The 143,579-nt window shown below is 39.8% G+C and overlaps 5 protein-coding genes across 14 annotated transcripts; 1 reads left to right on the forward strand and 4 right to left on the reverse strand.

Moving 5' to 3' along the window:
* Nucleotides 1–18,096: 18,096 nt before the first annotated feature.
* Nucleotides 18,097–35,355, reverse strand: LOC100553237 (protein-lysine methyltransferase METTL21E). 4 transcript variants are annotated; one of them, XM_062975460.1, is made up of 6 exons: nucleotides 33,672–33,771; nucleotides 31,435–31,546; nucleotides 30,494–30,653; nucleotides 22,016–22,173; nucleotides 19,679–19,796; nucleotides 18,097–19,051 (listed from the first exon to the last, which is right to left on the reverse strand). In XM_062975460.1, exons 4-6 carry the CDS (start codon nucleotides 22,136–22,138, stop codon nucleotides 18,651–18,653), a joined length of 642 nt encoding a protein of 213 aa, XP_062831530.1. In that variant the 5' UTR covers nucleotides 22,139–22,173; nucleotides 30,494–30,653; nucleotides 31,435–31,546; nucleotides 33,672–33,771; the 3' UTR covers nucleotides 18,097–18,650. The 4 variants fall into 4 exon arrangements, with proteins under 4 accessions (XP_062831530.1, XP_008105188.1, XP_008105193.1 ...); XM_008106981.3 differs by lacking the exons at nucleotides 30,494–30,653; nucleotides 31,435–31,546 and adding an exon at nucleotides 35,147–35,355 and having other exon boundaries at nucleotides 33,672–33,781; XM_008106986.3 differs by lacking the exons at nucleotides 31,435–31,546; nucleotides 33,672–33,771 and having other exon boundaries at nucleotides 30,494–31,376.
* Nucleotides 35,356–39,974: 4,619 nt separating this feature from the next.
* On the reverse strand, nucleotides 39,975–74,678 carry ercc5 (ERCC excision repair 5, endonuclease). 3 transcript variants are annotated; one of them, XM_062975461.1, is made up of 16 exons: nucleotides 74,540–74,678; nucleotides 65,609–65,727; nucleotides 64,148–64,323; nucleotides 63,090–63,205; nucleotides 62,910–63,002; nucleotides 62,739–62,799; nucleotides 59,594–59,737; nucleotides 54,522–54,729; nucleotides 53,442–54,335; nucleotides 51,722–51,975; nucleotides 50,196–50,315; nucleotides 47,160–47,373; nucleotides 45,128–45,272; nucleotides 44,382–44,584; nucleotides 43,359–43,441; nucleotides 39,975–40,627 (listed from the first exon to the last, which is right to left on the reverse strand). In XM_062975461.1, exons 2-16 carry the CDS (start codon nucleotides 65,694–65,696, stop codon nucleotides 40,064–40,066), a joined length of 3,363 nt encoding a protein of 1,120 aa, XP_062831531.1. In that variant the 5' UTR covers nucleotides 65,697–65,727; nucleotides 74,540–74,678; the 3' UTR covers nucleotides 39,975–40,063. The 3 variants fall into 3 exon arrangements, with proteins under 3 accessions (XP_062831531.1, XP_062831533.1, XP_062831532.1); XM_062975463.1 differs by lacking the exon at nucleotides 74,540–74,678 and adding an exon at nucleotides 74,227–74,246; XM_062975462.1 differs by lacking the exon at nucleotides 74,540–74,678 and adding an exon at nucleotides 73,837–74,194.
* Nucleotides 74,679–76,871: 2,193 nt separating this feature from the next.
* On the reverse strand, nucleotides 76,872–93,898 carry bivm (basic, immunoglobulin-like variable motif containing). Of its 2 annotated transcripts, none has more exons than XM_016992306.2 (10): nucleotides 93,728–93,898; nucleotides 90,180–90,750; nucleotides 88,427–88,553; nucleotides 87,080–87,175; nucleotides 86,829–86,933; nucleotides 86,386–86,480; nucleotides 84,263–84,395; nucleotides 81,026–81,109; nucleotides 79,944–80,040; nucleotides 76,872–78,129 (listed from the first exon to the last, which is right to left on the reverse strand). In XM_016992306.2, the coding sequence occupies exons 2-10, from the start codon at nucleotides 90,652–90,654 to the stop codon at nucleotides 77,836–77,838; spliced, it is 1,506 nt and encodes a 501-aa protein (XP_016847795.2). In that variant the 5' UTR covers nucleotides 90,655–90,750; nucleotides 93,728–93,898; the 3' UTR covers nucleotides 76,872–77,835. The 2 variants fall into 2 exon arrangements, with proteins under 2 accessions (XP_016847795.2, XP_008105185.2); XM_008106978.3 differs by having other exon boundaries at nucleotides 93,613–93,898.
* Nucleotides 93,899–100,132: 6,234 nt separating this feature from the next.
* On the forward strand, nucleotides 100,133–121,487 carry poglut2 (protein O-glucosyltransferase 2). Its single transcript, XM_062975464.1, has 10 exons — nucleotides 100,133–100,698; nucleotides 102,544–102,749; nucleotides 105,317–105,522; nucleotides 107,473–107,550; nucleotides 110,237–110,409; nucleotides 111,679–111,916; nucleotides 112,080–112,289; nucleotides 114,394–114,483; nucleotides 117,828–117,932; nucleotides 121,302–121,487. Exons 1-10 carry the CDS (start codon nucleotides 100,514–100,516, stop codon nucleotides 121,317–121,319), a joined length of 1,509 nt encoding a protein of 502 aa, XP_062831534.1. The 5' UTR covers nucleotides 100,133–100,513; the 3' UTR covers nucleotides 121,320–121,487.
* Nucleotides 121,488–128,108: 6,621 nt separating this feature from the next.
* tex30 (testis expressed 30) lies at nucleotides 128,109–137,432 on the reverse strand. 4 transcript variants are annotated; one of them, XM_062975465.1, is made up of 7 exons: nucleotides 137,254–137,432; nucleotides 135,003–135,073; nucleotides 132,247–132,313; nucleotides 131,861–132,091; nucleotides 131,212–131,263; nucleotides 130,140–130,342; nucleotides 128,109–128,496 (listed from the first exon to the last, which is right to left on the reverse strand). In XM_062975465.1, the coding sequence occupies exons 2-7, from the start codon at nucleotides 135,011–135,013 to the stop codon at nucleotides 128,335–128,337; spliced, it is 726 nt and encodes a 241-aa protein (XP_062831535.1). In that variant the 5' UTR covers nucleotides 135,014–135,073; nucleotides 137,254–137,432; the 3' UTR covers nucleotides 128,109–128,334. The 4 variants fall into 4 exon arrangements, with proteins under 4 accessions (XP_062831535.1, XP_062831536.1, XP_003218764.1 ...); XM_062975466.1 differs by having other exon boundaries at nucleotides 132,247–132,329; XM_003218716.4 differs by lacking the exon at nucleotides 132,247–132,313 and having other exon boundaries at nucleotides 137,254–137,429.
* Between the last annotated feature and the right edge of the window lie 6,147 nt (nucleotides 137,433–143,579).

Genomic DNA, 143,579 nt, shown 5'->3' on the forward strand with positions numbered 1-143,579 from the left:
CTGAGAGATGATACAAGATGCAACAAGTTTTCTCAAGAAGCCAATCACTTCATATCCCATGAGCCACACACTGAGATGACAAGTGCAGATCTACATCTGAGTTATTATGGATCGAAATCTCAAATGACCTGAGTAAGAAGGGAGGAAATGATCTTTTACACCCAAAAAGATCCTTCCCAATCTATTGCAAAATTACTCAAAGAGCTGCCACAAGAGGTAGGTAACTTGTATGCAGCTCTAAAAGTTGTTGGTTTGCAATTCCCACCAATCTTAGTCAGCTAAACCAACAATGAAGAATTGTGGGATTGTAGTCCAACATGCTACAAAGAGGGACATCTATGTTCCATTCCTCTTAGAACATTTTAGACTACTTTCTGCCCACCCCAATTCTTTAAAAATTAGTTTAAATTACAGCTCTAATGTAAGAATATTGCTGCATAAATGAATAAAGGGCATTTTTCAGGTTTAGCATAATTTTAACTTGTTTTAAACAACAATGTCACATTATCAGATTATATGAATAAGGTAAAAAAAAAAGGGGGGCAGGGGTACAGGATATGTATTAAATAAGATTAAACACTTTGTGTTGAAATTCTGTATGTTTAACCAAAAATGATTATTGAAAGGAAGAATAATGAAAAACTATCAGGAAAGTGTCTGGCTGATCCACATATTTTTAGAGAAGTTTGGCTGATGAAGTAAGGGTAGATAATGGATGTTAGTGAAAGAAAACCAGGAGCAAAAGCAGATTAGACCCTATGGTTGAAACACCAAACAGCCAGATAAATGGAAGGTGAAGACCAAATTGAAAGTTCATATCCCTTCTCCAAAGCTCAGCACTATTCTGATTCATATGGATTGAAATGAGGGCTTGGTCCTAATTGTTATCACTATATTTTTCCCCCCACAGAAATTAATGACTCTCATTTCCTTGTCTGGGTGAAAATAAACACGTATTAATGGAAATTCCCTAGTCTACATATAATGATGACATACTAGTGAAAGTAAAGGTTTTCCCCTTACATTAAGTTTAGCTGTGTCCGACTCTGGGGGTTGGTGCTCATCTCCATTTTTAAGATGAAGAGCTGGTGTTGTCCATAGACACCTCCAAGATTATGTGGCCAGCATGACTGCATGGAGCACCCTTACCTTCCTGCCGGATTGGTACCTATTGATCTACTCACATTTGCATGTTTTCGAACTGCTAGGTTGGCAAAAGCTGGTGCTAACAGCAGGAGCTCACCCCGCTCCCTGGATTTGAACCACAAATCTTTCAGTCAGCAAGTTCAGCAGCTTAGCAGTTTAACTTAGTTATTGTTGCTGTGTGCCTTCAAGTCGTTTTCCCCTTATGGTGATTCTAAGCAAAACTATTACCAAGTTTTCTTGCCATATTTATACAAAGGGGGGTTACCACTGCCTTCCTTTGAGGCTGAGAGAATGCGACTTCCCAAGGTTATCCAGAATATTTCTATAACCAAGTGAAAATTTAAACTGTGATCTCCTAGTGTTGTAACCCAATTTTCAAACACATGGGCTATGTATAAGCTGTGTGCCTTACAATTTACAACAAACAGTGAAAATCCTGATCAAGGTGTCAGCTTGAATTTGGAAATCACTTAGGTAGTTTATAAACAGATGTTTACTTTAACACCATCAGCTATTAAACCAGAAATTATGAAATTTCTAAAATTAAAATGCTATAGCTAGATCAGTTGTATAATGAGGAACTGATTGCCTCAATTATCAGCTGGGGAAAGAGTACAGTTCTACCAAAAGGTATAATTGAGCTGATAGTTTTCAGATAGAATATTTTACAGTTATTTTTTGGCAATTACAGTTGTTCTGTGCTGAATACGTAATGATCTAGCAAGAGAGCTGATGAGCTTCGCTATTGCAATGGTGTGATCTCTAGCAGACTGCATTAAGAAAAGAAGATCATTCTGAGTGAGAACTTCTGCCCTATCTCATTAATTAAATGTGTTTCACAAACTCTTGTCAGTTACTTTGGAAAGGTCAGGTTGATTTCCTGCCTGGCTGATTCGCTGAAGGCATTACGTGTAAAATATCTAATTTAATATAGCAAGCAAACAGATTAAGCATCCTATCTGGAACCATTTCTAGCCATGCCTAGTGAACCATCATCAGGCTGATTCTTGGTAAGTCCCCAGAAAATTAAATTTATATGAAATAATGCTAATTTTCCTTGTTTTCTGTTGTTTTTTGTCTCTGGTTATTTGAGAGTATATTTACTTCCCTGTTCAGTAAGAGCTATTTCAACCTTTTCCTTCATGTCTCCAAATGGAAATGTTCAAAGTGTCTGCTGTGGACTCATCTTGTTGTGTTTCAAATAATAATAATAATAATAATAATAATAATAATAATAATAATAATAATAATAATAATAATAGTGCGGTTTTCTGGCATTGTATATTTCTGCTGCTTCTGTGACTGTTCATTTATATTTTGATTCCGTAGCCCACTTCAATGGAGAACCTCAATATTCAGTGGTAGACAATAGCTTCCATATCAGGAGCATCGTGAATCTGCTCCATGTTTTTCACCAGATTTTAAAGGGAATATCAAAAGATGTTAACTTCCATTTGAGCCTGTTTAGACTACACTGTTGATTACTTTTTTGTCCATAGGATAGCTACTGAAGAATTATCAATGTTATGAGACATGGGGACTTAGCGAGTACTCCTCACCTTCCTATTTAAAACAGCATTGGAAAGCTCTATATCAGGATTTGTTCACGGTCCCTCAGACTGTTGGGGGGCCGGACTATGATGAAATAGTCCAAAATTAGGATTGTAATTGTTGTGTGCCTTTAAGTCGTTTCAGACTTAGGTCTACCTTAAGTCTAAAGTTCAGGATAAATGACCAGGTAAATGACCTTGGAGGGCTGCATCCAGCCCACAGGCCTTAGTTTGGGGACCCTTGCTCTATACATTTTCCTAAAATATCCACCATCATTCCCACCTGAAGTCTGATGGCTTTTTTGTGGTTTTCAGAAATGTACTTTTCCAGTGTTGTGTGCTATTACCAGTCTGTGCTGAAAATGCATGGAAACATAGAGGCCCAATGCGAAAACAAAACAAAAGAATACAGCTCCTAAACACAAATACTTGAACTATCAGAGGGTACAGGATTGGAGAAAACCGTACCAAGCAGTGAAAATACTAGAATGGCATCTAAACTCAAACCTTCGCATATGTGAAAAGCACAGTTGTCCAGGGTCAAGTGGAGTACAGAATTTTGAAAAATGACCTTTTTGGGATGATAGTGAATGTTTCCAGACTTCATCAGAGGGATCCTGGCCTCAGGGGAGTTTTAGAAGCCACCCCTTTTACTATTGTTGATGTATGTTTCAGCTCCAGTCCAGTTGCTTTCTGTCTATGCTGTGAAAGGAAAGGAAAACCATAATATTCTTTTTCTCAGGATGTAAAACCTCTTGGGGTTTTCCACCAGACTGAGCTTGTCCCACCAATCTATCAAATTATGCACTTTGGACTATCCTGTACAGTAAGCGGAGAAGAAATTGTGGGTAAGATGGAGCTTGAAGAGCAAGTAGGTCATAACAATGATTCATGCAAGCAAACTTTTAAAGGGACTTACAATCCACACATTTTAATCAGCAACTAAAAGCCTGATTATAATGTATGGATCACAAAATAGTTCAGGTTCTCTGAACTATGTTGCTTTGATTGCTGCTCTCTGGACATCAACGCTGAATGCTGCTAATTGTCCCAATCACACTTTTTAAAAAATCTGATGTGACTCAAGCTTTTAACCTCAAAGAATCAATTACCTTAGGAGAATATTCTCCTAATCATTCAAATGAGTGGAGAGGAGAGTGGGTAGCAGAGAGAGAGTGTGTATGTCTCCTTTGAAAATGTGGGGCCCACTATATAGTAGTTCACCATCTGTGAAGTGCTTCTTTGACTCTTTCATTGGGAACAGTAATGGCATCAGAAGTCATGGTAACCTCTTGAAATGGGTTTAAATTACAAACAGTGACATCAGTGATATTGCCAGTTGTGCTCCTGTGACTCTTCCCACCCACATGCTCTCCAGTAAATAAATAAAAATCACACAACTCGAGGACCAAATGCAGTCCCCTAACTATGGACCTCTAAGAATGACCCCCTGCCCAAAAAAACATGTAAAAGGCTGTAAAAATGAGCCACATTCAGGGAGAAATGTAGCATATAAGTGCAATTAATTAATTAACTAATTAATAAGAAATTGTCAATTCTGAAAACATTTAGAAACAACAATTATCCATTAAAACCTGGCATTGCTCTATACACATTCACTTCTAAGTGGCTGGTACAGCACATAGAGCTGCCTAACAATACATGTTGCTGAAGTCTTTTATTCTGCCTCAGAGACTCTGAACCTTTTATTTGTCCTGCAGCTCCTGTGGCAATCTGGTGAAGCTGATGCATCCTTGCTCAGAATAACAGAAGACCCATTGGCCTCACACTCTTCTCTACCAGAGCACTTAATACATCTAGTAATGTCAAAGAAGTAATGAGTATAATGATATTTTAGAACATCAGCAACTGCATTGCTATAGGGAAATATCTGTGATTTCTATTCATAACAAAGTCACAGGTATAGCTAATACTACTGTGGTTTGTTACCCATATCACTATGTAACAAAATTTGAAAAAAAATCTGTGCATGATTTGAAAGTGTTATTTTCAGTTTAATTGTGTGGTACTTACTTTGAAAGTAGTTGTTATACTCCAGAAACTTCATTTTGGTGGCTGCCACAAACTATGTTGAATTGGTTGAGACTATGAGATATTCATTGAAACACTACAGCAAAATATGCTGCAGGATGTCCCGGAAAAACAACGTTTTTGCTGTTTAATAAACCTTTTCCATGTTTTTTGATATAACCAATTCGAAAATGACAATTATAACCCAGGAAATAGTATCACCTAATGAAGGCTCCTTCTTTGGAAGTTTTTAAGCAGAGGCTGGATGGCCACCTGTCGGGAGTGCTTTGAATGCAATTTTCCTGCTTCTTGGCAGGGGGGTTGAACTGGATGGCCCACAAGGTCTCTTTCAACTCTATGATTCTATGATTCTAGTGTATATATCTGAAAGAAATGTTACAGAGGTGAATAATGATGTAATTTTTTCATCTAAGTTCACTCTTAACCTCAGGAAAGGAACTCCTTCTCTACCAGGTGTCAACTAGATTTGGTTATTCCCCAGTAGCCCATTCCAAACTGACTTAAAGAGCAAAAAGTTTGGTGTAGTCATTTTATTGTAAAAAAAATTTCCACCCCACCCCTATACACATCCCGCAGTAATTTGTTGACAGTTCAAAATGGGCATCTCCAGAGCCAGCTATTGATGTGGGCAGGGAGGGAGTCAGGCATTGGACTACATGCCACGTGGGAGTCATGGGACCTCATCATATTGGGTTCTAGCTTCGTCCTAGGGACAGAGCCCAATGGAGCCTGAGGCAGGGCTACTTCAGGTGGGGCTCCATCCTGGAAGCATCCTAGGATAGAGCCCTGAAAACACAGGAGGTTCCCGTGTTTTCATTGTGTAGAATGGGGACAACGCCGGGGGGGGGGGGAGCCAGATGGCGGTGTTTTTCCCCATGACATGGGAAAGGGGGCGAGACAAGGTACGTGATGATTGTTTTCCCCCACTGCCCACCAGATTTGCCCCACTGCCCCATGGATGCTCCTGCTGTCCCCCAGTTTGAGAACCTCAATATGATGAGGTCCTTGGACATGATTCTCTATGTGACCCAAATATGTGAGTTTACATATGTATCTCAGAGAAAAGGTGAAAAATATGCAGTGCCAAGAAGGAGGAAATGCATGAAACTCTCTGCTCCAATGAGACAGATTTGTAATGTTCCCACATTCTCATTTTGTATGTGTAGATAGAAGCTATTTCTGCTGATGATGATTCAATTCTATTGCTGTTCCTGTCACGTGACTTCAAATTGAGTCCAACTTCTGGCAACCCTATGATAGGGTTTGTGGTACTGAAAATAAATGATGTTTGGGCATTGTGTATTGCAGCAAATCCTAAAATCTAAGAAAGGCGACAGGAAGAAAAATATGTCAGTTTTCAAGCTGATTCTTTGCTTTGGCTGCTTCTACATTGCAGGGAATGTATTGTTTGGCTGCAGCTCCTATCAGCACTGCATCATCCCTGGTGTGGGTTGATTTGGAAGGCCACAGCTTCCACAACACTCTTAAAGACTGTACATATGCAGCAACATGAGAGAAATATCACTGGAATAATCTGTCACGGTTATATCACATTTGTCCCACCACACGCACATGCACACATATGTTGTTACTGGTTAGCTGGACTTGTTGCTTTCAGTTTTCATCCTATTTATCCTTACCAGTGACCCCCCCCCCCCCCCCAATCCCACACAGATTCAAAACAGTTACATGCGTAACTTTAAGGTGCTTTGCTTTATGGTGCTTCACTGAACAGCTCTTATCACTTATACAGTACAATTCAGTACCATATTGTTATCTGCGCTCAGCCTGTTTACAGCATTTGTGCTCTTGCATGTTATATTCTAACCATTTTGAATATATTTTTGCATCTTTTTAGATCTATCTCTATTAAGTACAATACATGATACGTTTTATATGCACTGGCAAGTGCAAAAAAAGGTTGTGGTTCAGTTTAAGTTGATATTTGCTTTAGAATGTCTACACTATAATCTGCTATATCATAGAACTTATTCTGTAGTACCAAATAAATAGCCAATTCGGTTATAGAAAGAACTGTACTGCCACCTAGAGGTTATTCTATGTAACTACATATCTTTGACAGCTCATAAAAGCTCTTTTTAGCGTGGTAACCAAACACTGATCGTTATCTAAGTGTGACATACTGGATAGGACCCAGAGACCAAGGATGCATCCATGGTATCTTGGATTTACATCAAAGCTGAAATTTTAGCTGTATTATCTCCAAACAAGGGAGACCTGACTTTAAAGAGTTGTTAGCTATTGAACTGCTCCTTTAGCAGTTTTTTCTTAATTAAAATAGAGCAGACAGTGCACCTGTCTATAAATCTTCTTAATAAAACCCATTCATTGGAGAGAGGTGGGAAAGGGTCACGTTTTGCTTCCTGCCCATTTTAACTGGCAGCGTACATTGAAGGGCAGTTTGTCTTTATTGAAAACATGCATTTTAAGCGTTTGTTGTTAAAATTCAAGAGCCTGAGAAAGTTTACTTAGCATAGACTCAAAAGGCACAAAAATGTCAGGACGTATAAGATATGTGTGGTAGGGGTATAGGTAAGGTCAAGATTCCAGCTGCTAACTGGTCCGTGTCTAGACAACACTGATCCCCCTGGGAGAATATCACTTTTCATTCCACCCTTCTTCAAATGCTTTGTGTATCATGTTCTTTCTCCTTTTAATCCAGGAATGGAAAACCTTTGGCCCACCATATGACACGGAGTAGTACTCTCTCAGTACCTTACCACTGACTATTCTGTGTAGGGATGATTAGAACTGTAGGCCAAAACATCAGGTGAACCAAGGCTTTCCTCTATCTTGTTTTAGGACTTTATCACATGCTAAGTTTCTTGCACAATTGCTGTGGCATTGTCCTGCATTTTCCTTCTCACGTGGCATTGTGTTACTGCATTGCATTTCCAACATTACTGGATCGCACCTTTCCATTGACAGAAAAAAAAACTGGTAATGGCTCCAATACCACTGTTGTTCAATTATTATTTCTAGGGCAATTGTTTCATTCTGCTGCACTTCTGATATTCCACAAGTCATAATGTCCACTTATGATGTCCTGACACAGAAGACATTGTGATGTACAGAAACAATGTTGCTCTTACTCCTTTCCCTGGATTATATTCTTTTTTTTTATTTGCTGGCATCACAAGAATGGGTAGTGAGCAGCCTTCATTGCAAGTTAACTGATTTGTGGTTTCCAAGTGGCAAAATTTAAAATATTGTCCTTTCAATATTGGGTTGCCTATGTAGTTGAATCAGCTCTGAAAACTGACGAATTGTTAAGTTTATAATCTACTCCTTTCCCTTTCTGGATTTTTCATTTGCAACAGTAACTGTGAAGAAATGCATGAGAAACAACAGTGCCACCTAAAGACTTTTCTCTGCCAAAGATGGAGTAAATTATGATCCCATCCAAGACCATCTTCAGTGTATCCAAAGCTGATGCAGTTCATTAGACACCTTAGGCACAAAATCCTACACACATCTCTCCCTCTCCTATACAAGAAAAATATAAAAATGAATCCAGTGACTATCCATTTGCTAGTCTTTGTGGCACTCAGAATCAGTTGCCTCCGGTAGTTGTCTCATTGTGCTTATTGGTAGGATTAGACCTGCTTTTTGACCCTGGTAACACAACCTGGATGTGATAATTGCATAGGAAATGCCCACAGGAGTAGCTGTGAAAGATAAAGAAAGAAGCAGGAAAGTCCCAAGGCCTGGGAGATAAAGGATAGGGTTTGTTCTTTTTCCTCACTTTTCTTTAACTGTGAAAAAACCACATTGTACTCTTTCTGTTTTTTTAACAGGTTAGTTCTCTTGACCAACAAACAAGTGGCATCTATTTCACACTACCTTTTATGCTTTGATCCAGAGCTTAAAGAAGGAAAGGACCTATTTTCATTTCAGGTGTCCAATGGGACCAACCTGACAATGCCAGACTGTTTTTGGTTTATATCACCCAGATTTTTAAAATAACTTGGATGAATTGAATGACAAAGGATGGCATCCCCTGACATTTTAAACCTGATGCAAAACAAAAGCTTTTTTAAAATGTGGAAAAGTCCTAAGCACTGATATCTGGCATGAAGAACGTCCAGGAATAAGACTCATGAAGAAGCTGGGCTTCTCTTTTATGCCTATTTAGAGAAACCTTCGGAGTGTAAATATTATTTTCACAGAGAGCTGATTAGAATACATAGACAGTCAATGGGACTGATCAGAAAATCCCTCCTCAAACTTCTCAGGCAGTATTTTAGCCAAGACAGTGGACAGTGTGTGGCTTCTTTTAAAACATTTCCTCCCTCCCTCCATTTTTTCCTTCTTCATTCCCTCTTTCCTTGGTTAATACAGTTTCTGATGATGCCAATGTGTCAGCAATTCATTTTCATTTCAGATGATTCAAAAGTAGTGTAGACTATTAAAAGACAGTAACACTGAATCAGTCCATCATATTCTACTTGCTCTGTATGTATATTTGTGTTTACCTATACACATGTGAAAGATGTTTCTTCTCTTTGGAAAGCTTTAATGTACTTTAATGCACAAAGCTGAAAAATGGAAGGCTGAGTCCCTTTGTATCTCGCTCTTGTATGAGAAATGAAAGTCTGGTGGAGATTGAAGACCTTTGAAAAGCTGCCTGGCTATGTCAAGACAGCCTGTCTCACCAAACAATGAAAACATTTTCACCTCCTAATTTATTGACAACCAATGCAATCTAACTTGAAGAGCCCTTGGCTGGACTTGGCGAGAATTGAGCGTCTCTTCTGCTGAGAGAACTCTCTTCTGAGGGCTGCTCCCAAAAGGCTCCCCACATTTGTCAGTAGTAGAGTCAAAACAAGGATGCAGGGCAAGGATACATCCACAGTTTTGCTAGAAAATTAGGTCAAAGTGATGATAATTCTAAATTATATCCAGCCTCCCTAGACTGGGTGAAGTTTAGATTCAGCACAGCTTCATTCAGCTGGTCTAGTGTCAGCTCTGTTGGCCCTTGACTATCTTAGGACTTCATCAGATGGGCAGGGAGGAAGCGGGGAAAGGTGGAGGGGACCGTCTTACCCTATTCTCTACTATCTTTCCTCAGCTTCTGGGATGGCCAGCCATCCCACATCCTTTCTGTGCCTTTCCTGGTCTTCTTTTCACTTTCCCCCCACTTTCTCCAGTTTGGAGTTGAGTAACATTCAACTCTTGAAGATGGTCTTCAGACTCTGTTTCCATGTGCTTAGGAAACAGACTGCCATAGAATCCCACCAAAAGTATCCTTACGTCATGTTATGGCCTCAGTGGTACTCCTGTGGGGCTCCATTTCCTCAGCCACTCTGAGTCCCTGCGGGGAGATAGATCAGCATACAAATAAAGCATTATTATTATTATTATTATTATTATTATTATTATTATTATTATTATTATTATTATTAAGCACATGGAAAGAACCTGAAGACTGTGAGACAAAGCCTTTAGTTACAATTGCCCTCTTATGTTTTTGACAATTGAACACATTAGCTTCACCTTTTAAAACGCTGTCTCTCTTTTGTCATCTCTGCCGCAATTTACCTCCATTTCGTATGACTCATTTCAGATGACTTTATCTTCTACTTCTGTTGCATAAATGCTGAATAACATTTTCTGAGACTATGTGGCACATTTTTAATACACCCTGGAAATGCATTTTCCATCACCCATAAGCAATGCAACCAGCACTGAAGGATGACATTACAGTCCAATGACATTGGAAGGAGGGGGGTACACATGCCTCCCCCCTTGCTTAATGTGAACAAGAACTATCAACAGGCAGCCTTTATTTACAAGATTTCCATACCTTGAAAAACACTTCAAATGTCATACTACTAATCACCTTTTCACAAACGAATATTGTTTTCAACTTTCTTCCAGCTAATATAGGGGAGGAGGCCCCTTCACTTGCCAGATCTGAAGGTTTGTACTGAACGAGACTATCGCTGATAAGAGAGAGGCACTTCAACAGGGATAATAATTGCATTACAATAAAGTAATCATTGAAGTTTGCAGAACACAAAAACATATTTTATGAAGGTTATAGATGTAGCTGTTGTTCTTATTCTCACTCATGTACAATACAAGCTAACCCAGAACTGACTACACACTAGCAGGCAGTGACTATCATTTCTGTAACCCAGGGTTTAGATTACTTTCTGTGCCATAAATTGATGGCATTAGACAGTGTTACAGGCTGGCTGGAGGAGACTGGCTCCAAGCATACATTACTGTCTTAAGGAGTCCAAACATACCTTGACAGCAAAGATGGCCTAGGGATTCTATTCCTGGTGTCTCTTACAGGGTAATGTCCCTGCTTTATTAAGAGGTGAATGAATGAACAAAGGGAGGGGAAGAATTCCCTCCCTCTGAGATTCTCATTTCTCCACCTGTGGTCAGGTTCTTTTATCTCCCACACAGATAACACCTCTGCTATTGATACCCTCCATGAGAACAGGAAGGCTAGATTTGAATGATTCTAATATTCCACTGCAGGATTTTTTCTATTTTTTTTAATGTGGGGATGTACTTAAATACAAACCTGCCATAGGAAGCATTTCATGCCTTCCATGGTACTGCAGTTACTCAGAGAGTAACTGTTATACACTTCTTTTGTTACTCCCCCCAACATCTATCCTCTAGACTGGTTTTCTATCTTATGTCCCTGTTCCCCGTGGTTTTTATTCTTATCTTTTTCTCATCCCAAGTTTTAACTGAGTGTTCATGCGGCCCGCCCTGTTATATTGCTTTTTTTGATTATGTGTTGTACTGTACATGATTATTTATTGTATTGTTTAACTGTATTATGATATGTTGTTTTTATATTTTGCTATATTGTATTGTCCTGGGCATGGCCCCATGTAAGCCGCCCCGAGTCCCCGTTGGGGAGATGGTGGCGGGGTATAAATAAAGTATTATTATTATTATTATTATTATTATTATTATTATTATGCAGCAAGACGCATAAATATTTATTATTTCAAGATTTTCCCTCTTTCAAATCCTGAGCAACGTGTTCAGGAATTGATGTGGTGTCATGGTTTCAGAGCTGGAGTCTGGAAGACCAAGATTCAGATTCCCTGTTTGGCCATGAAAGTCGCTCGCTCTCTGGGGAAGGCAATGGCACACCCCTTCCAAACAAATCTTACCAAGAAAATCATGTGAGATATAGTTGTCTTACTGGAATTTATGAGGCCCAGGTTTCCAGTCACGCCTCAGCTATGAAACTCAATGAGTGACCTGGGAGCACATATTCTCCTCAATCTTGTGTTTCCCCCCAGGACTCTTACGAAGGTAAATGTTGCACTCTTGTAGCTTGAGCTTACTGAAGGAAAGACAAGATATGAAGATAACAAATAAATACATCATGGTGATCAACTAAAGATATAAAACCAAACAGAGCTCATTGGCAACATGCATTGTTTGGTCCATCTAGAGTCTGACAAATGTTTTGATCAGTTTCCAGAATCCTCCAACTGGCAAAACCACTTTTTCTAATCTCTGGTTATGATAATGTTCACATCGACAGAACTACTTTGATGTGAACAACACTTCCTAGCATTCTTTTCAGCTGACATGGACACTTGGAAAAGCAACTTCTGGTTGGTATACTGTTGATAATATCCTAAGTACACATCCTAAGCAAAAACAATGACCAGTAAAAAGGGTACAAATGTAAATGACGCACTGGTGACCAATTAAGACAGTTCCAGATCCTGTGCCATTTGCGCGTTCCACCCTATTCAGTTTTCAATTACAGTAGAGTCTCACTTATCCAACATAAACGGGCCAGCAGAACATTGGATAAGCGAATATGTTGGATAATAAGGAGGGATTAAGGAAAAGCCTATTAAACATCAAATTAGGTTATGATATTACAAATTAAGCATCAAAACATCATGCTATACAACAAATTTGACAGAAAAAGTAGTTCAATACGCAGTAATGCTATGTAGTAATTACTGTATTAACAAATTTAGCACCAAAATATCACAATGTATTGAAAATATTGACTACAAAAATGCATTGGATAATCCAGAACGTTGGATAAGCGAGTGTTGGATAGGTGAGACTCTACTGTATTTGGGTGGCTACTTCTTTTTCATTTTGCTTAAATCCCAACATTTCCACTGGATGGCAGCACAGCTGAACAGGTCTCCTGCAGAATTCATGCCTAAAACTCACCAAGGTGTATTTTTCAAAGGGCAAAGACAGGGAAAAGTTACTATACTGTGCATTGCATTGCTCATTATAATGACGATTTGCCAAAAGTAAATTGCAGAATTGCCATCTTTGTTTACTCCTGTATTACAGTTGCTCTAGAGGAGGAAAATGATAGAGCTACATTAGCTACGGGCCCCTGATGGCGCAGTGTGTTAAAGCGCTGAGCTGCTGAACTTGCGGACCAAAAGGTCCCAGCTTCAAATCCCGGGAGCAGAATGAACGCCCGCTGTTAGCCCCAGCTCCTGCCAACCTAGCAGTTCGAAAACATGCAAATGTGAGTAGATCAATAGGCACCGCTCCGGCGGGAAGGTAACAGCACTCCATGCAGTCATGCTAGCCACATAACCTTGGAGGTGTCTATGGACAACGCCAGCTCTTCGGCTTAGAAATGAAGATGAGCACCTACCCCCAGAGTCGGTCACAACTGGACTTAACGTCAGGGGAAACCTTTACCTTTACCTACATTAGCTACATAGTTAAGTATGTTCATCTAAGTACAATATACCTTTGTTAACTAAGGTATTCTGTAGACCAAGCCACAAGTGGATAGACTCAGGCCCCTTCTACACAGCTGTATAATATCCACATTATCTGCTCTGAAGTGGGTTGTATGGCAGTGTAGACTTAGATAATCCAGTTCAAAGCAGGTAATGTGAATTTTGTACCTTATTAACCTGGATTATTTGGCAGTGTAGAAGGGGGCTCAGTTAAAGAAGTCACAGCCCTGAGTCTGCAAGATCTGAGCAGGGCTGTTAATTTCACTCACAAGTTCAGCATAAGTCAAAGCTGATTTGATGGCAGTTAACAACAAATGATCTTGAAGCAATTAAATGGGAGCTGACACCATTAAAATACCTTGGTCTAAATCCTATGAATAATTACAATTAGAGTAAACCCAATGAATGAATTGTTAAATGATGAATCAATACTTCTGTAAATCCCTTTGATGCAATAGGTCTACTCTAGCAGAGATTACTAGTAGGAGTTAGTCATTTGTGTTAAATGATGTAAGGTGTAGTGGCATTTGATCCATGATAGATTATTCATATAAACATCATCCCTGGACATTGCAGTCAAGTATGAACATGCATGTGTTAACAAGCCCTCTGACAGGAGTGTCATTGAGAGTTCTCACCACTGCTGTCACTTTGACAAGTAATACATACCATAGATGCTTTCTAAGGATATAGTTTTCATATGAATTTTTTTTAAAAAAAATTAAACTTTTTAGGTAATCCTCGTCTTAAAAATCTCATGGTTGGAAATTATGAAAATGATGTTTTAAATATTTTAAAACATTTAAAAGGGATATACATATCTACAGAACAGTCATGCTTAGCCAAGGGATTTTACAGAGCTTAAAGTGGGGAACTGGGACAGGTTGGGGATTCTGCTTGTGTATCGGCCACCTCGCAACACAGCAGTCTCGCTGCTTAGTGTTGTAGTCCCAGCATCTGGTGGTGCTAAGCAGGGCTGTAGCCAGAAAAAATTTTCGGAGGGGGTTTTGAAATTTTCAGGGGGGGGGGGTGAACCCCTAACCCCCCTCCCACTACAGGCCTGGTGCTAAGGGACTTCAACGTCCATGCAGAGTCCACCTTATCTGATGCAGCCCAGGACTTCATGGTGGCCATGGGACTGTCCCAAATGATTTCTGTACCCACCCATCAAGTGGGACACACTCTAGACATAGTTTCTGCTGTGGACGGAGAAGATGTTAGCGTGGAAGAGCAAAATATTCTTCTATTGTCATGGACAGACCACACCTGATCAGCTTTAGACTAACCACAGCCTCTAACCTCCGCAGGGGTGGTAGACCGATTAAAATGCTTCTCCCCAGGAGACTTATGGATCCGGATGGATTCCTGATGTCTCTTAGGGATTTTTCTATCATGGCAGCTGACAATCCTGGTGAAGCCTTGGTTGATCTCTATAACATTGAGATGGCCATGGCAGTGGACATGATCACCCCCTCTCGTCACACAGAGCCAATCTGGCTCCTTGGTTCTCTGAGGAGCTGGCTTTGATGAAGCAGTCGAGACAGAGACTAGAGTGCATCTGGCAAAAAAACTTGGAGGGTGCTTGACCAAACATGAGCTAGAGCCTCACTAAAGGCCTATTCCACGGCATCGAGGGCAGCCAGGAAGGTTTTCTCAACTGCCTGCATTGCATCTGCAACTAACAGACCAGCTGAGTTGTTTTGGGAGATCGGGGAGCTCCTCCATCCTCACAAGAGGTGGTGACCTCCGACCACCTAACAACTCAAAGTGGCAAGTACGCACATCATTTTGCAGACAAAGTCGCTCAGATATGTTCCGACTTAGATGCCAGATTTGGAGCAGTACCAGAGGAGGTAACTGAGGCACCTGCTTGTCCAGTTTTAATAGATTTGTTTCAGATTGTTCAGCCTCATGATGTTAAGGGAATCCTTGGAGCTGTGAAGGTGACTACATGCGCTCTAGACCCCTGCCCTTCTTGGCTAATAAAAATTCCCAGTGAGGGATTGGAAAATTAGTTTGTGAGGATTATAAATGCCTCACTGGACTAGGGACATTTTCCACCTGACCTGAAACAGGCAATAGTAAGATCAATCCTGAAGAAGGCACCCCTTGATCCTTTGGTGCTGAATAATTACCAGCCAACCTCTAACCTCTCCTTTTTGGGCAAGGTTCTGGAGTGGGTGGTTGCCTCTCAGCTCCAGGGATTACTGATTGAGACCGATTACCTGGATCAATTGCAATCTGGTTTCAAGCCTAGTTACGGTGCGGAGACAGCTTTGGTCGCCTTGGTAGATGACCTCTGCAGAGAGCTCAACAGGGGAATGTGTCCCTGTTGGTTCTCCTGGATGTCTCAGCAGCTTTTGATACCATCGACCATGGTATCCTTCTGGGATGGCTTTCCAGAATGGGCACTGGGGGCGTTGCACTGCAATGGCTCTGCTTCTTCCTGAGGGGGGGGTCATACCCATTTGTTGAAGCTGCTCGGACCCTTGGCCTTTGACTTGTGGTGTCCTGCAAGATTCCATTCTATCTCCCATGCTTTTTAACATTTACATGAAACCCAGAGTTTTGGAGTTCAGTGCCATCTCAACCAAATGACACAACACTACTACCCTTTTCCACCAAATTCCAAGGAAGCCCCCCGGATCCTTGGCCAGTGCCTGGCCGCTGTGATGGACTGGATGAGGGCTAACAAGCTGAAGCTTAAGCTTAACAAGACAAAGGTCCTTCAGGTCAGCTGTGTGGCCGATCGGGGTATAGAATGGCAACCCGTGCTCGATGGGGTTACACTCCCCCTAAGGACACAGGTCCACAGTCTGAGGGTCCTCTTGGACTCAGCACTGATGCTTGATGTTCAGGTGTTGCCGGTGGCCAGGAGGCCTTTGCACAATTAAAGCTTGTGCGCCAGCTGCAACTGTACCTCGTAAAGTCTGACTTGGCCATGGTGGTCCACGCCTTAGTTACCTCTACACTGGATTACTTTAATGTGCTCTACATGGAGCTGCCTTTGAAGACAACCCGGAAATTGCAGTCGGTACAAAGATCAGCAGCCAGGTTATTAACTGAAGCAAACTATAGGGAGCAGTCAACCACACTGTTTAAATAGCTCAACTGGATGCCAATAAGTTTCCAGTCCCTATTCAAGATGCAGGTTATTACCTACAAAGCTCTAAACGGTTTGGAACCTGCCTATCTTTGCAACCACATCTTGCCCTATGAACCCATGTGGGCTCTAAGATCTGCTGAGGAGGGCCTTCTCTCGCTTACACCTCTGTCTCAAGCGCAGTTGGTGGGGACGATGGAGATGGCCTTCTCGATGGTGGCTCCCAGGCTCTGGAACTCTCTCCCCAGGGAGATTAGACTGGCGCCCACCCTGTCCACCTTTCGTAAAGAACTAAAAACGTGGCTGTTCCATTATGCTTTTGATTAAGCTGTTCACTAGATATTCGGCCCCAACTATAACTTACTATCAACTCCTGCACTTTATCACTGTCCCCATCCTATAGGTTTAGTGCTTTAATTGACATTGCCCTTCTAGCCCAAATATATTATTGGCCTCTGCTTTTTTCCACCAGCCCTGTTCTGAAGGTCTATTGCACAAGCATCTACCCTCCCAATTCCAGTATTTATAGTTCAGGCAATTGTTTGTTAATAATGTTGTTTTAAGTTAACATTGTTTAATTTTATTGAGCTATTTTTTATCAGTTGGGTTTTTACTCTATGTTGGTTTGGGCTTGTACCCATGTAAGCCGCCCCAAGTCTATTCAGGGAGATGGAGGCAGGATGCAAAAATAAAATTATTATTATATAATTAATCATTTAAAATGTATAAAATAAAATTTTACATAGAGCAAGATGGTGAGTAGTTAGTCCCCCTCGATGGATTGTCACCTTGACGTGGTGAGGGGGCTTGTGCGTTCCAATGAACCTGCGGGCACAACCACGGGAGTCACACACTCCCAGGAGTGGTCACAGGGGAGGATCCAGACCAAGAACAATCCGAAGACCCAAAGACCTCAACGGCGGAGCAGGCGGAGGATAACATGGTACATGTTACAACGGCTGTGAAGGTGGAAGAAGGCTGCAACAGACTGAGAAGCCACTCTCGTTGTGTTAATCACACCACTGCTGGGACCTCACTCTGTGAAGACTGTGTGTTGATCGGCCGTGCACCGACCTCCACACATTAAAAAAAATCACGCACAGGCGTCTTCCAAGAAATGGAGGACCATCATCCTCGAACTACGAGGGATCGCCTAAGGAGTAGTTAGTGGAATGTGAAGGAATGCTCTGGGGAAAGTAAGAGCAAAGTATGCACTCTACAATCCAGTTATCACCTTAGTGTGTGCTGCTGACTGCAAAATATGATCAAATCTGCCTTGAAAATATCCACATAGGACTCATTTTGTGAAAATATTCTCATGCCTGGGCCAAGGCATCTTGCTGTTTGAGGTAAAAGACTGGCCCCAGATGGATCTAGTATATGTAAGAAATATAATTGCTGACTTACTTGCTGCAATATGTTGTGTAGTACTTAACAGTAAAATATTTTTCCAAAGATATTCAACAGTAGTGATGGCAGCAAGGAGGACGACGAGAAGACAGGGTGCAATTAACACTGCATCATGGATCTCCCATATTGTTTATTTATAATATTCATATTATAAGGCAAATTCAAATTCCTTCTGAACAAATGTTTGCAAAAAAAATCATGATAGATTCGCTTAGGGTTGCAAATAGTCAGAAATTACTAGAAGGCACACAACAATAACAACAATCCTAATAACAATTACTCAGGACAGATTTATGACCCTGTAAAAAAGGAGGAAACTGCAATCATGGTACAACTGGTCGAATAGCACTCAAGCTTTTTTTTCCTATAGAGAAGCATATTATACCAATATAGTTCAGAGTTAAGTTGGTTCTGACCTTGCCATTCAACAACTGTTTGTAGAATGGCATATATGTACCTTAGACTTACAGTAGACCATATTTTCATCAGGATTGTTGTTTAACAGTACAACTTTGTACTGCGAGCAGAGAATCAAATGTCTAGGTGCTCCAGCAATTGTACACATTCAAAACTAGAGCTCAGTAAGGAGGTCTCTAATCTGATGGTTAGACAGCTAATTAACAAGTCTCAGGGTGCAGTAACTGGAGATCATTTTGGCCTGCATCTTCTCTTTGCCTTAAACAGGGTTATACTTAAGCTGGGGAAATCAGTAATCACTTGCAGGTCAAAGACCTTTTTGAATCGGTCAACAAACTGGTTTTCTTTCTCCTGTCTGAACCTCATGGCCCAGATGATAACTGTGTTGTTCTTACACAAGTGATCAAAGGTAAGCAACAGTTCCTCCAGGTAAGGGTGGTGGTAGACAACATCCGCTGCTAAGATGTAGTCAAACTGGCATGAAGACTTGGGGAAATTCTTCTCTAAATCCACTCCCCAGAACAGTTCTTTCACCTGGGGTTCATGTTTGCATTTCATCTTGCTATTTTTAAAAACATTGTACTGAAGGTTTTCTATCAATTCAGGCAAGTCTGTCGCAATCACACGTGCACCTGCAATTGAAGGAACCACAGAATGAAAGTCAGTCTTAAAGTCAATTGAAAAGGCACAACAAATTTGGTTTTGCAGAAGTTAAGCATAATTAAATTCAAGAGTCCACTACTGCCTAACCTGACAGATATAAGAATAGCATATGTCCAAGTGGTGAAACTGCAAATAAATATTAGTTTTCTTTGGATAGGAGAGAGAGAACAAGACAGTACTTCTAAGTAAGTGTGCTTAAAATTGCAACTATTGGTTGCAATTAAAATTGTATGTTTAAAAGCAAATTGCACACATAGGGTATCCACCCTAGATTGGAACAATGGTGTCAAACTAGAAAAGTTTTAATTTTTCCCTCACCATACAAAGTGGAGTTTCAGGAGCCTTCATCTGGATTAAAGACCCACACCTCCACCAAGATGCAAAAATCCCTATCAGGTCCTTGAAAACTTGTTTGACTTAAAATTTAGTTATTTTACTTCATCTTATTAGCAAGGTGGTCTTCAATCAAACTGATATGGGATCTAACAGGCTTTGGATCCACTTCTTACTTTATATTGTAGATAATATGAACATTAGGTAAGGTATTTTTCAAACAGAGAGCATGGCTAATAAATGATACTACAATTAGTACGTACCAAGTAAGCTGGCTACTATGGAGACCAGACCTGTTCCAGCTCCAATTTCAATAACATTTTTGTCAGCTATATTATATGATTTCGCATTCTTTTCCAAAAAATGGCATAGAACAAGAGCCTGAGGATGAAAAACAAGAGACAAGGAAACTCTACAGAAACACAAAAATGAATATAAATGGTTTTATCATCAACAAAAAAGGAGCAGCTATGATTAGAGCTTAGGACTTGTTTACACTTCCCAAGAAAACCCAACTTGTTTACCCTGAATGGAAGGCTGGCGCAGTGAGTACTCTAGTGAGTATCTTGTTTTGTTTTTTGCTTTAAACCATCTTTGGGAGGAATCCAGGGCTACTCCAAAGTTTGCTAAAAACTTCGTAGTATCCTGGAGCTTCAGAGCAATGTGGACAATGGAATCAGATCCATTTCAGCCAAAACCACTCTCCAGACTGGATATTGGCAAATCACCCTTTCTCTGTGATTATTAGCACAGTGAAAGGAGATTTATCATACCCATGTTGCTGTGACTCCTAGTTGGCCAAGGAGTTCCATCCAAGCTCCTGGCCATCACATGGACCCTGCTGACAACAGAATGGGGCACCCACACAATCAGAAAGGAGCGAAGCAGAGGCACCCATGTAACTAGAAGCTCAAATCAAGCTTCATTGTCATCTAGGAGCAGCAGCAGGGATGAGGAAGAGGTGAAATATGAGCCACCCCAACACAGCAAGACACTCCCAGGCATTCTAACAACAGCCCCGACTTCAGCACAAACCTTCCAAACCTGAGTCTGCCCCCGGGCAAATTTTCACCAAGCTAAACTGCATGTGAGAGATCATTCTGTAGTAAAGATTTGTACAATGAGGGAGGTATATACTGAGTGTGTACATGTGTACAATGAAAGGAAATGGCACAGCTGTTTGACATGCTTGGCATATGAAAAGAGCTAATATCTGAAATAAAGGAAAATCCAAAAGTTCTTGTTATAGAATGTGGTTCCCAACCTTTGGTCCTCTAGGTGTTTTGGACTTTGGCTCCCACCATTCCTAACAGCTGGTAAACTGGCTGGGGTTTCTGGGAGTTGAAGTCCAAAACAACTGGAAGACTAAAGGTTGGGAACTGCTGTTTTAGAGTACTAGTGGAACTTTTTTGTCCTTCACATGTTTAGGGCTATAACTCTCTTAAATACCTTACCATTATTAAGATGCTATTTAGGACATCCAAGAACTGAAATTCAAAACAGTTCTCAAGAGTCAAAGTCTTCACACTGTTCAACCTATAAATCTCCCTGTTTGATTGTATAGTGTCAGGGGAAGGTGTGGAAACATCTTGTCTAAATCCATCTAGTAGTCTCAACAACTGTAGGATCCCTGAATCAATTCAACCTACACAAGCATTTACTTTTCAAATCCCCACTGATTTAATGGGACTCTTCTAACTGGAGCTAACAACTGAATTTAGCTTTTTGTCTTTGTTTGACACCCTGCTGCTCTGAAAAAGAGCCTTGAAATTGTTGTGGATATTTGAATTTTTTTCTTCTGAACTGGAGCCAAGGTGGCGCAATGGGTTAAACGCTTGTGCTAGCTGAACTGCTGACCTGAATACCTGAAAGTTGCTGGTTCGATTCTGCAAGATGGAGTGAGCTCCCATCTGTAAGCCCAGCTTCCCATGTAGGGACATGAGAGAAGCCTTCCACAGGATGGTAACACATCTGGGCATCTCCTGGGCAATATCTTTGTAGACGGCCGATTCTCTTACACCAGAAGCGACTTGCAGTATATTCTCAATTTGCTTCTGACATGGAAAAAAAGTCTTCTGAACTATCCATAATAGTGATTGTGAAGTAAAGGCACCAGTTCCTGTATGATCCCAGAAACTAAGCAGGATCAGCTCTGGTTAGTATTTGAATGGAAGATCATCAATGAATAACAGGCTATACTTCAGAGGAAGAAGTTGGCATAATCAGCTCTGAATATTGCTTGCCTAAGAAAATCCTGTGAAATTCATGAGTCACCATAAACCAACTGGCAACTTGAAACACACATACACACACATACAGCAACCGAGCTGCTGTAGGAAAAATGTATGACTCCACCACTCCCCCACCCATCTACTAGGTTTGTTTCTTTGTGGGAGGGCTCTATCCTAATTCCATGCTGGGCAGAATAAAGGAGACTTCTTTCCATCAGGGAACATGGCATCTTACACCATTTTTTAAAAATACAATTCCTCAGATATGGTCTATCAACTTTAGTGGGTTTATGTATCGGTATGACAAGGAATCACAAATATTGCTTTGTTTCAAATAACAGAACCAATAACATAGTTTGGTTACCTTACCGAAGGCCAAACCACAGCTCCATAACTGTCAATACCTTCCCTAATCTTTATTTTATGATCAGCAAAATTAAATCCTTCCCAGGCTTGGGTGGTTAGCACTGAAGGAGAGAAACATCTCCCCATGATTTCTGCAACTATCTCTTCGTCTCCATTTGGTCCTAGTAACAAAACAAGAATAAGATTACATAACATGACAATACTGAGAGGTAGCCAAGATAAGAATATTGAGCTACTTGCCAAGCTACTAACCTCCATTTCAGCACACAGCGCTCTTAGCCACCAAACCATTTGAGTTAAGCCACTGCCCATAAATGTTCCAAGCAAGAAATTGTTTAGCATGATATATATAGCCAAAAGGAATTGTTATCCATCATGCTTGCTTACTATATATAAAACTGTAACAATAGAAGGTCATTCCTCCCTTCTTCAGTACCAATGAAGCCATTTCAGACCATCCAATTATAGCACTATTATTTTTACTTTAACTGCCATGGCAACGTCCTTTGAAATCCTTGAGCTTGTAATTTGGTGAAGCACTACAATTTTCTGGCTGAGAATTGTAAAGACTCCTCCTTCAATTGCAAATCTCAGGTTTCCATAGGATGTTGCCATGGCAGTTCAAGTGGAAACAAAGCACTACAATTGGGTAGTGTGGAAGAGTCTAAAAAATAACTTAGAAAAGTCTTAATATTCTTGTTGCTGGTTTAAATCCCAGGAAAATAACAAAAATAGAATATATAAAATGATATTAAGGAATGTATCAGTCATTTCTGACCTGCCCTACAAACACAAGCTTATATGTTCCACTGTAAATAACATAAAAAGTAGTTTCCTTTGAGGTCCATTTTCACACGGAGTGACACATATGCAATTAAAGATGTCCATATTTTTTATTCTTCTTTTGCTAAGATTCTAATCAACCACTGGTCTGTTTTACAAAACTGCAAGATACAGGTTGAGCGGCTCCTTATCTGGAATTTCAAAATCCAATATTCTCCGAAATCCAAAATTGTCAGCATGAGTGGCTGAGATAGTGACACATTTGCTTTCTAATGTTTCAGTACACACAGATTTCATTTCATGTACAAAGTTACTTAAAACAATGTATAAAATGACCTTCAGCTATAAGCCTCATTACACTGAGATCCTAATACTGTTTTAATAGCTCATGTTTTAGATTGTTGATTTTGCTGAGATGTATTTTAATGTTTATATGCTGATTTGAGTCCCCTTTGGGGTGGAGAAAGGTGGGATAGAAATGAAGCCAATAAATAAATAAATAAACCTGTGGGGCAGGGGGGAGGGGGATTTGCCACGCAGCGTGACAAATCCATGGGGCAGGGGGGAAATGAAGCATCTTAAAATGCTGCCAGGATGCTTCCTCTACAGAGCCCCACTGCAAGTAGCCTTATATTGTGTGATGGCATCTGGTGGGCTCCGTGGAGGGAGCATCCTGGCAGCATTTTAGGATGCTTCATTCTCTGGTAAGTGTATAAAGCATATATGGAATACACATGCATTTTGTATTTCGAATTAGGTCTTATTTCCATAATATATCATTATATAAAGTAGATATATAAAAAGGGGTATTCCAAAATATCGGGGGGAGATCCAGAACCTTTTTGATCATAAGCATTTCGGATAAAGGATATTCAACACAATAAACATGTTACTGTTCTGAATGGGTATAGGATATTTATTTATATCCTACTTCCTAAATGGCAAATATCAGGATTCCATAGGATGCTGTCATGGCAGACAAAGTGAAATGATACTGATATCATCGCATAGTGTGAATGAACACAGTGACTTCAGAGACAGCAGAAATCAAGATGTCAAGGATTTGGGGTAAGGGATGCAGCTATGCTCTCAAGTGTCCCTCTAAAGCTCTCTGAAACAGTTCCAGCTGTCATATCTACAGAAACCTTAGACTGTGGCAAAGTGGTTGATGTAGCACATGACCAGAGTGAGTTTGGCTTTCTGACAGCGCATTCCTTCTATGTCATAGTGGCAATATAAACCCTCATCACAGCTGAAATAGTAGGAAGGCCAGGTGACAATAGATCCATGCAGTGTCACCACACCAATGTCTCCTCCCCCTCCCCCCCACACACCCGGGATCCCATCATGCTCTTGGCTTGGTGCAAGAAAAGGGATCTGAAATCTTGGCCACCCTCCTCACATGACAGCCTTTAAGTGAAGCCTGGGACAATGGGGCAAAAGGCTGGGGAAGAACAAAATGTTGGCTGAGTTTGGGGAAAGGGTTTGGGTTCCAGGAAGCAAGCCCTTCTTTCTCCCCTTTATCAATATTTTGCACATATACATACATACCCACACATCCAGGTCTGTATTAAGCATTCAGCAAAATAATTGTTGCTGTTGTTATTTCTACCCAATTTTCGACATTTAAATGAAACTTTCTTTTTTAAAATAAATCTTTATTGAGTTTTCCATTAACATATTAAAATATAGGTAAAAAAGTAATAAGCATAATTTGTAGAAGGAGAGATAGAAAGGAAAGAGAAGAAAAAAGAAAAAAAGAGTATTCAGAAAGAGAAAATATGTAAAAAAAAAAAAAAGGGGGGGGGGAATTAAAATATTGGACTTCCGAGCATCTTCATGGAGATTTCCTTCCTTTTCTTTCTTCATTCTTTTCCTTGTTTTGATACTCTGGAGCTCTTCCTTCCTGTCTTTCTTCCTTTCATGATGTGGGGGGTTTCTTTTTTTTTCCCCTCTTTTTTTTTCTTTCCTTTTTGTATTTTTCTTTCTTAATTTCGTTTGGACCTAACTTCCTTTGTTTCTTATATTATTTTTATTTTTGTTTATTTATTTATTCATTCCTTCTATTTTTCCCATATATATATATTCCCTATATTTTATTTATTTATTTATTTGCTTATTTCTTTTCTGTTATATATCCTATTTTTCCCATTTTTATTCTATATTCTTGCTGTTTTATTTATTTTTTATTTTCCCAACTTTCCTTCTAGGTATTTTGTTACATTGTCCCAATTTGTTTCTTTTATCGGATTTCCCTTACTTTTTGATAGGAGGAAAGTAAGCCTATCCATATTTTTTATATCTTGTATTTTTTTCAGCCAATCTTCTTCTCTAGGAATTTCGGGGTTTTTCCATACCCTTGCATAGCATATCCTTGCTGCTATCGTTAGCAGGAATAGTAATTTGTCTTTGTTTGTTTCTAGTTTTTGTTCAGTTATTCCTAATAACCATAATTCCGGTTTCATTGGTAGTTTTATCTCTTAGTATATTTTCCATAACTCCCCTAATTTTCTTCCAATAGGTCTTTGCTTTTTCGCATCCCCACCACATATGATAATAAGTACCCTCAATCTTCTCGCATTTCCAGCAATTTTTTTTTACATTTTTATAACATTTTCCTAGTTTTTGTGGTGTCATATGCCATCTATAGGCCATCTTAATCCAGTTCTCCTTCAAATCTGTTGCATAGCTATATTTCAGTTTTTTCCTCCAAATTTCTTCCCATTCTTCTTTCCTAATCTTCCTGCCTATATTTTCGTTCCACCTAATCATATATGATTTTTCTTCCTCTTTTTCCGTTTCCCATTCTATTAGTTTTTTATAAATTTTTGTTATTATTTTTCTATCTGTTCGTATTATTTTTTCCCAAAATATGTTTTGATCCTCAAATCATTTAAATGAAACTTTCTGAAAGTTGGGAGGGGAAAAGAGAGAGGGGTGGAGTGAACTGGCACAGGAGTCAATCAAAATTAAATTCAGGGTGAAGGAGAGCAGGCCCACAGAGGTTTAACTTAATAAAATATTGACTTTTTACTACTGCCAAGTTGTGCAGGCCTGTTTTCAGGTTCAAGGTAGCCTGCTGTTTAATGGTATGATATGGGGTAGTAGTGTATGCTACTTCTTAGCCTGCAGGGAGAGGCAGGTAATAATAAATAATTTTTGTTGCTGTTGCTTTGTATGGTTTATAGCAGTGTTTTTATTTCAAAACCTTCAGATCAAATGAATTGAGAAATCATAGATGCATGAAAGTGTGGACCCAAATATCATTTTCAGCATCAGGTGTTTGAAAATATAAATATGGAAACAGGAATCTTTTTAAGTGCACAGTCCCCCCCCCCACCCACACACACACACACACACACCATTTGCAGATTTAACTTTTGTGAATTTGATTATTTATGTGTTTAATTAATATTTTCTCTCTAGGAATCCCTAGGCACTGCAGTGTGCTTCTATGGTTCACTTCTGCCAGACATGGGCCATTAGTCATTCTGCAGGACCTAGAAACTTGTAAAGAGAACTCACGAATCTCTAGGTCCTCCAATATGCTCTGTGGTAAGCTTCCAGTGAAAATTTTCTCAGGTAAAAATAATAGTGTTTTTTAAATTCACAGTTCACCACATTTGCAAGGGTCCTGTGCCACTAATCGCAAAAAGGCAACATTGTTCGGCAAGGTAGAAGGTAGTAGAAAAAGATGAAGACCACACTACAGCTGCATAGAATCACTCAAAGAAACCACAATCTCAATTTGCAAGACCTGAACAAGACTTGGAGGTCTCTCATGCATAGGCTAAGTTGAAGTCACCTTGAGAGTTGTTAACAATAACAGTCATGATAAAGAAGGACACATCAGTCCAGAAGTCCTCAGACTATGGCCCCCAAGCCATATACGGACCTCCAGTGTCATTTACCCGACCCCCACCCTCATTTATCCTCAATGGCGGATATGAGAGCTCTCAATTTTAAAGTGTCCAGCATCCATCTAGCATTCATTTGGATTACTGCAACACTCTCTACGTGGGGTTGCCTTTGAAGACAGCCTAGAAGTTCCAATTAGTACAATGGGCGGCAGCCAGATTAATAACCAGGGCGGGATACAGGGAGCATACCACCCCACTGCTAAGCCAGCTCCACTGGCTGCCTATATGCTACCAAGCCCAATTCAAAGTGCTGGTCTTGACCTAAACGGTTCTGGCCCAATCTGCTTGTCCAAATGTATTTCCTCCTATGAGCCAGCAAGATCCCTAAGATCATCTGGTGAGGTACTGCTCTCGGTCCCACCTGCCTCGCAAGCGCAGCTGGTGGGAACAAGGGACAGGGCCTTCTCGTGGTGGCTCCCCAGCTGGGGAACACCCTCCCCAGAGATATTCGACAAGCCCCAACCCTCCTGGGCTTCAGAAAAGCTGTAAAAACATGGTTATGTGCTCAGGCTTTTAATGAATAAATGGCAAAGTCGACATCGTCCGATTTAAAGCTAATGCATGAGGTTTTTGGACCAATTGATCTAATTATGTGTTTTAAATTTTTATATTGTATTTTTAAATAGTTTTTAATTGATTGTATGTACTGTTTTTGATTTATAATTATGTTGTAGGCACTGAATTTTGCCAATTGTTGTGAGCCGCCCTGAGTCCCTTCAGGTGAGAAAGGTGGGATATAAATGCTGGAAATAAATAAATAAATAAATAAATAAATGGCCAATACCTGGAGCTCAGGAGTGCGCTTTGTCAGGATGGCTCAGCCAATGTTTGTGGCCGGCCAGACTTAGGCCAAAGTGGAGCATCTGCAGAGTGTGTTCACAAGGGGCCATGGTGCCTTGGGCTGGACAGCACAGAGGGGGCTGGCCATGGCCAAGATCCACAAAGTGGAGATGGGGAGGACAGGAAGGGTACCACCAGTGCTGCCTTGCACCATGCCAACAGCATGGACTCTGAGCCACACACCACATTGACTAAGGATGATGTGGAGGATGCCGGGGACATGGACTCCTTGAGGGCAGCAGCAAGGCTGAGTGGCACATCCACAAGTTTGGCTTCCTGGCAGCCAATGAATGTATTATTCTTTATGGTTTTTTACACTACAAATAAGATATGTGCAGGGTACATAAGAATTTGTTCATGTTTTTTTCAAACTGTAGTCCAGTTCCCCAACAGTCTGAGGAACCATGAATTGGCCCTATGCTTAAAAGTTTGAGGACCCCTGCATTAGTCATTTCCAAAACTTGGAAGTCATGAGTTACAAGCAAGAGAGACTGCCATAGCAAGTAACATGGTTGAGTAACATGGACATGGCCACATATTTTGAAGGGTAAAATGTGTAATTAGTAGAAGTTATTTTAAAGGACATTTTTAACATATTGACAAGCAGTTTTTCAAGAACTGGGTTTTTGTTTTTGTTTTTTTAGAAAAGTAATGAACAATGCAATGAATTACACTTAAGCAATTAAAGACATAATCATGTTAGACTCGAATCTTAGAACACCTTTAAACTAACTGGGGGAAAGAAGTTAGTGGCATAAACTTTCACAGAAGTAAGCCTACTTTCTCAAATCCTTTCAAGCATTTTAAGGAGTAACAATAATGAATTACTTTTCAAACTCTATTATGAAAAATGGGTACTAATATTTTTTTAGAAATAACCTCCCATACCCTGACCATTTCTCTGTCATCATTCCACCCAATTGTGGACCTGCCCATTCCCCCATAAGCAATGTGGGCTGTGGCACAGGTGGTTAATCGCCTACTAGAAGGTTGCAAGTTCGAAGCCCAAATCGGATTGAGCACCCGACCGTTAGCCTATCTCACTGTCCACCTAATAAGTTCAAAAATAGCTGAGCTGTGACAAGAGAAATTTGGCACTGCTTAAACAGGGAGGTATTTTACAACACCATAAAAATGCCGGCAATCAAAGAACAAGAACAAGGAAGGAAATTTTTTGTGATCAAAAAGAGCTCGTCATAGCGGGTGGAGCGACAGTACGGCCCTATGGCCAAATCGAGCATAACCTGCAGGCACCAAATTTGGAAAATGCAGAAATACCTCTATCTGTCTGTCTTGTATGTCTAAAACAGCATTGAATGTTTGCCAAGTATGCGTTCATTGTGATCCGCCTTGAGTCCCCTTCAAAGTAGAAGGGCAAAATAAAAATACTGTAAATAAATAAATAAATAACATTGATTTCCAGGGACAGTATCAACATGTCCCATCCCACACTATCTCCTTTAGTTTAACTTCAGTAATCAGGGAACAAAAATATGTCAGGTCCCACTTGTTACCTTACTTACCCTGTGAAATATTTTTGGTCACGAGATCTTGTCTCGTGGAGGGCATCAGAAGGGTTAATATTAAGCTCATCTCAAGTTGCTATCAAGTACATTATCCTATTTACTCAGAAGTAAGTCCTAGAAATTGCTTCTGATGTGAGAAGTCTAGGATTGCACTTGCCATGGTGGATTTAAGATCAAGCAATTCAAAGAGGTCACTTTGGGACTATGCGGTGTACACATGATTATTTATGCAACATGCCCCTGCAACGGACAGATTAAGGTGTTAATGTTTGCACATATTCTATTCCACCCTATTGGATCCTTGCTAAAGTATCATAAATTGACTTGCTGTTTTATTTAGTTTGCACACCCAAGCATATTCTTCAAAACTGCTAAAGGTCCACCTTCTACTCTTTCTTGCTTCTATTTTAAGGAAACTTAAACCTGTCAAATGCTGAGTTCACATTGACACCATCATCCTTTAGTGTAGTTTTTATTTCTTTCTTATGTTAGCAGGTTTTTTCCCTCCTTTTAATTGCTTCCGGAAATGTATCTGGGAACTGGCCTCCAATGCATGTTTTCACACTAAAGAATTTAAGTGTTGCAGATTTCAACATGTGAGAACACTTCTGTAAAGTGAAGGGCAAGAAGGTACTAGAAAAAGGATGCAGGAGTTACTAGGTTACGCTTCTTTAAATATGGCCAAGAGAAATGAAATTCCTGCCAAGATCTTGAAGAGCTGACAATCTCAGCTGCTTCTTTCAAAGAGCCTTTCCTTCCATCACATAAAAATATGAGTTTTTCAATGCCTCAGCTTAAATTTGTTCTATAAACCTCACCTTTGTCTCATTCAAGATATCAGTCATAATGGGATCATGCCTAACCTACAACTGAAAAAAAATTGTGAACATGGGGTCAGACCAAAAGATTTAGCTTCTGAAGACAAAAGATAAGAAGATGCCTCTATCATTTCATATACAGAAGCAGACTGGAGGCAGAATCTTTATACATGTTTTTGAATAATAACATTCAGAACTGTTCAGTCAGCAGAACCAATATGGGATACCATGGGAGATTCGGAGGATAGTATTCCAGAAGAGTAAGCTTTCTGCACTCTGATAGTATCTTCTATAAGCAGGTTAGTTTAAGATAGTCTAGGCTAGGTCAGGTGATGCACGCACACAATTGTTGCTATTTTATTCATTTATATCCTGCGTTTTCTCAATAATGATAGTCAAGATAGCTAACAAGAGGTTAAAGATGCAGATTAGAATTATGCAAAAACTTTAAAGTATAAACATTGTTTTAAAAATAATAAAACAATGGATACAATTTTTCATTTTAAACATTTAAAAATAAAAAATTAAAAGACAACATACAAATCTTAAGAACAGTATGAAAAGCTGACTGTGCATAAAAATGTTTTAACTTACTGATGGAAAGAGCAAGGACATGGTCATTCTTGCCTCCCTAGGGCGGTGATTGAAAAGTCTCAGAGGAGCCACCAAAATGGTCCTCTGCCTTGTTCCCACCAAATGGACCTGAGACTGTAGTAGACCAGAGAGTGGCTCTTCATATGGTCAAGGGGCGGTTCTATACAGACACAATAATACAGTTAAAAGTTGGCTCAAGGGTGGGGTGTCCCTCTTGGCAGCTAAACCAAGAAATATCAACTGAATGGCCTCCCACAAGGGTTTGCCTCCAGGGGCAAACCAAGAACGGGCAACTTGGAAGTCCCTGAACAAACTAAGAAGTGGAGTGGGAAGATCAAATGGCAACTTGACAAAATGACACTACCTAGAAGAATCTTCCACCTTGTGCAACTGTGGAACACAACAAACAACTCTGCATCTGTATGCTTGCCCACAATGCCCTGTCTCATGTACAAAGGAAGAATTGTTGAAAGCTACAGACAGTCGATGTTGCCTGCTTTTGGTCTAAAACCATTTAGCTGCTTGAGATCCCTTTAATAGTTTAAAACTTATTTATTATGCAATGCTTTTGACACGAAATAAATGTTAAAAGGGCTTAATAGAGTTGTTCCTGGGAAAGGACCAGCAATCAGCTGAGCTTTACAATGAAGGAATTGTATGTTCCCTGTATCCTGCCCCATTTAATAATCTGCTTGCAGCTCTTCGGACCAAATGAAATTTCTGCGCACTTTCCAGCCCCACAGAGAGTGCATTACAGTAATCTAAATAGAATGTAACCAAGGCATGTGTTACCATTGACATATCTGAGTTCTCCAGGAACAGGTGCAGTTCATGGACTAGCTTTTATTGTGTACATATACTCCTGTTCACTACCAAAACTGTGTCTCCACAGTTAAGTTTTGGCTCAGGGCCAAAACTTAAGTATTTCCCAAACTGCTAACCTGTGTTTTCAGGGGAGTGTAACTCCATATAACAAGTTTGCCTTCTTTTTTGTGACCCAGAGCATCTGCCACATAAAGTTGCTCTTTCACTCTGCTAAAGAAAATACCAGCCCTGCATACGAATAAAAATATGATGGAGTTATTAACACTCTGAATTTTGTCATGAATCAATTCCAATATAAATAGCATGTTAAAGGAAAAGCCATCAAATGCTAAATACATACCAAAGTTTGACCCTCCAATGATATTTCCATAACTTCCAAATTTCTATTATTGCAGTAACTTAAAACTTCATTTGGACTTTTAGAAATACAGTTTAGGCATCCAAAGAAAAGGGGTAAGCAAAGTTACTAAGGAGCAGTGAAGAAATTGAGTATCAAAATTTTAAATGTGAACAATTTTTAATGCAATGCAAAGAATTTGGGGGAAAGGGGGAACATTTAATTAGGAGAAGACATAATTGTTCACACCTTTCCTTCCATAACTACAGCTCTGCCAAATATGACTTTTAGAGGAAAAAACACAGTTAAGTTCTGCCCATTTTTTTCTGAACTGACATATATCAGAAAAATTCAGTATCTTGTACCCCTCTTTTAAAATGTGACTGCTTTCTGATATCAACTAGTTTGTACTGCAGGAGCAGCAAACCAATCACTAATTAACCAACAATATATTACTGTCACAGATCGGCATAAAGGAAGACAATTTTTCTATAAGGCACATAAAATTGATTGAAATGAAATACTATAAAACCATAGCCAAATTATTAGGAAGTGACCCTCTCAACTGAAGCTGTAGGCTTCAGGTCTCATGAAAGGACCAAATATTATCAATCTATAAGTTTATAATCATAGTTTCCCTGTCATGTATAGGAAGCGATATTTGGGTTGATTTTTTTGCTCCCTAATTGTTTTGAAATGGTTCTGTGTGACTATGGGCACAACCACAGTAACCATTTAAGACAGTGTGTGATCCTATCAGCCCTGTGGTGGATAAACACTTAATGAGAACTGATTTGCCTTTAACTGGGGAAAGCTGATTAACTTGTCTTTCACCCTGGGTTATGCAACTTGGGGTGGGAGGACAATTCCTGTACCGAGTGTCGGTTTCTCTCCAAGTTAGGGCCTGTTGAGACAGATGAGACTGTTCCTACTGGTTGTAACTACCTTGACAACCCTCCTGTGTTCCCGAGAGCTCAGGTGGCCAGGAGAGACAGGATGCCTATCACCTTCTGCCCTTTCCCCACATGCCATGGCTGCCTATGGTCACAACATGGACACCTACCTTACTCTTGGGGAGGGGGAAACGAAGGAATAGAGGCAAAGTGTTCCAGGACAAATCAACTTGTACATCACAGCCTATTGTCTGTCCTGTTGCCTGTAACCTAGCCAAGCTGGTATTAGCATCTGCCAACTTTGGCCAGATGGGGGGCCCTGGTGGCACAGTGTGTTAAAGCGCTGAGCTGCTGAACTTGTGGACCAAAAGGTCCCAGGTTCAAATCCCAGGAGCAGAATGAGAGTCCGCTGTTAGCCCCAGCTCCTGCCAACCTAGCAGTTCGAAAACATGCATATGTGAGTAGATCAATAGGTACCACTCCGGCGGGAAGGTAACGGCACTCCATGCAGTCATGCCGGCCACATGACCTTGGAGGTGTCTATGGACAACACTGGTTCTTCAGCTTAGAAATGGAGATGAGCACCAACCCCCAGAGTCGGTCATGATTGGACTTGGGAAACCTTTACCTTTACCTTGGCCAGTGGCTTTGTCCCTTGGGCTTTAACAGTGCTGGTGCTTGTCCGTGTCTTCATTCCTTTTTCCCCTAAGACCTGGTATTCCAAGCAGAGGGTTAGCTCTTCTTTTTCTTCAAAATTTCACACAGTTGCCCCAGCATTACTTTGGTACGTTGTGGGACATTAAAAAGAATATGGTCAGATCCAGTTTTTTCAAGTACAACTATTGTGACGATGTAAACCTGCCAGTCTACTGACACAGAAAGGGACTCATCAGAGAACATTTGGTCTTTGTCCTCTTCAAAGTTGAACCTACTGTTGCCCTCAAAGGCAGTGATAGACATTATCCTGTTACCATACTGAATATTTAACCATCATCTTGACTGACTTTGCAAAGCAGGACAACTATTTCACACTTTGACTCAAGCAGCAAAACTTTGCGCACTAGTTTATTTTCATGGCAAGGCAATAGGACAAAGCAAGCAAGCAAGAAAGGAGAATGTTTACCTTCTTTGTGATCTGGCTTTCTAGGTAATTCATCTGACACAAGATGTTTGTGCTGTGTTGACTTTGAATCCATTTCATACAATGTATTCATGAGATAAAGATTCTAAGTACTAAAAGGGAGAAAAGAAATATCCAAATACTAAGAAAAGAATGGATTGTGAATTACTAATATAGTTAGACCTATGGCATTATTTTTCTTTGTCATGTATAAACTTTTATTCATATGTTCTTCAGTAGGCAATGGGAGCAACAACTGAGTCTTACATACTAGGAAGTGTATTTAATATTAAGATGTGTCAAAGACATAAACAAAGTCATTTGGCTCCAGTGCAGAATGAATAAAATGCCTCCATGGACATTATGGACATGGTATTTCTCACAGTGGTGTTAGGAGAAGATACAATGCTAGGAGTCTTCTCCATAAAGAAAATGCTATGACATTTGGGGAAAAATATGTATTTGATTTAATACACTTTGCACATGCATAGCTACAATAGTGAAATTATGTGTCTGTATTATGTATAAATTTGTGTGGAAGAGGGATCTAGATTTCTTCATCTATACATCATATAATGCTGATAAATACATTTCAATGCCAGCTAACATTCTAGGTGTACATCTTTGTCTGGAATTGTCAGAACAAATCCTATTTTATTCATTCACTGTAAAATAGAATTATGACCACAGTAGCCGTGCTTTCCCCAAATGTAATTAACCCCTATGAGAATTGTTTACCCACAAAGATAACAGAACAGTTAGTAGCAGAGAAAAAATATATATCACAGTAAATAAATTGGTCTTGCATTGTCAACACACACAACTGCATAGTTACAGTTGTCATGGAACACGATAGTAAATATTCCCACAACAGGGTTTCTTTTTCTTTCTTTTTTGCACAAGTGTTACACATACTATGAATAGTTTTTACCACTCTACTAGAAGTGGGAAGTCATTCATCCTGAGACTATTTCCACAACCAACAAGAAACAGCAATGTATACAAAGAATAAGCATAGACTTTGTCATATAGGCAGTATGTTCACCCAGAAGTATATTCCACTATGGATCAGTATGCATAAAATCATTCAGTCCTCATTTTGTAGAGAAAGAGAAATAGAGATCACCCAAGAATCTTGCTGCACTTGGAGTGATAGCATTGTTTAGCATTACTGACTTGTAATCTGAGACAGTATGTTCCTCTACAACTATTTTATAAAACATTATTGTAAAGGGCATTATCTGTTATCTATAGAACAGCCAACAGAACTCAGAAATGTTAGTTTATTATTGTACTGGCAAGATTTGTACATGTTTCGACCATGATTGATTTTTTTTTTAAAGGAACCACTCCAGAATGAAACATGCACAGCATCATATGAAATTCTAAGAGGCATAAAAGGCCAATCAAAGCAATGACTGTTAATTTAAAAAAAATCCCATAAAATCAGGAGTCATTTAAAAAATACTGCAACATACCCAAATAATTTCTTTTTGTCCCAGTTCCTAGAAAAAGTGAAGTTGAAAAAAGTTACATCTGCAGATCTTCTACCCAATGCTGGCTACTTCATGAAGAACCATAAAGTTTGAAACTTAAACCTCCACAGGAGAAGCTAATAAACTGTGAGACAGCTGCAGTGTGAACAGAGTGGGCCCACCCCTTTAATTTCATAGGCATTGGGGGGGGGGGGAGACTTATGTAAGAGGAAAGGGGACGTTTCCAGGAAAAAACAGACATCTAGTGTGATACAAGGTATACTCATCACTCCCCTGCCATAAATTAGGATAACACGCATGCAATCCTATCCCCAACTTGCCTAGGATTAAGCACTAGCTTCCATAATCCACAATGCATTTTCTTCCCTCATATTCTATTATCTCTTTGCTAAACAGGTATGGATAAGTATATTTTAGTGACCAGGAATGTTTTACACCTGTGCTTCACCCCAAAGTCAACCCAATCATAACATCTTCTAAATAAGGTTGGTTCTTGAAATGTCTTAATCCAAGATTAATTCTGGGTCAAGTGACAAAGGTTATATAACTCAACAGTAACATCTTCCTACAGACTTTAGAAAGTATCAGCAGCACTGAACTGTGCTCAGATCAGCAGAGACATGGCTGATGAAATGCGACACGGTCTATAAAATCTCCATGCCTGAAAGGATGGATTTGTTACTGTTATGAAACACTACACTAAACAGAATGATAGGGCAGAGCTTTTGTAAGTCACCTTCACTGTTCATCCGCAGAAGGTAACTTCTTGTCAATTCACTGTGTATGCAATTGGCCTTCCACATTCTCAGATTTAATTTTTGAGGATTTGATTATTCAGATTTGATTGGCGTGTTCTCTCTAGGAATCTTTAGGTTCTCTAGGGTAGCCATATGGTCAACTTCTAGCTGTCACCCTACAACCTAGGGATTCCTACAAGAGTGTTTTCTCAGATGATATATAGATATAGAGATATATAGATTAGCTGTGCCCGGCCACTTGTTGCTCTGGCACAGTCTGCTGGTTTTGAAAAAATGTTATGAGGAAGTGGTATTTAATATATGTTATATGCTTGTATATACAGTATGCATAAGGTTGTGTGTGAACTGCAATTCACATCATGCCATCTTGATTTCACGCAGCTCCAGGAATAATATGGACTTGGTTGTCTCTTTGTTATTTACTCCTTGAACGTTATACCCTTTCTTGGATTATGACATGGAAATTGCAACTTTACTTTTGATATTCTGAAAGTAATTTCTTTATATATAATATAGTTTGAAGTAACTTACTCTCAGGTAAAGTTATTGAAACCAGATTTGTGTTACATTCCTTGTGAGTTACACAAGAGTGTACATACACATACATTATTGTTCTGTGAAGTGTGGTTTATATACCTGTGGAATAATGTCCAGCATGGGAGAAATAACTCTTGTCTGTTGGAGGCAAGATTGAATGCTGGAATTAGTCACCTTGATTAGTATTTAATGGCCTTATAGCTTCAAAGCTTGGCTGATTCCACCCTTGGGGAAATCCTTTGTTGGGAAGTGTTGGCTGGCCGATGGTATCCTGTCTGGAATTCCCATTTTCTGAGTGTTGTTTTTTATTTACTCCCATGGTTTTAGAGATTATATTGTTCTGTATTATTATACCACAGTAATTACTATATATTATATTTATAATCTTATATTATCTGCTTAGAACTGGATTATATGAGGCTCCTTCTACACAGTTGTATAAAATCCACACTGAACTGGATTATATGGCAGCGTGGACTCAAGATAATCCAGTTCAAAGCAGATATTATGGATTATCTACCTTGGCATTCTGGGTTATATAGTTGTGTGGAAGGGCCTTGAATCTATATATAACTGCTATATAACCCAGTTCAAATCAGGTAATCTGTATTTTATAGGCAGGTGGAAGAGGCCTATGGGCCCTTCCACACAGCCCTTTATCCCAAAATATCAAGGCAGATATTCTGAGATAAAAGGCTGTGTGGAAGTGCCCTCAGTGAAACCTTCCTATCCCCCAAGCGCTATTGTGGCTGAGTGGGTTTCTATGACACCGCAGCCATGGGGAGAACAGCTCTTCCTTGTCCTCCCACCTCCCCCCCCCCCCCCCACTTTCTGACTGGATGTCTATATGTTCCCATGTGTGCGAGAAGGGAGGGAAGTCCCTCCAAGAACAGCCCTGGCAACTGGCTCTCTATCTGCTCTTCTCCACATGCCAGGCTCCCCCCCCCCCGCCCCCCCAGTCATTTGTAAACACAGTCACTTCCCTCAGGGCAAGTGCAGAGAGGGGAATGTACCATTCGGGCCGAAAAGGGAGGGTGTGTGTGAAAAATAGATACAGGCAAATCCAGTTTGAGGGGGGTTGATGGTCATTCCTTGGAAAGTGGTAAGTATTGTGGCCAAATTTGTGTTTCGGCCCAGTGGTTTTGTTGTTTCTTCTGTCCTAAGTATGGACATTATATATATATATGTGTGTGTGTGTGTGTGTGTGTGTGTGTGTGTGTGTGTGTGTTTGTGTGTGTGTGTGTGTATGTATGTGTATGTGTATATATATATATATATATATATATATATATATATATATATATATATGGTTAAAAGTCCTATTTCGAGTATAAAACCTCCTCAGAGCATTACAACCAATGGGAAATGCCCTCTAGATGCAAAGGGTGACTTCAAATGAAGTACTTTTCTATAAGCTGCAGCAATCTACTTCAATCTGCTCCAATGGTTACTACTTGTAACCACTACAACCCGAGTTTTAGATTTTTGATTGACTCTTTAGGTTTGGTTTTTATCTCCCACCTTTCAGCTTTATTGGATTCTAGGTTCTAGTATGTTTTCCACAACATGCTTAATATTGAGCAGCTCATAGAATTCCAACTTTTGATTTGCCTTCTTATCCCTAGGCTAAATAAAATACAAAACTTGAAATTTATCCTAAAGGAAAAGTTGTTCCAGCATCCCAATAATCCTAACTGCCTCTTTTCTGCAAAATGCAGCTGTTTCCCCTCAGTGATTCCAACTATTATTGGGTCCATTTCTTGGTTTTATGACATCACAAATCAGATGTGTATTACTTTTCACACATAATTTTCTTTGAAGCAGAAAGGAGACTTTTTTAAACAAAGATTGGAAAACCGCTGGACATTTCAACAAGAGCAAAATATTTCCTACCCTTTTCTGCCTGTTAAAATAGTGTTCAGTAGCTATATTCTATTTGGGCAAAATGAAGCTATGACTCGCTTTATAAAACAGTCTGAATGCCTTTGAACTTAGCAAATCTGGCTAATCTTCACTCTTTGTTATGCTAAGGAAAATTTATGTCCATATATTACTTTTACTGTCTCAGCTTGCTTTGTCATTATTCATTAATATATTTTCCACATGCTTTACAGCTGAAGAATGACCATTTGTTCCTCTCCCATTTGATACAGTTTTGCACTGAATGCTACGCTTAATTGATCTTGAAAATAGGCAAAAAATGAAGTATGAAGGTGTCAGGACCCAGGCTGCAAGGCACCAATAACCATACACAGAGGCCAGAATCTATCTAATATCTTTATTGAAGGAATATATAAAGTTAATAAAAACAAGTGTAGAAAATAGTCCAGAATTAGACCTTTCAGGAAAGGTCAAAATTAGTCCAAAAAAGCAATGTCCAATATGAAATATTAAGGTCCAAAGTTGTAATCCAATAACCGAAACACTCACTTTGCCAGGCAAAGTGAGGGGAGATGGCAAGGTCCTTTAGTCCATGAACTTGAGCAAGGCTAGGAAATAACTTGATACTTGAAACAAGGCTTGAATCGTGGAACAAGGTAGCAAGGAACAAGAACAAGGTCCGTGGAATAACTTGGTAAAATCCGTGAAACAAGGCAAGGTTTAGTCCTGGGAAACAAGGCAAGGTCCGTAGGTAAACAAAGGCTGGAAAACAGGAGCGAAGGCTGGAAACAAGGACAAGGCTTGAGCAGGAACGAGGCTTGAAACGGAGCGCGCTGTCCAGACACAACTCGCTCCGGAGGCTGACGAATTGACTCCGCAAAGTTACTTCGCGGGTAAAACACCTATATAGAGTCTAACTTTCCCGCCGAAGCAGTTCTCTGGGAACCAGAAACGAAAGCTAAACTCTGAGGCCAGATGTTTGACTCCTTAAAGATTCTCACGAAAAGCAGGCTTAATTGGCTAAATTCTTAGCTGTTATTCTAGCACTCCTGCGCGAGGCTGCTTCCAAACCTCTCTGTTGTTTACAAAATTCATGGCGAGAGAACACAGGAGATGTAGGCTCAGGGTTTGTTTGACATACTTCTGGGGCACAACTTTCTTGCAGGTGCAAGGTTCCCAGATCTGCCTGGGAAAGATCTTGCTGAGAAGATTCCAGTTCTGACTGGGAAGGTAAAAAACCCAAGTTTTCTTCTTCATCAGGCATCACACTGTCATGAACAGGACTACAAGGCCCATGAGTCATCACAGAAGGAACCAAAGCTGGTCAAAATACTTTCTTCTAGCAGATTGCAGAAACCCTGTATGATGTGCCACTCATCACATTCCATGAAGTGTGAAGCTGAGTGACAGGCTGGCAACATGACAAAACAATTTCAATTCACTTATGAAAAAACATACAACACATCACAATTTACCTTCAGAAATTTCCTGAGGGAGACAAATTCATATTTACTATTTTGGAAGTTTTCTTAAGCGTGGCGAATCTAGTATTATCTTGATATGAGTTTTTTAGCTTCAGCTCAAGCTTGCTAACATTTCTCTGATAGAAATAAATAGGACCAACATACACAAAACACAATACAGATGGGAATTTTTACTTAGTGAAGATTACACTGTGCTGCTTACAAAATAATTTCTTTAGAAATAACATTGCTAGCTAGCACTATTTCCTTCGTCTTCCCCTGGAAGACTTGCCCCTTGCTTTTCCTCCCTCAAATGCAGGCCTGGCTCTTACCATTGGCATTTTTTCCTCCTCGCTGGAGCTGCTACTCCCTGTTTCATCCCATGTTCGTTCACATCCTAAATTTGTTTTGCGACACACAGTGTCTGTTTTAAGCATCTTGACTGCTTTTTCTCTTTTGCTCTTTCCCAAAGTTTCATTCTCCAAATCTTCAGCTAGAGACTCACTAGATGCCTCTGAGAGTTGAATCTCCCCTATGAAGCCTCCCCCCAAAAAGCTCTGATTCGCATGTGGTGGGTGCGTTTTCCTCTTGCCTCGGTGGCTCTGTGTTGCACATGTCCCTTGTTCTTTATTTTTCTTGCATTTCTTTCTTTCTCTCTTTTTAAACTCTTCTTCTATGACTGCAGTAGCTTGCAAGACTTCAGTTTCCTCTTCTTCCCGCTCCTTCCTCCTCATACAAGTAACAGCCCTGCGAACTCTATGGCTCTTGATGGCTTGCTTCTCATGCTGTGCAAGCCTGAAGAAGGAGTCGATACGAAGCTGAGTCTACAAGAAAGAAAACCATTCCACAAGACAGGTTAGCAGAACAAATGTTGCAATGTATCCTTACTCATTAATGGGCATTCAGGGCCGCAGCTATTTACATTCCCCTTAAGAACACTGTGAGTTCTATCCTATTTAAGAAGGCCAGTTCACTGTAACCCATTGAGTTTTCCATTCCTCCTTCCCAATGACACTCAACTAATCACCCACTCGTTATTTGAAGATGGTGTTGTGCTGAAACTGCCCAAGTCATTTTTGTGAGTATTTTACTTCCGTAAGTTCAAAGCAGGTCCAAAAGCTTTCTACTTTTCTACTTTTAAGATTGGCTGCTTTTCTCTGTCTCATTAATTCTTTAAAAACTACTTATTTGAATTTGGACCCAAGAATTTAACATCAGTTTCCGAAAAAAAACCTAGCAAAGATTTCACTCCTTGGGGGAGAAAGCTCTTTTAATTTCCCCAGTGATGCAGATCAGAGAAGAGCAAGCTGCTTTACCCATAGTGATAGAGAAAAGGTGGGTCTAGATGGAAGCCACACATTCCCAGCCCTGAAGTGGAGTATCTTGGAACTTTGCCTATTCCTCTGTGATCCACATTAAGAGCAAAAGGGAGGTAGCAGGAAGAACCTATAGTACTGATCAATAAGTATGCAGAGCAGGCTTACTCCAAATAATAATTGCTACACTATTTTCTGCACTTTTTACTTTGTTCTGAATCCAAGGAAAAAGCATTCACAAGCAGGGATAAATCTAGCAAAAACAATTTCAAATAAGGATGAGAAGTGCACTTTTTAATTTTTTTAACTTTTGCAAACAATTAATTTGCACAAAAAACACCACAATAAACAAAAATGTATTTTGTACCAAATGGAAACTTTTGGCACTGGGGTCAAACAAAATAAAAAAGTGCTGGCCTTTTTTGCTGTCACTTAGGGATAAATCTCACACAGTAGTTTACAAGTTCTTGTAGACTTTTTCAAAGGGTTCTCTCTACATATGAGGGCACCTTTTCTCATCCGGGATGATACATCAGTCTTTAGATTATTTGACAAGCTGTGGAAACGGATGAAATTGTGTGTCATTTCTGCACATATAGTATCTGCACACTACACACACAGATTTAACCATCACCAGTTCATAGATGATGGTCTTTTCATATGGTGTCTCCTAAGCAATTTCTAGCCAATTGCTACATGAGGCAAGTAATCTGTTTAGATACTTCTTGGCAGCTGTAAATGCAGGGATTATGAGCAATTCATACAGCGGGTGACTACCATTTCATACGGATGGTTTCCTTCAATAAACAAAAGAGAGTTCTGTGGGAAAGTTACCTGCCCTAATGCAAGGACAATGAACATGAAAGAAAGCAATCTGGATGGTTCCTTTTTAACCATGACATCGCAAGTTATGTGTTGCAAGGAGGCCAACTATGTCCTGACAATAATTTCAAGTATACTGGAAAAGAAGAAGAGTGTTATCATTCCTGGCAAATTTTCAAGCCACCTGTGGGGAAGCTGTTCATGCCAATTCCTGAGTTTAGAAATCAGGAGCTTTGAACACAAGCCAACTGCAAATCCCTTTACGTCCATCACCAGGCTTCTCGATATTTATTCGTCATTACTACTTATAGTTGAACACATTTCGACCATTTTAACAGACTAAAGACTGTGCAAATTATGGCTTCAGAGCAGAGAACCCACCTTTCCTTTAAAAAGGGTTTTTTTTAATCGGATCAGACCCACTAAATCAGTGGTTCACAACTTGTCGGACCCCAGGTGTTTTGGCCTACAACTCCCAGAAATCCCAACCAGTTTATCAGCTGTTAGGATTTCTGGGAGTTGAAGGCCAAAACATCTGGGGACCCACGGGTTGAGAACCACTACAATAAATGATTTGTACTTCTAAGGAAAATGCAAGGTTGGCACTGTCATTTTCCAAAGGAAAACAAAGGAAGTCATATGGTAGCAGAACCCATGGGTCATCAACCAATGAAAAGGGGAATCCCCTAAAATGACTCTTGACAAATGTGAACTGATGGACACAATGGTATCATGTAGCTTCTGAGCGGCAAACTATAACTCCAGTTAATGAGTGGCCAACTACCACCAGCTGCAATTGACAAACTCCCTGAATTAAGAATAGTGGGGTTTTTTTGCCTGGTTGTGGTTACAAAGTGGTCTCTCCTATGCTGCACTTGTGCTTCTTCCCTGGCTCAGTAGGGACAATCCACACTAAGGCACCAAAAGGGAAAAGATCTGTATTGCAGCGAACACTAGAAATGCAATTTATTGCAGCCTGCCCTAAAGAGATGTTCCCATTTACTCTTAACTTATTTCACTGCTTTCTCATAGATCATTAGTAGAATCTATTAAAGTTCTTCACACATTTTATAAATAGCACATTATTCATTTTTCAATGTATACTGTGAAGTAACCGAAGTGGAACGCACCATTTTAATATCACTGCTGCTTATCTCATATTTTGAGACTGATCGGATTTTAGAGGAATTTTCACCCATCGTCTGCTTTCTTGATTTTATTTTCAATGATGCCATGCTTTCAGAGTGACAACTGCCATTTCATGATCATACAAGATGACTTAATTACAGATATATAGCTTCTCATTGCAATGCTCAGGTTAGAGTTATCAGCTGTGAATAAACCTAGCCTGACACTTGATTACTTATTATCACCCCAGCAACTGCCTAAGTTCACAATGTCCTATTTTAGTTAATACCTGTTGAGCATTCAGCTGTTTCAGAACAGGCAGCAAGACTTCATCTGTTTTTAACTTAGTCCAGCCAAAATGGCTCTGGCAAAATGTACGAACAGTTAAGGGTCATTGACAGAAATAAATTAAAAAAATTAAAGTAAATCCTTAGAACAGCACCATATAGGGAAAACAAGAAGCGTCATTTGTATTTCACAAATCTATAAAAGTTATATGTAGTCGTATGAAACTTTCTTGACTCTTAAAGGCTTGGGTAATCGTAGAATTTCAATTAATTTTAAATAGCTTTTATAGGCTTGCAGAATTTATTACATGCAAACATGTTCCCATTTATCTTGGGTAGATCTATAATGCAGGAGTAATGCCACTTTAGCTGCCGTGGCTCAATGCCATGCAATCATGGGAACTGTAATTTTGCAAGGACTTGAGACTTCTGTTAAAGAGGGCTGGTGCTTCACCAAACCACCAATCAGAATTCCATAGCATTGGGTCATGGCAGTTAATGTGGCATCAAATTGCATTCATTCTACAGATGTATGTCTTGACAAGGAATGGATGGGACAGGTCAGTAATGATTGCTGTCCATTACAGACTGTGCCTCCTCACTATTCCTCACTACTGGTTAAACTTGTCCAGAGGTTTTGTGTATCAAGCAAGCACACAAGACAGTTGGCTCTCCTATGATGCAGAGAATGGATGCTGCTTGTCTGTCCCTGAGTAGTGATGGGATGGTATTGCAGAAAGTCCTGCTTGAACAAATGCCTCAATCTGAGAAAGCATAGCTGCAGTGGTGAAATTATCTGCACCCTTAAAACATTTTCAAGCATTTCTCTATAGTTCTTTATAGTTGCCTTTTGTACTTAAGAGACAGGTTTCCATTTGCTTACTACAAAATTTAACAACAATATAAACTGCGCTCTATCATACATGGATGTTTACAATTCACCCATACAATGCATCTACGGGAAGGTATATTTTCTTCTATTAACTGCAGTTTAACAAACAAGAGACAAACAGTGGGGAAAGGATATTCTCGGATCTCTTCCAAGTCGGGTCTTCCCCAAATGAAAGACCCCTTGGATTCATCCACCACGGGATGCAAGTATGCTTCTGCTACGTCAGGATTTGGAAAACCAGGTGCAACTTCCAACTTTCGCAATTTTTTTTTTACTTTAGTATCATATGGGTTGGGCTGTGTTTTCTTACACTTCTGAGCTTCAGTCCACCATTCCCTGAAAAAAATCACAACTACATTAAAAATGCTATCTCTCACACAGAGTATCAAAACAATTGAGCTTTTTTTCTTTAATTTTGTCTTGTTTGTCTATCACGGGGATTAATAACTTCATTGCAAGGATTTAATTGGAAATCTTTAGAGTCCTCTGTCAGAACTGGCTTGACCTCTGTAATTTCCAAAATTATTCCCAATTCTGTAATACAATACAAATATTGGGTCCTCCTAGGCAAGAGGATTGCAACAGTGAAAGCAGACAGAAATTCTTAGTACACACTCAGTCCCCAAACACCAGTTAATTGTTCTATGCGGCACTAAGAGCTATATGGAGGAAAACGCAGGGTAAATCCTACTGGAGCTAAGGTCAAGACACTTTTAGAAATCAGAAGACAAACACCCAACACTCTGACTGCTTTTTTTTTATTTAAGTCAACATTTCTGTGTTTGCAGAAGTCAGATCTCTGGGCTCGTAATGTTTGTGATGAAAAAGAAACAAACACTGGAAGACAGCCATTAGCTGCCTGCGAGAAAAATCACGTACGTCAACTTTAAAAGAGGTTCCAGTCCTCGTCCAGGAAATTCATTCAAAATCTCCATTGCTGTTACATAGCCAACATTAGGAATGCCTTCTGTGTAATCACTGCCAAGGAGATAGGCCAAATTAATTAACTTGTTTCGATCCAAGCCTGAAGGAAAGAAGAAGTAAACCATATGTGACAGAATTAGTATGTTTGCACTAAGAAAGATGCATTCATTTTGTCAATTAGAAAAAGAGGCCACTGCATGCTCTGAATACAAAGTATACAAAAGCATCAAAGATAAAAAGTACATATAACAGTTCACATCCAGAAATTCTCAAACTCAAGTTGGATTATTCTGCTGAATCTTCATATGTCTAGGTAGACTGCAATACTTCTTCATTATCTTCATCATCATCACCATCACCATCACCATTATTATACTCTAGGGGTGATGATGATGATTGCTATCTTACCCTCTTCTCTATTTGGGACTCAAAGTGGCTTACAATACATTCAAAAATATATTTAAAAAATTATAAGATACAAAATAAGATTAGATGATTGAAAAATTAAAACAAGATTAAAACACACTAAACATGCACACACACACATCGGCACAACAATTAGTAAGACTAAGCACATTATTTTGATGGAACAGGCCTTATGAAGTCAATGAGTCTGGAGAAAGTCACTAAGGCCCCATCTACATTGCCATGTCATGCAGTTTGAAATTGCATTATATGAACAGTGTAGACTCCTATAATGCAGTTCAATGCAGTTCAATTGCATTACAGTATATGCATTTACACTAGTGTTTTTCAAACTCTGCTTCTCCAGGTGTTTCAGCTCCCAGAAATCCCAGCCAGATTACCAGCTGTTAGGAATTGTGGGAGCTGAAGTCCAAAATATCTGAAGAACAGTTTGAGAAACTCTGTTTTAAACTGACTATAGAATGCAGTTTCAAACTGCATTATAAGGCAGTGCAAATGAGGCCTGAGAAGGCCCTCTTCCATGTTCCCACCAGATGTACCTGTAAGAGGGGCAGAACAAAAGCAAGGGGCTTATTAATAGCACAGGCTTGTTCATAAGTGGAGAATATGGTCCTTCAAATACCCTGTATGTGAGCCATATACGGCTTTATAGGTCAAAATCATCACTTTGAATTGTGCCTAGAAATTGATCAGAGGCTAGTGAAGCTATTGCAACAAGAGAGCTATGTGTTTCCTGTAACCAGCCCCAGTTAGCAATTAGGCTACAGTTCTTTGGAATAGATGAAGTTTCCAAATACCCTTCAAGAGCAGCTCCATGCACAGCGAATAGCAGTAATCCAACTGGGATGTATCTAAGGTATGTGTCACCATGGGCAGGGATGGAATAGTTCACACATGTCTCTCCAGGTCGTTTCTGTGGTGTCTGGCCCCAGCACCCATAGTTCCCTTAGACTAAGTTTTCCCTGAAATCCTGTTTTAAAAGTACTTTAATTAAAATTCTACCATTTCAATTAGTTCTAGATTCTAAACAGATATTATTTGGAACTATTAGATTAATCTCAGGCCCCTTCCACACAGCTGTATAAAATCCACATTGTACTGGATTATATGGCAGTATGGACTCAGACAATCCAGTTCAAAGCAGATATTGTGGATTATCTGCCTTGATATTCTGGATTATCTGGCTGTGTGGAAGGGTCCCCAGAAAACTACTTTGGAAAATCTATAGTCGTCTTTTCCCCAACCGAGCCGCCTTCTCAGGCATTAGACAATTCTCATTATATTACCATGTCTATTCAGATGGGGATCCCATTGAATACAAGGGCACTTGCTCCCAAATTAGGAGAAAAGAGAACTGCAACCTAAACCATCAATCCAAAATCCCTTTAAAAAAGAAAAAAAAAATCTATTTTGCTTTCTACCACTTTGTTGTGAAATAAACAGTGCTATGCTCATACAGTTAAATGCTCAAAATATACTACATAAATTAGATTATAAGTGTGAATAGGATAGAAACACCCGCAGTACAAAAACTCTATATAAACAAGGTATTTGGTCTTACCCAGCTGATTCTGAAAATCCACATACTGGTAATACTCCACATATTTGTTTTGACTAAAGAAGTTTTTATACACATGCCGTGCTCCAAACAGCCAAATATCACTGTCATCTGTGATTGTCCCAGAGGTTTGATCAGTGAGGTCTAAGATGGCACACTGAGCCTCCGCTTCCATTGGGGCTTCAATGTATGGAATGCCAAAGAGACGCAGAAGTTCCTGTAACGAAAGGTCAGACAAGTCCAGTTTTTTATCTTAATTGATTCCAATATTTTCATCTAATTAGGTCTAATTAAGGGATGGTTCACCCATCTATGAATATCAGTTTATGTCATGTGGCTGAAATCTATGAACTGACTTTACTGGCTCTGTATCTGAAATACATAGGATGAAAAATAACTAGTCAAAGAAGGAAAAGGAAAATCTGGACTGATCTCTTACACTAGAGTTGCTAGAAAAATGTATGTCAAAGGGCTGAAAGTTTTTAAGGAACTGTCAGACTTCATTTTATACTCTAGGTAGCAGCGATTCCCAAACTGTGTCTTGCAAAACTCCAGGGTTCCATGAAAGAATCAGGAGGGTTCAGTGAATTAAAAAAATGTTTTTAAATATACATGCTAGAGTATTAAAATTTTATTGAAATTCAATGTACCTCTGCTTTAGAAACCTTGGTTTTGGCTTTCAGTCAAGGTTTCTAAAGCAGAGGTACATTGAATTTCAATAAAATTTTAATACTCTAGCATGTATATTAACCTCAGCAGACTGAAAGCCAAAACCAAGGTCACCACAACATCTGTTATAGAACTCCAATATGCTGATGACAACGTAGTCTGTGCGCATTCAGAAGAAGACTTACAAGCCACTCTAAACACCTTCGCAGAAGCATACGAGAAGCTCGGCCTCTCACTGAACATCGAGAAAACCAAAGTGCTCTTCCAACAGGCACCAGCTAATCCCTCTGCAAAGCCAGGAATACAGCTTAACGGTGTCACATTAGAAAACGTTGACCATTTCCGCTACCTTGGCAGCCACCTCTCCACAAAAGTCAACATCGACACTGAAATACAACACCGCCTGAGCTCTGCGAGTGCAGCATTTTTCCGTATGAAGCAGAGAGTGTTTGATGACCGGGACATCCGTAGAGATACCAAGGTGCTTGTTTATAAATCCATTGTCCTCCCAACCCTGCTCTATGCCTGCAAAACGTGGACTGTGTACAGACGTCACACCAAACTCCTGGAGCGTTTCCATCAGCGTTGCCTCAGGAAAATCCTGCAAATCTCTTGGGAAGACAGGCGGACAAATGTCAGCGTGCCGGAAGAAGCAAAGACTACCAGCATTGAAGCGATGCTCCTACGCCATCAACTCCGCTGGACTGGCCACGTTGTCCGAATGCCCGATCACCGTCTCCCAAAGCAGTTACTCTACTCCGAACTAAAAAATGGGAAACGGAATGTTGGTGGGCAGGAAAAGAGATTTAAAGAAGGGCTCAAAGCCAACCTTAAAAACTGTGGCATAGACACTGAGAACTGGGAAGCCCTGGCCCTTGAGCGCTCTAATTGGAGGTCAGCTGTGACCAGCAGTGCTGCGGAGTTCGAAGAGGCACGAACGGAGGGCCTAAGGGTGAAACGTGCCAAGAGGAAGGAGCATCAAGCCAACCCCGACCGGGACCGCCTTCCACCTGGAAACCGATGTCCTCACTGCGGGAGAATATGCGGGTCAAGAATCGGTCTCTTCAGCCACCTAAGAACCCACCCTCAAGATGGAAGACAATCGTCCTTGAGCTAAGTAAGTAGCTTTAGAAACAAAATTTGGGTCCACATTGCTTAGGACAGTTAGCATTCTGTGGGGTAAAACCCTTCTGAAGTATTTCATTACCCAAAAATTTGGAAACTGTTGCTAGGTGGGCTCACCATTTCCAAAGGATTACCAAAATAATTATTGTGTGTCTTTTAATAGTGTTTTATCTTTTGTTTTAATTATGTTGTATCCCACCTTGAGCCACAGGGATAGGTGGATAAAAATTCATCATCATCATCATCATTATAATCTTGTTTTACTATTTTTTTGCATCCACTTTCCAGTGATGTTATTTTAAAAAGCTACATTCATTTGTATACATCTCTTCCGTAGAATTGTTCTGCCAGCAACCTGTTCCAAAAGAAATATTAAATATGCAAAGCGGCAAAAAGAAATAAGTAGGCAATGTGCTCCTTTAATTACTGACATCTCTCTTTGCCTCCCTGAAGCTTCTTTTTCCAAGTTTTAAAGGCATTTAACCTTCTTCGCTTGAATCTTTGCAAGGAATAAAATAGGCAAGAGGGCCACGTACGCCACCTTGTGTTCCCTGAAGAAACACACTATAAATATAATAAATAAATTACATAAATAAATAAAATATGGGGTGGTATAAACATCTTAATATAAATAACTATCATATCCACTATTTTAAAATTAAAACATAATTTTGTTTTCTTTCTATGTTGAAAAATATCCATTTGCAGTGCTTCACTTCAATTAGTACTAGTTTTTTATTAAGGCTCTTTTCTCCTTCCGTCCAAATTGTGCCTTTCAGTCAAATGAAGCAAAACACTTTTATCAGTTGAATGCCTTTTCCTCTTCAATATAGTCTGTTTTTATTTCACAAAGTATAAGGGAAGCATGTAAGCTACACACCAGCCTTGAAATAATTCCATGAGATTGAAATGGCAATGCTAGCAACATTAAACAAATTGTAAAAGAAACACTATTTTTCATGAAAACAAATGCAGTCCAGTGTAAAGCAAACTATACCTCTAGTCCAAACTCTCCTTTTACCTGTACTTGACTCGATATTTTTTCCCAAGTCAACCTTTTAAAGTATTGTTGAAGGCTTTCTGAAGATGCCAGCCACAGATGCAAGTGAAACTTCAGGGGAAAATGCTGCTAGGACACAGCCATACAGCTTGGAAACCACACAACACTTCAACTTTCAAAGTTTGTCCTTCTGTACATTGGAAATTTCTAGGAACAAACAACTTGGAATAGAAAATGGAATGTACCTGACTTTCTAAAAACATCTGTCCTGTCACAGTGGCAGCAATGCGTTCCTGCTGTTTTTTCTGAGCATGAAGTGTGTTTTGTTCAACAGAAAGATTCATTTCCATGACTTCCAATTCCTCCTGTAACACAATTACTCTGTTAAAGGCAAAGTGATGTATCAAAAACTGCATATTCAATAATGACAAAAAAATTGAATGAAGAATTAGTTACAAGACTTCATTGTTTTAGGTTACACATCAAGAGATCTGAAATCTTAAATGAGCCCATTAAACTGATAAGAACTCCAAAAAAAATCTGAAATCTTAACTCAGATTTTCGTTTAAAAGAAAATCCCAAATTGCTAATTCTCATGATTGCAGATAGAGCCAGATAACTTACAAGTAGCAAACCAATCATGAGAAGGAGAACCTTAACCCCAACTCAAGAACAAAGTTAAGAAAAGTTTCTTTCAGGGCTGTATGATCTTCATGTAATATGGTCAATGGTAAACTGCAAGATACTTGGAGATACAATCTAAAAAGCATTTTTTTCAAGACCTGTTGTAAACTATAGGGAAATCATAACGGCTGCCCTGGTGGAGTGCAAGTGCATCCTTTCGAATATCTGCACAAAGATTACTATCTTAATGGTAAAATTATGAGAAATAAGAACAAAATATTTTTAAAATGCAGCCTTCATCTATTTATCTCACAAATTCCTGGTTTCTTTAATGAAACTGTCAGCTCAAACAGCAAATTGCTGAAATTTGAAGAGTGCTGTGGGATTTTGGGTCAGTGAATGGAAAAAAATACATTATGAAATGTAGGATTGAAGGAAAAAATGGCCTATCAAGTAATAAGTGTTAGGATTAACAAAGACCATGAATCTTTTGAGTAAGTTGGCTTCCTTTTCTTTCTTATGTCAATACAAAGAGAAATGTGTTCCTCCAACTACTCATTCAGTTTATGGAAAAATGTAATGTCATATTATACAATTCAAAGACATACCCATGTTAATCTAGAATACCAGTATACAAAGGGAACTTGTAGCATCTTAGAGACTGAGGAAGTAGAATTAGTCTGTGACCTCATTTACACAGACCATTTAATGCAGTTCAAAGTTTCAATTCATGGCAGCCAGACAATGAAATCCCACCAAAAAAAGTCCTTAATGTGCATCAGTGCTCTGTGGTTTGTGTAATCACCATCAGAGCCTCAAACTGGTTCCCGGAATTCCTATGTAATCATCTGCACAGTGAAACCACTTTCTTCAGTATTGGTATGTAACTGCATTAAATGGTAAGTGAACATGGGGCCTATGAAAGCTTATGCTACCAACTTTGTTCTTTCACTCTTTAAGCTGCTACAAGATCCTACTGTAGTATGATGTTTGATCTTCTTTTGTAGGTATTTGTTTAATGCAACTGTGTGCTTGATTTTGTTCTTCAGATGACTCAAATATTACAGTTCAAAAGAAGGTAGCTTTCTCTGGTTCACGGCTCTTTCCTTATTAGTTGCATAGTGCAGGTGATAGCAAAATTTCTTACCATACTAATATCTTGCCACTCATTAACCACATCCTCCTCTTTGCCTTCAGTTTCAGCATCCTGCAGTGTACGTGGCTCTACATCTTCACCAGAACTTTCTGGCAGGCTCTCCATGCTGCTGTCATTTCCTGCTTTTATATCCACTGCAGCTTTGGGTATTGTCTCCTCCATTTGAGCAGATGAGGCAAGAGACGTCTCACATGTGTTGTCCTGAAATTCTTCACTTAGCTCAGCATCCACTTCAATGAAGCTACCTGATCAATGCACAAAAAAGAAGAGTAGCTTCTTCGTCTTTGTAGCACACTAGTTCTGTTAGCAATCTGTTTGGGGGTTTTTACGGGGAGAACATTTTCATTGTAGGGATCTTTCCACAAAGGTAACCTGCTTCTCTTGATAACTATATCCATGAAAAAGGGAAGAGGACAGCAGGCTTCAGCCCACCTCTGGTCTAGAGATCTCAAACTGGACCTCAAAGAAGCATGATAGGATGAAAATGAAAGGAGCAGAAGAGAAGGCCAAAGGAGATATTACAACAGGATTTTTAAAAAGGATTGCAACAAACATTGCATTCTACAGGACACTTCATATGCATGGATAAAGAGAAAGAAAAGAACCTGTAATTTTAGCACAGCCTCATACAATCATACCCCGTCCCGCAAAAATGTAGGAATTCACTTTGCATCATTCCAAATATTTAGTACCAACCCTCGGCACATCTCTCTCCTCAATCCAGCTATTTTTCCCATCCACATACATGAGCTTTTAAAGTTTTGCCTTTTAACCTAGATTTTCACTTTCCCACACACTTGTACACAGAGAAGCTTTGAAGTAAAAAATATATAACATGAATAACTGTTGGTTCAAAGATATTTGTCTTTACCTAGCTCCTCATGTATTTGCTGCATTTTTATCCTGCCTTTCCCCTTTTTAAAAAAGTGCAAGGGCAGCTAACAACATCACTAAGAAACAAGCAATAAAACCATTAAACAATCACTAAAAATAGACTGAATAAAACAATTAACTTTATATGTGTCTGGCCAGAATCCAGCTATGTGTTTGTTTTACCTGCTGCTCTGAAATGCATTTCTGTGTACTCCTATCCTTCACTTTTCTTTCAGCAAAACCAAAGCTGATCACAATTTTTTTTTAAAAAAAACAAAAACTAAGAAACACTAAAAAACACACACACACACACAAATGAAATCCACAGAGCCTGAAACAGTTTGATCAAAATATGAGCACATATTTCTTCTTAAGTAAAGCATTTCTCAACAGTATCTGAAAGATTGCTAAAAATATATATGCCTCTGAGTTTCCACAGGTAGGACGTTCCACAGAGGTACGGTCGATTCTCTGGTATCCAGAAATTCAACCATCCATGTTTTGAAAAAAGCTCTTTTAAAAATCCCAAAAGCAAACCTTGATACTGCCATTTTATATAAGGGGCACCATTTTACTATACCACTGCATATAGTTGCACTTGAAAATCCACTCATATTGGTGTCCACAGGAGGGTCCTGGAACCAAACACCCATGGATACCACAAATATGCTGTACTTTTTATTCTGTCTCTTATTCTCTCTCATATATATATATATGAGAGAATATACATACGCACACACATACATATACATATATATAACTACACACACACATTTAAAATCTATGATAATTTGAATAGTCAGATGCAATCATAAACCCTTATTTAAAGTTCACATACCATCAGAATCACTCTCTTCAGATTGTGATGGAGCTTCGACTCTTTCCTCACAAACCTTTCCTGTTTCTGAAGGAAATGAAAATTCAGGTTGTACAACAGAGGCACTTTTCTCAGGCTGGTGAACTAATTCTCTCAATTCTTCAACTTCGTCATCTGGGGATAGCTTTGACAAATGAGGATGAGTGGGGGCAGCTGATGGAATATGTCCTGAAGACATTGTCAACTGCTCCAAGTCCCTGCTTGTGCTCTTGTCTCTTTGGAATGACCACATTTCCACCTCTCTTTCTTTTTCTTTTTCCACAAGAAGGCTGTGTGGGCCTTCAGGAACACTCTGATCCTTGCCCAATGCCTTTTCTTCATTAATGCTTCTCTTTTCAGTTTGCTCTGTAAGTAAAAATGGAAGTTCTTTTCCATTCTGACTCTCAGGTACCTGACTCTCCTCATCTGAGCTGCTGACCAGAAGGCTCTTCACAGAAGGTCTGTCATCTTGGCTATTACCAGCACTATTGGGAAAAGATGGTCCCGAATCATCTTCCTCTTCATACAAAGCTTTCTGAATTGCCCTTAGTGTTCTTGGTGACATATTGCCTGCATCTATACCAGAGCCATACTTTTGTTTAGCGAAATCTGACTGGTTTTTGTTTTCATCTTCCATCTCTTCTTCTGAACTGCTTCCCAGCATAGCTGCCTGGATTGCAAGAACTGTTCTGGGAGAAGGTGGTGTTGGATCTGTATTACTTGTTGACTCGGTTTTTGAGAGATCGCACAGGGGTGGCTTTTCATGAACCAGGGGTTTGGAGGTATTCACATCAGGCTTTGAATCTTCAGGCATAGGCAAATGGCTTTCAGATGTTGTTGGTAGATCTCTGGAAACCTCTTTTTTGGACTGGATACCTGGAAGGGAAAAGTGAACAACCAATATTTTATTGCTATTACTAATTTTGTGCAATAAGAGTCAAAATCATACAGAAATGAAGACATGACAACTTTTTGTGACACTCCATTTGGCTTAATGTTAATACCTCATTGTGAATTCAGCTTCAAAGCCCATGTGAAATAAGAACATTACTGTCATGCTACCTTTTATGAGGATGTAGTGAGAGGTATCTTCAGACACAACCCTCCTGGTCTCCACTTCTTTCAAGAAGCCCCCGTCATCTTCATACTGACTCTGAATTTCACCCGTGTGCTGTTCATTCATTTCCTTCTGAACCTTTTCTATGTGCCGATTTAAGCTGCTTTTCTTAAGCAGTCCTTTTAGCTGGTACTGGGAGAAGTCATTGGATTCCTTTAAGTGAAAGATAACAATTAAATGTTAGATTGAATGAGCTGAATTCCCTGTATTTCTAGGGGGGATTATTTACTTTGTGAGAAGAACAAAAGTCAAGAGAAATCATGATCCTTATCTGTTTTTAAAAATTCATATACACACATTGATTTCTGTTTTAAATATCATCAGCTATATCCATTTACTTACATGGGTGTATTTAAAATATAAAAGCCTGAAAACAATCAGCTAATTCTGGAATAGTTCTATGAAATGCAGAAATATTTCTTTCTTCTATTCATTTCTCAATGTGGTGCCATGCCATGTCCCTTTATAAAGAAACTTCATCAGAAGACAAGGAGAGAGCAAAAGGAGGAGTGAGCTCAGGTAGCCAGACACTGTTTCTTTGGGTCTAGAAGTGAAAGTGGAAGCATGCAGCAAGAATGAGACTTGGACAGAAAAAAATGTGCTCATAATATGGGATTCTGCCCTGGATAAATGATTCAGGTTATTTCTCAGCCATGTGATCAAGCCATTGTGTAGTTCCCTTAATTTTCATAAAGTGATTAAAGAGAGCCAGTGTGTTGTAGTTGTTTGAATGTTAGTCTAGGACACTGAGAGAACAGGGTTCAAAGTCCTGCTTGGCAATAGAGATCCACTGGATGAGCCTGAGCAAGTCATATTCCCTCGTCTTCAAAGGAAAAGTTCTGAATTCTGCCAAGAAAACCGTGTGATAGGTTCATCTTAGGGTCATAACAAATTAGAATTGACTTTTGGTAATTAAAAATTCCACTTCACAGTCTTGCTATTAAAGAAAGTTTTATTTGTTGTATTGTACTGATTTTAGTTAATTAAAATCTCTAGCCTGCAATGCCATCTAGAGTACATATGACAATCTCAAGGCCCATGGGCCAAATCTGGTCCGCCATATAGTTCAAATGCTGGACTATATCTCCCGTATTCCTCATAACTAGACATTATGACTAGAGCTGATGGAAGCTGTGATACAGTAACATCTGGAAGACGGCAGTTTATTCTGTTCAGTCAGGATAGTGTGATTTTGAATTTATATACAAAACCTGTATGATGTCTGACGGTACAATGTCCTTTAACCTTTCTCCAACCTCAAAATCAGAAGTGCTGTTGGGTTGCAATTGCCATCAACACCAGTCTGCATGTCAGATAATTAAAAGTGATGGGAGTTGTCATTCAATAACAACTGAGAAAAATTATAGTTGGTCCTCTCTATCCACAGATTCTACATCAACGGTCCTTTAAAGTCAACCATAAGATTGATCTGGCCTTCAAAAATAAGTTTGACATCCCTAATCTAGAGCCACTGGGTGCCATAAGCAGAAAATACAAAGCTGGAGGCAGCTTTGGGAGAACGCTTTCTCCACTGGTCAAATAGCAAAATATAGTGCTTTCTTCTGCAGAGTTCCTATACCTCTCAACAGTTCAGAGAAAAAAACCTCTGTAGGGGAAACATTCTCACAGAAGACTTTTGTATATTGAGGAGTCAGTGATATGGTGCCTGAATGTTCTGGTGGAATCCCTAATTACTAAAATCTTTGCTGGAGCAAGGTGAGAGAGAGCCTGAAGGATAGGGAAGTACGTTATCAGGCTGGCCTCTGGTTTTAAGAATGGTTTGAAAAATTCAGCTCAGCCTTGGTTCATTAGCGGTACCTGGTGGGAAATTACCCAGGAGGAGTGGCCAGTGCATAAGGAGGAGGCTGTTTTTCTTGTTTGTTGGAACCTCGATGTAGGCATAGACAAGTCACTGTGCCACATAAATTTGCAAAACTGGGGTCTTCCTCACTGCTTTCTCTGGGGTTCTCGTAAAAGAAAAGGAAACTGGGTATTGTATATCTTGCTTTCTATTTGCATCTATATTCTGGTTACATCCCGAATAAACTACTGCAATGTGCTCTACGTGAGGCTGCCTGTGAAGACTGTTTGGAAGCGACAAATGGTCCAATGGGTGGCAGCCAGATTGCTCACCAGAGCAGCATACAGGGAGCATACAACCCCCCCCCCCCCCCCCAGTCTGCTACCGAGCACAATTCAAAGTGCTGGCTTTAGCCTATAAAGCCCTAAATGGTTCTGGCCCAGCTTATCTGTTCAAACGTATCTCCTATGAACCACCGCGGAGTTTAAGATCATTTGGGGAGGCCCTGCTCTCGATCCCGCCTCTCTCGCAGGCATGATTGGCGGAGATGAGAGACAAGGCCTTCTCAGTGATGGCCCCTCAGCTGTGGAATGCCCTCCACAGGGATATTAGATCAACCCTCTCCCTCCTGTCCTTCTGCAAGAGAGTGAAAACATGGTTTGTGACCAAGCCTTTAGTGAAATAGCCTTGGTGAAATAGATAGACTTGGAAGAATGTGCAATAAGTATTGGAACGGCCCAGATTACGTTTGTGGATTATGTGTTAAACTCTGAATTATATTGTTTTTAAATTTTTTAATTGTTTTAAATGTACTTTTAATTTCTATTTTAATATTTATTAAAGTGTACATTGTTTTAAGGCATCAAATCATTACTTGTATGTAAAGCCGCCTTGAGTCCCCTCCAGGGTGAGAAAGGTGGGGTAGAAATGTCATAAAATAAATAAATAAATAAATAATATATTTGCTTTGCTGTAAATAAATTTCTTTCTTTATTCATCCATCACCAGTGTGCTTATTGTTTCTGGATCCACAAGAACTAATTTGCAATTTGGTAAAACAAACTCCTGGTAAAGTGGTGAGTATTGAGCAGAGAGAAAGAGTGAAGAAACAACATGGTAGAGGGCAAAAGAACACAGAGGTTGGGAGAAAGCAACGGAAAGAGAACTAGCAGAGGAATTAACAGGTTAGAACCTATGAGAACCTGATACATCAAGTTGAAAGTAATATACAATTTAAGGATTGTAGAGCACTTTATGTACCGCGGACTACGGAAACATGAACAGAGTGACAATCAGAAGTTTCTAATTCACTCGGAGCAAAGGTTAAGGCTGAAAATGTGATAATCACATTATTTTAAATGGTAAATATGATAACATAAGAACTGGTTGCCTAGTGAAAGCAGTGCTCTAAATAGCCATGATTATACAAATGGTAGGGGTGGATTTAAAACACCTGCTTTGAAGCAGCAGGGTGCCTCTATCCATAGCTTATGTTTGGAAAACATTGCTAAAGAAGTCTGTGGGTTGGTCAGCTGTTCATACACTGCGAAAACAAGTGCTCCATTTACTGTTTGCTAACTATGAGCAGGTGCTGTACATCTGAACATTATATGATTGACAATCCCTTTGATTTATAGCAGGCGTCTTCAAACTTTTTAAGCAGAGACATGGTTCACGGTCCCTCAGACTAATGGGGGGTTGGACTACAGTTTGAATAAATAATGAACGAATCACTGCACATATCTTATTTGTCATGCAAAAAAAATATGAAAGAAAAATACAATACTAAAAATGAAGAACAATTTTAATCAACATAAACGTACCAGTATTTCAATGGGAAATGTAGACCTGCTTTTGGCTGGTGAGATAGTCAAATTAATTATGATTGTTGTCATTTAAGAATTAGAACAACCTTGAGTCTAAAGTGTGGACAAAGTAAATGACCTTGGAGGGCTATATCTGGCCCATGGGCCGTAGTTTGGGGATCCCTGACTTACACTATATTCCTATACATCTAAAAAGCAAGTTCCACTGAGTTTAGTAGAGCTTAGTCAAAGAAAGCAAATATATAATAGCTGCCTGAAAACTTTTAAGAATTGGAAAAGATTTCTTATATGTAACCCTGACTAAAAGTTAATCTTTATCCTCTCATACTTAGGGAGTCATTTCAGGTAAGCTTATTACGCAAGCCTTTGTAATTCCTTTTGTTTTTCCTCAATTTTTTAAAATTACAATGGTTTACAAAAAAAGACAAATAAGCATATAATACATAAACAAACATACCTTACAACAATTACATATAACTACACAACACACATCTCTAATTACATATAAATATAAACTATAAACATAAATTGATTTCTTGCCTTTTCTCTTTCTCTATAATTTAGTATTTTTCTTTCACCTTATGTCCCACATATAGTTTACTTCTGCTTATTTTAATAATAACACAAAAATATCTCAACGGTTTAGGTTTCCAAACCTATACATGAAGTATTTTCCTTTCCCTCAGATATATATTGCTAAAAAGGTTTCCATTCTTTAAGAATGTGTCCAGTGATATATCCCTCAACAGCATTGTTAACCTGTCCATTTGCTATTTCCCACATCTTTCGTGACTTTTAACTGTAATTCCCAGATTTAAAGCATTTCAGATTTTCTTTTGATCCTATAAATATGGCTATATATAATTTATTATGTCTATTTTAATTTGCTCTCTCCGCAGTCTAGGAATGCTATGTAATGTTTTAAGTATGCTGTTAGTCTCCCTGAATATAATTTTGCACTGCAGTGGGGCCACATATCTATTCAGTAACCTTGCAGGGGACATATGCTTGATAAGCTTGATCCTAATATGATCTGGCAAGACTGCATGTTGTCCTTAAGCCCACAAGAATATCTGTCAACAAATCCACTCCAGAGACCATCTGAAAGGAAGCCAGGAGGGCAAAGCTTTGCCATTGAAATTGCAATAGAAGGTCCACAAAGATAACAAGAAATGAAAAGCTTTTTCACTACAAAGCATTTGTCTTCCTCATAAAATGTCTTGATTCTATGAAGAGCATGAACTTTCTGCTGATGGAATTCCACTAAGCAAGGATTCTCTCATAGTTTCAGGCAAATCTTGGGATTGATATTGAGGTTTTTCTTACCAGCTCTCAAACTGGCAAGACCCTTTGGTGGAAGAAAAAGGCAAAAAAAAGTCCTGTGCCTTACCTCAGGCATTGTCTCAAATAACGTCCTTCTGCGCTTTGTGAATTCCTTCATGTCACTGAGGATCTCATGTTTTACCTCCGGGGGGAGGCTCTGGAAATCTTCTGATTCAACATCAACAGAATGAGGGTTTTCAATTAATTCTTCCTGTGGAGTTTGGGGGAAAGACATCAGACAAAAAGTAGGTTTTGTGAAATTAGGCCAGAGAAAAGAAAAAACATAGACACACACTAACAAGCTTCATAAAGACTGCAACAATAGAAGAGTTCCTCTTCTTAATGGAACATATCTGAGAAAGCTTTGGGGCACTATACAGGATTAGCAAAAGGAAACCAAAGGGGTAGTGTGTAACTGACAGATAAAATCATTTTACAGTCCATTGCGAGACTGATAATAAAATCAATGTCAGCTTCTTGTATGTTTCATAATCAATGACCCAAGAGTGTATGTGTCTGTGCTGTGTGTCCCTTCAAGTTACTTGTCAATTTATGGCGATCCCATGAATTTTATAGAATTTTCTTATGTGAGAAACACTTAGAAGTGGTTTTGCCATTGTTGTTGTTGTTGTTGTTGTTAGAAAAGGCTAGGTGGCTATCTTTTGGGGTGCTTTGTACTTTTCCTATATGGCAGAGAGGGTTGGACTAGATGGTCCCTGGGGTTGCTCCTATTATTATTATAAAGGTTGACTAGCCATCTGTTGGGGTGCTTTGATTGTGCTTTAACCACACGGAAGAAGGCAGCTGGACTGGATAGCCCCTGGAGTTTCTCCTATTACTACTACTACTATTATTACAAAGATGGCTGGCCATCTGTTGGGGGTGCTTTGATTGTGCTTTTCCTGCTTAGCTAGTAGGCAAATCATCAAACTACAGGCAGTCCCCGAGTTACAAACATCTGACTCACAGTTAAGAACAGGGGTGAGACAACAGGAAGTGAGAAAAATCTTCCCATAAGAAGGGAAATTCACTCCTGAAAGAGTTATTAAGGGGAAAAAAGTGTCTCCGCTAAAGCTTTTTCACCAATCTTTGTTTTCACAACAAGCCAAATGTTTCAAAATCCAATTACCTCATATCACGGAGATGGAAAGTGAGGAAATATTCTGCACAGGAGCATATATAGCAAAGCAAATACCACAGAGGTGTTAACCATTCCTTATGCTATCCAAAGCTTATACACATACCTATTCCAACTTACAAATTCAATTTTAAAACAAATCTACAGAACCTATCTTGTTTGTAACTTAGGGACTGCCTGTATCTGGCTTATTTATCCTGATTGGGCCGCTTTCTGAAACACTTTCATTTTGTAATAACAGACAAATGAATTGGAAAAGTACTTTTTACTAGAGTACCTTTCACTACAAGAGAAAAAAAAATATTATTATTGTTTAACCGTCCTTCTCTACAGTAATATCCAAATTATTTCCTAGAATTTGAATCTTAGTATTCTGCCCAGTTACATCCTGTGTCATGTAGAGCACATATATTATGTTAAATATGAGAGCAACAAATAGCCTGAATTAATTGCTGAATGTTGAGTCAACACATAGGTCAAGCCCACTGAGTCAATGGATCTACGCTGACTGGAACAAAAGGATTTAGACTAATCTCTTCAGCATCAAACCATCAGATGTGTTTTACATTTTAATGTGGAGTTATTTCCATTCTACTCTTTTGATGTGATTTCCTGGATCAATTGGTTTGTCATTGCTGAAGTGAAAACACAGGACTAAATAGATCTTAAATCTAAACTGCTAAGTCCAGAACATTGTAATAAACATAACACCCCATGGCAGTATCCTTAATGCATCACATTCATTATGAATGAAAGCCTGGAGGAGGTAATGGACCGGATGAGGAAAAACAAACTGAAACTGAATCCAGACAAAACAGAGATGCTTGCCATCAAGGGTCCTAATCTGGGGATGGAGGTGTGTTAACCAGTTCTGGATGGGGATACACTCCCCCTGAAATACTGTGTGGGCAGTTTGGGAGTGCTCCTGGATCCGTTTCTCCAAATGTCAGCCCAGGTTGATGCACCAGTCAGGAGTGCTTACTATCAGCTTCAGCTGATATGCCAGCTGCACCCCTTCCTAGATCTGGACGACCTAATGCATGCACTGGTATCCCAAAGGTTGGACTTCTGCAATACGTTTTATATTGGGCTCCCTTTGTACGAAATTTGGAAACTCCAGCCGATTCAAAATACAGCAGCCAGATTGGTTACATGAACATCCAGGAGTGACTATATTACACCTATCCAAAAGTCATTCCACTGGGTGTCAATTAGTTTCTAGGCAAAGTACAAGGTGATGGTTTTGACCTTTAAAACCTTACATGGCTTGGGTCCAGGTTACCTACAGGGTCACCCTCTCCTGTACAATCCACCCTAAACACAGGTCTTCTGAGGGGAGTCTGTTCCAGTCTGCAAGAACCTGACTGGCGACCATCACCCAGAGCGGTCAAAATTTAAAACCCATCTGAAGACTTATCTATTTTGGCAGGCCTACCCAACTAATTTTAATCATGTTTTTAAAACTTGTGTCGTGTGCTTTAATCTTTGTTCTGTATTTTTAATATGCATTTTATAGAAAAATGTTTTAATATGTGTATTTTATTCAATGTTTACAATGATTATGTGTTTTGACTATGTCGTATCCTGCCTCAAGCCAAAAGGAGAGGCGAGAAAGAAATAAAAGCATTATTATTGTTGTTGTTGTTATTATCATAATAATTTCAGTAATTGTAGGAAAAGTCCTGAAATACATTACTACGATTAATGCTATATTCAGAAGGATGGTGGCAGACTAAGAGATGATCGAAGAACTAATGCCTCTATATACCAGTTACAAGAGTAGAAGCTTCTACATACATCAAGTTGATCACTTCGCAAAACTGATAGAAGACCAGCCTCTCTCCTCTACATCCTTACATTAATTTACTAGGCTCAGGATAGAGGCAAAACCTGAATAAATCTTACACTACCTCAGCTTCCATGTGTTCTTATTGCATTCTTGATTTAAAAAAACAATCAGCACTATTGTTTCTGAAGCCATCTTTTAGCACTAGAATGCTCTTGAAGCCTTGCGAGTACACCAACACCCATTTCAGAAGAGAGAGACACAGATATTGAAGAAGAAAAAAATTACTTGCAACATCTTTTTCTGGGTCATTCTCTCTTCCCATTCTTTTTCATCATCATCTTCTGAGCTGCATTGCAAAAGTAAAAGTAGTAAATGGCTAAGGATCAATGCATTCACAATTAAAGGGAACATCTTTCTTCTACCTTTTCTAATTCATGCATCCTAACAGAAACCAACCTATTTTTCTTGTCATCTTGTAAGGAAGGTAACACATAAATATCATCTACTTCTTCTCTTCTTACTTCTGAAAGGCTAGGGAACTCAGCAGTGCTGGAAAAAAATATATAAATATCATTAGCAAAAAATACAGATTGCAAGTAAGAATTGTGCAACTAAACACAGATGGAATGCTCTTGCCTCTTGCCTGCTAAAGCAGTTTTGATAGCTTGCCGTTTCAGGAAAGTTCTCAAAAGTTTTTCTGTTGTTTTCTTGGAGTCAGTGGCTGCAACCTCTTTTCGTTGTCTTCGCTTGGCCTGAAAAAACATGTAGAAAAGGCCACTGAATGGTATATGATAACATTATTTTAATATGTTTGATACTTGGATAACATATTCTCAGGTAACAATACTTCAAATTACTTTTCTTTTTAGAAATTGGTTATATTGAGAAATTATGAGTCTATAAACTATTAACGATACAGGATTTACAAAAGTGAGGCAGAGAGCTCATGAAATGCCATTTATGTATCAGAAGAAGAACCTAGCAAAAACCACCTCTGAGCATCCTTTGCATGAGAAAACCTTAGGACATTCATGATCAAATATCAACAGGTGACTGAAGAAAGGAATCTATCTACCTATCCACCCATGCATGCATTCACCCATCTATCTATCCATCCACCTATGGATGTAATAAAATAATAATAATAATAATAATAATAATAATAATAATAATAATAATAATAATAACTATGTGGCCCAAATGATTCATTGGAACTTATGCTTCAAGTACCACCTCCCAGCAGCAAAGAACTGGTGGGATCACAAACCTGCAAAAGTATTGGAAAATTAGCACACAAAGATACTGTGGGACTTCTGAACCCAGACTAACAAAGTTCTGGAACACAACACACCAGACATCACAGTTGTGAAAAAGAAAAAGGTTTGGATCATTGATGTTGCCATCCCAGGTGACAGTCGCATTGACGAAAAACAACAGGAAAAACTCAGTCGCTCTCAGGACCTCAAGATTGAACTTCAAAAACCCTTCTTTTCTGCCATTCTGATATAACTAATTAACTAGTATGATCTAATTCATTTAGTAAACTGTCATTCTAATTCTCTAAGGCCGCAGTCCTGCTCTCTCAAAAGTATTTATATCTGGTATATATGTATACAATTGCAGTCTACCGTAAGTTGCAAAAAAAAAAAACCCTGTACAATTCTATGCTTAGCAAGGTCACACAAAGAACATACCAAGGTCTGCCTCTTCAAAAGTGGTGCTTCTCCATCAAAAACGAAAACGGGTCGAATGCGAAAGAACAATAGTTTGCAAAGTCGATGAAATAAAGTGAGGAGATGAGCATTGGGCACTGAATTTCCACGGCGGTCCCTTACTCCTTTAACAGCTTGGTTCAACCAAATGCTGATATCTTATGAAAGCCCTCATAGGAAAACAAATGGAGAACCCAATAGTCACAAACAAGGAATACATCACAAGCACACCATTCATTTGTGTCTGTTGCTTACATTGTCTATTATTTCACAAAATGAGATCCTACCCATGAAAGCACTCTTATTTTAAGGTAGGAATCTTGCAATTCTCCTGATATTGTTGGACTCTGATTCCCATCAGTCTGAATAGTGAAGAATGGTGAGAACAGCCATTATTTAACATTTGGAAGACCACAGGTGCTCTGCCAGACAGTGATATCAGGACTACTTCTTATGCCTTGTTAAGGATAGATCTACCCCCCCCCCCCCCGCCCTTAACCCAATTCCCTGGACATGCTAAAACCTTGCTCCAGGATAAGAAACCAAGAAACTCTTTACAGCTTCAGAGAGAGATATGGGAGACAGGGAGATAAATAACTCTTCCTAGCACAACAGAGGACATAGCACCGTGCCATTGCCTTTCAAAAATTAAATACCATTCCAATTTTAGACTGAAAGAAAGAGCTTTACCTTTTAAAATCTGTATTTTTTTAAAAAATTAGCATATATGAAAAAGGCTTCCAAATCAGAAATGTTAGTTCGATGAAATCTATTAATTTCCCCTACCAAACCTAAAAATCACGCTCTACAAGATCAAAGGCTGACATACTGCAGCATTCTGTTACTTACAGGAAACAGATGTTGGCACTAAGTTAAATGCTTCCAGTGGATGCTTAGGCAGAGTGTTGGCACCAAAATGAGTCTGTGTTCTGCCACTCTGCTCATGGATTAGGGTTTTTTTTTTTCTGCCAGCAGGTTCTGTGAGAAATGCTATTAGCAAGCTCAATTGACAGTGTTAGTAATGAACTATACTAACATGTGGCGCTCAGGTCCAAGGCATTGTATTCTTCCATAAGAGCAGATCAAGATTGTGTTATCTGTCTTAGGGTGCATCAACACTACATAATTAATTCAGCTTGACACCATTTGAACTGCCATGGGCCAATGCTATGGAATGCTGGGAGATTAGTTAGGTGCGGCACTAAAAGTATTTGACAGAGAAGGTTAAAGGCATTATAAAATGACAACTCCATGTATTCCATAGCATTGAGCCCTGACAGTTAAGGGGTATCAAACTGCATCAATCGTACAGTGTAGATGTATCCTTAATTTCTGGAAGTCACGTTGAGTCCCAGGATTGGGACACAGGTAAATACAATTGTTAGTAGCAACATGATAAAATAGCCAGATATTCATACAGTTAAATCTCATTATTAAGGATACCAACAGCAAGGATTTTCCCTTCCAGTGTTTCTGGGTTTATCGGTCTTCCAGAGCACTCCAGTAACTTCCAAAGCCCTTGAACTCCCATCTTATACTAAGGAATATAAAGGACGGTGAATCTGTTGGATGCAACAAAAATATTGGAAGGTCAAACATAAACGAACTTTATCGGAAACAAAACATGTGCATAGCATTCATATGCAGTTACTTATTTTATTCATTATTATCTATTTTACTCTATTTTTGTTCATTATTTATATATGTCACGACCCAGGCTACAGAGCACCAATAACCATGCGCAGAGACCAGATTCTATCTAATATCTTTATTAAGGAAATATATAAAGTTAATAAAAGCAAATGTAAAAGTTAGTCCAGAAGCAGACCTTTCAGGAAAGGTCAAAATTAGTCCAAGGAAACAATGTCCAATATGAAATATTAAGGTCCAAAGTTGTAATCCAATAACCGAAACACTCACTTTGCCAGGCAAAGTGAGGGGAGATGACAAGGTCCTTTAGTCCATGAACTTGAGCAAGGCTAGGAAATAACTTGATACTTGAAACAAGGCTTGAAACGTGGAACAAGGTAACGAGGAACAAGAACAAGGTCCGTGGAATAACTTGGTAAAATCCGTGAAACAAGGCAAGGTTTAGTCCTGGGAAACAAGGCAAGGTCCGTAGGTAAACAAAGGCTGGGAAACAGGAGCGAAGGCTGGAAACAAGGACAAGGCTTGAGCAGGAACGAGGCTTGAAACGGAGCGCGCTGTCCAGACACAACTCGCTCCGGAGGCTGACGAATTGACTCCGCGAAGTTACTTCGCGGGTAAAACACCTATATAGAGTCTAACTTTCCCGCCGAAGCAGTTCTCTGGGAACCAGAAACGAAAGCTAAACTCTGAGACCAGATGTTTGACTCCTTAAAGATTCTCACGAAAAGCAGACTTAATTGGCTACATTCTTAGCTGCTATTCTAGCACTCCTGCGCGAAGCTGCTTCCAAACCCCTCTGTTGTTTACAAAACTCATGGCGAGAGAACACGGGAGATGTAGGCTCAGGGTTTGTTTGACATACTTCTGGGACACAACTTTCTTGCAGGTGCAAGGTTCCCAGATCTGCCTGGGAAAGATCTGGCTGAGAAGATTCCAGTTCTGACTGGGAAGGTAAAAAACCCAAGTTTTCTTCTTCATCGGGCATTACAATGTCATGAGCAGGACTACAAGGCCCATGAGTCATCACACTATCCCCCTCCTCAAGGCCCCTCCCAAACTGGGACTCTCTCCCCGAGGCGCGAGGTCGCGGCTTGGCGGGATAGGTTTGATGAAAGCGACGGGTTAGATCAGGAGCATGGACTGTGGAGGCGTCTTCCCAAGAGCGTTCCTCAGGGCCAAAACCCACCCAGTCAATGAGATATTGTAGGCGGCGGCGGTGAAAGCGAGAATCCAAAATGTCCTCAACCTCGAACTCCTCCTCCCCATTCATCAAAACAGGAGGGGGGGCCGGTTGGTCTGTATCAGGACGCACACCATCCGCCGGAAGGAGCAGGGAGCGGTGAAACACTGGGTGAATGCGCATTGAACGCGGAAGTTGGAGTTTGAAAGTCACGGGGTTTAATTGCGCCACCACTGGATAGGGACCAATGAAACGGGCATCTAACTTCCGGCAAGGGCGATGGGAGGGCAAAAAGCGAGTGGACAGAAAAACCCGATCTCCTACCTTGATTTCGGGGCCCGGTTGGCGATGTTTGTCCGCGTGACGTTTATAGTCCTCCTTGGCTTGGTCTAGTTGTTGGAGCAAAAGTTGTTGCACCGCTGTGAGTTCCTGCAGCCAATCCTCTGCTGCGGGAACTTCTGAAGTTTCAATGACAGGGGGAAAGAAACGTGGATGGAAGCCGTAGTTTGCAAAGAACGGCGTTTCTTTTGTAGAAGCTTGAACTCCATTGTTGTAGGCAAACTCTGACAGTGGTAACAGAGAAGCCCAATTGTCCTGTTGGTAGTTTACATAACAGCGAAGATACTGTTCCAAAGTGGCATTGGTGCGCTCCGTTTGCCCATCTGTTTGGGGATGATGAGCTGAAGATAAACGAGAGTCTATGCCCAATAGTTTTTGTAGTGCCTTCCAGAAACGAGAGGTGAATTGAGATCCACGGTCTGTGACCAAACTCTTGGGCAATCCATGTAGTCTGAAAACATGTTGAAGGAATAGATCTGCAGTCTCTTTGGCCGTGGGGAGGCCTTCACAGGGAATGAAATGGGCTAACTTGGTGAAAAGGTCCACCACCACTAGGATCGTGGTGAATCCACAGGAAGGTGGTAGGTCAGTGATGAAATCCGCAGAAATTATTTCCCATGGGCGAGATGGGGTAGGAAGGGGGTGTAGAAGCCCTGAGGGCTTCTCCCTTCTTATCTTGGAGCGCTGGCATACTGGGCAGGTGTTGACATATTTTTCCACATCTTTGCGGATCTTGGGCCACCAGAAATCTCTTAGGATCAGATGCATGGTTTTAAATAGTCCGAAATGCCCTGCTGGTTTGCAGTCATGACACAGACGAAGTGCTTTTTCCCTGCCCGGTCCGGGTGGGATATAAACATGATTTCTATAGCAAAGCAGTCCATCTTTAAGCGAAAAGGGAAAATGCAGACCTTGACGAAGTTGGTCCTGCGCCCAGGCATCTGCTTGCTGACTAGCCCTGATTTCTTGAGCACAGATGGGTCCTGGAGTAGAGGGAGTTGAATCAATGGGAGTGGATTTGGTGTTCCCCACTGTGAGCGTGGCAAAGTTCTCGGGTTGTAGTAGTTGGGATTCAAAGGTCTCCTTGCGTCCTGCAGCGTATTCCGGTTTACGTGACAGGGCGTCAGCTTGCTTGGTTTGGGCTGGGGTCACATAATGAATCTGGAAGTTGAAACGTTCAAAGAATAAAGCCCAACGTTGCTGCCTCTGATTTAGCTTGCGGGCAGTTCTTAGATGTTCTAGATTCCGATGATCAGTGTGGACTTCAATGGGAAATTTGGCCCCTTCTAGCCAATGTCTCCAAGTTTCAAAAGCTGCCTTTATGGCTAATAGTTCCTTTTCCCAAATGGTATAGTTCCTCTCTGGTGCGGTTAGTTGACGAGAATAATAGGCACAAGGATGAAGGTGATCTCCCACCGGTTGTAGGAGCACAGCCCCAATTGCCACATCAGAGGCGTCCGCTTGCACCACAAAAAGGGTTTCAGGATCTGGATGCTGAAGGATTGGCTGGGACGTGAATAATTTCTTTAGTTGCTGAAACCCTTTCTCTGCTTGATCAGTCCAGCGGAAGGGCTGTTTTCCACGGATGCAGCTAGTGATTGGGTCTGACCAGCGGGCAAAATCTGGAATGAACTTGCGGTAATAGTTCGCGAACCCCAAGAATCGCTGTACCTCCTTCTTGTTAGTTGGCGCCCGCCATTCCAATACTGCTGAAACCTTGGCTGGATCCATGGAGAGCCCTAGAGGCGAGATACGGTATCCAAGGAAATCTACCTCTTGTAGATCAAAAGCGCATTTTTCCAGCTTGGCATAAAGTCCATGATCCCGCAATCGTTGTAACACCATTTTGACGTGGTTCTCATGTTCTGATTATGATCTAGAAAACACCAAAAAATCGTCCAGGTAGATTATCAAGAACCTATCTAGATAGTCCTGAAAAATGTCATTGACAAAATGCTGGAACGTTGCGGGAGCTCCGCATAATCCATAATTCATAACTCGGGACTCGAATAATCCGAATTTAGTCTGGAAGGCGGTCTTCCACTCGTCCCCTTCTCTGATGCGAACTAGATTATAAGCCCCCCGTAGGTCCAGCTTGGTGTAGACCTTGGCTCCTCGAAGTCGGTCTAATAGATCCGAGATTAAGGGCAGGGGATAGCTGTTCCGCTTAGTGATATTGTTCAATGCTCTGTAGTCCACCACCAAGCGTAATTCCCCTGACTTCTTCTTCACAAACATCACTGGGGAGGCGGCTGGGGATTGAGAGGGTCTGATGAATCCCTTGCGAAGGTTTGTCTCTATGAATTCCCTGAGAGCTTCTTGCTCTGGTTCAGTCAGGGAGTAGAGATGCCCTCGCGGGATCGGGGCCCCCTCCACCAAGTCAATGGCACAGTCATAAGGCCTATGTGGGGGTAATTTTTCGGCTTCTTTTTCATTGAATACATCCCAATACTCGGAGTACTTCTTTGGCAAGGTGATAATGGGCTCGGTGTCTGTGGCGTGGCAGACCTTGGCTACGAGGCAATGGTTTTGGCAGTACTTTGAAGCAAACTGCAGTTCTCTGTTGGACCAGGAGATGCTTGGGTCGTGAAGTGTCAGCCATGGAATCCCCAAAATCACAGGGAAATGGGGAACCTCAGTAACAAAGAAGGAAATCTCTTCCATATGTTCCCTTATCCACATCCTGGTGGGTTCCGACCACTGGCTTACGGGGCCCGTCTTGAGAGGACGGCCATCGATGGCTTGCACCACACGGGCATTCTTGAAGTCATGATATTGTAATCCCAGAGAGTCGGCATACTCTCTATCAATGAAATTGTTGGTAGCTCCTGAGTCTATCATGGCGTGGATCATGACGGGTCCCTTTTTTGCTGACCATAAGGTGACCACTAGAAGGAACAGGACCCCGGTTGGCGGCTCTTGAATGGGTTTCTTGACCGGGTTGGCGAGCCTCTCTACGCCCGGTCGTTGGCTTCCCCCGCCGGCTGTGTGCCAGCCGCCTCAGACGCCTTCGTCTCCGTGGAGGACGCCGCCGCAAGACGGGCGGCGGGCTTCCCTTTGGCTGGGCACTCTCTGGCGAAGTGGCCCCCATTCCCGCAATACCAACAGAGATTTAGGCGTTGGCGGCGGGCCTTCTCGGCGGCGTCTAATCTGGGACGCACATTGCCCAACTGCATCGGCACCTCCTCGCTCCCTCTGGGGTATGGGGATGGTGGTGGGGGTCTCCACACTGGGCGCGGCTGAACGCTGGCGGGAGCGGGGGGTTTTGCCCCAGCTCTACCGCTCTGGCCTCGTACCCACTGTTTCCTGTTGGCAATCATGACTTCAGCCCGTAAACATTGATCGATGAGTGCTTCAAGCGTTTGGGGAGGATCCACCTTGGAGATTTCCTCCAGCATTTCAATGTTGAGACCCTCCCGAAATTGTCCTCTGAGGGCAACATCGTTCCAGCCGGTGTTGTGGGCCAGCACTCGGAACTCGGCTATGTACTGAGACATGGGTCTGTCTCCTTGGAAGAGGCGGCGGAGTTTGTGCCCGGCTGCCTCCAAATTGTCCTCGATTCCCCAGGTCGCCTTAAGGTGGTCCAAGAAATGTTGCGCTGACCTTAGATGTGGGGAGGCTTGGTCGAACAGAGCCGTCGCCCAGTTAGCCGCTGGCCCGTCTAGGAGACTGTAAATCCACGCCACCTTGATGTCTTCCTGGGGAAACTCGGCATCACGGGCCTCTAGATAAGCTTGACATTGGCGACGGAAAACATGAACCTTAGAAGCTTCTCCAGTAAACTTGGTTGGCAACGCCATGGCCGGAAGACGGATTCCGCGTTCCTTCAAACCCTTTATTTCCCCATCCTGTGCATTGAGCTTATCACGGATTCGGTCCACCTCATCCTTGTCGATGGTGTAGGTAATCGGCTGGCCGCCCGGCACGGTTCCGGTAGACATTCTGGCCTTGGTTAATTGGTGCTTATGGGTGGCGGAGTCAAACTGTCACGACCCAGGCTACAGAGCACCAATAACCATGCGCAGAGACCAGATTCTATCTAATATCTTTATTAAGGAAATATATAAAGTTAATAAAAGCAAATGTAAAAGTTAGTCCAGAAGCAGACCTTTCAGGAAAGGTCAAAATTAGTCCAAGGAAACAATGTCCAATATGAAATATTAAGGTCCAAAGTTGTAATCCAATAACCGAAACACTCACTTTGCCAGGCAAAGTGAGGGGAGATGACAAGGTCCTTTAGTCCATGAACTTGAGCAAGGCTAGGAAATAACTTGATACTTGAAACAAGGCTTGAAACGTGGAACAAGGTAACGAGGAACAAGAACAAGGTCCGTGGAATAACTTGGTAAAATCCGTGAAACAAGGCAAGGTTTAGTCCTGGGAAACAAGGCAAGGTCCGTAGGTAAACAAAGGCTGGGAAACAGGAGCGAAGGCTGGAAACAAGGACAAGGCTTGAGCAGGAACGAGGCTTGAAACGGAGCGCGCTGTCCAGACACAACTCGCTCCGGAGGCTGACGAATTGACTCCGCGAAGTTACTTCGCGGGTAAAACACCTATATAGAGTCTAACTTTCCCGCCGAAGCAGTTCTCTGGGAACCAGAAACGAAAGCTAAACTCTGAGACCAGATGTTTGACTCCTTAAAGATTCTCACGAAAAGCAGACTTAATTGGCTACATTCTTAGCTGCTATTCTAGCACTCCTGCGCGAAGCTGCTTCCAAACCCCTCTGTTGTTTACAAAACTCATGGCGAGAGAACACGGGAGATGTAGGCTCAGGGTTTGTTTGACATACTTCTGGGACACAACTTTCTTGCAGGTGCAAGGTTCCCAGATCTGCCTGGGAAAGATCTGGCTGAGAAGATTCCAGTTCTGACTGGGAAGGTAAAAAACCCAAGTTTTCTTCTTCATCGGGCATTACAATGTCATGAGCAGGACTACAAGGCCCATGAGTCATCACAATATATTTTATTTTACTCTTTATTATCTATTATCTCCTAATATGCTGAGCACTCCAATGATTATAAATATCTTATTATATAAATCTTAAATGTTATATCTTATTATATAAATAGGACCTGAATAGCAAAAAGCTTTGATAGTGACACTAAAGACAAACTTTTAATTTTCAGAAAAAATTACAAACAGAAAACCTCCATGTTTAACCTATTAAATTGTGAAAGGAGTGGCAGCTAAGAGAAAAAAAAGGGTATGCCCAATCTCAGCGCTATTTCAGTTCCAAGCAAGCTTGTTATCACATAGTTGTGTGAAGAGATATGCACCTCTGAGTACTTGCATGGTGTCTTTTACTAATGAAAAACAGGACATTGTTCTCTTCCATTATTTATGTTCTAGAATGCGAATTGAAGGAGGGAAAGAGATTCCACCTAAACATTAGGAAATTACTTAGGCAGAGTGTTGGCACCAAAATGAGTCTGTGTTCTTACCAACTTTCTGATGGTAAGAGCTGTTTAATAGTGAAATATGCTGCCTCGGAGTGTGGGGGAGGGCTGGATGGCCATCTGTTGGAGGTGCTTTGATTCTAAGTCTCTGCATGGCAGAAAGGGGTTGGACCAGGTGGCCCTTGTGATCTCTTCCAACTGTAATATCCAAAATATCTCACCACCTTTTTCTTCACCATCCCCCTATCTTTTGTTAATGGCCAATTTAATGTATCTTTAATCATGTGACAATTGTGTAATGTCTCACTGTAAAGGTGTATTTTGTCCACTTGACTTCCTATTTCCTACCTTACCGGCAGCAGCAGCCACATTCTCAAAAGCAGCAAAACCAAACCAAAATCAAAAATATAAAAAGAAATCTGCCAGCCAATCTTAAACAAGACAGACTTTCACATGGGCTGGGAGACACAGCCACATCATGACAGCTTTTTAGAATAGATTAGAAAAGAATAGCTTTATTCGTCATTGTGCTATTGCACAATGAAATTACATGCCTTCCCCCACACACCACAAAACAGCACACCCATCCCTCCAAACACCCACCATCACAACCCCAATGCCACATCAAGGTGAAAACATAGAGTTCAACACAGCCACAACTCTAAGATAAAAACTATCCTTCAGTCTGTTTGCCCTTGTCTTTGTCATCCTGTACCATCTCCCAGATGGCAATAATTTAAAAAAAGAATATCCCCATTCTTCTCTATTTAAAATAGCCTCTGCTTAAAAGCCTCCAAAGGAGCCTCCACCACACTCCGGGGCAGGGAGTTCCACTGCTGAACAGCTCACACAGTGAGGAAGTTCTTCTTGATGTTCAGGTGGAATCTCCTTTCTTGTAGTTTGAAGCCATTGTTATGCATCCAAGTCTCCAGATCAGCAGAAAACAAGCTTGCTCCCTCCTCCTTATGACTTCCCCTCACATATTTATGCACGGCCCTCATCATGTCTCCTCTCAGCCTTCTCTTCTGCAGGCTAAACATGCCCAGCTCTTTAACCCACTCCTCATAGAGCTTGTTCGCCAGACCCTTGATCATTTTAGTCACCTTCCTCTGGACACATTCCAGCTTGTCGACATCTCCCTTCAGAATTCGATATTCAGTATTCCAGGTGTGGTCTGACCAACGTAGAATTCGGGCCCCACTCTTGCAAGTGTATTTACACTGTAGGATTAATGTAGTTTGATACTACTTGAACTGCCTGGCCCAGTACTATGGAATCATTGAATGTGCAGTTTCATAGAATCATAGAGTTGGAAGAGATCACATAGACCATCCTGTTTAACCCGCTGCCATGCAGGAAAAGCACAAAGCACCCCCGACAGATGGCCACGCAGCCTCTGCTTAAAAGCCTCCCAAGAAGGAGCCTCCCTCCCTCACACTCCACTGATGAAAGAGTTTGAAGGAACAGCACTCGTTGTCAGCGAAAGCTAAGACCTTGTAAAACCACAACTTCCATGATTCCAAAGCATCCAGCGAAGGCAGCTGGAGTCAAACTGCATCAAGTCTTCAGTGGCAAGGGATATTCAACCTGTACCGTCTTTTATTGCCACACGAGGCTCTACAAAACTTTCGGCCATTTCTGTTTAGCGTGAGATGGGATAGTGAGGCTACCGCGGGGCCTGGGGAAGGAATTGGTTGGCGTAATGAATAAGAGAAGAAACCCGCTTTCTGGGAAGTGGAGGAAGGAAAGGAAGGAGGGAGAGCTGAGCCAATTAAAGGACGGCCGAGAATCGCAATCTCCCCTTACCAATCTTCTGATGTTGCCGGCACTGTGATATGACGTCAGCGCTGCGCTCGTTCAGGCGGTGGGATCCCACTGCCTGCTGGGAAACGTAGTTCCCGCACGGCGTCGCCATTGCTCCACTCGCCTCTTGCTTGGAGGCTTAAGGAAGAGCAGGGCTCCAGAAGCACGTCCCTCTCGCTTCATTGGCTGAACAGTATCCAATCACAGCGCTGCTCTCTAAAAGCGGAAGTCCCCTATTCCCAGATATTGCCATGAACTTGTCGAAAGCTTTCATGGCTGGAATCACTGAGTTGTTGTGAGTTTTCCGAGCTCTATGGCCATATTCCAGAAGCATTCTCTCCTGACGTTTCGCCCACATCTATAGCAGGCATGGTCAGAGGTTGTGAAGTCTGTTGGAAACTAAGCAAGTGAGGTTTATATATCTGGAATAATGTCCAGGGTGGGAGGAAGAACTCTTGTCTGTTGGAGGCAAGAGAAAATTTTGTAATTGATTACCTTGACTAGCATTGAATATCCTTTCAGCTTCAAGGTCTCGCTGCTTCCTGCCTGGAGGAATCCTTTGTTGGGAGGTGATTAGCTGGCCCTGATTGTTTCCTGTCAGGAATTCCCGTTTTCTGTCTGCTGTTCTTTATTTACTGTCCTGATTGTAGAGTTTTTTTAATCTGCAACGCCATTAAATGCTAATCAAGGTGATCAATTGCAACATTCACACTTGCCTCAGGCAGACAAGAGTTGTTTCTCCCACCCTGAACATTCCACAAATATTTAAACCCCACTTGCCTAGTTTCCAACAGACCTCACAACCTCTGAGAATGCCTGCCATAGATGTGGGTGACACATGCTTCTAGAACATGGCCATACAGCCCGGAAAATGCACAGCAACCCAATGTCAAAACTGCATGAATTCTAGTGTAGAATTTCAGCCTCCGAGGCACTGAAAGACCCCTTTGCATGCATTGTTTGGCGTGGAGGCCCACCAAACTTCCACACTCCCCAGTGACAGATACATAAGAGTTGCTGCTTTTTGGCACAGAAATAGGATATAAACCGGTCACCATGTATTCTGACCAGTTTTAACCTGACAAAGATTTTTTTTTTTTTTTACAATAAGTTACCTCGTAAGTACACTTTTGGATGACTTCAATATTATAAACTGGGGGGAAGGGTCTTTCCTCAACCCAAAACATGCCCTAGTTAGTGCATGGAGGTGATTTCGCCATTTCCTCCCTTTAGGTCCTTACTATAAAACAGCACAAGGACGGCCCAGAAATAACCATGAAATTATCTTCATACACTAGCTGAAGGTATTTAGGGGCAAAACAAAATGTTGGGGTTTTTTTGCTTTGGCATCTTCATGTGATCCCCGTGGATGTATTTTTCCTACCCCATTAATAGAGCATATTGCTAAATATGTTTTTCAGCCTGCATTCAAAAAATTGATATTTTTGAATGCAGGTTTAAAAGTGTATCATAGCAATATAGACCCCTTCCACACAGCTGTATAAAATTGACATTGAACTGGATTATATCGCAGTGCGGACTGTAATAACCCAATTGAAAGCAGATATTGTGGATTATCTGCCTTGATATTCTGGGTTATATGACTGTGTGGAAGGGCTCATACTTAGTTCATGTTTGATTTCTCAAGATGCGTTGGGACAGGGCAAAAGGTAGTCTTTTAGCTTCTATATAATCCATTATTGCAAGACATCTAATATGTATCACTTAAATCATGCATAGCTCTCAAAGTTAAATGTCACTTCTCAAGGTTAGCAACATAATTAGTACACTCTTTTTGTTCAGTATTCATTTTCACAACAGATATTTTAAAAATGTGATATTGCTTTTTCTTGCAGCTATGACCGAAGTTGTGCACAGCATACAATTGTGTACCTGCCAAGATACAGAATAATTTCCCTTAGCAATGAAAGATGTAACATGGACAAATCTCATTTCCTATTCTTGAACAAAACCTTACCTTTACTATTTCTCCATCCTTGAGAAGATATACTGGAGAGGTAAAGATGCAGCATATCCCCCAGAGTGAAAACAGTAAATTCAAGTAAATACATTTGAGCAGTTCAAGCACTTTCATTTCAGCAAGATCCCTTTATGTCTACTTGGTTCCTTATACGGCTAAGAAAAAAGGCATGCCGTATTAAATTTCCATATTAGAATCCATCTGTGTAAACCAAATACACTAAAAGTATATGAACAATTTTGCTTTTTCCCCCAATCTTTCTTAGAACATATACAAACTAGAATATTTTTGAAAGGAAGTATTTTTTTTCCAGCGTCTCCTACTTTTGAATAAATGGGATGCAAATCTACAAAATTACAAGACAATACTTTTTATTGTTTTTTTAATGAGAACATATTATTATAATTTCAAATAAAGCTACTTGACATAATCACCTGAAAAAATACAAACAGTGTTCTGGCCAAAGAGGTATATTACTGCGGCTGCCAGTGTGTTTCGGCACTTAAAAGCATCTCCCTTATTAACAATGAAACAGTTAAAGGGTAACGTGGAAAGGATCTGGAAAGCACAAGAGGAATAACAATGCAGAGGCAGCCCAATGTGCATGTTTATAAGGTCACTGGGTTGCCAAAGAAACTGAGTTTTTGTTTAAAAGCAGCATTTAAAATGTGAATTAATTGAGACTACACAGAAAGGTGCTGGAGGAGTATACACTTGGCAGTGGAATGTTTTTCTGCCTCCCCATAAAAAGGAGCAAGCAGGTTCCGCAGCTTTTCAGGGCTTGCTATATAGGCTTGCCACTTACAACTGCCAACGAAGGTCTCCAATTAATATAAGTTGTACAGAACAATGTTCAAGTTGATAAACTGATATCACTGAATATTTATACATGCTTTTAGCATTTGGTGTTTTGTGAGTTTTGAACTGGACTGTGATGTCCTTTATTGCATTTTGAAAATCTTTAAAAACAAATATACTTTCTACCTTTAAGACCATTATATTTCAGAAATGCTTTTAGAAAGTGAAAAACGCTCATGCTTTATCTCGTGTGTTATCTATTTCTTCTTTTTGTATGTTCCCACCCACCCCTGGTTTCACATCACGAGAAACACAGGTCAATTGCCAATTATACTGGATTGTAAGTGTGCAATATTCTGTGCTTATGTCTGAGCTAACATCTCTCATTACCCCCAACATATTTAATGCAACCAACATTCCACTTTATACTGACATTTCTATCCATGCCCTACTCTTTGTGTAATAAAATTGCCTGTATCTTAGCATATCTACAGTACAGCAGATGCTACAGTCTTTTCTTTCAGTCATTTGCATCATAATCTGTGTAACTATGAAAGCCACTGTTCCTCCTTTCGTGAAGATGAGACAACTTCTTCCAGACAGACTCCTGGTGGAAACTAGCGCTGTAAGATCTACCCAGGCGACCATGCGGCTTCTTAGAAATATTTTCTTCACTTTCAGATTTGGCTATGCCCTGCGTTTGAGAGTTTGGTTGCAAGTCTTCCTTGCCATTCCTAAACGGAAAGTTCCAGGGGCCAAACCTCTGCCAATGAAGCCTCTGAAGAGCAATGATGCAATGCAGGTTTCCTCCTATCTAGAAGCCAAAACACAAAAAATGGACACATTTCACTCATATGCTTCCATGTGAACAGCTTATAAACATTTGGGGGAATGGTCTATTTTTGCTACCAAGGTCCTTTACTTTGTTTCCTCTTCACTCCACTTTTCATTTAATACTTTCCTTCCAACTCTGGTTCATCAGTACTAAAGCAACATTATGTATACTCTAGTTACAGATGGCAGCTACGGAAAATTTCAATTTTTGTCATAATGTTTTTAAAGGAGGGTTTCCTAGTAAAAGCCCTGACAAAGAATACTAAGTGTATTATCCGAACAGCAATTATCTTTCAATAGGTGCCTTAAAAGGGACTTGTGGCTGATTAATAACTCGAGTAAACCATTTTTCAAGAACAAGTAAAAAGAATGTGAGGGAGGAAAAGCACTTTCTTTATAGGAGGCATTTATATGGAGAAAGCAGTCCATCCAACCATAGTGTCCTGTGAAAGAAGCACCATTATCTCTGTGCCTCAGCAGGACTCTTTGGAATCCCCAGCCAAAGTACGGAAAGTGCAGGGAATGGGTGAACAGTACTTCTGTTACAGGAGATGATGTTGGGATGGAAAAGAAGCACCAATTTACACACATACACGCACAAGACATACATATACACCCTCTTTGGAATCCCCTGCTGAGTCACTGAGAGTGCAAGAACTTCATCTGTCAATCACCAACCTGACATACATACACAAACACCCCATGTCTGATCAGGGAATGCTCCATTATGCACCTTGACTTGTCTGTAGGTCATATCAAATCCACAATTTTGGCTCCAAAATTTGCCCTTGAGATATTCACAAAATTATCTTATACATAAGATATACATAAATACATCCAGTAAGTATGTGTTGCACAAGACTCTGAAACATGTAGTATTATTACTGTTATTCAAGTTAGTTGTTCCTGAAAACTGTTATCCATCAAATAACAGGTCAAAATTCATGTAAATCCCACTTATTCAATGGGTTCACTTAGATTGGGACTACCAATTGCATTTAAGCATTACACATTGAGCCATACTAATTTCTTTATTAATGGCTCCTGCTAAGCAGTGATTCCAGCTAGAGCAGAAAATAGGCAAAGGTACTAACTATTCTATCTTTTAGTCTACTCCAACTAAAAAATCTTAGCACACATCATAAATGTTTAGGCTGCGTTTTGAATAGCCATTCTTAATATCAATATTAATACATCCATATTAATATAATATTAATATCAATATTTTATACATCTAATTCCTACTTGACTAACTCTTCACAATTTCCCCTCATCCAGTGCTGTATCAGAAACTAGTTAACACTCCCTGCAGCTAATGAATTGGACTAAAGACAGCAAAAAAGTATTCCACAGTCAATTTGTTAACCCACAAGGTGCCACAAGACCTTGTTGGTTTTACTAGCTACAACAGAGTAAAACCATTGCTTCCTTGAAAATGTTGGATGTAATTTTTAAGCTAAGTTAGGAAAAGTGGGATATATTAAGAAATGTATTAGTTCCAGAAGTAATTTGACAATAACCTTTGCATTTATTTCCAATGTGACTATCTTCCAGATAAAAAGGTAGTCAAACTGGAAAGAAATGCACTATCAATGCATTTACCTCCCGCACTTACATTGTCTGTGCTAGTTGAGTACATATTGATTAATCTTTCCATCTTCTACATTAGTTATATAGCAAACTTCCTCGCAGCTAAATCCCAAGGCAAACTTGGGATGATGTCTATATCAGTTGATAACACAAATGCTACGTTAGAACTAACATTCCACTCTACATTCATATAAGCTTTTATACCTTCTTTGTCTTCCGATACTGAATGCCTCTTTCCAAGTGTCTAATATCTAGATACTCTGGATTTTGAGTGTTTAGGTCGGTGACAATGTCTGCCCACCTACACAGAAAGACAGAAAAGGGATCACACACTGCGCTAGAACATCAAGTATAATACAGCACAACACCTAAACAGTTTTTACAATATGGATTTTTTAGTATTGATACAACAAACAGAATTTTAAACAGGAGCATCCTGTACAACACATGACAAATATTATACTTTCTTCTGAAAACAAAAGAAAAGCTAGCAATTGCTACCATATCAAGTCTACAAGTCTGCGAGTTTAAAATGCACATGCACACACTAAATAGCAGGGGCCTATGACAACCAGGTCTTATTTTTCAACACTTTGTTTTCATCACCAACTTACTACTCTCCTTTTAAATATTTTGCCTTTTCTTTTTACCAGTAATATTCTGACATAATCTGATTCCATTTGTTTCTGCCTATTCCACCAGATTGTTTCAACAACAAGCAAGGGGATTTTTACTCTACTGCCATGATGGGAAATTTCATCCTAAAGATGGGAATGAAATTTCCCCATTTTTTCTCCAAACAGATGTAGTATGTTGTAGATCATTTCCTCACTCCAAAGATCCATTCTAGTCTTATTGATAGGATTAACTTCATGGGTGAAAGATACAGCAACAAAATCTGGAGAGCCAACAAGTAGTGAAAGGCAAGAGCTTAGTCTATCACAGACGAAGCATGGACCCCCCTCTACCGTCTCTGATGTGGTGCCACTTCTGACCTTTCTGAATGCCTGGATGGGGCAATGGTGATGGTGGCCAGGGGCTGCTGCCCTCCTGAAAACAGGACTGGTGGTTTACCCTAGCTGTGGAATGACCCTTGACTTATCGATGGGTCAAATTTAAAATCATACTTTTAGCCCCCAAATCTGCTTTGACTTTTAAGTAAGTATCTACAACACATTTTTATAACAATACTGTGTTTCAAAATGGTCACAGGAGTCATAGAAAAAAATAAAAAATAAAAAGTGCTTAAATTTCTTCAGAAAGATATAGTGAGTATGCTGGCTTACTTTTTGCAATGTATTGTGGGGTGCTTTCTGCTGGGTTCTCCAATGAGTATCCAATGTTCCACTTCTTGCTGTAAGAGGCGCCCTCTAGTGTACAAAGGCATATGTACATTTATCATGGTAGGAGTCTTAGGAATAAAGCTTTTTGAACAGGGAGTATGTCACCTGAATCCTATTGGCAATCTCAAACAAGAAGACTCATTGAACCATTTACTAAATGGTGACTCAAATGTATGTACATTCCACTGACTCTAACTTCTATACCAATAGATTTAAGGCTTTTACATTTCACCATTCCTAGTCACCTATGCCTTGACATTAAAATATTGAATTTTAGGAAGCATGAGTAAAATTATATATTATTACTAGCTATGCCCGGACATGCGTTGCTGTAGCGAAGTATGATAGTATGGGAAATAAGGTATTGAGGAATTGGTGATAGTTAAGGTAAAGGGTAAAGGTTTTCCCCTGACATTAAATCCAGTCGTGTCTGGAGGTTAGTGCTCACCTCCATTTCTAGGCTGAAGAGCCGGCGTTGTCCATAGACTCCTCCAAGGTCATGTAGGATGACTGCATGGAGCGCCGTTACCTTCCCGCCGGAGCAATACCTATTCATCTACTCTCATTTGTATGTTTTTGAACTTTAGGGTTGGCAGAAGCTGGGGCTAACAGTGGGGGCTCTCTCCGCTCCCCCAATTCAAACCTGCGACCTTTCGGTCCAGAAGTTCAGCAGGTTAGCACTTTAACACGCTGCGCCATCAGGGGATATTATTTCCTAAAGGTTGTGAATATACAATATTTTTGATTGTTTTTGTCTGTGTTAGCTGGCCCTGATTGTTTCCTTTGTGGAATTTTCAATTTCCCAGCTTTCAGAGTGTTGCTCTTTATTTACTGTCCTGGTTTTAGAGATTATATTGTTCTGTATTATTCTATCACAGTAATTATTTCATATTAAAGTAGAATCTCACTTATCCAACATTCGCTTATCCAATGTTCTGGATTATCCAACGCAGTCTGCCTTTTAGTAATCAATGTTTTTGTAGTCAGTGTTTTAAATTCATTGTGATATTTTGGTGGTAAATTTGTAAATACAGCAATTACTACATAGCATTACTGCGTATGGAACTACTTTTTCTGTCAAATTTGTTGTATAACATGATGTTTTGGTGCTTTATTTGTATAATTATTACCTAATTTGATGTTTAATTGGCTTTTCCTGAATCCCTTCTTATTATCCAACATATTCACTTATCCAACGTTCTGCCGGCCTGTTTATGTTGGATAAGTGAAACTGTACTGTATATTGATAATCTTATATTATCTGCTTAGAACTGGATTATATGAGGCCCCTTCTTTACAGCTGTATAAAATGCACACTGAAGTGGATTATATGGCAGTGTGGAGTCAAGATAATCCAGTGCAAAGCAGATAATATAAGATTATAAATGGGTTCTATAGCTGTGTGGAAGGGCCTTGAGTCTACACTGAAATATAATCCAGTGCAAATTAGATAATCTGTGGAAGAGGCCTAAGTGAGGCCTAACTCTGCCTGTCCCCTGGGCTGAGTGGGTTGCTAGGAGACCAAGTGGGCGGAGCTTAGCCTTCTAACTGGCAGCAATTGGATAAAAACCATTACTCCTCTCCCTCTAATTAGGACTTTATTTTTCTTTTCTTTTTGTTGTCTCAACCTAGAGGCGTGGATTATGGGTTGTGTTGTCAAATTTCATGGTTGGGGGGCCTGTAGTTTTGTTGTTTTGTCCGTCGCCGGGATTCCATCACTCTTTTATATATATAGATTATTGCCTATGTTTCATTGACTTGTATAATACTAAAGGATTAAACTAATTTATGTTGCAACTTTCACACATTCACTCCAAGATACCAGTTACCCAAAGGACAGTGCAATTAACAAGCTGCATGATACATTAATGCCACATATGTAATTAGATTTGAATGAGGTATCTGTTCTTTCTATTGGCACAAAGTAAAACTGGATGGGTTTAGAATCCCTTTTGCCTCCACAATTCTATACCGCAAATTAAACTTACTTTTTCTCTTTCAATATCAAAATCCAAAATATACATGCACTGAAAAATATGCAGTGATGCACAAAACAGTGCAAAAGCAGCCTTTTGAACACACTTTCCAGTAGACAGGAGCCCCGGTGGCAAATTGCGTTAAAGCACTGAGCTGGAGATCGAAAGGTCCCAGGTTCAAACCCCGGGAGCGGCATGAGCAGCCACTGTTAGCTCCAGCTCCTGCCAACCTAGCAGTTCAAAAACATGCCAATGTGAGATCAATAGGTACCGCTCCAGCGGGAAGGTAATGGTGCTCCATGCAGTCATACCGGCCACATGACCTTGGAGGTGTCTACAGACAACACCGGCTCTTCGGCTTAGAAATGGAGATGAGCACCAACCCCCAGAGTCAGACATGACTGGACTTAACGTCAGAGGAAAACTTTTACCTTTACCTCCAGTAGACAGATAAGACAGATAAGACAAGACAGATATCTCTTTTCACTTGTCTGGAGAACAAGCCCTATGAGGAGAGGCTTAAAGAGCTGGGCATGTTTAGCCTGCAGAAGAGAAGGCTGAGAGGAGACATGATAGCCATGTACAAATATGTGAGGGGAAGTCATAGGCAGGAGGGAGCAAGCTTATTTTCTGCTGCCCTGCAGACTAGGACACGGAACAATGGCTTCAAACTACAGGAAAGGAGATTCCACCTGAACATTAGGAAGAACTTCCTCACAGTGAGGGCTGTTCAGCAGTGGAACTCTCTCCCCCGGACTGTAGTGGAGGCTCCTTCTTTGGAAGCTTTTAAGCAGAGGCTGGATGGCCATCTGTCGGGGGTGCTTTGAATGCGATTTCCTGCTTCTTAGCGGGGGGTTGGACTAGATGGCCCATGAGGTCTCTTCCAACTCTACTATTCTATGATTCTATGATTCTAAACCACACAGATACCTCTTCTAATTTTCCTCATTAAAATACCTTTAAAGACATCCCTGTACTAAATGCTCTTTGCACTCGAGGATTTAGTTAGTACAGGGCTGTCTCCAAAAAATCACATCAAAGTTGTTGTCCTTGCAGTTACTATTGCCAAAACTTTTGAGGATGATGTCTAAAACAGAGGAAAGTGTAGCCCTAGGGGCACATATAGTGCTCCAAGGCAGTTTTTACAGATGTAACACTTCATTCAAAGACTCATTTAGCATCAGTTATGTCACAAAAGCCTTACTTGTATGCCTTGCTAGGTTTGATTGGGGTTCCTTCAAATCCAATTGGACAAAAATAGTGATTTTGGCAATGATAAATGTAGGCTATTGAGTCATCTCGCAGTCCTTCTGTTAGTTTTGCCAATGCTCCTGAAGCTGAAGATGAAAAAAAAAAAAAACAACAACTGAAAAGTAAATTAGTTTGTATTAAAAAGCATATGTAATGGGCAAAAAACCCCTCCTTAATAACAATACTTGCAAGATCTCAGGTATTTTATGAAGATAGGTTGCAGGCCACTTCAGATAACGTTAGCATAAAAGTAATAGCTTTTAAAGATATCCAATCTTTATTGAAAGTAGAGTTGGCCCTCCATATCCATGGATTCTGTATCCATGCATTCAACAATCTAGTATGTGAAAATATCTCCCACCAAATATTTCCAAAAGCAGACTTTGACCATTGTATATGAGCGGCACAATTTTATTACATCATTACATACACAGGCAATTCCAGCTTAACAATCCAGTTCGAATCTGGGGAGCCGGGTGAGTTTCTGCTATTAGGCCCAGCTTCTGCCAACCTAGCATTTCGAAAACATGCAAATGTGAGTAGATCAATAGGTATTGTACCGCTACAGCAGGAAGGTAATGGCGCTCCATGCAGTCATGCCGGCCACATTACCTTGGAGGTGTCTAGGGACAACGCTGGCTTTTCAGCTTAGAAATGGAAATGAGCACCAACTCCCAGAGTTGGACATGACTAGACTTAATGTCAGGGGGAAAGTTTACCTTTACCTAACAATCATGGAAGATAACAGGCACTACAGACAGCAGTACGTGCCAGGCCTTTTGAAAAATTTGAATATAATTAAGCATTTACATGCACAAGTAAAAATAAATAGTATGTTAAGACAAACATCTGTCTAAGTTGCATTTAAAGTGTAACTCTGTGCAAATTTAGTTTTGACGTGGGGTTAGAGCCACTATGAGATTTTACTGCTGTTTATATCCTCATTAGAAAGATTTAATCTCACTTCTTGTCCCTGAAACAACAGGAAGTGAGAGAAATCTACACATAGGAAAGGAAATCCACTCTTGAAAGGGTTATGTGGAAAAGATGTCTCCACTGAAGCTTTATCACCAATCCTTGTTTCCACACAATCCAAATTCTCAAAATCCATTTGTCACAGGGACAGAAAATGAGATGAAATCTTCTAAATAAGGGCATAGACAACAAAACAAACATTGCAGGGGTATTAACCCTTTCCTATGTTATCTAAAACTAAAGTAAGCCCACAAATTGGCTTTAAAATGTATCTGTTCCGACTTATTTATTTTATTTATTTATTTACAGCATTTATATTCCGCCCTTCTCACCCCGAAGGGGACTCAGGGCGGATTAAATTACACATATAGGCAAACATTCAATGCCTTTTAACATAGAACAAAGACAAATAAACATAGGCTCCGAGCCGGGCCTCGAACTCATGACCTCCTGGTCAGAGTGATTCATTGCAGTGATTGACTTACATGCACATTCAACCTAAGAACAACACTACAGAGCCTTATCTTGCCAGGGAATGTCTGTATTGGGACATGAGCATTCATGGATTTTGATATCCATGAGGGTCCTGGAACCAAACCCCAGTGGACACAAAGGGTCCACTGCTATAGCTACTAAAGCAAATCTCTATGTAAGATATTTGCCCAATCAGACAAATTATGTGTTGCTTCCAGAAGCACCTCTACATGTAAACCAGGAGAAGCATTAGTGTGGCTCTCTCCTGGCTACTGAGTCAAGAGCCTTGTAATTCAAGCTTCCTGGTTCACCTGCTAACTGATGGGATGCACACATAAAACTCTGCTTTGCACAGCAGGTCAGAGGAAGTTCAGATGACACAGTGAAGGAAAAATTAAAAGGGGAAGCTATAGCTGCCTATTCTCCCCCTTCAACAATGGAGGAAGCAGTGTGAAAAGAAAATGATAACAACCCTTCAAGAATGTTTTGCTTCAACAATGCACAAGATACAAGGAGTTAAGAGTTACATATTGTTTGCGCTATGCCATTTTTTCCCTTTCTCTTATTTCCTATTGTTCTATCTGATTCTGGGATGGCTGAGGTGGGTTATTAATAGTAATTACTCACCACTCTCTCCAGCAGTCTTGTACTTCCCATGAGGTTTATAGAGAAAGTATGAACATCCTTTTACATGGAAGTGATCATTGATTTGCCGGAACCATCTGAAAAACATAGTACCATACAGAATTCTGTACTAAACATGAACATAGAATTTCACATTAACAGAGCCTGGCTTTAATTAATTAAACACTATCATGCTTGCAACACACCCTAATTAAATATGCAGGATACAGAATAATCATGTAGATACAGAATAATCATGTAGATGCATCAAAAATAAGACCTATTAAATGCAACTAAGTTTCTGCGAGGTTGGTTAAAAAAAGATTGAAACCTTAAGATACAATACTTTTATAGAGTAATGATGATATAACTTTTTAAAGAAGCAACTCAATGTGTACATTTAAGTCTATGGAACAGCATGACATACGGCAAAAGAACCCTTTTACCTCATCAATGTAGTATTTCCAGTAAAGGGACCAAATCGAATTTCTTCAAAAGGAGGTTGAAAGCCCAATATGTGCAATGCTTCTTCTTGGGTAATAGGTGGCAAACTGGTTTTTAAAAGATGAAAAAATATTTTTTTTAAAGGCACATCCAGGCATATATTAAACATACTTACGGGAGTATAAGTCTAATGAATCTAACAGGACATACAACCAAATGAATGTATTTAAATAGACATAGTACTGTGACTTACTTTCCAGTTCCCATTGTGCTATATAGGAAATTCCAGCAAGAGACTAAAGAAGAAATCCCACAGGAAGTCTTATACTGTGGCCGACTTATACAGTACCTTTTAAAAAAGCAGATATAATTTATTACATATGCCAAGTTTTGAAGTTTTAGAAATATTCATCTCTAGATCTTCAGAACATCTTATTTTGCTTATACTATTCACAAATTAAAAATTAGCATTTGGGTAGCATTACGTCACAATAGATGTTTCTTCCAAGAAAGCAATAGACCAAAACACTCTCACTCACACTATGTTAGTGACCAGTAGGAGAGCAATATATCAAAACAGAACAAACTTTAGCTGCTTCTTGGTAGATATGGCAGAGTTTTTCTGAAACATATAAAGTGAGCTAACACATCCCTAAAAATGTTAGTTATTTTAATACAGTTTTATTGTTTTCACTCTGTATTCTGAAGATCATGTAGGATTGCAGAGGCTTACACTTTACTGTTGTTCCAACATATTTGTGGTTTTGAAAATTTGATTTAAATGTTCTCTCTAGAATCTCTAGGTCCCCAGTGTAACTCTATGGTCAACTTTCTCCAGTCATGCTGAAGAACCTAAGTATTTCTAGAGAGAACAACACTGTAGGAATCTAATGTGATTTTTAGTTCAGCTTCCAGTTGAAGTTGACCATAGAGTTATACCAAAAGATGTAAAAAAAATTGCTGGAAAGGTGTTTTTAGGCAACAAAAAAAAGTCTTCGTTTCTGTTTCTTTTATTTTCATGAGGGTTCTGTGCTTCAGCCCCAGTGAAAGTGGAGAGTTGACTTATTCATTCTCAAACAAACTCTGTCTCAATAAACCATATAACTAAATAATAGAAAATTAAAAGAAAAAGATCATTCAACTTAGAACACTATGCCAAATATATGATTCTTCCTTTGGTGGATCCAGAAAAGCACTCACTAAAATAGTCACTGTCCCTTTAAGAGGGAGGAAGCTGGATCTCACTGCCATCCTACAGAAAATTAACATTCTGTGGCACAATCTATTATATATATATATAATCTCTAGAGAGATAAGAAAAGTATCCATTCTGAACACTCAAGGTTTTGGGGGTTTGATTTTTCTACTATTTGGAGTCTTGTTTTCCAGCATGCAGCAAGAGGACACTCATTTATGAATGGAGTCTGAACACATACACACAAAACTGTAACACAGCTATGATGCATCTTCTACAATCTGGGTAATATTATCACCATTACATTATGCTATTTAGGTTAAACTTTTCAAAAAGGCATTAAAAATATTCAGTTTTTGACATTCAAAATGGTTAACAGCATTAACAATAGCTCTTGAAAACTACCATCTCCGGAGGTCTAACACTTTGCGTTGTTTTACATCTTCAAGGGCGTAATGTTGTGGATATTCTCTGAATTGTTTACTCTTTTTATCTGCAGATATTTTCTTGCTTCCTTGCTTCTTCATGTGACCTGTAAAATATGTTCAAGTAAAAAGATTCTGAATAAGCAGTACAATTTATTAAATGAAGATTTTTATAGAGAATGACATTTCAAATGAAGTGGTTCTACAACATTATCACATAAAGAGAAAACTGTGTTTCAAAAATAAAGATATGCTGCCCTGTACTAATTATATCATACTCCAAAATCTCACAAACATATTTGTATTGCTGTCTTAATTTAACCTCAATGCCATAATCAAACCTGTCCACAATCCGAAGTTCCTTCTAAGACAAAACAACGGATAAGAGTACAGGAGAGGGAGATGCACAAAAAGCAAAAAACAAACAAGTCACAGGCAAAAAAGGTTACTCATCACATGGAATCTTAGCTGAAAAAGTAAACTCTTCCACTGATTTCCGAGCTGTGCACATTTTAAAGTATGATAGTTTGGGGAGGACCAAAAAATGAGGACACTTTTTCTTACTAACAGATTAATCATTATTTCCTTTGATGTGTATGCAAAATTATAACTACTATTGCATTTTTTCAAAAGAAAGTCTAACATGCACTTACATAAAGTGATACATTATGTCTCAAGTTCACAATTTGTATGGTTCAAAACACACCATTTGCAAAATACACAGAAATTGAACTTCAAAAGATCAAATAGTACTTTATGAAATACAGGAACAATGTGGCGCCAGAGGGAAATGAAACAATAAAATAGAGTTCTCTTGGCTGTGTCCATGAGAAGTCTACCATGTACAATTGACATGAGTAATACTTAGCAAGTTCTGAAAACATTTTTGTTCTCTAAAATAGAAAGCTCCAGGCACTCATCCTAAATGACATTAACTTTACCTCACACTAGGCCATTTCCGTCTCCTTTCAAATCCCTCTTTAAAATGTGTTCATTCTGTGATGCCTTCAGCTTCACTTAACCTTCATTACTGAGACAAAATAAAGTCCAAGTGTGCATCTACACTGTAGAATTAATCCATTTTGACACCACTTTATCTGTTAGGGCTCAATGCTATGGAATAATGGAAGCTGTAGTTTTAGAAAGTCTTTTGCCTTCTCTGCCAAAGAGCTCAGGTGCCTCATCAAACTGCAACTCCAGGATTCCACAGCATAGCAGCTGCAGTGGGGTCAAAACACATTAATTCTACAATGTAGATGCATTCCAAGTACATATAAGTACATTTATATGTGTTCATTAAATATACAGACAGGTGCAACCAGATGCAAATATGGAGCCAGTAGTGGCATCGATCCTATTTTTAATATGTAAAAACAAAAACAATTTCACCAATATAATTAAAGTAAGGCCCCCATATCCATGGTGATTTGTTCCAGGACTTTGCATAGATTACGCAAAAGTGTGGATAATAAAGAACGCTATTAAATAAATACCTTCTGGCTGAATACTGGAGAATCTAGAAAATGCCTATAAAAGACATACTTTGTCAGACATGGATAAATGAAACCACAGATATAATATACTACAAATATATAAGTCTCAGTTATATTTGCTGTAACAAAAACCATGTATGAATGCACTGAAAGGAGACAAAATGTTTGCTGGAATAGTTTTTCACTTATAAAGACAAAACATTGACCATATGAATGTTTAACCCAGATTTTTCACTGTACCTGCTTGATTCTTCAGATCAGGGGATGAATCACTGAATTCAGACTTATCAATTTCCCATGCCAGTGGGAGTTTTCCCAGGCTACTGGCCAGACTTTCCAGGTTAGCATCTTCATTGTAAACTATGTCTGACGTGCCAGTCCGAACACCAAGGAAACCAGGAGAATTATTCCCAGCACTTAAGGCAGCATTGTCTTGTAAGCAGGCACTAACTGTAGCACTTGGGCTTTTGCGAATGGATGTCGCCTGATTTAAAAAAGCATAGTCTGAGCAGACAGTGTAAAACTTTTCTCGGGTGTGAGTCACAGGACAGCTCCATGGGTAATGCCTGTCCCCTCTGGATCCCAAAGAGGCAACAGAGGTGCCTGCTGTACAGAACTGCTTTACAGTCTCATGGAGATTGACTTCTGAAGCCTTTGTTCCAGGTCCATTTTCTCCAGGAGCGCTCTCTAATTGAGAGTCTGCAACGTTAGGCATTGAATGAAGAAATCTGTTTCAAGATCATATGCCTCCCTCTGAACTGAAAATACTGTCTACATCACTTCTTCCAGAGTTATAGCAGTTTTGAAATACCTGAAATAATAATTTAAAAGATGCTTTCAGTGGATATGAATAATGTTAGAGGTACTGAAGGAAGATACATGACTTTTTCACAATAGCAGTTGTATACCCATGTCTAAGTGTCCCCAGCTTATACAGAAGAACCAATTCTCTGCCTTGTGAGAGCATTTAAGTTATATGTCAAGATATTTCTAAATGTATTTTATTTCACCACATTAGTCATACTTTCCCCCTTTTCTAAATGGGAAAATAGGAGGTGTGACTATTATGTGAAGAATATGATACCAATTTTGACACCCCAGAAAAGAGGGGGTACAACTAATATCTGATGAAATATGGTATATTGCACTTCTTAATTTCAAATGTGCAGTCTTTTTCCACATATAAACATCTCTAAAAATGGGATACATCTTAAAATTGCAGGTGCTTTTTATATATTTAAATAAAGCTTTTTTTTCTGTTGGTAGCACAGAATAATGACTTCTTAGAATCGAAGAAAAGCACCCTGTTGCTAAAGAACAGCATGTTTGAACACCTTTGTGGCTGAAAATTGGGATATAAATACTTGGAAGAAATAAATAAAACATATATACATTCAGGGATCTGAACCAACTTGCTTTAATGCTGCATAATTCAAGCTATGAAATGTCTAGAACAAAGAAAGGCACTCACTGGTAGAGAAATCTCCTTGGCTCTCAAGGGGAAACATTCATCTGGCCCTTAGCAATTATGAGTATCTCCCTTTAAAAAATTTACTGTAAAATAGTGGAAGACTCTCACCCACATTTTCCTTCTGCCGTGAATGTGCTCATTTGTTACCTAGGGCTATAAGGGCAGTGCTTAAGCACAAGCTGCCCGCACAAGCAGTCAATGAAGACAATCTAGTTTGATTCTCATGTTGACTCCAGAATCCAGTCTTTATAGGTACAATGCCACTAAAACTGGGGAGCCCCATATGGAACCCAGGTATATAGTGCTGCAATAAGGTTTTGGATTCAAACCCCTATTGTGCTATGAAATTCAGTGCGAGGGGGCTTTGGCTAGTCTTAGCACTATCTACCTAGCTGGGAGGAGGCAAAGTACATCATCCAGAGCTCAATGGAAACAAAGGGGTGCATCTACGGTATGGGAGTTTGATGTCACTTTAACTGGCATTGCTCAATGTTATGGAATTAGGAGAGTTGTAGTTTGGTGCGGCAACAGCACTCTCAGGCAGATAAGACTTGCAAAACCACAACACTCATGATTCCATAGCACTGAGCCATCTGATGTCAAATTGCATTCATTCTACTGCATAGATGCACCCAAGGTGGGAGGTTAAGCTAAATAAACCAAGTAAATAAATAGCATATATTTCTGTATAGAACTAGGAAATATCCTATCTGTCATCAATCTACTTTGGGCTTCACACAAATTTACCATTTGCCAAAATATACAATCCTGTACTTTAATTTTCCATTCTGGCCGAAGAACTTAACCATTGGCTCGTCCCATCAAATACGAGGTCTGCCCAAGGGGCACTTCTGGTCTCTTGGTATCTAGTTCGTTAATCAACATGTCCATTAGTTGTCTTTTGTTCGTGCTAAATGTCCTGCCCATCTATGTCCTGCCACATAGATAATAGAATCATAGAAAAGTAGAGTTGGAAGAGACCTCATGGGCCATCCAGTCCAACCCCCCCGCTAAGAAGCAGGAAATCGCATTCAAAACACCCCCAACAGATGACCATCCAGCCTCTGCTTAAAAGCCTCCAAAGAAGGAGCCTCCACCACAGCCCGGGGGAGAGAGTTCCACTGTCAAACAGCCCTCACTCTGAGGAAATTCTTCCTGATGTTCAGGTGGAATCTCCTTTCCTGTAGTTTGAAGCCATTGTTCCGTGTCCTAGTCTGCAGGGCCGCAGAAAACAAGCTTGCTCCCTCCTCCCTATGACCTCCCCTCACATATTTGTACATGGCTATCATGTCTCCTCTCAGCCTTCTCTTTTGCAGGCCCAGCTCTTTCATTGACCACATCACATACCCCAGTTCTTTGACACAGTTCTTTATTGCATCCTTCTTTCCATTGCCAGTTTTTCCTCCTCTAACTTTGTTGTTGTCCATTTTTGAGATGCATATAACATTACCGGTAAAGCTGTAGTTTTGAAGATATCTGTGTATTGTATGTTGTTCTTGTTCACTGTGTAAAAGGCACTGAATGTTTGCCTTATATGTGTATCCTGTAAACCGCTCTGAGTGCCTCCGGGGCGATAAAGCAGAATATAAATAAAATGTATTACTATTATTATCTACTTTGACCTTCATTGGGCTTTAAATGTATGTTTGTTTATTTTTTTTGTGTCAGGAGCGACTTGAGAAACTGCAAGTCGCTTCTGGTGTGATAGACCAGGCTATCTGCAAGGACGTTGCCCAAGGGGTGCCCAGATATATGAGGTTTTACCATCCTATGGGAGGCTTTTCTCATGTCCCCGCATGGGGAGCTGGAGCTGACAGAGGGAACTCATTCCCGCTCTCCTCGGATTCTAACCATCGTCAGCAGTCCTGCCGGCACATGGATTTTAATCCAACCAACAAAACAAACAAAAATCTTTATTACAATCACAGACCAACACAAGGAAAGTGGGATACAGTCTCATAAAAACATTATACATTACAACCTAAAAGGCTAGAAAACAGTGGTATGTTGAAAGCTAAAACACAAAAACACTTGCATTCCTTCCATTGTGTAAATGTAACCCTAAGTCAGCAGAGTACAAAAAATGGGGGGGGGGGGGGCTGAGAGGGTTGAGACCCCCACAAGAGCCCCGCTTCCTTCCTTCACCTGCTGAACCCTCTCTTTCTTAGCGCATGGTGCCTGTCATCCCATCTGGTCACTTACTGTGCAGAAAACAAGCACGAGGGGCTTTGCTTGCTTTTGCTTCTAAGCTCCAGAAAACCGCGCATTCCTTTCTTCCATTCGCTCGAACACCCAAAGGGGAGGCAACCGAGCTTACCTGGCAGAAGCACTTCCGGGGAGGAAGCAAAGACGGGGCCTACCAGAGCCCTTCCCAACCCTCTCGGTCCTTTTTTCCTGCCTGGAAATGAATTCTACCAGAAGCAGATGCCGGAACCTTCTCTCTCTCTCGCTCGCGCGCGCGCGCGCCACAGCCCGGTGGAAAAAGGGAAAAGCGCTCTCACCGCTCTGAAGGAGCTCACCTGCGCACGCGCGGCAGGCCCCGCCGCCGCCTCCAATCCTCTCCAAGATCTCCTCCAAATCGGGATCTGATTGGAGCTTGGCTTTACCTTGCCGGCCGCTCAGGAAAGGGACAACGCCATTGGCTGCTTTCAAGAACCAAGGAAATAAAATGTAACTGGAGCACCCCTTACCCAAAAGTTCTCATTTTGTCCACACAAAGGACTGAAATAGTAGGTGCATGCACACTGTAGAGCAGGCATGGGCAAACTTGGGCCCTCCAGGTATTTTTGTTGCATGAGCAAACCACCCCGGGTCCTTGGAATGTCTAGTTTGCCTGGGCCAGGTCCCCACTCACTGGGCCAGGTCTCCCGTTTTCTCTTTTTTCTTCCTCCTTCACCCTCCTTTCTTCCCTTTCTTTCTTCCTCCTTTCCTCCCTCTTCCCCCCCCCCCCCTCTTTCCTCCTTTTCTTCCACTCTGCCTGCCTTCCTTCCCCCTTATCCTCTGGGAAGCCTGGCTTGTTAAAGGTACTTTGGAAAACTATGTCTTTCATGTATATAATTTGCCCTAAATGCTCCATGTTTTTTCCTATGTGTTCCTATTTTACCTATATGTTGTGTTAACCTAATGTTTTATGCTCCTGAGATCCGGAACCTTGTTCCTGAACCCAAAGATGTTTTGTATCCCACACAATTACATAGCCCGGGGAAAAGAAACCAAGCTGGGAATTTCCTCATCAATTCCCAGCCTCACCCATCTCTTATTTATCACATTTATATCCCACCCTTCTCACCCGAAGGGACTCAGTTGCAATGTCCATCTCTTGGACATTGCAACACAATAGCTTACTCAGGCAGGGCAATCACCTCTTCCTGCCCCCTTGGGAAAGAACCAATTTCACCACACTGCGCCTTTGATAAACGGGACCTCTCGCATCAGAAGGAATCTGCATGTATACTGCCAAACCCCAACCTCTCTCATTTTTGCACGATTGTATTAATATAAGATGATTTGTTTCTCTGGGGTCTCGAACCACGAGGCCAGCCCTATTAAGGGGCAATGCCATGTTCATCTCATAAGACAATAGCATTCCTGGGTAGGGCCAGAAAATGCCCTCAATCACTTTGTTATTTTTCCTGTTCAGTAAAAGGAACCCCATTTATGGACACTTAATCATCCTTTGTTCCCAGCCCACGCTGGCCAGTGGCTGTGACTGGTCAGAATTAGAGGCTTGGCTGCAGCCTATGTATAAAAAGGGCTATAAAACTGTATTCCGGATGCTATCTACTTTGTGAATGTATCACTAGCTAGCATCTTATCTGCAGATAATAAAATCTTCCTTGGCTGAAAATCACCTTCTCACCTTGCTTGCTGGCTAATTTCAATTGGGCCTAATCTGAATGCTCGCCAAAGCAGGGACTCGTTTAAAATGGGCAGCTCAGGTAAATCACTTGCCTGGGTTTCTGCCAACAGGCATCTTTCTGGTCTCACTGCCAGGAGTTGCCTCCTAAAATGGGGCCAACATTTTGGACGTCAACTCCCACAATTCCTCACAGCCTCAGGCCCCTTCCCTTTTCCCCTCAGCCGCCTAAGGTTCGTTCTGCATCTCGTGGTGCCAGAGCACGGTCTGTTCAGCCCCTTCCAAGTCGGCCAGTCTTCTGTGTGCACAGGAAGGAGTCTCTCATTCAGTATCAGCCATGGCTTAAGGTTCCGGGTTTTCACCTGCCACTTTGGGGCTCTCGCTTGCTTATGTGTTCCTACGAGCATCTCTAGATCTTAGAAAACTATTTCTTGATTTAAAGTGTTGGTGTGCTGGCTGATATCTAAGATAGTGACACCTTTGGTTTCTGATGGTTCACTGTGCACAAACTTTGTTTCATGCACAATATCATCACAATTCAAATGTTGTGTATAAAATTGCCTTTATAAATATGTATAAGGTGTCTATGAAAGATAAACCCATTCTGTGTTTACAGCTAGGTCCCCAGCTAGTTAAAACGGAGATTTGTAGGGTGTATTTTTATTAGCAACTTTATAATGTGTTTTTGCTCACTTTATTATAGTTGCATTATATATATATATATTCTTTTTATCAATAAAAATTAAGAACAAAAAAAGAAATGGAATATTGAGGAGCTGTGGTGGAGCAGTGGGTTAAACCCTTGTGCCGCTGAATTGATGACCTGAAGGTTGGCAGTTCGAATCTGTGAGATGGGGTGAGCTCCCGTCTGTAAGATCCAGTTCCTGCCAACCTAGCAGTTCGAAACCATGCAAATATGAGCAGATAAATGGGACAAAGAGACACTCCAAGCAATCTTGCTGGCCACATGGGAGAAAAAAAGCACTGCCTCCAGAAAGCCAGAAATGAAAGAGGAAGCCTCTTCCTTTGTTTGTATGTCTGAGTTCCCTAGGGGAGAAGGACAGAATATAAATTCAGTGGATTATTATTATTATTATTATTATTATTATTATTATTATTATTATTATTGGTAACTGGCCATCAATTATAATTATTATGTGTGTGTGAGAAAGGTTTTCCCCTGATATTGAGTCTAGTTGTGTCCAACTCTGGGGGTTGGTGCTCATCTCCATTTCTAAGCCAAAGAGCTGGCGTTGTCCGTAGACACCTCCAAGGTCATGCGGCTGGCATGACTGCATGGAGCACCATTGCCTCCCCGCCAAAGCAGTACTTATTGGTCTACTCATATTTGTGTGTTTTTGAACTGCTAGGTTGGCAGAAGTAGGGCTGAAAGCGGGAGCTCACCCCGCTCCTTGGATTCAAACCACTGTCCTTTCAGTCAGCAAGTTCAGCAGCGCAAGGGTTTAATATGCAGCGCCACCGGGGGGCTCTCTCTCTCTATATATATATATATACAGTAGAGTCTCACTTATCCAACATAAATGGGCCGGCAGAATGTTGGATAAGCAAATATGTTGGATAATAAGGAGGCATTAAGGAAAAGCCTATTAAACATCAAATTAGATTATGGTTTTACAAATGAAGCACCAAAACTTCATGTTAGACAACAAATTTGGCAGAAAAAGTAGTTCAATGCTATGTAGTAATTACTGTATTTATGAATTTAGCACCAAAATATCACGATATATTGAAAACATTGACTCCAAAAATGCGTTGGATAATCCAGAATGTTGGATAAGTGAGACTCTACTGTATGTGTGTGTGTGTGTGTGTGTGTGTTGATATGTATAAGTCTAGAAATATTAATCAAGTAAAAAAAATCAATTTGGCAGACAATATGTTTCAAGATTATATCATGGATTGGAAAAATAAATATACCAATGGACACCTAAGGAGGAAATGAGAAGGAAAATGGGAAGAACTGATAGCCAAGGTAAAAGGCAACAGAAAATATAAGGAATTGAACCAGACCATATTTACAATACAACAAACAGAATAAATGATAAAGGAAATATACGACTGTTCCCGAAAGGAGGGGGGTGAACGGGATGGGGGAAAATAGCGGAAAAGAGATGGATACAAGTAGGGGATGAGGGTTATTACATATGAACTTTTTCCCTCTTTCTTTTAGTTAAATTATTTAAATATATACTGTATACGTCACCTATATTATCTTCTAAATTTCCCCATGAGGAAATGTGATTATGTTAACCTCTATTTTTTCGACCCAAATTTTAAAAGTAAAACAAAGTTTTAAAAAATCAACCCAAAAATTGGGTTGCTGTATCCCCCAGTCCTTATGAGAACTACACCTTAACTCTTACCAAAAATTTACTCAAATTTACTTGAATCTAATACTCACCTTTTTGGCTAAATCACTTTCCCAAAATTAGGGTGCACATTAGATTTGCGTAATATGGTAATCTTAGTGCTGAGCCAAAGCAAAAAGGGAAGCTGCTTCAGGAGCATATTTGAAGGACATCACCTTTAATTTAATTGCCATGACTCAATGCTATGCAATGTTGGGATTTGTAGTTTGATAAAGGATCACCATTCTTTGGCAGCCCCCATAATCCCAAACTACAGCCTCCAAGACCCCATAGCATTGAGGCACGACGGTTCAAGTGGATTCATTCTAGCATAGATGCACCCCAAGGTTTTCTTTCCCATTGCTGAAAGCCTTGGTGTTCTAACACTTTAGTTTTTAAAGAAGGAATTATAAGCATGCAGCCACTATAACACACACTTTTGGCCAAATGACACTAACTAGCAATTTTTTTTGTTTTAGGGTTTTGAAAATTGAGGTGCACATTAGATTTGATGGTGAAGTAGATTCAAATAAATACAGGTATTTTCTCCGAGTAGAGTGGCAAAAGAAGAGAGCTTTGTCTATTCTGGAAGTATATAAAAGAAGCTCTGGCCCCCTCTATGGCGCTGCTTCTGGTTTTTTTGAATATCTGTGTGAGGAAATGGCAACAGTGTCCAGGGGCAGCTGAGGTGGTATTGGTGGTTTCCCTTCCCAGTGGAATGACCATCAACATATCCACATGTCATAATTTGGCCCCAAAAACCTGCCCTCCACTTATACACGAGGTTGCCTTACAGTACATACAGTATCTAATAAGGCAGGTGGGGAATTTTTGAACAAATCTCATACAGCTTCTTCCTTTAAGCATATTGGGGGACTGCCTCATAAAGAGGCTCTGGCTATTCCATTGACCCACTTGTTTGACTCTCTTCTTACTCTTTTAATGAGCCAGGAAGGCACATTATTGAAGGTTGAAGAGCTGCACAAAGAATATTTTTGCATTGTGACCTGTAGAAGACCGGTCTTCAAGCACTCTCAGAGATCATGGCATCCTTCATTCACCCTTCATTTCCCTGTCATCATAATTGCTTCTGTATTTTTCATACATGAAAAATCCATTAAAGAAGAAAAGGTGGAATAACTGTGCAGTTCCTGGAAATGGCTGCTGCACACACACACACACACTAAAATCCCATGTTTGAAACAGTGAAGAGCTAATCTAGAAGCACATTAAGAAAAATAGATGGCATCTATCACACATATTTATTTAAAATATTTATAGTCCTTCTAATCTGGCAATCAGGATCTGTTTTAGGTACTTTATGGAATAATTAATTTGAACAAGGAAAACTGCGTAGTTTGCGGCCATAAGTGCTCTAGCCTGATTTGCACGATGTGAAGGAAGTACTATGTGAAAAAGACTGCCTCTGAATACTGAATATAGAATACATTTCAAAATAGGGTGTTGTCTTAGAAAAGCCTTTAAAAAGGAAGAGAGTAATTCCTATTTGTGCTGAAATATCATTCAGTGGGTTGCTGTGAGTTTTCCGGGATGTATGGCCATGTTTCAGAAGCATTCTCTCCTAACGTTTCACGCACATCTATGGCAGGCATCCTCAGAGGTTGTGAGGTCTGTTGGAAAATAGGCAAGTGAGGTTTATATATCTATGTAATAATTTCTAGAATGGAGAAAGAACTCTAATCTGCTTGAGGCAAGTGTGAATGTTGGAATTAGACAACTTATAAACCTTACTTACTTCATTGCCTAGTTTCCAAAAGACCTCACAAACTCTGAGGATGCCTGCTATAGATGTGGTGAAATGTCAGGAGAGAATGCTTCTGGAACATTGCCATAGAGCCTGGAAAACTCACAGAAACCCAGTGATTCCAGCCATGAAAGCCTTCAACAACACAGTATCATTTAGATTTCTGAATAAACATTGTGGCATCTTAAAAATTCTCCCAAATCTGTATAGGTTCAGCAATGGTACTGTACTATGTATCTACAAACTTGCCCTGGAAAATTGTATCCTTTTGTTACGGGAAGTACTTGGCTACTTTCTGCTAAATCAGGCCTGGGCAAACTTGACTGTTAGGAATGGTGGGAGTTAGCCCAAAACACCTGGAGGGCCCAAGTTTGCCCTGGCCTGTGCTAGATGGTATTGCCATTCAAATGCAAAGAGTTATCATACAAGATGCCATAATTCCTGAGGACAGCATAAGTTACTACAGTACTGCATACGCTTACCATGCTGGGCAGTGCTGATCCAAAAACAACTTTTATTTCGAATCATTCAAAGAAGTGGAATATAAATAGGTCCATGTCTCAAGGTAAGCAAAATAGACAGATCTCTCTCTCTCTTTCAAATCGTCTTTTCAAGCTTCCAAGATCGCTCTGAACTACATTTCCCAGCATTACTCGTGAGCCTGGGAAGTGGCTCCCATGTGATTTGTTTCATTCGGAAGAAGCTTTGCCGGACCAATGATCCCATCCCCTTTCCTTCTCTCCACCCCTCTGCGATTGAAGAGGGAGTGGAAGCCTAAGAAAGGCTGGAAGTGCAAGACAAAGGGTCTGAGGAGGGTCTCGTGCTTTTGGATCATTCTTTACACAGTTCCTCCCTTCCCACATGAATTAGCCAGAGCCAAGCTGCTTCTCCTTTATAGTTTATGCAGAAGGGCTGGAAAGACTGGAGTTTGCATGAAGTAAGACATCTGGAGAGGAGGCAAAAGATGTGTAACTGAACAGCTCTGATTTCAGCTGCAGAGGAGGGCTCAGCATTCTGCCTCTCAAGAACCCAGACGTTTGTTTTCTCCCTCACTCCTTATTGCCAGTCTTTCAGCTTTTGTCTTGTCTTGTTTCTTCAGAGGAAACCCTGTAAATGTTTAGCATTTGGCTGATTTGCTGCTTGCCTTTGGGGACCATTCTTCTGGCGATCTGCAAATCAGCTGGTGGAAGCCAGCTCAGCCCAGAGAAGAGTTTAATATGGGGACCAGGCCTGAGAGCAGAGGTGGTCCTTCCTGCTCGATATTTTTATGTCCAGGCTGTAGACACAGAAGGAAACAGGTAAGTACAGCCCTTGCTTCTCAGATGGGTTGTTGTGTGCCTTCAAGCTTTTCTTCCGAGTTACAGAGTTTTCTTCAAAGGGGGGTTGCTTTTGCCTTTCGCTTAGACTGGGAGAAAGTAACTCGCCCAAGGTCACTCTAGGTTTTCATGGCTGAGCAGGGATTCAAATCAAAATCTCTAGAATTGTAGCCATATATTCAAACCACTGGATCTACACTGCTATAGAATGCAGATTGGGACTTCATTATATGGTGAAAGTAGACCCAGATAATGCATTGAACTATTGCATTATATGGGTCTACATCAAGCATAGGCAAACTTCGGCCCTCCAGGTGTTTTGGACTTTAACTTCCACAATTCCTAACAGCCGGTAGTCCAAAACACCTGAAGGACTGAAGTTTATACAATGTAATGCAGTTCCAAACACTATTAATGGGAGCTGAAGTCCAACAACATAGGGAGGGCCATACTTGCCTGCTCCTGCCCCAGAGGGATGGAAATGGGGCAGTACACCTACTTTTACCCATATGATCCCTTCAGAGAAGGAATTTAAGTTTTCCCATCCTGAACAGATCCCTTTCTGGAAGTTCATTTCCCTGTGTCATTGCTACACTTTCCTCACATTTCACAGTACATGCTTTCTATAGGTATTTTTGAATCCAACTAATAATGACAAATTAGAACTTTAAGGTTATTATTACATTTTAAAAGTTATTTTATAAGTGTTGTTAATGCTTTGCAATGGTAAAGATCTATCTTAGATTTTAGGATGTTTTGGGCAGGCTGGAGCCTTTTGGGGGAAATATTTGTAACCCTTGTTCTTTTTTGGCTACAGTCCAAAGTCCTGTTTGGCAACAGTAATTAACTTGAGCTGCTTCTTTACATGGATGATTATATCTGTATATTTTAAATAAGTTCATAATGAATTTGCCTTGGGGACTATCATCTCGAATACCTACTCTTTTTCAAGTTTGGCCCAACTTTATATTTAAATTTCAAGCATTTTCTTTGTTGTTGTTACTGGTTATCAACTTTGGCTTATGGTGTGGTGACCCCATGAATGACAGACCTCCAAGTCACCCTTTCATCAAAAGTCCATTCGAGTTTTGCAAACTCCTTATGACTTCCTCAAAGTCTTCCTCTTTTCTTACTACTATCACTTTACCAAACAGTATCTTTTTTTAGACCAGTGGTTCTCAACCTGAGGGTCCCCAGGTGTTTTGGCCTACAACTCCCAGAAATCCCAGCCAGTTTTCCAGCTGTTAGGATTTCTGGGAGTCAAAGGCCAAAACATCTGGGGACCCACAGGTTGAGAACTACTGTTTTAGACAGTCATTTCATTTCATTACATGTCAAATGTATGACAGCTTTAGCTTATTTATCTTGGCTTCTCATGGGAGTTCAGGTTTGATTTGCTCTAAAACCACATTTGTATTTTTACTTCTCTATGATACCCATAGAACCTTTCTTCCACACCACATTTCAGATGAGTTGTCTTCCTGTTGGCTTTGTTTACTATCCAGCTTTCACAAACGTACATAGAAATCTGAAATGCTATGGTCTGGGTGATCCTAGCAGACTTTAAGATGTAGGTCTCAAGGTCTGCAGGAAGAAGAGATTCCTTGACAAACAAACTTTCCGTAGAAGGACTTTTCTGAATGTTTAAAAACTCCCGACACATATCTCAGAAGCAGTATGAAGTAGTTTAACTGTGGGTTGACTTTATTCAACTGTAGGCTTACAAAATCTCCCAATTTGTTCTTAAGCTTTCTATTCTAAGCCTGGAATTATAGCCTTGAGAATATGCATTTGTTTTCATATTGTAATTGTCTCTTCCCTACATAGGTTTACTGTCTCTCCAGGTGAACATGCCTTCCAAGTGAGGATCACGGCTCCTGAGGAGCAATTTACACGAGTGGGCATGCAAATATTAGACAGGAAAGATGGCTCCTTCATTGTGAGGTACAGAATGTATGCAACCTACCAAAGTCTGAAGATTGAGGTTCAAACAAAAAACAAGCATATTGCCAAATCTCCATATATATTAAAAGGTATAAAATAGCACTGTATGAGTATGTTACCCTGAAACTGTATAGTTTATGATACAAAGTTGGCAATAGTGTGCAGCCCACTACTGGGCTGCAGCTGGGGCAGACAACTGCCCTAATAAACAAGTCCAGTATGTTGCCAAGAGAATGCTGTTCTAGGATAAGAGAAAATAGATGTGTAACAATAACAGTTCTGTCAAGGTGTAATCCAGAAGTAAAAAAGGAAAAATGCTACACCCATCTGAGAGCCCAGGGATTTCATATGGTATGTTTCTGCTGAAAGCCATTCATTCAATAAGGTTCAGTATATCCCTGTGAAATCCTGGAATGTATCCCCTGCAGATGTTGTAACTATATATCATAACTATTGTAATTTCTAAGTCTCTTTGAATTCCAATCTTGTCTGTTTACAAAGAAGTGTATCAGTATCTTTTTTTCTTCCATATTATAGTACATTGTAAATATTACAAAGTAACAGACATAATTGTCTTTTTACACCGACAAGACAAATAATGTGCATTATTTTTTCACATCAGCTAAAGAAAAGATGTCAGTATAAAGTATGATGAATTTTATTCAAATGATTGTCCTCTTGGAGTGTTGTCAAATTCTTGAATCTAAGGACATTTCTACACTGACAAGGTCTTCAGCATTCTTTTCTAAAGAATGCTATTGCTTCACCAAATTACAACTCCCATATTTACATAGCCTTGGGTCATAGGAGGTAAAGTGGTGTCAAATTGCATTAATTCTGCAGTGCTGATGAACCCAGAGTCTTCATTGCCTTTAATTTTATATTTTCTATATTATTCTCAATATTATATGGCTAAAATATATAGTTTTTAACTACAGTATGATCAATGTATCCAAAGGACCAGTCGCCGTGTTTTTATTTACCCACATCTGACAAAAATCTATAGGCATTTTATAGGTCCTCTAGCACAACTCAATGGTAAGCTTCTACTGGAAGTCATTCAATAAGATTTGATATTACCCATAATATTGCATACCGCCCGGGAATCCTGGAGTGTATTCCCTGTGGATATTGTAACTATATATTGTAACTATTTTAATTTATAAGTCTCTTTAAACTCCAATCTTGGAGGAAAGGCAGGATATAGAAGAAAAAGATAATAAATCTAAGGATACAGTCAAACTAAAATGGCTTTAAGTCACACTACATTCAGTATGGGGGATTTATGCATATGGTTAGTTTTGGTTGAATGATGCTTCTTACTTGTTGACATGTCCCTAATTCCACATTCCTGACAGTGATCCTGAGGCAGGAGTGACCACAGCCCAGGCCTGAGCTGAATCTGAAGAAAGGCACTTATCAGAACACAAAGAAATATAATTCAGCAACATCGAACTATTATTCTGAGGCCAGCATACTTTTTAAAAAAGAAACTATAATCCATTTCTCATTACATGTTCAATATAATTTTCCCTTATGAAAACAGTAGGGGCTTAAGTCTGTACAGGAGTGTAGAGCTGTCTCAATTAGACGAGTACTGATAGTTAAAAAAAATAGACATACAAATGGCAAATTCCTTGAACCCTAGATCTTACCCATTTTTGACTACAGTAGAGTCTCACTTATCCAACATTCGCTTATCCAACGTTTTGGATTATCCAATGCATTCTACCTTTTAGTAGTCAATGTTTTTGTAATCAATGTTTTCAATACATCATGATATTTTGATGCTAAATTCATAAATACAGTAATTACTACATCGCATTACTGCATATTGAGCTACTTTTTCTGTCAAATTTGTTGTATAACATGATGTTTGGGGGCTCAGTTTGTAAAATCATAACTTAATGTGATGTTTAATAGACTTTTCCTTAATCCTTCCTTATTATCCAACATATTCGCTTATCCAACGTTCTGCCAGCCCATTTATGTTGGATAAGTGATACTCTACTGTACTTAGAACATAGATATATGCTATATGCCAGTGGATCCTACAGTCTTGCTCAGCATCTGATGTCTCAGTTTTGTAAGAGCATGATAGCCTTCTTTGTCCCCCACTACCTCCCTCCCCACTCCTAATTTTATGAAATTAATTCTCATTTCACTTAACATATGATCATAGAGTTGATGATTATGGGCTATGCAAGAATGCTTAGGCGGAGAAGGTGAAGAAGAAATATACTACAGTTTGGGTTGCTGTGAGTCTTTTGAGCTGTATGGCCATGTTTCAGAAGCTTTCTCTCCTAACGTTTTGCCCACATCTGGCAGGGATCCTCAGAACCTCTGAGAATGCCTGCCACAGATGTGGGCAAAATGTCAGGAAAGAAAGCTTCTGGAACATGGCCATACAACCCAAAAGACTCACAGCAACCCAGTGATTCTGGCCATGAAAGTCTTTGACAATACATACTACAGTTTGTGAAACAAAAGGGAACAAAATTATATTTTGGGCTTACATATGACATTATGAAGTCAGTTTTCTTCAGTGTATATCAGAATTCTTCAAACTAACTGGAACTAATTCTTGAATTAGGCTCCAATTATATGTGGCATATAACTAGCAATCCACATTTTATACCACCTTTATTGTGTACAGGGCCTGTCTACCATGAGAACTGTGATTGCCCTCAGGAAGATGTAAATGCTTGGCTGGAGGAAATGAGCTGCCCTCAGTCCATCCCCCAAATTCATAGAGATCTGGCACATTTTCCTGCTGTCGATCCTGAAAAAATTGCCAAAGAAATTCCACAACGGTTTGGGCAGAGGCAGAGCTTGTGCCATTACACTATAAAAGACAATAAGGTACACTTTGTTGATAAAAGTGGCTGTAATAACGCACTTGTATGTGATCTGCAGTGAATGAAGTGTTGTAGTATTGTCAGATACTTGCCTTTCAACTCTTCTAGGATCAAACCTGCAACAAAATGGCTAATAGTAGTGTCTGTATGTAACTACATGGCAAGTAGATAAAAGTTCAGAATGCAGGGAGAGAGGCAGCAGGCTAGGAATATTAGAATAAATCTCAGCAGAGCCATTTTCTCTTCTGACCATATTACGAAGAGGCTAAAGAAGGCTCATCTCTGCTATCCTTCTTGAAGTTGCATTTGCTTCATTTGAGTTTTATTATTGTTAGTCACCATGAGTACCATTCTAAGGGTGCACCTACACTGTAGAATTAAAACAGTTTGGCACCACCTTATTTCCCATGACTCAATGAAATTATGGAAGTTGTCATTTTAAAGGTATTTATCCTTCTCTGCCAAAGAATGTTGGTGTCTCACCAAGCTACAATTTGCAGGATTTCATAGCATTGAGGCATGGTGGTTATATAGTGTGAAACTGAATTAATTCTACAGTATAGATGCAACATTAGGCTCCATCTACACTGCTGTATAATGCAGTTTAACTGCATTGAGCTGAGTTTCATAACACAATTTAACTGCAATGAACTGCATTATATGGTAATGTAGATAGGGTCTTAGAGAGACACAGGGGTATGTATCTATTAAATCAGGGATAAGCAACAGAGGTCCTCTGACTACAACTTCTAGCAGCCTTTGCCACCATAGTCAATCATAGGGTTATATGAGTTGTAGTCCAATATTATTATTATCAAATGCAGTCAATAAAATAAGTAATCAGAAACAGTCAGGAAAAAAAAACATGGACTCTAATGCTGGATCATGTCAAAGTCCACCTAGATTTGAATGAACAGCAAACAGGATTCCTACAGAATGTCATGGGAAAGATATGGAAACCCTGATTGCATTCTGTGTTGTCCCCATATCTGGATTTCATAGTAAACCTGGAGGTTCAATTTAGCTATCATTATTTTTGATAGGCCTCTCATTCATCCATTAATCTTTATAGCCCTCTTAAAAATATAGCATGTCTTCTGTCAGCCTGTTTTATGGAAGTAAATGTCACGTGCAAAATACCCATGTATGTCATAGACAAGGCTGCTTCTTTCCAAGAAAGTCTAATACAGTAAGACCCCCGTAATCATGAAAACATATCTCTGGATTCACTTAGCCATGTCCAGGAGCAATTGGTCTCTGTGAATTTGCGAGGTCCTCCAGGCGATTATATGGTATACTGTATGAAGTTCTAGAGAAGATGGGTCTCTAGATATCTCTAGGTCCGCTACCTCAACTCTGTGATAGTTAATGTAGTGTTTAATTGTATCCATGGTTCCAGGTAACTCTGGTCTGGCCAGGAATGTGTGAGGGTGTTACAATTGCCCTCAAGACCTTTTGGATTATAGCCATCATAATCCCTTACTGTTGGCCACTTTGACCGAGGCTTCTGAGAGTTGGCCATTCTTCCAGAGGGCCAAAGAGACTCCTTACTCCTGCATTAATAACTCTCCAGGACATCTGAGGATTGGCTTTATTCCCTCAGATCTGTATGATGAAAGCATCAGCAACATTTTTATGAAGGATGGTTGTTCTTTTTTTCTGATGCTGCTTTTCCTTCTGTAAATTCTTCTAAAGCTTTGGAAAACATCAGTTCCGTATGACAAATTCTTCCTAAGTAGTCCTAATTGGTACTCAATAAATTGTTAGTATTGGCTCAGTATTCTGGTTGAAAAATATATTAATAGCAGCAGCAGGATTATTGGCAGTCATAAATCCCGTGTCACTGCTTTCTGTAGTTTTTCACAAAATGAAGCCAGACATTATGTACTTTAGGTGCTCCATGTTTTTGAAAGTGAAAAAAATAACAATTCTGCCATTCTTTTAATCATTTTAGGTTTATATAAAGACCCACGGAGAACATGTAGGCTTTAGGATTTTCATGGATGCAATTCTACTTTCTTTGACAAGAAAAGTGAGTACACATTTTAAATTCATTCTAGTTACAAATAATACTTATTTTTATTTAAATTACATCTGCAGCAGTAACCACAGAACTCCAGACAACTCCTGGCTGTTGTCTGATGATTTTGTATATCTGCAAAGGCATCTGTGCAACTTGGAGAGAAGAATGGGATCGCCCTCCCCCCCCCCCTTTCCAAACATCATAGAAGGGAGAAGTGAGGAATGACAGTCTTCCTCTCTCCAAGTTGGCAAAGTCACTTAGTTGTGGCCAGGAGCTTTCTGGAGGTCCTTGGCCATTGATGCGGCAAGAAAACATTACAAAGGTGAGGGTGACTGTCCAGAGGGGCTGAACCAATTTTGGTCTGACTGGCCAGGTAGGACTCAACTTCCGCTCCTGACACAGTTCAGGACCACAGTGGTATAAACAACATGGCAAAGTCTGGGACAGTTTCAAATCATCAATGCTTTGACCAGCACCTTATTTTGTGGCCCATGGAGAAAGACCCTTTGTCAGGCACATCCAGAATTTCAAATACCTGCACTTCTATAGCACAGATGGTTAGTGGTGATGCTATAGATCAGTGGTTCTCAACCTGGGGTCCCCAGGTGTTTATGGCCTACAACTCTCAGAAATCCCAGCCAGTTTACCAGCTGTTAGGATTTCTGGGAGTTGAAGGCCAAAAACATCTGGGGACCCCAGGTTGAAAACCACTGCTATAGATAGAAGAGGGAATTAAATGCAGAACATTCTGACTGACGTTTTTAATAGTGGTTATTTACAAAGAATGCATGCACTGTCTGTCATTCTCTCATAGTTTGTCAAATGTTTGGTTCATAATATTCCACATTGTTCTAAATGAGTGCACGGTTGTGGTTTGGCTTTATGTTGGCATTCCTAAATACCCTAAAGATACCAGATCCCACCAAAGCCTAAGCAGTGTCATGTCTGGTTAGTACTTGAATGGAAGACTGCCAATGAACACTAGGTACTTCAGGTTATATTTCAGAGAAAGGAAGAGGTAAAAACTGCTTCCTTTCCTAAGAAAACCTTATAAAATTGATGTGGTCACCACAAGTCAACAGGCTGCTTGCAGGCACACACATACACACACACAATCGTCTTTGGGACTAGATTGGGACTAGATAGTAAACCACCCTGAAAATCACCCCAACCCTGTGGGTAAAAGAAATAGTCATGCAGGGCTGTACATTTCAGCAGTAGATATGAACAGCAGTTTGGATAAATGCAATTTTTAGCAAGAAACCCCCACCCCACCTCATGGTTCCAATCATGTTGACTCCCCCCCCCCCCCCCCAATATCCTGGTTTGTTTTAAGAAAACCAAACCAAAAAAGGAGTGTGAGTTGAATTATTGAATTCTTCAGTAGGCTTTAAGAGATGATAAGATTGTTTTCTTCTGTATTAGGGATGAAGGTCATCAAAGAAGCCCTTCTTTATCTTGTAATGCTGGAGAAAGCAATTGTTTAGCCTTATCCCCTGGAGAGTGGGTGGAATCTGAGGAATGCATTGTGTAGCCTATGTCAACTTTCTCCTTATCTGCCTTTAGGGAGCTTCTTTGTTGCTCTCTTGTATGTGCCACATGAGTCTCGAGCATTCCAGAAAAGACCTACAGTGCACATTAAGTTCATGCTGGCAGCTTTTGAGTCTTATGGCTAACCCATCTGTATTGAGAACATAGCCCATAGAATACACTCAGGTCACATCTATATTGATGCACATTGTAGACAAGATCAACAGCTTTGAAAGATACATCTCCCATTACTGACTTCCAATTGAGGAACTCCTGATATGCTTCTAAGGATCCTCAAGCCTATTTTGAATAGGTTTTGTCTTTAATGAGCTTCATCCCTAATACAGTAGAAAACAATCTTATGATCTCTTAAAGCCTACTGAAGAATTTATGACTACTTATATAGCCTGAAGCTAGCAGCTGAGAAAAATATGATTTCCAATTTACATTGAGATTGCAGAAAGACCAGCAGATGGCATTGCACTCATAAAGATTTAGACTTGTTATTATTCTTCGGTGTACATATCTTTTTTTATCCTGAGGAGACAAGAAAATACAAATATAATGGAAAAAAATAAATTTATCTCAGCTTAACATTGCCTTTCAGAAACCAGCTCAAACTGCTTCCCAGGAAAGCTCATTATCTTCTGGTAATTTAATGATTTTAAAAAACGAATTACAACCCCATTTTCTTGTGGCTTTATCTTTCAACCTATATTCCTAAAATATGTGAATAACTAACGGGGCTGTTCTAAGTGTAAGATATGCACAGCATTTAAGTAACAAGTATACAAATGTACTACATTTCATTTAATAAAGACTGAATTTTTAAAGGTGTCTTAAATTTGCCCAGAAGATTGTTAAAAAGCAATGAAGATGTTGGGGCACAATACATGTTTGATAATCCTCTCACATCAGGAATCAAGCTACCATTAATATTGCTATACCTGCCAGACATTCTTCAATAGCTAGAATCTATTTCAGTAATCTCATTCAATAATTAATCCTTCAAGAGCGATAGTATGTTTCATTAATGTTTTCACCATTTATTACGTACATATGCATTCTATTAATTATACAAATAAAAAACATATCATTTCCAGGTGGTAAAAGTGTGGCCCAATGCAGTAGCAAAATATGATTTATTTGCTTCAATGTGTCCTAGGTGAAAATGCCAGATTTAGAGTTTTTTGTCAATTTGGGAGATTGGCCCCTGGAGAAAAAGAAATCCCCTCAGGACATCCATCCCATATTCTCATGGTGCGGATCCAACGATTCAAAAGACATTGTAATGCCAACTTATGATTTGACTGACTCAGTTCTAGAAACAATGGGGCGGTAAGAATTCCTATAACGTTTTGAAGGCATGAAAAATATACTACGATTTCAAAGAATGCTTCTTGTAGCCCATATTTGTTACAACAAGCCACCAACTTTGGATGGAACATGAGACGTAAAAAGGGAGATTGAATGACTATCCAGAAGATGTATTCCTTGGCGTTTGGGTGGAACAAAACTGCAAATTTAATAAATGTGCTAGAAATCATTGCATTTCTGAGCTATCGCTTTCTCCAAAACAAACAGCAATCAAAATACTTCAGTGTATGTACTATATACATAGCTGAAGTGGCCTGATTGCTGGCAAACTGCTTCAATTTTATGCTTTTTCTTGTTTCGCCTCCCACACCTATGGCATCACTAAAAATATCAGTCTTATGGTGCCTCCTTTGGCTATGATGGGCGTACAGAACTGGATTAACATAGGTCTTGATGTACAACTATACTGTAGAACTAGTTCCTTCTCCCTTCAACTTACTCATGATGTGTTACAGTATATAGTGCAGACAGGGACTCGGGAGAAAAGAGCTAAGCGTCTAGACCAGATAATTTAACTAAAGTTCTCCTTCATTGAGTGGTGGGTGGTAACAATAATTGTTTGATTCCTGATGCAGAACAAAGCCTCTGTTCTCTGGGTTTATTTACACTGTAGAATTCATGTAGTGACTTTAACTGGCAAGGCTCAGTGCTATGGAACGATGGGAGTTTTGCAAGGTATTTAACCTTTTCTGAGAAATAGTGCTTGTTCATCACCAAACTATAACTCCCAGGATTTCACAGCATTGAGCTATGCCTGTTAAAGTCGTATTGAATGGCATTAATTCTACAACATGACTGCATCCTCAAAAGAGAAAAGGCAATGGAAGGAGATGTTCAAGAAAGCCTTTGCAAGAGCCAGTAACATTGGGTGCTCTGAAGAGGTCAGTTGAGACGACAGATGTTGGGTGCTGTGGCACTGGTGGCAACTTTTTGGCTCTGCTCTTTAGAGCTGAATTAAACAATTGCCATATGTCTTGCATTCACTATGCTATCTTGTGGATCTCAGGTGACGTGAAGCATTGATGTCCCATAATCAGTATTGGAGAACAGTGATCACTCCACACATGGATTGTAGGTAGAATAGCAGTCTTGTTGGAAATCTTTCTTGGGAGCTATCAAACGAATGCAACAGAGTACTGGATTCTTAAAGAGAATGCTCTTCCCCATGAAGTCCTTTCTGCCTCTTTGGCAAAGGAAATTATTTCTAATTCATTCTTTTTTCTCCGATAGAGTTAGTCTGGACATGATGTCTGTTCAAGCAAACACTGGGCCACCATGGGAAGAAAAGAATGCTACAGCAATATGGAGGGGTCGAGACAGTCGTAAAGAGAGGCTTGAATTGGTGAAAATGAGTAGAAAATACCCAGACATCATTGATGCAGCCTTCACAAACTTCTTCTTTTTCAAGCATGATGAAAGTCTCTATGGACCCATTGTGAAGCACATTTCCTTTTTTGATTTCTTCAAGGTATGATAGATAAAAGGAATTACATTTCAGTAGAAACGTAAAAGCAGTTCAAAGCTACTAAAGCAGAACTAGATGATGATTCCTGTGTGAGGGTATGTTTATCACCACAGTGGCGTATACCCCAGCCTTACTAATTGTGTATTCTCAATTTGTTTTTTTACAGTATAAATACCAAATTAATATTGATGGCACAGTGGCTGCATACAGGCTGCCTTATCTCCTAGTAGGAAACAGTGTTGTGTTAAAACAAGATTCCATCTATTATGAACATTTTTATAATGAGCTACAGCCTTGGAAACATTACATTCCATTTAAAAATGACCTGAGCGATCTCCTGGAGAAACTCCAGTGGGCAAAAGACCATGATGAAGAGGTAAATAGATACTGTTTAAAAATGCAGTTTATGCATGTTTCAAAAAAGATTCTACTGATTTTTTATGCTGTTTTCGCCACTTTTCTATAAAGACTCACATGATGTTGAAATAAAGACATAAAATACTAAGACCACCTAAAATTAAAATAATTAAGGTAGTTTAAAAGGCCAAATTAAAATGGTGCTTTTAAACATGTGTATTGATAGCACTGAGAGTGAAGATATACTGTAATTACAAGAAAGGACATTCCATAGTCAGAGAGAGATTGTATTCTTCTCTTTCAAACTGTGAAATATACATTTTTGCTGTTGTCAAGAGGACATAATATCTGTAGAGACCCTTCGGGTCCAACTTGAGGATCTTAGGGGGAAAAACACCATGTACTTCATTGAATCGGAGAGCAGTTATATTTAGGATACACATTTTTCCTGTAATGTTATTGGAATAGATGAAACTGTTAGGGCATTGCCCCCTCTTATTTGGGATTGCCTTCAAAGGCTCTCCATATTTTCATCTAGGAGTCTTACCCAGACCTGCCTTGAGATAGCAGGGTATGAGGATGAGATCTTATTTATGCTATATATGTCTTTACGTATTTAATTTATATTCCATCTTTCTTCCAAGTTATAAGCATTTTATAATAAAGATTAAATTAAGTACAGCTAGAAAAGTGATGGTATTTCAGTTTTAAAAACTATCATATTCAAGCACTACAATTTAAATCAGAATACATATCTGTAGAAGCTTGGTGCCAGGACTCCATGAGGATAGCCAAAATCAGACAAGCTTAACAGATGCTCAAGTTGCTTATATGAAGAGATAAGAAGGGAGTTTGAGTGCTACTCAAACCCACCCACCCACCACCACTCTGGGTGCATCTCGGTGGTAGCCGCTGTGCATGTAAGCTCCAGCCTCCCTGACCACCACCCTGACAAATGCTTTCTTCTCTTCTCATTCCCTCCCCCACGCATGCAAGCCACAGCCATCAAGGGGCTATGGCTGTTAACTCAAAAGCAGGGTGAATCCCTGCTAAGTCCACCCACCCACCCATCCCTGAGAGAGGAATGGGCAGTATGATTGAGAAGCAGCAAACTCAAATCATCAGGTTTCATCACATTGCACCTAAGGGGCTGCTGCAAAATAGTCCGTCACAGATAGAGAATACATTCAAACAGATTCATAGCCCTCTGTAATGTCAAACATTACACAAGGATACCCAAAATGATCATGATGTTATTAGGTGCTGTGGGAAATCTGTATCCCTGTTTTTAATGGATAACATATCAAACTAAAAATGTCTAAGTGATCCAAGAGGACAACACCCCTGGGTTATGATACACAGTCGGCCCTATGTATCCACAGATTCTCACTCTAATGTCTTCCACCATGTACAGTTTAAAATATTATTTTAAAAATTCCTAAAAGCAGACTTTTGTTTTGTCATTTTATATAAGGGAAATTAATTCATACACCATTGTATATATCTACAGAGGCTCCTGAAACCATATTTCAGGACATAGCAAAGCCCTTCTGTATAGCATGTCTTTTCACATTTACTTTGATACATATAATTCACAACATGCTGCCTGAATTCTATTTCCTCATTTTCTTTTCCTTGGTCATGCATGCATGATTGTCCTACAGGAAGTAGGGGGCACTGTACCTTTATGTGCAGATTATTATACTGTCCTTCACTTTTGTTCGTTGTTTTACAAGATATTTCATTAGTTCAAGTCAGATTCAGAGAGAAATTTAAAACAAGTTTTTTCTATTCAAAGGAAATGCAGCAGGAGCTTATTTGCCTTTGTGCACCTTCATGTATCTTGTGATATTTTGGTTGTTGGCACCATAAGCTATCTAGTTTCCCAGAAATGTATGTAATGTATTGTAAAATAGATTTTATCTACCCCACTAGAAATACTGTTATGGTTTTTCTCTAATCTATTTTTTTTTACTCATAATACCTGGGTAACCTTTTGTGCATCTAAAACCCTATATCGCCATTTTATTTTTTCATATTTGTGATTGCTTCGCAAACTCTGTCCAGATATATTTCATAAAGTGATTAACTCTTTCCCTACCTCCTGTTTTTCACTATGACAGGCAAAGAATATTGCAAAAGCAGGGCAAGAATTTGCAAGAAACAACCTCATGGGGGACCACATGTTCTGTTATTATGTCAAACTTTTCCAGGTTTGTCTCTCTTTTGATCCCTTGAATAAATGTTGATCATTTTGAATTTGGGGTGGTTGATCCTACCAGTTCTTTGAAAACCTTTTCAGGAATTGATATTCCATGTATTCCTTAACAACAATTATGGAGTAAGTTATTCTGTAGTGTTTTATATTAGAATAGAATAGCATTATTGTCATTGTGCTATTGTACAACAAAATTAAATGCCTTCCCCAGCACACGCCAGAAAACAACACACCCATCCCTCCACACCCAACCACCACCACACAGCCCCCAATGCCACGTCAATGCAAAACCATAGAGTTCAACATAGCCACAGTTCTAGGATAAAAGCTATCTCTCAGTCTGTTTGTCCTTGTCTTTGTCACCCTGTACAGCCTGCCAGATGGCTATAATTTTTTTTTAAAAAAGAGTGTGCTGGGTGACATGGATCCCCAAGAATGCTCTAAGCCTTCATAAGACTACAGGACCTGTGCAGAAGTAGTAACCTTTTGAAGCACCTTCCTGTCTGCCACTGTGCGCAAGTACCAAACCATGCACAGCTGTAGTAGGTTAGGACACTTTCTAGAGCACAGTGGTAGAAAGTCAGCAGGAGTTTTTTATTCAGCTGTGGATTCCTTTTACTCTCATCCATATTTTCTTTTTCAAAAAACAAAAAACAAAATTACCTTACAAACATATCAGAGATCTGAATTGTTGTTACTGAAGGACTAGAGATGGAAATTAGCATAAAATTCCCTGTATATTTGCCTGCCAACCAATATGGTATAGTGATTTGAGCATTGAATTAAGATTCTAGGAGACCAGCATTTGAATCCTCAGTCATTGGAAGACTCTGGGCAATTCACATTCTCTCAGCAGGAAAGCAATGGCAAACCTCCTCTGCTTAAATTTTGACAAGAAAATCCTATTGTAGGCTAACTATAGATTGGAGGTGATTTGAAGGCATATAGCAATAATATACTATCCCAATACTCTGATCTCCCCACCTCCAAAAACCATGTTATCCTAGTGGCTTTAATATTAATTCCATTTGTGCATTTGTAGGTTTGCAAGCCACGAAAGATCCTGCTGAAATAAATTATTTAAGAATTCTACTAGATTCCTTCCTTGACTTTTCCTTTTGTTGTTGTAAGAACTAATATGATTATCTCTTTTCAAAAAAACAGCTTTTATGCCAGAAAACCCAATATGAATTATTTTGCAATCAATCACATTTTTATTTCCATGCTAGGTCTCTACCTCAGTACCTAATCACTATTACTTTTTTTTAAAGAAGAAGGTTGGCATACTAATTTTTGTTTGTAAATTTGCTTTATTTTATTTATATCACACCTTTCTCCAAATATAAGATACAAAGTTGTTCATACTAAATGTTGAAATAGAAAACTTTAAAATAAGGCATAATATGAAGGGTTTTAAAAATGCAACGGGACTAGCATGCCCTGGTTCAAAGACAATAATCTGCAATAATCATTTAGCAGCCTACGTATTGAGTCCTATTGTAAAGAGAGCAGAGAGAAGGCCAATCTAGCATAACAAAATAATCATTTCAGCATCTGGAAGCAAATGCTGGGAAGAATCTCTTTCCTGTGGTCATCAAATATACCTGTGATGATGGTGAGAACCAAGTGAGATGTCTCCTCTGAAGATCTTGACACTCAGGAAAACTCATATCATTATTGCTTTCCCATTCTAACCCTGAGAATGAAAGCACTGGAGTAACCATACTGTGGATAGTGGGGAGAATATGGTGCCTGAGAATTATGTTCCTCATTAGCAGAGATTTCAGTAATGAGGAAGAAAGATGTCTATCCTTGTGAACAAACTCCCCCTGGCATCTTCATTGGTTCAGCCATTGTATTTACACTGTATACAAGATGACTCCCCCCCCCCCCTCCAAATCTGCATGGGATACATTCCCAGATTTTGTATGGATATGTGAAACCATGGATAGCTGCAAACTTTGTTGAAGAGAAGGCCTTCTGGCCCAAGAATCCCATAGTGTCAGGGTGGAGTACCTAGAAAATGCCACCATCACAAGCACTGATGATGGGGAACCTGCGAGAGGGCCTTTTTACCTGTTGTATGTTATATGTGCACCCTGGAGTGCCTTGTAAGCCAACCTGAGTCCCTTCAGGGAGATGGAGGCAGGATATAAATAAAGATTATTATTATTATTATTATTATTATTATTATTATTATTATTATTACTTTAAAATATTTCTAAGAATGGAGCAGGGGTGCTACAAACTAGCTCTTTGGCCCAGGTTTTTCTCGATTTTATCCAAGATTTTATCTTTTGTCCTTGAATGTGATTTTTATGACTTGTTTTTATTGTTATTTGATCTGTTTTTTGCTTTGTTTTATTGTTGTGGACTGGGCTTGGCCCCATGTAAGCCGCCCCGAGTCCCTTTGGGGAGATGGGGTGGGGTATAAAAATAAAATTATTATAAATTATTATTATTACATGGTCTTAGTGAATGGTTTTTATTAGCTTTTTATTTATTTTAGTAATATATCTTAGTGAATTGTTTTAATAATTATAATGTGTTTAATTTTGTTTTAATGTTTATCTTTTGTATGTTGTGAATATATAGTTTTTAAAGTTGTGAGCCACTTTGAGTCTCAATACTGAAAAAAACCAAAGGTATAAATACATCCATCCATACATACATAATAAAATATTTTATCTGATGTGGATAAATAAAACTGCAGATAAGGAACTTGTGAAGCACTTGCAGAAGCTTAAGAGACTATATATCTGTCATAATTAAGATTATTGCCCTAGTTTGAAAACATGGGGAAAACAATATCTGAATTAGATAGTAAATACATTCATTCATTTTTTTTCTTCATACTATGTGCCTTTAAACTCCTCTGTCTCTTTATAGCACAATATAGCAAACCATTACTAAAGCATTTGCCTCAGATTGAGGGGTCATCTTTAAATAATCAAGTCCTGCAAGTAAGCACTGTGTGAAAGGTATGACCTACAAAATCATGCTGGAATTTTGCTAAAGACGCATTCCAGTTTCCACTGAAATCCCATTCTAGCATAGAAGGATATGTTCCTCAAAGCAGTCATCAGCAGACATCAAAGAGCCTAGCATTAGAAAACCCCTCCCGAAACACAGCTGAAAATGTCTCTGCATTAACACGGAGATACTGATATTTCAGCAAGTCACCAGATGCAAACTGTATCAGCTTACTGTTCTTGTGATACTGAATCTCGTGTTCTCCGGGAGGTTACTTGCAGCACTGGTAAATTTTGTTAGATCCATGCAAAGCTGTCAAAGCTTAAAGAATAAAATAAAATTTTGTTTTTATTTTTTTTAATATAGGAATATTCCAAGTTACAACTGAATGATCCCAAAGTCAGGGATGGTATGGAAAAAGTGGAACAGCCTGATGAAGACCTCTTTCCTTGTAACTGCCACAGAAAAAAGGTACTGTATGTAGAACTTAACATTTTAGGAACTGTTAGATGAAAGTAGATTATTTAGAAGAGACCACAAAGGTGATCCAGTCAGACCCCCTGCCATGCAGGAATGCACAACAAAGCACTCCCAACAGATGACCATCCAAAAAGCCTACAAACAAGGAGACTCCACCGGACCCCAAGGCAATGTATTCCATTATCAATATCAAGTATTCTCCTTAATGTTTAGGCGGAGTCTCTTTTTCTGTAGTTTCAATCCATGTTCTATTGAGTAATGTTCTGTTGAGTATAACTTTTATGTAGATTCTCAAATATAGGATGCAGTTTTTGCTTCCGGTGCCAAACTGCAATCCCTGTTCTCCCATATAGGAGGCAAGAAACAGACATTTTCATAAGGCTGAGAGCTTTAGTAGAATACTAATAGCATTGTTTAGGAAAGGTTAATTCCTGCTAAATCATTATGATACAACAGTAAGAAAAGCCATGAGTTGCAGGTTTACAGAAATTGTGAATATGTGTATTCTATGCTTTATTAAAGAAGAAAACCTTGTGATAAGATAGTCCAACACTGGAGTCAGTTTTAAGAAAAGAAGAACTGCTTATGGAATGCTTGACCTATGCACACCCTAATATAAACCTTTCAAAAAGTATTATGACTAATATATGTTTGACTTACAAATGTTACTGTGCTTGCTTTTCCTATTCAAATTTGAACTATTTAACTCTTGGGGTTATTTAATAAACTTCAAAAAGAAAAAGGCAAACTGAAATCACAGAATGTTCCTTTGAAAATATCACAATCTGTGAGCTTATTCAGTTGCATTTAACACAGAAATGGTTGCAAATTAAAAACTGGGTCAGAGCAACCCATGAAGAAGGTTAGTGTGACTTTCCCTGAACATATGATGCAAGAGATATCTATTGGAATCTGCAACTTTTTTAAAAAGTTAGCATGTTCAAGAAAGAGAAGTGTGATAGGTTGCCCTGAAGACTAGGATGTGGAACAATGGCTTCAAACTACAAAAAATGAAATCTGCCTAAACATTGGAAAGAAATTCTTAACTGTGAGAGCTGTTCAGCAGTGGAACTCTTTGCCCCAGAGTGTGGTGGAAGCTCCTTTAGAGACTTTTAAGTAGAGGCTGGATGGCCATCTGTCAGGGGTGCTTTGAATGCGATTTTCCTGCTTCTTGGCAGGGGGTTGGACTGGATGGCCCACGAGGTCTCTTCCAATTATATGATTCTATGAAATGTATATGCCTAAAAAAGAAGTACTGCACTTAAAGACAATCAAAATCCGCTACTGTTCTTTGGACTGGATTTCCCAGACACCAGTAACAGGGATCCTATACACAAGTAACTACCTTTTCTCTCTCTTGAAAGCATCTCCAGTTTTTGCTAGAGCTGTGGTCTTATTCAAACCCATCCTCTCCATTAAGCCAGGAACCAGACTTGGGAGTGAAGAAAATGATTATCAACAAACATATGCACTTCAGTTTGTTTTCTTTGTCTTGTATACCTTGTGCCTCCCATCCTATGGATAAGAAGGTTGGAACAGGGAATGTAATAGAGGCCGTAATAATCAGAAGAGACAAGGGATGCTGTAATTCCCAGGGACCTGGAGAACCTTTAAACAGCTTTCAGTCACAGATACTGGCCATACCTGATTAAAAGAAAATGAAAGGGAGTTACTTTTGAAAAATCATACCTTGAGTGTTCATTATTCATTGGTGCACGTAATGACCAACATCTTGATTGGGGATTGATGCCTGGCTCAACAGTAGTATGTATGAAAAAGATCTTGGAGTCTTCATGGACAACAAGTTAAACATGAGCCAACAATGTGATCCGGCGACTAAAAAAGCCAATGGGATTTTGGCCTGCATAAATAGGAGTATAGTGTCTAGATCCTGGGAAGTCATGCTACTCCTCTATTCTGCCTAGGTCAGACCACACCTGGAATCACACTGTGCCCAATTCTGGACACTGTATTTGAAGGGAGATGTTGACAAGCTGGAATGTGTCCAGAGGGCGACTAAAATGATCAAGGGTCTGGAGAACAAGCCCTATGAGGAGCAGCTTAAAGAACTGGGCATGTTTAGCCTGCAGAAGGGAAGGCTGAGCCATAGGGAGGAGAGAGTAAGCTTGTTTTCTGTTGCCCTGGAGAGTAGGATGTGGAACAATGGCTTCAAACTACAGGAAAGGAGATTCCACCTAAACACTAGAAAAAAATTCTTAACGATGAGAGCTGTTTAGCAATGGAACTCTGCCTCCTTCTTTGGAGGCTTTTAAGCAGAGGCGATCTGTCGGAGGTGCTTTGAATGCAATTTTCCTGAGTGGGCGAGTTGCACCTTCAGATGTACAGGTAGTGGTCTTCCGTACTGGCTGCTCTTGGACAGCTAGTGGAGAAGGCGCAACCCTGTATGAGAATGATCCTAGTTGCACCTAGTCAGTGACCCAAAGGGAGAAAGCCTCCCAGTTGTTGTGAAACAGGTAAAACAGAGAAAGTAGCTTCCGCCACTTCTTGTAAGTAGACAGGCAGAGACATGATGTAGGACAGGCACGGGCAAATTTTGGCCCTCCAGGTGTTTTGGATTTCAACTCCCACAATTCCTAACAGCTGTTAGGCTGTTAGGAATTGTGGGAGTTGAAGTTCAAAATACCTGGAGGGCCAAAATTTGCACATGCCTGATGTAGGACCTCAGGCACTTGTTCAATTCAGATGACAACTATTCCACCTTTTTCACCATATTCATGAGTTCTACAGTTCGTTCATCATGTGGAGATCTACTGTTTGGTGATAAGTGTCTCCTTATTTAGCTAACCTTGTTCTCAGACATCCAGCATGCAGTTCACCAACAGGGCCACACTTGAACCCTTACCATCTTGGTAAAATCTGGCAAAGCTTGCACTCCATTGGCATAGCACTGAAGAAGCCAGGGCAACATCGTCTCCACAATAAGGGGGCAAAATAGGATTGTGGGGAAACAGTGCACCTATTTACTAATATGTGATTGTGAGGCAAGGCAATGGTACTTCCAAAGCAACATCCATCTTTACCAACAGAAGCAATCTTTAAGCTCTCAAATTCTTTCCAGGCAGGCTTCAAATATGTACTAACCTTCTCCAGTGAAATTAAAATGCACAAATGAATTCTTTCTATACCGATCCAAATAAGTGTGTATAATGCAATCTTGGAGTATGAACTAGACTCATGCCATCAAAGACCATGACACTCATCAATTGTAATTTTATATAGAACCTTTAGCAAAGGGTTTTGTATAGCAGAATATCCCAGAAAAACACAGATAAATTAACATTATTTAGGACTATCTCAATAGTGAAACAACCAACACTTGTGTTTTCTTGCTTCTTGCAGGTTAAAGAGGAACTTTAATTGGAAGAAAGAAAAGTGTTTAAAATATTTGCCAAGCCTTTGATGTTCCATCAACTTATTGATAATAGAAAGGCTGGCTTTTTCATAGCCTGAATATCTTCTAATGTGCAGTATTATAGCATTGGTTTCTTACATTTTTAAAAAATAAATAAATATTCTTTCTATAAAGTTGTGGGCATTTTTATTCAAAAGTAATTTTAAATATTTTCAATTAACTTATACTTTTAATACAGGGGGTCTGAAATGTTTATTTGCAGTAAGAACTAATAATAAAAGGCTTGTGGGGAATTATCAGCTCGTGGACTTTTGCACTACTCATCTCTTAATCTTAAAAACCTTAACATTAAAAAACCCTTAACCCTAACATGACGTTAAAAATAATAAACCCATAACAATCTAAGCTTTTGAATACAGTGGCAATGACAATTCCATACATACACTAAATACATGTAGGTGTTTTGGCCTACAACTCTCAAGAGCCCCCAGTGGTACAACAGGTTAAACTGTTGTTCCGGTAGGACTGCTGACTTGAAGGCTGGGTTACTGACCTGAAGGTTGCCAGTTCAAATCCTGGGACACTGTGGATGAGCTCCCATCTGTCAGCTCCAGCTCCACATGCGGGTTCATGAGAGAAGCCTCCCACAAGGATGGTAAAAACATCGAACATCCAGGCATCCCCTGGGCAACGTCCTTGCAGAAGACCAAGTCTCTCACACCGAAAGTGACTTGCAGTTTCTCAAATCACTTCTGATACAAAAAAACCCCATTAATTTGTTAAATATCAGTATTTTCTCCTCATGTTGAAGAGGAAAGGAGGTTTAGGTGGGATTTGGCTAAGTTAATTTGTATTTGTCATTAATCCCTTCAGAAATCGTATTAAAATAGCCACTTATGATTTTAGGAATAGTTTTACTGTGTGCTTTGAAAATATGTTCACATGGATGCCATTCATGCCTCTTCCTTGGTCTAGGGACGCACAGTAGAAGTCAACTTGTCTACTGTTCTATTCACTGAAATCTTCCCTGAATAATATCAATCACCAGTTAAGTAGATGAGAACAGCAGAAAAAGGGTAACTTCTAAATTGAATTAGAGTTCTTTGATGCTCTTGGTCTAGAAATCCCAAGATTTCCTGTAAGCATGGTTATTAGATTCTGGGGAATATAGCCAACAACAAATGGCAGCCCAAAGTTAGGAACCACTAGTCTCACAATTCCCAGCTGGTATTACTTTACAGTGTGTCAGGCAACATAACAGCAGTGGATTTTATCCTCTCTACAGATAAAAAAACAATAGAGATCATGCATGGAAGTCAGTTGTTGGAGAAGCAAGACATGACATCTTTTTTAACAGCACTTTTATTTCACATTACCGATCTGTACACATTGGTTTTGTTGGTTTACACCCATTTTGTACAATCCACTAAATCTTACCAGAAGACAATGTGAAATACAACACTGCAACATCTAATGTAGCATTGATTTAAATAGAGCCAACAAGACAGAAATCCTGCAGCTGGAAGCTTTGTAAATAATTGTTAATATAATTGGCCACTGTATGATTAAACTGTGCCAGCAATTCTCAAATAAGCTGATTAGCAGGGTTTATACTAAGCTTGCTTAATGCAGTATTCTTTTCATGTCTCTTGTCTATAACAGCTGTTCAAAGAGACCTTTTCATAAGGACCGCAGACAAGTCTGTTACAAAATAGCACTAAACACGAAGTGATCTATTTATTTTTTAGAAGAGAAGGAAAAAAATCAGTGCTTTGGAAAATCTTTGCAAAGACATGCATTTCCCTACATTTTTTAATTGTATTTGGGTTTTTTTATACCTGCCTCTGTCTAAAAGTTTTTTCTCCAAACAGAATGCTAGATGACACTAAAGCGGTCAGAAAATCCTTTGGCTAAAATCCTTCAAGGATGCTTGGACTTTGGTCTCTTATTTGTTGGTTTTTCACAAATCAATTCACCTATTTCAAATGTAGAATTCCTTTTCATCATCCATTTTAGGGGATAAAGAAAAAGAGAAACAGCAACTCATCTTTTAAAGGGTGGGACTTGCTGTATTGTGGGACTCGCTGTATGTTGACTTTTGTCTCCACAAGTCAACCTTGACACTGAAATACAAAACTGCCTGAGCTCTGCGAGTGCAGCATTTTTCCGAATGAAGCAGAGAGTGTTTGAGGATCGGGACAGCCGTAGGGACACCAAGGTGCTTGTTTATAAAGCTATTGTCCTTCCAACCCTGTTATATGCCTGTGAATTGTGGATGGTCTACAGACATCACACTCAAGTCCTGGAATGATTCCACCAGCGTTGCCTCCAAAAAATTCTGCAGATCTCTTGGGAAGACAGGCGGACAAATGTCAGCATGCTGGAAGAAGCAAAGACCACCAGCATTGAAGCAATGCTCCTTCGCCATCAACTCTCGATCACCGTCTCCCAATGCCCAATCACCGTCTCCCAAAGCAGTTACTATACTCCCAACTCAAGAACAGAAAATGGAGTGTTGGACAGGAAAAGAGATTTAAGGATGGGCTTAAAGCTAACTTTAAAAACTTTGGCATAGACACTGAGAATTGGGAAGTCCTGACCCTTGAGAGCTCTAACTAGAGGTCAGCTGTGACCAGCAGTGCAGTGGAATTCAAAGAGGCATGAATGAAGGGCAAAAGGGAGAAACGTGCCAAGAGGAAGGCACGTTAAGCCAACCCTGACTGGGACCACCTTCCATCTGGAATCCAATGTCCTCACTGTGGAAGAACATGCAGGTCAAGAATAGGACTCCGGTCACCTAGGTACCCATCGCCAAGACACCACACCTGGAGGACCATCATACTCGGATGATGAGGGATTGCCTAATTGAAAATGGAATTGAAAAAAATTGTCTCAATATCCAGAAAATATTTTATTTTTTCCAACACAAGATGTTTGAACTGTTTCATCAAACCTAGAGATAGAATAAAATGTGGTATGGGCATTGACTAAACTCTTATCAAATTGCCCTCACTGTCTTTAAAACTCGCTGATCTTTTGTGTTCTCTTACATATGGGAGAATTTTAGCAGTTGGCCCCCCACAAGTGTAAGACAAGCTTGAGATTTTCTTTGCAGTTGAAGACTGGAGTTAGTGGTGGTCCTAGTAGAATCATACTGGACTTGTTGCCTAGTTTTCTATCTATGCTCAGACCAGGTGAATCTAGGACAGGAGTTGTCTCAGTCGGACTAAGAATTGTAAAGGAAGATATGAAGGGACAAAAAGAAGTCTGAGCTTGATGGAAATATACTTTCTTTTTACCCATAGAAGCCATGGCTTAGTTTCTATCTTTCATTTCTAAGGGATTCAAGAACTCCTCAAACAATTTAGAACTCATGTAGGGAGCAAAACTAAGATTTTGTTTGGAGTGGGAATCCATGTGCCCATTTTTAAGCCAGATCTGGAAACAGACAGGAATTGTATCTGCTTGGGCATAGACTCTATAAACTGAATGATGTCTAAACTGATATCTGTAAAGAATAGAAATTGTTGAAACTGTTCCTATATAGCTAGAGATGACATCCCATGAGTTTTTTAAAAGGCTGTCCCAACCTTATTCAGGTAATTGTGTCTTCTCCATCCTTGCTATAGATGAAAGAAAACACAAGGAAGGAAAGGGAGTATCAATCAAATAAACCTGAAGCTGAAACATGTCAGGTTTGGCTGAATTATTTTTTTAAAGGAGCACTGGGTGTTGTAGTTGGATGCTTCCATTCTTCTCTAATAACATCAATGGAACCAAAAGGAAGGACATCAGAAGAGGAAGGGCCTGGCTTTAGAAAAACATGCCTTGAGTAAGTTCAGGATCACATGGCTGACCTAGCACTAAGGGATAAGATAAATTTGAGGGTTTGCATAGTAAAATTATGAAATTCTCCTGCTGGAAAAGCCTCTTGGAGGAGTTAACAGGGATTTTGTGTCCTCTTATTCCAGTTTACCCTACTCACAGTTTAAGGTCACTGCAGAAAGCCAGAATCTAGGTCTTCCACAGAGGAGTGTGAATGGTGAATAAGATCCAATTTGGAGAATGCAGTGTTCTTAGATATAGCCCCCTTGGAAGGTGGGGCAGAGAAAACAGTAAGCCTTTTAGAAGACCATGGATTCAAGTGCTCTAAAATGTCCACTACTGAGAAGGCTGAAATTTTGAAGCATTTGGAGAAATGATGCACATGTGAGGGTAGTCAGTTTAAAGCACGCCCAGGATTGCTGCATTACACTCATCAGGAAAATGATTAGGAAAATGATCCCATAATCCGCCCCTTCCTCACAATCCCGTTGTGAAATAGGCTGGGCAACGGAGCTGTCAGGGGACAGCAAATATATGCCCCTGGGACTGAAACTGCAGCTTTCCGGGCCACAATCTACTTACTCAGATAAAGAGTAAGGCAGAAAAAAATTTACAAAGCGCCTCCTGTGCTCACTGAAACAACAGAGTAAATACTTGCTTCTTCAGAGAACCAACTGGGTCACATTGTGGTGTCATGTAGTTACGAAAGAATGGCAACAATCATTGCATTTGTCTTAGGACAACTATGCGTCCTTCACCACAATCCTTAAGTCTCCACTCTGGCTGTAGCTTTACCAAAGCTCTTGAAAATCATTGATAGCAAATCCCTGATAGGCTGGGACTTTCATCCTCAGAGGGGTGGGAAGCTGTCCCCTCTATGCTTGCTCAGAGAAAGAGACAAGGAGGTTTTTTTTTTTTATGTGTGTGGCAAAGGGTCTTAAGACAGAAGAAAAAATAGGTGACCTAGTGAGTGAATGCAAGAATGAGATTAAAAGCTAGCTTTGATAGGGTTGCTCCCCCTGCTGGACCTCCGCTTGGAAGTTGGATTAATTTGTGCCTATCAGAGTGAGTAGGGGAGCAATCTACTTCAGGATGTCTTCCCACTCCTTCTGGAAAAAAACAACACGTGGTGCAGGTCTACCAAGATTAAAAATCTCTTCTTTGGATGCTTCCACATATCAAAACAGCATGCCCAGGTCCTCCTACATTCTGACCCAAAATTATACCAAATATTTTTGACTCTAATCCTCATTTGCCCCCACTACCAAATCCTTGTATGTACATCTGACTCTGAACAGTGCCCATGTTCCCTTCTGTTTAGGTGGACAAGGGGTTTTCAGACTTCAAATCTGCCTGCAGAATACACAGTTCTATTGTTAATATAACTCACACTTAATGTAACTCTGCTACTTTTCAAAATCCTATTACTGGAAACACATGATCAATGGCACCACTGAGATGCCTTTCCAGGTCTGCTTCACTTCCAGTTCAGGCATGAGTTGTTTTTTTATAGATGTACATTTGTTTCGGGAGATAATAAATGATGGTGGAAAGAGGCGGTATCAGAAAATATTTAGACTATAGCAGCGTTTCTCATCCTATAGGTCAGGACCCCTGGGGGGGGGTCGCGAGGGGGGGGTTCAGAGGGGTCACCGAAGAACATCAGAAAACACATATTTCTGATGGTCTTAGGAACCCAAATCCCTCCAGTATTTTCTGTTGGTCATGAGGGTTCTGTGTGGCTCTTTGATTGTAGGTGAACTATAAATCCCAGCAATTACAAATCCCAAATGTCAAGGTCTTCTTTCCCCAAACTCCACCAGTGTTCAAATTTGGGCATATGGAGTGTTCTCTCGCCACTTCGCGGTTCACTTTTTGCTCCCTCGCTGTTTCACAAGTTTTCAATTAATATTAATGTACATACTTATCTTGGTATTTTCGCTGTTTTGCAGGTTTTGCGGTGTGCAAGGGTTTTTGGAAAAGGGGGAAGGGAGAAATAAAGGGAAAGGGGGTAGGGTAGGGAAGGGTTAGAAATAAAAAAGGATTATTTAGCTTCCATTCTTCTTCTCTGTCGGTGTACTGTATATTGCTAAAATAAAGTACAGACTGCATTGTAGTAAGTGGTCTGCAGTTTGCTCTCCTCCACACATGGAATAAATATTGTGACCCTACTTCGCGGATTTTCATTTATTGCGGGTGGTCCTGGAACATAACCCCCATGATAAGTGAGGGAATACTGTATTTGTGCCAACTTTGGTCCAGATCCATCATTGTTTGGAGTCCACAGTGCTCTCTGGATGTAGGTGAACTACAACTCCAAAACCCAAGGTCAAGACCCACCAAACCCTTCCAGTATTTTCTGTTCATCATGGGAGTTGTGTGTGCCAAGTTTGGTTCAATTCCATCATTGGTGGGAGTTCAGAATGCTCTTTGATTTTAGGTTAACTACAAATCCCAGCAACTACAACTCCCAAATGACAAAATCAATCCCCTCCCAACCCCACCAGTATTCAAATTTGGGCGTATTGGGTATTTGTGTCAAATTTGGTCCAGTGAATGAAAATACATCCTGCATATCAGATATTTACATTACGATTCAGAACAGTAGCAAAACTAGTTATGCAGTCACAATGGAATAAATTTATAGTTGGTGGTCACCACAACATGAGGAACTGCATTAAGGGGTCGCGGAATTAGGAAGGTTGAGAACCACTGGACTATAGGAAAGTGGTAACAATAATTCACACAAATTCATAAACCATTCAATTAAGCATGAGGTTCATGCACAAGAGATTATTATATCTTAGGAAATGTAAGGGTATACTGCTTTTCTATCCATTTCCATATGGAATACAGGTACTGTACAAGAAGTGGCCCTCAATAGAAAATGGGGCATGTGAAATTCCACTTTAACCTTTTAAAGAGAGGATGTGCTTTGCATAACATAATTGTACAAAATATTGAAAAAAGTCGCTAAAATAAAAGTTTATTTCTTTCAATAAACAGATAGAGCAAAAAAGAGAGTATATAGAACAAAACATTTTACAATGGAATTACAGAAGATTCCCAGGGTTGGAGAAACATTTTATCCCTATAAAAAGGTTATTAACCACTCTCACATGAAGTGAGAACTGCCGATTAGTAAGTAAGCATTTGTACGAGTTCCGATTAGTAAGTAAGCATTTGTACGAGTTCCTATTCAATGATTTCTCTGATCCAAGACAAAACTTGCACATTTACTTCCAATAAGATATCATCCATAGTCCGTCCTCTCACTGCCATGCTGTGATTTGCCTTTTCAATCCAGTGGATTTTCATTGGTGCTTTCATTTTGACCACAATATCTTCCAAGAGGCGCTATTAAAATGAAGGGACAAGATACAGCTACCTTAAGTACTCAGTTCCAATAGAAATTAGTATTAATTCAATAAAGCCATCAATAACTCTAAAATAGCATAGTGTAAGAGGAATCTTTTTTCCTCAAGATGGTTTTGGCCACAGTTACAGCAATTCCTTGTCATTGGCTATGCTGAATAGATCTGATGCAGTTTATAGGTCAATATTATTAGCACAGGAGTGATAATTATGTAGTCCTCCAGATGTGTTCAGCCCTAGCCAACATAGCCAATGGTGATGAATGCTGGCATTTCGGTTCGGGAACATCCAGACAGCCTCAGAACAGCAACATATCTCCTAACACAAGCAAACTGAAAAGCCATATGTTTCTAAGGTTGAAGTCAGACATATACTCTGATGGATAATCCAGAGAGGAAAACCACTGGATGATACCGAAGTTGTCATTAACTCTTAGCCTAAAAACCATATCCACAAAACAGTGATATCTTTATTAGGCCAAAAAACACAAAAAGAAGTAAAATGGTGATGTCAGAATCATAGGTCCACATGCCTCAGATATTACTTCTGCTGTCAGTTATGATGGTTTTAAGGGATATCAATGCAGGTAGAGGCCACCCCCGCCTTGGCCACATGGAAAGAATAACGACAGTAAAACACATATACAAACATTTTAAATCCATTAGCATCAGCAAAGTACAATCAGCCCTCCACATTCACTGGGTGAGGAGCAGATGACTCCCACAAATGTGTGGGAGGGAGCTTTTATAAAGCCCATGAGGATACCTTCTAGTCATCTCTACATTCTCCAGCAGTAATTATTAATCAAATCCACAAAAGTAAAAGCTGCTAGGAGGGCAGACTAACTTCTCAACTTAAGATAACCGGAGGACCCAGAAGTAAGAAACCAAAAAAGAAACCAAAAAAATCCATACTGCTCCAGGAAAATATGGTGAACTTAAAACTAACAAAGGTACATATATATGATCTATAGTAGATTAGTGAAACATACTTTTAAAGCCAAATTTTAAAATTACAACCATGCTTTGTTTTTGATGAAACTTAGTAAGTGCAAAGGGGAAGATGTGAATCAAACATATATAAATGCAAAAAGGTGAATCAAACTAAAAAAAAAAAGCTGAAGGCATAGAATATGAGGATATAAATCAGTAATGCAAGCCATGAAATTTTGTACAGATAGTCCCCGAGTTACAAGCATCTGAGTTACAAATGGGGTGAGACAACAAGAAGTGAGAGAAAGGAAGGGAAATTCACTCCTGGAAGAATTAACATGGGGAAAATGGGTCTCAACTGAGGCTTTAGTACCACTTCTTGTTTCCACAAATAGCCATTTTTTTCTAAATCCAATTGTCATAAGGACAGAAAATAAGGTAAAATCTTCTGAACAGAGGCACAGACAGCAAGAGAAACGCCACAGGGGTTTATGGCTGGAGTTACAATTAAAAATATACCTGTTCCAAATTACATACAAATTCAACTTAAGAACAAACCTACAGAATCTATCTTGTTCATAACTTGGGGACTGCCTGTATTTGAAACAAAATCCACCAGGTTTAATCATACAATTACTATACATTGTAAATAAAGCTATTATTTCTTGCACTTTCAGTGCACTAGGGACTCACTTGATCACACATTTCATCTGCAGTTCCAGACACAAACAGGACGGGGGACTTAATGAACAATAAATCTTCATCCCGACATTTTGCCTGAAGCTTTGGTCTATGAAGCGGGTACGACAAACATATCAGGCCTTGGATGAAGCTGTCATTGTCTTGGTCAGCTTGACGTGTCACAGAGGTAGCAGCTCGTGAACCCATTGAACGGCCTATATTCCATGTAGATTCAAGGAGACAGGCTTTTTACATTTTAAAATTTTTTTCACTCTTTTGTTCAGTAATAGAGTATACTGTTTAGAGAAAGGCTCAGGAAAGTGCTGCCTGTAGACAAAATGCAACTCTCAGGTCCCCACTCCAGCCTTATCTGAACTCTTAAAAAATACTCATGATGCTTCTGTACATCCTTTTGAAAGCATCAAAGCAATTTCATCTCATTTCTGTTCTTGTTGCCTTTGACTAAGATTCTTGGCTCCCTGGTTTCAATAACGTTTTCCCTAGACCTCAAATAGGGAGAAAACATGAAGAAATTGCCCTTCAGAGGAATTTTGAGTAATTCCTTTTAAGTTTTTATTTTAAAAAATACAAACTGAACTCCTCAAGGTCCAAAGAAAAAGATCACCTTTTCCCTTGAGTAGTTTTTCCAACTTGGAATGATCATGCTTACTGTTCTGTAAATAAAGGTTTGAATGAACAACTTATCAGCTAGAGCAAATAAGTAAAATCTTTTTGATGCTGATTAGCACTAACCTAAATCTTTATCTTATTTTGGTCTGCTAGAGCAAATTAGTAAAACAAATGTTGGTACTACATAGCACTAGTCTAAGTCTTATCTTAAAACAGACATATGCCATCTTTCTTCCAAGGCAGCATGCATGGTTATCCTTTATCTGCCAAATTCATCTTCACAGCAAGCCTATGAAATAGGACATATTAATCGTGATATGCTGTTGAAGGTTTCTGGAATGCACGTGTGTTTTTTCCCCTCAGTCAAAGCTGTTTCTCATTTTCTAGCATGCAATAGGTGACTGTAAAATATTATTTCCTTATGTATTAATACAGCATTGTCAAATATTCTTACCTCCAAGAAAAATGCCAGAAAGCTTGTAGGCATCTGATGATCTCAAATATTCCTATAAAAACATAATTTTCATTTTTTCCCAACAATTTATAGACTGAAACAGTATGCTAGGAATTACTGTTAAACAACATAAAAATCTTGCTTAAGAAAGTATGTGACCTATTAAAAGATCTGTATACAAAAATATAGTTTATCTAAGAGCTGAAAGAGCAAGTGAATATGAGGGATCAGTTACACAGGGTGGATCTTGACACCACTTTATCTGCCATGGCTCAATGCTATGGAATTATAGAAGTAGTAGTTTTACAAAGCCTTTAAACATCTCTGCCAAGGTGTTCTGGTGTCTTACCAGATTACAAATCCAAGATTTCCAAAGCACTGATCCATTTCAGTTAATGTGGTGTGTAACTGCGTGAATTCAACAGTTCGAATGCACCAGCAGAAAAGAAAATATTTCTAATACAACTGTATCATAGATAAAATGTTTGATCTACTTGGAAAGGTAGATATGCAAATCAAAATACACAAAATATGTACACACCAGTTGAACATATGGGTTACATTAACCTCTAAGCAGTTTTAAGGTTTGATAATGAACCTGAAATTTCTTCTCTTTTTTAAGCTAAAAAGTGAACTCAGTCTTTCATACCACAACTGCTTTATATGCTTTAGTTCTGTAGATGATGTTAAGACTTTTGCATGTGAATCGAAGGCACAGAAATCCATGCGATACAAGATACTTGGCCAAAGATATGAGGTGACAGCAATTCATATCGCCAGATGCTCCATGAGTAAGAACCACAGCATAAGGGAGTATCTTGTCAGGAACAGAAAGAACAGCATCTAGAACTTTGCTTCCAAAAGGTATTTTCACAATAGTCTAGAAATAAAGATATCAAAATCATTAGATATATTTCCAACTTGCATACATGAAACACAATGGTCCTGTGCTTTGAATTAAGCAATATTACACTTGGGCAGTACAGTCCTAAATGAAGATGTACTGGTGTTGGTGATTTGGGATTAGGCACACACCTCTTTTGTCAACAGAAATCTCCTGTCAGTAGATGTGCTTGCTCTTCTGTTAGCTGACTTCACAGATCTGTCAAAACAGCAGTCTGTAAAAATAAATCCTCTGCTTGATAAAAATCTGCTGACAAGAGCCAAAAATCAGGTAAAGTAGTGGAGGAATCATATTGTAGGAACACAGCCACAAGGCTAACAAAAATTCAACCAAGATGAGGCTACTCCAAGTAAATTTCAACAATCCTAGGTTGGAAGGGGTTTGGATTTGGCATAACTTCAGCTGAACCGGTTTTAGCTCAGATAGCCCTTTATCAAATAGAATTATATCTAAACTAATGGGAAACCTGTGCTTGGAATTCAGAAATATATAGATTCAAAAGATCTACTTTTCTCGTTCCTTTTCAATCACCGGATTCAGTATCTGAAGGTACATTCAGCATCTGAAGTTCATTCATCATTCTATAGACACATTCAACAATTGAAATTCTGAGGAGCTCTGAAAACTAGGTATCTATCCCCATCAATCACACTGTAAACTTTGCAAAATACCACATACATACATACAGATACAGCCAACAGCCAAGCCACAAGACAGTAGAAAAACATAGTACTCTAAGTTTTTTTTGTCTGCTAGTAACTTTGTGAACATACTAAGTTTGTTTTGAAACGTTTTATAGTACAAAACAACAGACTTCTAATAAAAACTAATAAAACCACAAAGATTCTTGTGACAGCTGCGAACAAACACATTTTAGTGAGACAAGTTCTTAGGACTAGACTACACTTCACAGGAGAAGGCTGCACCTTACTGGAAATTATCAAAGTACCCAAGCTTTTGATGAGTAAATGACAAAGTTGACATGGCCTGATTTAAGGATGAAGCATGAGGATCTCGGATGAATGGAATTAATTATATATACATTTTTAAGGTTTTTATAATGTGTTTTAACAATGTTATTAATAGATCTGTTTATATTGTTTTGTTTTTATGATTGCATTTTGGGCATTAAATTTTGCCAATTTTTATAAGCCGCCCTGAGTCCCCTCGGGTGAGAAGGGCGGGGTATAAATGTTGTAAATAAATAAATAAATTCTCAAAGTACATTGTCCTACTTTCATAAGGACCTGAAGACCTAGCTGTTCAAACAAGCTTTTGGAACGCCTATTCCCTAGTGACCTACTCAACTGTTATGCAGCCTTGCACTTCATCCCATACCCTTGTTCCATAGTTACAGCTTTGCACTTATCCTATTCCCCTGCCCTATTGTTTACAGATTGGCCATTATGAGTGCAGTTTTGAGTTTTAAGTTGTTGTTTTATCAATTGTATTTTATATTGTGTTTTATTTTTGTTATGTTTTTAGGCACTTTGTGCCATGTGTAAGCCGCCCTGACTCCCTTTGGGGAGATGGTGGCAGGATACAAGAAAAAGATTATTATATTATTATTTTATTGTATGACACAACAAACAAGATAGATATGCTGGATTTCGTTTAATAAAATCACAAGTCGAACACTTCCCAAGTGTCTAGGACTGTGTGATGTATTTTCGGATGATGCACGCAGATCCCAGTAGGGTGGCCTTTTACAGTTGACAGATTGTAATTTTGTCAATGTCTATTGTTTCCAAATGCCGGCTGAGAACTTTTGGCATGGCGCCCAGTGTGCCCATCATCACTGGGACCACCTGCACTGGTTTCTGCCAGAGTTTTGAAGTTGATTATTATTATTATTATTATTATTACTATTACCTCCATATGCACAGGGAATATCGCCTCTCCCCCTACGAACCTGCACGATCTCTTCGTTCGTCGGGGGAGGCCCTCCTCTCGCTCCCACCTCCGTCACAAGCACGGTTGGTGGGGACGAGAGAGAGAGCCTTCTCTGTGGTGGCCCCCCGGCTCTGGAACTCGCTCCCCAGGGAAATCAGGCAAGCCCCCACCCTGGTAGCATTCAGAAAGAGCTTGAAAATCTGGCTCTTTACTCAAGCCTTTAGATAAAGATTGCTAATCCAGAAGCAATCTGTATCTGTGACCATTCTTGTACCGGTTTGCACCTTTTACCTTTGTCAACTCGATATAGACACAGGGTCTATTCCCATCCCAATTTGCACTTCCAGAATTTGCAGCACTTTATCAGTCACCTTGTGTTTACAATATTTATATGGTGCACCTTACCCAGTTTACTTTTACAATCTCTCAGTTTTAATCCATGTTTTTATTAGTTCTTGTTTTTTATTGGCTAATGTTTAATTTTTTTTTTATTGTGCAAGTTGTTGTTTATTGCTGTGTTTTATACTGCTACTGTTTTTATTCGAGCTTGGCCCCATGTAAGCCGCCCTGAGTCCCCTCCGGGGAGATAGAGGTGGGGTATAAAAATAAAGTTATTATTATTATTATTATTATTATTATTATTATTATTATTATTATATGTTCTGAATAAGTATGTGAAACTGTGGATTATAGCAAGTTCTACTATTTTCAGTGGGACTAACAACAGTTACTTAAAACAAGGTACAGCTGTTACAGGAGACCCTAAGGTAGGATCCACAAGACCCAAATCAATGCAGTTGCTGTTGTTATTATTATAATCATCCCACTTTTTCTTTCTATAAAAAGGCCCAAAGGAGCTAACAACACTAATACATATATAGTACGTCGATTCTGCTGATATGGGGGTCATACCATATTATTAAATTCAGCTGTAATGATTCCAAATTAGGAAGACATAGTATAAACAACAGGATATAAACTTTGGATACCATACCTCAACAGCATCACCCATTTTCTTTTCAGAATCTTTCAAATATTTGTCTCGGAAAGCTTAACCACAACTCACTGCAATTAAAATAAAATCTCAGATGTTGATAGCTGAAATCTGAACAAGACAGACTTGCAAACTAAGAAAGGATAGTGTTTTTTTGTATTCTTCGTCACCTGGTATCTGCTACAAGCCTTCTCTCAATTCTGTATCCAGCAAGCTAAACTAAAAGCTTTCTGGAAACCAGACCAGTATGTGTCTCTATCCGTGTTTAGAAACAACTTCTATTCCTTTATGGAGCAAACTTTCTCTCTGCATTTTCATTAAAATTATTGAAACAAGTGATGTACTAAAAATGCAAAATGAGCAGCTGTTACATAGGAACAATTAAGAATACCTGGCCACTCTAGGACAAGAGAGGTCTTTTGAAAAAACAAACTCAACAATAAATTGACAAAGCAGGTACACCTGGATGACTATGTGGAAAGCTTTCCACATTAAGGTGATGGATTTAAATTCTAATACAGATTGGGAACATCTTATCCACAAATCCAAAATGCTTCAAAATCCAATATTATCCATACAGATTACGAAAAGTGACACCTTTGTTTTAAGCACAAAACGATGAACAATTATGCTTAAAATTACCTTCTGGCCATTCTCCAAGATTTCTCAGGCCCCTTCCACACAGCTGAACAAAATCAGCTTTGATTTGGAATATATGGCCGTGTGGACTCAGATAACACAGTTCAAAGTAGACATTCTGGGTTATATGGCTGTGTGGAGGGGCCTTCATTCAACAAAAATTCCAAAATCCATGGGGAAAAAAATCCAAACTTATTTCTGGATCCAGGCATTTTGGATAAGATACATTCAACCTGTCCTTTCTATATTCCCTTGACATGTATAAACTGACATCTTTGTTTAATATACTGCAGGAATTAACAACACCATTTAGATAGGTTGCTGTGAGTTTTCCAGGCTATACGGCCATGTTCCAGAAGCATTTGTGATCATTATCAGGGTGAACATTTTGGAGCACACTTAACACAAATATTGATCAGCTCCAACTATAGCAGTCATTGAGTTGCTGTGAGTTTTCTGGGCTGTATGGAGATGTTCAAGAAGCATTTTCTCCTGACGTTTCGCCTACACCTATGGTAGGCAACCTCAGAGATTGTGAGGTCTGTTGGAAACTAAGGCAAGTGGGGTTTATATATCTGTGGAAGATCCTGGGTGGGAGAAAGAACTCTTGTGTATTTGAGGCAAGTGTGAATGTTGCAATTGGCCACCTTGAATAGTATTAAATAGCCTTCCAGCATCAAAGCCTGGCTGCTTCCTGCCTGGGGAAATCCTTTGTTGGGTGTGGTTAGCTGACCCTGATTGTTTCACCTCCCAATAATGGTAGTTTAGGCAGTTTTAAGCTGCAAGGCCATTAAATGCTAACCAATGTGGCCAATTGTAACATTCTCACTTACCTCCAACAGACATGAGTTCTTTCTCCCAACCTGGACTTTCCAGATATATAAACCTCTCTTGCCTAGTTCCCAACAGAACTCACATCACTGAGGATGCCGGCCATAGATGTGGGCGAAACGTCAGGGGAGAATGCTTCTGGAACATGGCCATACAGGCCGGAAAACTCACAGCAACCCAGTAATTCTGGTCATGAAGGCCTTCAACAACACATTTTATACTATTACCAAATAGTGGGCCCAATAATTTTGGGTAAGGAAAACACAAAGGATCCTCCTTTCTACATTTCCTTCTTCTCAAATACATGAACATGGTTGTTTTTGTTGTTACGGGCCCCTTCTACCTTGCCATATAATCCAGATTATCAAAGCAGATAATCCGCATTTTCTGCTATGAACCGGATTATGATTCTACACTGCCAAATAATCCAGTTCAAAGCAGATCCATCTGTATTTCATATGGCGGTGTAGAAGGGGCCACAGAGTTCAACTGCACCATTTCCAGGTTTTGCTTGAAACAAAGAAAGTGCGAATGCAGAGTTAAAACGGAAGGCGGCTTTTTTCACAGGGGATACTTTGGAGTATGAGGCAGCAGTGGTGGAGCCAGGCATTTCGGATGAGGGACACTCAATAATATTTCCATATTTGCCTAAGAAATTAAGACACTAAAATATTCAAAGAGGCGTCGCCCTTTCAGGAGAAGGAGTGAAGGAGAAAGGACTTTCCAAACATCAGGAGGAAAGGCTGCCTCTTTCCAATGGCTCTGGAGGGAGAGATTTTACCTCAGCCAAGAGGCGCGCTTCTCAATCCAAGCTGCTCGGCGTCTTCCTCCCGGGAGGAGTCCTTCCCGCGTTTCTCAAGCTGACAGGAAGTGCCTGCCGGGAGTTGTAGTACGCAAGACAAAGCGGACGCACTCGGTCCCCCCTTCACAGCACGAAACCCACAGAAAATAGGCCAGTCCCACCTGCATTGCTATGACTTCCACACACAACAAAAATACGCTGTTTAATTAGTTAGCTCACAAGAATCAGGTTAATATGAGGCAAGATCATTCCGGGGGAGAGAATGTTCCAGGCTGAGAGGCAGCTCCAGCCGCTTCTGGGGTTTGCTTATCTAGATGTGTTCCTTGCCTTTACCTTTCTCTGAGGCTGAGAGAGTGTCCTGCCCAAGACTGACCGGGGAATCTGAACCACACAGCAGAATGAATGCGGTTTGACACCACTTTGGGCCCTTCCACACAAGATATCAAGGCAGAAAAGCAAATATTGTGGCATTTTATTCAGATGTGTGGAAGGGGCCTAGGAACATTTGACAGAAAGATCCACTGATTTAATGTTTGTAGCAGCAGTTTAATGCCAGCAGCAATTGATTTATAGTCCTCGGCACACAGTATATTTTAATTTACAGCTTAGACACATGTTGTACAGAACTACAGGCAGCATGGTGCAGTGGTTTGGATGTGAGATTACAACTCTTGCAGGCCAAAGTTTGAATCCCCCATTCAGCTATGAACACCCTTTTGAGTGAGTCACACTCTCTCAGCTTCAGGGAAGGAAAAGGCACACACACCCCAACAAGAAAACTTACTAAGAGATCCTGTGATAGGTTTGACAAAAAGAGCACAACATTTTTTTATTTATTTACTACATTTATATCCCACCATTATCACCCCAAGAGGGGGACTCATAGTGGCCTTACAAAAAGGCAGCAATTTGATGCCACGCACATACATACATACACGCATGCGTACATACAGTGAAAATAAACACAAACATGAAAACCAAAAATCAGCAGTGGTATTAAAACAATTATTAAAATTACATCATCCAGAGTCAAATCCAAGGCCGTTCCATTGGTCATTTCACAATTCCATATACACTAGAGTCTCACTTATCCAGCCTTCACTCATCCAACTTTCTGTATTATCCAACACGGCCTGCCTCCTGCCCAGATCCACAGCTGTTTCTCTAGGCAGGCAAGGATCACAGATTTTTAAAAATCTTCACAGGACTGACCTTTTTATGGATTTAACTTCCAACAATGTTGTTACTGTAAGTTCATTTTATGCAATTCTATCTTTATTTGTAGTTAATTTTTTAGCAGTCAATATTTTTGTAATCAATGTTTTCAATACATTGTGATGTTTTGGTGCAAAATTGGTAAATACAGTAATTACTACATAACGTTACTGTGTATTGAACTGCTTTTTCTGTCGATTTGTTGTAAAACATGACGTTTTGGTGCTTAATTTGTAAAATCATAACGCAATTTGAAGTTTAATAGGCTTTTCCTTAATCCCTCCTTATTATCCAACATTTTCACTTATTCAACATTCAGCCGGCCTGTTTATGTTGGATAAGCAAGACTCTACTGTACTCATATTGCACTAACTCGCTAGCCCAAACGCTTGGTCCCATAACCATAAACAGAACAATGAAAATAAAATGTGCAACAAGACATAGGTTTTTGAGTACTTGACAATAGAGCTTATTTTAAAAAAGCTATTTCCTAAAACAAGTGGGTGAGAAGAAGATAAAGATATAAATAACTAACTTATGTTTCAGTCTTCGTAAGCTTATATTGCAAATCACTTGATTTTTCTATCTATCTGACCAAGGAGAATACATGTATAGAGATAAGCCTAGCTGCTTTAAATCCAACTGTGTTGCTTGCTACAGACACTAGCAGGATTTCAGGAACCCCTGATACTTAGAAAGTACAGCGTGACCCCCTTATTTGATGTCCGCAGTTTCACTTACTCACTCTCCAAAAGATATCATCGTGAAGTTTGTGGGTCTCACTAAATCCTCCATTGTGTTTCTATGGTATGCTTCTGGCCCAAGAATTTTATCAAAATGTGAGGTTGGAATGTATCCCGTGCAACTATGAGAGTCATACTCTAATCATGCTTTTCACCACTATATTTTGCAATGACTTTCACCAGGACACACATTTTGATATTTTTGGTTTGGTCCACTGGGCAATCATAGCTCAGGGGCAGTTCCAATGTATCTTGGTGTCGCTGTTATTTTATGTGTTCAGCTGTACAATTATGTAATCTAAAGCATCATGCTGGTAGATCAGAGAGAAATGTCTGCTTCACGATGGCCATTTGACTTTTGCAGTAGGAAAAGATATTAAAATAAACCCTGTTCCCCAGTGCAGTGCCTTTCATGTTCCTTATTCGTGTTTGGGCAATGCTGCATTTGGTGGTCTCTATGTAGACTTGTCCACAGCTGCATGGTATAGGGTAGACTCCTGCAGAGGTGAGGGGATCCCTCTTCTCCTTCACTGAATATAACATTTGTTGGATTTTCGTAGTGAGTCTGTGAATAATTTGTAGGTTGTGTTTCTTCACCAGCTTTCCTTTGTGGTCAGTGGTTCCTTTTGATGAGGAACTGGAAAATATAGATTTTTAGACATATATTGTATGCACATTAGAAGCACTGAAATGTAGAAAAATCATGCTCTCTCTGTACCAGGCACGCAGACACAGGCACAAAGAAGGTGCAGGGGGGTCTGTGTAAATGTACAAGCTGGCAGGACAGGGAGAAGGGGGGCTGTTATCTATATGTACATTCCATTAGAGGGAGAGTGGACTTCTGACAGGTCAAAAGGAGGCCTCTTGACAGATCTCTTAGTATCTGTAACTTGCTACAGACTTTTAAAGGGCTTAGATAGGAAAATGCTGAGGCATGCACATTTATACCCATGTATGTAAACATGTGAAGTGACGTACTGATGACAAGATGTATGTTAGACCATATCTTTGTCTGAAAATCTATAAAAGGCAATGTCAACGCCTTTATCCTTGCTCTGGTTTGCTTTTGGATGAAAGTCCACCCCAGAGTATTCAGCTGAAAATAAAATCCTTTTCAGCCTCAACGAAAGGGTCATTCTTGGTGTTATCTCTCCTATCATCTACAACACTTTGATGTATGGTAAGGACACTTTTCCTCTGGGTGGATCTTTGTCGTTACTCTCATGGCTTGCTCTTGGCCTTGCAGCTCTTCTGATGTATGTGGTGGAGTATCCATTGGCCTATAGAGCCTAGTTTAGGTGGTTTAGTTCCCCTTGGAGGAGGTGGGGTTCGCAGATTCTTTTCGCACAGTCTGCCAGGGCTTTAATTGTGTTTCTTTTTTGACTTGAGTGATGGTTGGAGTTTTTATGTAGGTTTTATGTAGACCTCACAACCTCTGAGTATGCCTGCCACAGATGTGGGTGAAACGTCAGGAGAAAATGTTTCTGGAACAATGGCCATACAGCCCAAAAAACTCACAGCAACCCAGTGATTCCGGCCATGAAAGCCCTCAACAACATATTGCAGTCATCTTCCTGAAAGGATGGGATGGGGAAGGTTGACCAGGCTCTAATAACTTCATTAGCAGATACCCCCATGTCCCAGCAGCACGGAAAACAAAGTAGAGAGTTACTTTAGAGACTAAACTGAACTCACTGGACGGCCCTGGGCCATTCATTCTCTTTTGGCCTCGGCTAACTCATAGGAATGTTGTGAAGATAAAGTGGAGAAAAAGAGAGTCATATAATGTTGACTTAAGATAAGTGAATGGGGAAAATAGTAAAAACTGAGCTTTTGCTGTAGTGATTGAAGTGTGGATGTGACTGGACCTTGAATATATTAGACCCCGTTCTTGGATTACAATTCAGAACCATTCAAGCAAATGGGAATCTTGATAGAGATCTCAAGGAAAGTGAGATCAAGAAAATTAGGCATGACATCTGTATGACTTCAAGTGTGCTTCTCTCTTTCACACACATTGAACTTTTAAGAGATTATATTCCTCACACAAGAGGAAAATATTGATATGACTTTTGGAAGGAGTAATTAAAGTAGCATCTCTCAGAACTGCTTTCTGAGAGTTTGCCAGAAAATACCTAGAGTGTCATCACCTCTCTTGGGAACTTTATGGGCTTGAGAGATCAGCAAGAATGTACAGATGTAGCAGCCATTTCTGGGTTTGATATATAAGCCAAGAAAAGGGCATGCACACCAAGAATTCTGTGCAGATATAATTAAATGTGCAACATTCAGTTTGAAGCTTCAGGAAGTTTTCTTTGTCAACATTTAAAAGCAATAGGTCAGGTGACTGCCCTATTTTGGGATGTTATCATCAGTTGGAAATCTGCTTACATCATGGTTTAATGCCTGATAGGAAAGAAACGTGTCCAAAGATCTTAATGTCAACTGACTTCATACTAGTGGAATTTATTAAGATTAAGAGTCGAATCTACAAGCCTTGTGAAAGGATAATCCAGGAGACTAATTTTACTGTTGAGACAGGTATGCTAGTTTAAAGATTATAATTGCTCAATGAATAGTGCTGGAAATAATGAAGAATGCAAACTTGCCAAGAAAGAGTAGCCGTTATTACAGGAAACAAAACACTTCTGTTAATAAGAAATCTGAACTACTTTTATAACAAAATGTCCCAATACTTACATTGCAAGCTTATGTAGGTCTACTTCAAGGCATTATTTTGGGATATGTACAAGGTTGCAGACTTTATACAACTACAAATATAATAGGAGAAAGGAAAGGACATGGGTCAAAATAAAGAGCAAGTGTTCAAGTCATCTGACATGCAGTGGAACATAATCACATCTATCTAAAAATTGAGAAGGAGGTGGAGTTCTTACAGCATTTGCTGTGCTGTTCAAGAACTTCAAACGGTTGTAATATTTGTAACACTCAAGATGAGCAAATGCCATGCATATATTTATAGCAGGATCAGAGTGTGCGGCCCTCCAGATATTCTTAAGCTCCAAGATGTTCTACTGCAAAAATGGAATTTTGTGTGCTACTCTCCCCGTCCTCTTCAGATCATGTCTTGAAGAATAATGCATGCCCCTTTTTAAATAGATTCGTCAAATTATGCAATTATTGCTGAGATGGTGAGATTATAACCTTAGATGCCAATGTAATAGTTTGAAACAAGGATGGGTATTTAAAGTGGGACAATTGTCTTCTTCCACCCTTTGGTGGGCAACTATATCACATTCTATGTGCCAAAAGTGACAGATTTTAGGCATGGGGGGGAATTGTTGGATCTTTAGGGAAATTAGAGGTAAACTGCTTCATTCACAGTAAGTTTGGGATATATTTTGCTAGTTTCCAGGTGAAAACAGGGGCTTTAAAAATATTAAATGAGATAGGTCTGAGGAATTAAAATGTTTCTGAAGCCACGCTTGAAGATCCCAAGGACCATGCACAATCTGCACTTTATCCATCCTCATGTCCATGAACGCTTTCACATTGTACAATCCAGTATAGGTTTTTACTTTACAAACCAATTTCACCTTTTATGCTAATAATGTGAATGTGGTTCAATAAAAAGAATTGCTGTTTTGGATCCAGGATCTGCAGCCAGCCTAAAGATAATGGAGCTATAATCTCTGTTGAAGACTTTCCCAAGTTTGGATCTGGAGGCATGATACTCAATATACACTTAAAGTTGCAAGGAGAGAGTTTAATGAATAACTTTTCAATAACTTTAAAGCATAGGTTTTTTTTAAATTGCAATTTCAGTGTGAGAGGTATATCAGGACTTTTACACAAACAACATTAGACATACAGGCATACAGATTCTATGCAACTACGTTGGATTTACAAACAACCTACTACATTGACTAACAAACAGACAAAAAGGGGGGTACATTTTTGCTCAGAATTCACACACATCTACATGCATTCATCTTCATGAACACAAATATTACCATATCCTTTCCTCCCTCCTTGGAGAAGCACCTGCTTCCTCTGCCAAGGATCATACCCCTATTTCCATACAGCATAACTGACCCCCTGCAACACATCATGACTCCAAAATGCACTCCTCCATCCTCCTTTGAGAAAACGGGGCCTAGTGACCAGACTGCTTCCCTGCAAATCTGCCACTTTCCCATACACCATCTCCATTGAGCATGGCAAGTGAGCTAAACTCCTCTGGTCTGCCACACTTTTTGGATTGTCATAAGGTCACTTTTATAGCAATATTTTGCTGATGTTGTCCCAAAATTGTAAATGAATGATAGACGTCTTCCATCCTGGCTCCATCTCAGTTTCCTGGACCAGATGTTGATTCTTCTTATC

The sequence above is a fragment of the Anolis carolinensis genome, chromosome 3 (genome assembly GCF_035594765.1).
Source record: "Anolis carolinensis isolate JA03-04 chromosome 3, rAnoCar3.1.pri, whole genome shotgun sequence".
Taxonomy (NCBI): domain Eukaryota; kingdom Metazoa; phylum Chordata; class Lepidosauria; order Squamata; family Dactyloidae; genus Anolis; species Anolis carolinensis.

Coding starts and splice junctions, on each gene's coding strand:
- LOC100553237 (XM_008106981.3), bottom strand. CDS start 33,762: ATGAATACATTGTATGAAATGGATTCAAAGTCAACACAGCACAAACAT. Junction 19,797..22,015: donor GAGCTGTGGTTTGGCCTTCG/GTAAGGTAACCA, acceptor TTTCATCCTCAG/GCTCTTGTTCTATGCCATTT. Junction 19,052..19,678: donor CATAGTAGCCAGCTTACTTG/GTACGTACTAAT, acceptor CTTCAATTGCAG/GTGCACGTGTGATTGCGACA.
- ercc5 (XM_062975461.1), bottom strand. CDS start 65,696: ATGGGAGTTCAAGGGCTTTGGAAGTTACTGGAGTGCTCTGGAAGACCG. Junction 63,003..63,089: donor ACTGCTTTAGCAGGCAAGAG/GCAAGAGCATTC, acceptor ATTTTTTTCCAG/CACTGCTGAGTTCCCTAGCC. Junction 47,374..50,195: donor AGATGTTTTTAGAAAGTCAG/GTACATTCCATT, acceptor CTTTCGTTACAG/GAACTTCTGCGTCTCTTTGG.
- bivm (XM_016992306.2), bottom strand. CDS start 90,654: ATGCCTAACGTTGCAGACTCTCAATTAGAGAGCGCTCCTGGAGAAAAT. Junction 86,934..87,079: donor AGCACAATGGGAACTGGAAA/GTAAGTCACAGT, acceptor TTTAAAAACCAG/TTTGCCACCTATTACCCAAG. Junction 78,130..79,943: donor AGTATCGGAAGACAAAGAAG/GTATAAAAGCTT, acceptor TTTGGCTTCTAG/ATAGGAGGAAACCTGCATTG.
- poglut2 (XM_062975464.1), top strand. CDS start 100,514: ATGTTTAGCATTTGGCTGATTTGCTGCTTGCCTTTGGGGACCATTCTT. Junction 107,551..110,236: donor TACTTTCTTTGACAAGAAAA/GTGAGTACACAT, acceptor AATGTGTCCTAG/GTGAAAATGCCAGATTTAGA. Junction 112,290..114,393: donor CAAAAGACCATGATGAAGAG/GTAAATAGATAC, acceptor TCACTATGACAG/GCAAAGAATATTGCAAAAGC.
- tex30 (XM_062975465.1), bottom strand. Junction 132,092..132,246: donor GATTTCTGTTGACAAAAGAG/GTGTGTGCCTAA, acceptor CTTTATTTCTAG/ACTATTGTGAAAATACCTTT. Junction 130,343..131,211: donor TTCTGGCATTTTTCTTGGAG/GTAAGAATATTT, acceptor CATGGAATATAG/GCCGTTCAATGGGTTCACGA.